Raw genomic sequence first — 144,179 nt, 5'->3', positions numbered from 1 at the left:
ATATACAATATACACAGTATATATACAGTATATATACAATATATACACAGTATATATACAGTATATATACAATATATACACAGTATATATACAGTATATACACATTATATACACAGTATATATACAGTATATACACATACACAGTATATATACAGTATATACACATACACAGTATATATACAGTATATACACATATACACAGTATATATACAGTATATACACATATACACAGTATATATACAGTATATACACATATACACAGTATATATACAGTATATACACATATACACAGTATATATACAGTATATACACATATACACAGTATATATACAGTATATACACATATACACAGTATATATACAGTATATACACATATACACAGTATATATACAGTATATACACATATACACAGTATATATACAGTATATACACATATACACAGTATATATACAGTATATACACATATACACAGTATATATACAGTATATACACATATACACAGTATATATACAGTATATACACATATACACAGTATATATACAGTATATACACATATACACAGTATATATACAGTATATACACATATACACAGTATATATACAGTATATACACATATACACAGTATATATACAGTATATACACATATACACAGTATATATACAGTATATACACATATACACAGTATATATACAGTATATACACATATACACAGTATATATACAGTATATACACATATACACAGTATATATACAGTATATACACATATACACAGTATATATACAGTATATACACATATACACAGTATATATACAGTATATACACAGTATATATACAGTATATACACAGTATATATACAGTATATACACAGTATATACACAGTATATACACAGTATATACACAGTATATACACAGTATATATACAGTATATACACAGTATATATACAGTATATACACAGTATATACACAGTATATACACAGTATATATACAGTATATACACAGTATATACACAGTATATATACAGTATATACACAGTATATATACAGTATATACACAGTATATATACAGTATATACACAGTATATACACAGTATATATACAGTATATACACAGTATATACACAGTATATACACAGTATATATACAGTATATACACAGTATATACACAGTATATATACAGTATATACACAGTATATACACAGTATATACACAGTATATACACAGTATATATACAGTATATACACAGTATATACACATATACACAGTATATATACAGTATATACACATATACACAGTATATATACAGTATATACACATATACACAGTATATATACAGTATATACACATATACACAGTATATATACAGTATATACACATATACACAGTATATATACAGTATATACACATATACACAGTATATATACAGTATATACACATATACACAGTATATACACAGTATATATACAGTATATATACAGTATATACACAGTATATATACAGTATATACGTATATACACAGTATATATACAGTATATACACATATACACAGTATATATACAGTATATACGTATATACACAGTATATATACAGTATATACACATATACACAGTATATATACAGTATATACACATATACACAGTATATATACAGTATATACACATATACACAGTATATATACAGTATATACACATATACACAGTATATATACAGTATATACACATATACACAGTATATATACAATATATACACATATACACAGTATATATACAATATATACACATATACACAGTATATATACAATATATACACATATACACAGTATATATACAATATATACACATATACACAGTATATATACAATATATACACATATACACAGTATATATACAATATATACACATATACACAGTATATATACAATATATACACATATACACAGTATATATACAATATATACACAGTATATGCATATAAATACATATATACATACAGATAAATACATCTGTATATACTTACCTTTTAGGAAGTTTGGGGGCTGTGTGGGTGTTCAGGCAGGTGTCCAGATGCGGGGGGGGGGGCGAGCGGGGGAATGGGGGGGCGCGAGCGGGGGGGGGGCGCGAGCGGGGGGGGGGCCGAGCGGGGGAAGGGGGGGGGCGAGCGGGGGAAGGGGGGGCCGAGCGGGGGAAGGGGGGGCCGAGCGGGGGAAGGGGGGGGGGGCAGAGAATCAACTGTGCCGCCCTGCAGTCTGATGAGCGGGCAGGTCAGGGAGATGAGGGGGGCGGGTCAGAGAGGTGGCTGGGGGCGGGTCAAGGATATGAGCAGGCAGGGATCCCGGAAAGAGGCGGGCGGGCTCAGGAGACGTGTAGATGCACAGAGAGGGAGGGAGGGGCCCGGGGGCACGATCCGGCACTGCAGCCCCGGACCACTTACCCCAGGCCGTGGCAAAGCACTGCAGGGAGCGTGCATCCCCGGGCCCCTGAACCTCACGGGCCCCGTAGCAACCGCTACGGCTGCTACGGCGGTAGTTACGCCACTGCTGAAGTGAATAGGAAGAAATCTGTGTAAAATTCATATAGTTTCCGAAGTGATTTCTGTTGCAATCACAGGGTGTCCGTTTTGGGGGATCTGTTTACCCCAAATAGCATTTCATTTTTGTTGCTGAAGTGAATAGGAAGAAATCTGTGTAAAAATCCACATAGTTGCTGTAGTGATTTCTGCTCCAATCCCAGGGTGTCCGTTTTGGGGATCTGTTTACCCCAAATAGCATGTCTTTTTTTGTTGCTGAAGTGAATAGGAAGAAATCTGTGTAAAATCCACATAGTTTCTGGAGTGATTTCTGCTCCTATCCCAGGGTGTCTGTTTTGGGGGATCTGTATACCCCAAATTGCAGTTCTGTTTTCTTGCTGAAGTGAATAGGAAAAAAGCTGTGTAAAATCTACATAGTTTCTGTAGTGATTTCTGCTCCAATCCCAGGGTGTCTGTTTTGGGGTACCTGTATACCACAAATTTCAATATTTTTTTGTTGCTAAAGATGATAGCAAGAAATACATGTCAAATCCACATAGTTTCTGGGGTGAAACAGGGTGTCTGTTTTGGGGGTGCTGTATACCCCAAATTTCAGTTCTGTTTTTGCAAAGACATTATATTTTTAGGTAAATTATAATGAATGATGCATGTGGCACCTCTAATCTTCAAATTTAAATTAAAAAATTCAAACTTCAAATTCATTTCAAACTTTGAATTCATTTCAAGCTTCAAATTCATTTCAAACTTCAAATTCATTTCAAACTTCAAACTCATTGTGCCACACTGTGGCCTACCAGGTTGCTGCCACCTCCACACTCTGTCATTGTGCCACTCTGTAGACTACCATGTTTCCCCACCTCCATAATTTGTCATTGTGCCACTCTGCGGCCTACTCATGCTGCTGCCAACTGACCGCTGTCTCCTTGGAACACCCTGTGATTTCCATAATGCTGTGTTCACCCTCCACCACTCTATGACATTGCCACCATGTTTGGTTTTCCCCTTCATTTCATCTGTCAGAAGGAATGAAAAGCTTCAGGATTGATAGCCAGAAGCAGGAGTGGATACAGAACACAGAGGACATGCAAATATCCCATTTACTGATCATCTCTGTTCTGGATCAACTCCTGTTTGTTTTTGGCTTTAGCAAATGTAGGGAAATGTGATAAGTGACGTCAATGCAGAATTACTGCCGACACACTCTCCCCTCTTTTGGGAGGTTTCTACATGTATGAGGGTTTAACAGAACAGGTTCTGTCATAATCTATGGAATCATCTGATTTCAGTGTAAAAAGAGTGCACTCTTTGATGTTATAGTGGGATCTTGGCCCTCAGCTCAGTCCTCTCGAGCTGGCACAAACGTTACATTGTCAGGCTGCGTTCCTGCTTCGCTTATTTGGTGATGTTGGCCCTTGTAAGTGCACATGGAAGTGCAGAGTGAAGCGTTTCTACGAGCGGCGGCTGTCATGTGCGTGTCATACTAAAACACAGCATTGTTTGAAGACCAAACCATGCTCCATATGCATATTTAAGCATGGCAAAACATTCTACTACATCCTACAGGCTGTTTTTAGCCAGGAAATACCTGTTTTTTAACAGGATTCAACAGGATTAAAATAAATTTCAACAAATTAGTCCATCTCTAATTATAATGCAAATGCTTTTAACCCCTTTGTATCTAAGCCCTTTTAGACCTTTCGGACCAGGCCTGATTTTTAAAATTTGCCTTGTGTCATTATAGGAGGTTATAACTTTGTGACGCTTTAACTTAACCAAGGGATTTTGAGATTGTTTTACCGTCACACATTGTACTTCAAAGTAATAGAAAAATTTTGATGATATCTTTTGTGTTTAGTTATGAAAAAAATTTTAATTTGACCAAAAATTTTCTTAAAATTATTCATTTTCAAAGTTCAAACTTTTCTGCTTTTCAGTCAGATAGTCATAGCACCTAAGTAACTTTATAACTAACATTTCTGGAATGTCTGCTTTATACAGGCAGTCCCCGGGTTACATACAAGATAGGGTCTGGAGGTTTGTTCTTAAGTTGAATTTGTATGTAAGTCGAAACTGTATATTTTATAATGGAAGTTCTAGACAATTTTTTTTCTTTTGCCCCAGTGACAATTGGAGTTTCAAAATTTTTGGTGTAATTGGACCAAGAATTATCAATAAAACTTCATTACAGCTGATCATTGCAGTCTGGGACTGTAGTAAAGCATCCAGAGAGCTTCACCAGAGGTCACAGTGGGCAGAGGGGTCCGTCTGTAACTATGGGTTGTCTGTAAGTCGGGTGTCCTTAAGTAGGGGACCGCCTGTATTGGCATAGGGTTTTATGCATCCTCTCTCTTTTCTAGGTTGTTAGGTTCAGAATTTTCGCAAAAACCCTTATTTAGAGGCAGCTTCAGCTTTAACTGACTTTGAGAGGCCTAAACAGCAGTAAAACCCCATAAATCATACCATTTTAGAAACTACACCCTTCAATGTGTATAAAATCAACTTTAAGAAGTGTGTTAACCCTTTAGATGCTTCACATGGCTTAAAACAATATGGAGGTGTAATTTACAAGCTGTAATTTTTAGACAATATATAAATTTAAAAAAAAAAAATATCTTGCCCCCATATTTAGATCCCCATCAGTTTGACTATATACAGCCTCCCATATAGCACAACCCCTGGTTTAGTTATTTACATGCCCGATATATAGGGTAGATTTCCCCACCCTAGTTTTATTATATTTAGAAGTCCCCCAGTTTTATACAGCCACACATATATAAATATATACAGCTTCCCCTGTATAATCAGAATCTGCCCCCATATAAATATATACAGCTCCCCCCTGTGTAGTCAGAATCTGCCCCCATATAAATATATACAGTTCCCCCCTGTATAATCACAATCTGCCCCATATAAATATATACAGATCCCCCTGTATAATCACAATCTGCCCCCATATAAATATATACAGCTCACTCCTGTGTAGTCAGAATCTGCCCCCATATAAATATATACAGCCCCCCCTTGTGTAGTCAGAATCTGCCCCCATATAAATATATACAACTCCCCCCTGTATAATCACAATCTGCCTCCATATAAATATATACAGCTCCCCCCTGTATAATCACAATCTGCCTGTGTCTTAAAGAGACAGGCGCAATTTATTTATCAAGTGGATGATTCGGGCGTCAACGGGCGCCCGAATCATCCACATTAGAGCGGCACAATGCCGCTCTTTAATGGGGTCCGCATTCTGCCGCCTGAGGCGAGATTTTCATGTCACCTCATGGCAGATGCGGCCCTGGGATGCCCCATATGTGGTGGTGACTGCTCTATGGGCACACGGCCGGGCATAAAAGGGAAGCTGCGCCATTCAGAGCAGATCTGCAGGCTATAAAATGTTTATTTTTTGTAATTTGGACATATGGGGGATTATATTTTTTGTGGATGAGATCCACTTTTCAGGTACATCATTTACGGGGGGGGGGGGCTCAATAGCTAATAATCAGATTTTATTAACTCTTTCATGGTGGTGGTTAAAAAAATCATTAATTCTTGTTTATGGTTTTTAGCATTTTTTTCCCAAGATGTTCACCGTACCATAAAAATAATGTGTTATCTTTAGTCTATGGGTCATCACGATTACGGGAATACCCCATTTATATGGCTTTTTTATGGTTAACATGTTTTGCAGAACATAAAACTCATTTTGTGAGAAATTTGCTTGTTTTTGCATCGCCATGTAACAATGGGCAGAACATTTATATTTTTTTGTTTACAGAGCTGGTTTAGAGCTTATTTTTTGCTGTAATTTTTCTTGGTATCATGTCGGGGTAAATGTTACTTTTTGATTACTTTTTATTAGGTCATATATGAAAATTTCATAATTTTTGCAAGTTTTCTTGTTTTTTTGTTTTTTTTACGCCGTTCACCGTACGGGTTCAGTGACAATTTTATTTTATTGTACGGGATGCAACGGACGTCGTGATGCGCATTATGTTGAGTTTTTTTGGTTAATTTCACTTTTTTATGTTTTATTGGATTATTGCATGGGATGGGACTTCAAGGGACTTTTATTCTTTTTTAATAATTTTTTTTAATTGCACTTTTTTTTTTTTTTTACTTTTTTTTACTGTTTTATTTTGTCCCAGGGTGGGACAGGGTGATCACTTGTTCATTGTAATATACTGCAATACTAATGTATTGCAGCATATTACATAGTCAGTCTATGCATCCTGCATAGGCTGACATCAGCACTGTTAGATCGTGTTGTAAGCACGATCCTAGCAGGCTTCTAGGGAGGGCAACCCTGGGGTCCTTATTGGGGGATCCCGGCTACCGCGTACTGCCGACCCGCATCCTATGACGTAGTATCACGTCAAGGTGCAGAAAGGGGTTAAAAGGCAGAGAGGCATATTTGCACTGCAGGTGTAATGTGCTTCTGCAACATGTCTTTAGTGAAAATTAGGTCCCTGGTGACAGGCTCCCTTTAAAGGGACGTTCATGTATGTTTGATATGTGGTAAACAACTAAAAATCTTACCAATTATATTTGTAGGGTAGCCTAGAGACATATTTTCTTGATATGTATTTGAGTGTAAATATTGTCACATATTGTAAACTATGGAGAACATTGACATCCAGTTATTAATACAGCTGCTCTGATAATTGTTATTTCGAGCATATCTCATCCAAACAGTTCTTATGCCATCAGAGATATACAAGAAGTTACCACTTATCAAGGGGATACTCCAGATTTGAGCCTACAAGGCAATTCTCCAAGTATCCCAGCCCTGTCTGGCTTGCCGTACAACACTGCATTGAAAGCAAGGTAAACTATATTATGTTTTAAACAAACTTTATAAGACTACTTGTAGACTTGAATAGTAAATTAAGTTTCATTCTTCTGTATTGTGAATAAATATCCATTATAGGAAACCCCCTTTTAGATGTCTGATCTATTAAAATATAATTTAATCATATAAGGGGATAGCTGTTAAAGAAAAATGCCCACATCACAACTTTTTGCAGTTTACCACTTTTTCCAAAGATTGAAATAATTTTTTTTAAAGGAAATCTATCACCAGGATGAAGAATTGTAAACTAATCACACTTAGATGCTGGTGTGTGCCTCTTTGGCAGTTTTTGCTCTTCTTTTAGTTTCTTATGCACTTTTTTTTTACATAAAAAAAGCTTTAAAATTATGCAAATGAGCCTGAGGAGCTCCAGATTCTATTAACAGATATGCAGCCTAGAGTCTCTCAGGTTAATTCGTGTCATTTTTAAATATTATTTTTGTAACACAAAGGGCATAAAAAGCTAAATGAATACCAAAAAAATAGATTTGCTATTTTTGCAATCTTACTGACCCAAAAATTAAAGGGAGCAAATCACTTGTAGCACACGTTGAAGACAATAAAAACAAAGCCCAAAGGAAAATGGTGAAACCACTGCATTTGGATTTTTTTCCAGCTTCCCAATACATTGCACTGAATAATAAATACTACCCAATGAAAAAAAGTAACAAAACAAAAATACAAACAAAACAATTGTTGTGTTACTCTCTGCATGTTTTTTGTCACCATTCTGCAGCTTTATTCTGCAGTAGCACACACCTTTTCTCTCTCATTCTAGCCTATGCTGCACTCTGCACTGGGCAAGTTCTACACTTATAAAGTGAGGCCAAGTAAGTCTTTCTGCTGGACCCCATGGCCATTATGTTAGGATAAATAAAGGTCAATTCCAATCCATCATGCTATCGCCTTTTGTTCCTGCTGACAAACTCATTCGCATCACCACAACCACCACTCCAACATACTCTCTGCAGGGTATCTCACCCACACATCACCTCCACCGCTCCAACATACTCTCTGCAGAGCATCACACCCACACATCACCACCACTACACCAACATACTCTCTGCAGAGCATCTCACCCACACATCACCACCATCACTCCAACATACTGTGTACAGAGCATCTCACCCACATATCCCCATCACTCCAACATACTCTCTGCAGAGCATCTTACCCACACATCACCACCACTCCAACATACTCTATGCAGAGTATCTCACCTACACATCACCACCATGCAGAGCATCTCATCCTCACATCAAAGTAGCATTGGGCGCTGCTGACACAATGTGCCAGTCTCCTTCACAGCAGAGGTGGCACAATGTGCTTCACCTTTATGAGAAGAGAGTACCTAGCAGGTCCTCACAGAAACCAGCATAGAAGCAGAGGTCTAAACACGGTGCTGGCAAACATCTACCTCCCTCAACCTGCGCTCCAGATGACTGCACTACATATCCCACAGTACAGTGCACTAGTGATGTGAACAAAGAGCTCACGACACTCTCTTTAGCCCAATACAATCGGGTGATTGGTGATTGATCCCTATTATATATTTAGCCAGCTCTTCATAGTGATTGGAGCCTAATGATCGAAATCACTAATAAAAGCCCGACTTCCCACCACTACATTGCACATGACAGCAAAGCTAATGACCGACAGAAGATAAGAGAGATGATAACCCTGCACCATGTCCAATAAGGTCTAATGGGGGGAGGGGCAAGTGTTGTATGAGTCAAGTGCTGGTGTTGTTTGCAGTGTCATGTGGCAGAGTATGTAGGGTCATGTACACAAGTGTCATAGTTGAGTCTATGTGGGGGAAGGGAGCCACCGCACAGCTGATGCACCGGCACATCCAAACATCGTAGACAGGTGCTGCCTGTTCATGTGATGGAATCCGACCTGACAAGACAACCTGCGCGACCATAGTCAGGGTGAGTTTAGGGTCTGATCCCTGGGCAACCAAATTGCACAGAAGAAGAACCGATGGAGACAAAGTATGCTATTATTCTATTATGAATGTAACCTTCATGGGAATACCACTTTTTATTGCTTAACGAATAGCCTTTTTTTAGTTTTTGCATTTTCATTTTTCATTCCCCATCTTCACAAATCTATAACTTTTTATTTTTCCATGTAAAGACTTGTGTGAGGGTTTGTTTTCTGCATAACAAATTGCACTTCATAATGACAGTATCTAATATTCCATGTCAAAGGCAAAGCAATGTTGAGCGTTTGATGGTGGAATAAAACCCTGTTTTTCTTTATCTTGGAGTGCTGCTTCATCGTGTGCTAATATTCCATGTCATGTACTGGGAAGCTGGACAAAATTTTAAATGCAGTGAAATTGGTGAAAAAATGCATTTTACATTTTGATATATTGGACATTTGGGGATGCGGCAATGCCTAACATGTCTATGATTTTTACTGTTTATTTATATTTATAACAGTTCTAGAGAAAGGGGGGCATTTACATTTTAATTTTTTATTATTTAATTTTTTTTTACTATTTATTTTTAATTTTTTTACTATTTTTCAGACCCCCTAGAGTACTTTAACCCTATGTTCCTGCTGTAGTATGGCAGTATATGGAGATTTTCTACATCATCTATTACAATGTGCAAATCGATGGGTTAAAATGAGACAGAGGTTGATGACCCGAGGTTGTCATAGCAACAGATCGCTGTTCATGACGTCATGAACGTCAGCAACAGTCTAAGCCAACATGGCGCCACCCACATGCCATTGGCTTGTGAATGTGGCTATCGAAGGGTTAACACCCGCGATTGTTGCTAGCACAGATCGCTGTTGGGTGTTTGCTGGAATATGCAAACGCTCACCGGCTGTGGAGAGGGCTCAGCCTATAAACACCCGCACTCAACGCGTAACATATTACTTAAAAGGGGTTAAATGACAAAGTCTCCACTTGGGGTCTTCTTACTATTCTGACCTAATCTCCAGCTTCTTATTTTGCTAAACAAAACAGCACTATCTACAGTTAGAAGTCTGTTCCTTATGGAACAGTTATACTTGTTTGGGTTTTATCCCACATCATGTTATTAGGTAGCCAAGAGTCAATGGGAGAGATTATGCCTTCTTCACCTGTTTTCTGGCAGAGCATGCCTTTGCATGAAAACCGGCGGAGACTATACTAAAAGAGTTTGCGTCTGATCTAGTAAGATGCTTAAGCCTCTTAGCAGATCCCAATGCTGGCAGGAGAATTTTAGGACTGCCATTGTTAGATCTTAAAACCAGACATTATTAATACCACCCTCCAATATTTCCTATCCCATGTTGGAAAACATATTTGCAGATTTCCAAGAAACCGCTGTGTCAATAGCTGTAAGTCTCCACACACCAGCAGAGGTGGCCCTAGATGGCAAAGTCTCCACAAGGAGTCTTTTTACATCCCTGACCGAGTACTGGCAGGAGTGCACCGGCAGAGTGCGGCACAGGCAGTTCGCCCAGTCCCCGCAGTCATCATGTAATCTGCTGTGTATAGCAGAGGCATCTAAGACTAGAGAGGACAAGTGCAAGTCTGGCGCTGTGTCCCTATACTACTTTTCATCACTAGCGCTTGGTACAGGTAGTGGCAGAGCATACTTTATATACTTGTCCTATGCCACTGTCCAGTTCTCACTACACAGCAGCAGAGTGAAAATGGTGCATATTATCAGACTGGGGGGCATTCACGCCTTGAGGACCCCAGTAAGCAGAGCCCATAAACTGTTTACACAAAGAATGTGTACAGATATTTTATAGCAACAGCAGCTACTGGATTAATTAGAAAGTTAAAGGAAGTGTTCTTCCCCTCACAACAAAACACAATAGACTTCAGACCAATTAATACAGTTTAGTTACATACTTGAATATAAATGCCTTAGGTCATATCGGGTCATTGCTATCATTGCTATCCAGTTTTGACTTTATATGAAAACAGGCTACTAATTCGTACCTAGGGCAAACAACTCCCCTTTCCATTTCAGCACAGCTTACACTGTAATATACTGTACATTATGCATGATTTTCCAGTTCTATTTTACACATGAATAATGTAAATGTGTTGTTTCCTGCAGCAGATTAGAGGAGATTCCTAATGATGTAACAGATGGTCAGCTGTGTGCTGCAATCTTTGATCTTCTGTACAAGGCACCATTTCCATCACAGCAACAACGCAGGGACCAGGTAATAGATATAGACACATTAAAAAAATTGAATCATAGCAATATATTATAGGAAAGCAGGCACTGGTACAGAATATAAGTTATAGTAACCAGAATGATTTATGCAATAAAAAAATATTCAATGTATAACAAGAGTGACATTTAGTAGATGAAGGTTTACTGTAAACTGTTAGTGATACTCTAGTATTAGTAAACTGTTATCATTATCATTTATATATTTACAAACTAATAATTTACTAATAGTTTAAAGATTACCATTACAGTTTGCTAATTGCTTACATATTGCCTTATCTACTAGAGCAGTGGTGGTGAACCTATGGCACTGGTGCCAGAGCTGGCTTTCTCTGTGGGCACTCAGGCTGTTGTCCCAGTACATAGTTCTTCAGGTATCTTCCTCTTGTCCCAGGCAGCCCAGGATGTATCACATTCAGTGCTATTTTAAAGTGAAATCCTTGGCTGCCTGGGGAGGCAGGAGGATTGAGTAGGTCAGTGATGCGTGCCAATGCAACAATTACTCCATGCTCTTTCACAGGTTTAAATTGTATAGGCACCTGAAGACAACAATATAGTAGAAAGAAGGAGAGGAATTTTGGATTATCATTGTAGCTTCCTTCTAGGGTCCTGGGCTGCCTGGGACTGCAAGAGGCCTTGAGTCCTGTCTGCCGATTTCTGCACTGGGGTGATGGCGAGGGTGCCCATAGAGAGGACCCGTGCCATAGGTTCGCCACCACTGGAGTAGGTGAATACAGTGCTGGATCATTGAAGCTCCTTCACCGGTACCGCAGTTCTTTTTGTGCAGGGGACCCTGTAAGAAGCCTTTATTTTATATTTTTTAACAACATTTTTATTAGGTTTTTCACAAATATTGACAGATCAACAACATAACATCACTTTCTTTGTTGACATTTGTCGATGCAATGAAAGAAAAAAGTCATATTACAGTAATGCACACTGATTCCATACGTATAGGAATGATATTGTTCCTAAAATAATCTGTAAAGAAATAGTTTCCGTAAGAATCAGTTGATAGCACTAGAAGTCTCTCGGAGGGTGTCAACGTAGATCATGTAGTATCTGACCTTATTGTCCATATAGAGTTGGGTTTATTTTGATCCATTAATATCTCTTGAGTTGGACATCCAACATATTTCTGTTTGTTGCTTTTAGGACTAAGAACAATTAACAACAAGTTAATATGAAACATAACAACCAAATTGTACAAATTGTACAATGACCTGGGAATGGTAGTGAATAAGAGTAGCTAGATACCTCAGGTTTCATTCCTGGAAGAATTGGCTATTAATCCATACGTCCCATTCCTTTCTATATTTGTGGTATTTGTGTTCCTGGTAGGATATATATTTTTCGTATACACAGCAAGTGTTAACTAGACTCAAGACTTCACTGACTGTGGGGCATTCTTTCTCTTTCCAATGCCTCGTGATAACTAATTTTGTGGCCATTAATATATGTACTATTGTCTTTCTGGTGGTCGGAGGGAATTTATCAATCCCCATTAGTAGGATAGCCGTGGGTGCTGAGATTGTGGGCTTCGAGCCTATGATGGAATATACCAGCTCAAATGATTCTTTCCAAAGTTTTGTTATCAAGGGGCAGGTCCATAAAATGTGAAGTAGTGATCCCTTACCTCCACACTGCCGCCAGCAAGAAGGTTCGATGGAGGGGTATATAGAGTGTAGTTGTGAGGGTGTAAAATACCACCTCATATGTGTTTTTACTATTGCTTCTTGGTGAGCCACAGATCACATTTTTTAATTGTGTTTATCGCTTTCAGCCATTGTTTGTCTGAAAAGGACATATGTAGTTCCTCTTCCCATTTAGCCATGTATGGGAGTTTTTGAAATTCTGCTTTATTTCCTAATATATTGTAAAAAAAAAAAAAGGATATGCCGCTTGTAAGATTTTTGCCACTCTGTAAAATATCCAGAAGCTTTTTATTGGCTACTGGGAATGCAATGGGTGTGTGTTGTATAAAATTACGTATTCTTAAGTATGTATAGAAGTCGGATTCTGGGATTGCATATTTTCTTTTGAGATAGTGGAAAGGAGCTACTTTATTGTTTACCATAATATCCGCTATAGTGTGTATGCCACTATAATACCATGAGCTCCGGTTTAGGTGGTCTTAGTGTAGATTTAATATCTGAAGCGGGATTAGTTCAGGGGCTATGGTTTTTGTGTCCTTTTGTTGGGGAATAAAGGTTTTCCAAGCCTCATCCAATGCTCTAATAGTATAAAGCTCAAATCTAGGAGGTTTTGTTTTCCACATGAGTGATAAAATTCTGCTTTGGAGGCTGCAATTTTTTTGATATATTCGTTCTATTTTTCCCCACCTTTTGTCCCCTGCTTCGTTCCACCAATGCAAGGACTGGTTTAAAATAACTGCATAGTGGTAATCCCTCAAGTCTGGGAGGCCTAGACCTCCACAAGCTCTGGATTTAGTCAGGGTTTTCCACGCTACACTTGGTTTTCTATCCTGCCAGATGAAGTTGCTTCGCTGCGCTCTGATTTTAGTGTAGAAAGCGGTAGGAATAGGGATTGGGAGGGTGCGTAATAAGTACTAATATTTCGGTAAGACCATCATCTTATATGTGGCTATCCTCCCACACCATGATAGTATGTATTTTGAGTATTCTTCCAGTTCCTTTCCCGTTTTATTTATCAGAAGGGGGAAGTTTGCTTGATATAGTCTGCTTGCAGGGTAAGTCACATTTATACCCAAATATGATACGCTGTCTTCCCTCCAGTCCAAAGTATATTTTTGTTGCAATGAAGTCAACAATGGAGGTGGGATGTTGATAGGGAGAACTTGCGATTTTGAATTATTGATCTTCTAAAAGGAGATAGCGCTATATTGTGTGGAAATATGTGTGGAAGGGACTGTTCTGGGTCAGTGGCTAAAAATATAATGTCATCTGCGAATAGGGCAATGGTATGGGTTGTGTCGCCCACCTTCACTCCCTGAATTTGTGAGTGGGAGCGTATTGCCTCGGCCAGAGGTACAATGGATAGAATGAATACCAGTGGGGACAGGGGGCACCCCTGTCTGGTACCATTAGTTAAAGTAAATTCATTGGATCTAACCCCATTTACAAAAACTGTGGCAGAGGGGTGGGAGTACAAGGCTTTTATTGCCATAAAAATATGTCCCTCGATCTCCATGCTATTCAGGGCAGCGAAAGCATACTCCCAGTTGACTCTGTCAAACGCCTTTTTGGCGTCGACAGTGATAAAGGCTGCTGGTATTTTCTTATGTTCACAATGTTGTAGAAGATTAATAATTCTTCTGGTATTGTCAGTTGTTTGTCTAGAAGGAGTAAATCCCGCCTGATCTGGAGAGACAAGGGAGGGTAGGACTTTCTTTAATCTATTAGCTAGTAGTTTTGCATATATTTTCACATCGTCGTTTAATAGTGAGATCGGCCTGAAATTGGCTGGTCTGTCTGGAGTTTTCCCTGGTTTGGGAAGTGTAACAATAATAGCCTCTAACATTGTTTTTGGGAATTCTCCTCTCCTTGCTGCTAGAGAAAAGGTTTTTAATAAATAAGGGGAGAGAGTAGTTAGGAATTGTTTATAGTAAGCTCCAGGTAGCCCATCGGGACCTGGGGACTTATTGAGAGACATGGATTAGATTGTGGTAGCTATTTCTTTTTCTGTTATTGGGGAGTTAAGGTCTAGTAGCGGCTGCTCTGTCAATTTTGTGATGGATTCTAAAGGGGTGATTCTCCTTTTTCAAGGTTATATAGAGATGCATAATAATCCATGAAGGCGTTAGCAATGTCCCTAGGGGACATAATTTTAGCTCCTGTGGAGGGGTGATATATATATGGGATCCTAGCTTTCTGAGCCTGTTGTTTAATGCGTCTTGCCAGTAATTTACCTGCTCTCTGGTCATGTGAATAGTATTTTATTTTAAGTTTTTGCAATGACTTAGAATATTTTTCTAATAAGAGATTACGAAGGTGTATATGAGCCTCATTAAGGGCTGCAATTAGCAAGTCTGATGTGTCAGATTTATTTAGAAGCCTTTATTGATAGTCCAAATTTCGATAAACCATTTTCTTTCAATTGTATTGGTGTCCTCAGGATGTTGATACGATTTAAAGCGGTGGCCGAAAAATTTGCAATAAGTTACAACTTAAATTGCCTTGTTGCCACTTTGTGATAAATACATGGGTTTTGAATATAGTTTGGGCCTTCAATCTCTAAAAGGTTCCCCATCACTGCACTAGAGTATTACTGACAGTTTACAATAAACCATCATCTACTAAGTGTCAGTATCAGTGAATATTTTTTATTTAAAGAACCATTCTAGATAACATACACTCTTACACCAGCTTTCCTATATTACATTTAGCCTGATTTTTTTGGTACCAGATCGAGCAGTAGCACAGCAGACTGAAGTGAAGTGGAAATCTACCATTTGATTTGATGCGTTATAAAGCAAACATACCTTGAGAATGGTGTTGTTACACTGATGTAGGATCATATCTTGTTTAATCCCTGAGCTGAGTGGTTTTGCTGAAAAAACAATTATAACATTCAGGACCTTGGGATAGCTGGGACTGCATGGCTGCCAAGATAAACACATTACACACAGGAGCTTGGAATTACAAAAGGCTGCTAAGTAAAGCATGACTAAGCATAACTAGTCAAGCACTAATCAACCCGAGAAGGATCAATCATACACAGCAGCTGGGGGATGGTGCAGCAATTGATTATCCTGTCTGTCAGGGAGAAAACTGATTGCATCATCATCTGCTGCAGAGAAAAACTCTCCTGCTAGGAGAAGCGCGGAAGCAAGCGCTGGAGCAGCCATAGAGAAGACAGAGCTTCATTATTATAATGTTATATCTGTTTATCAGCAAAACCACTCCGCACAGGGATTAACCAAGATATGATCATGCATCAGTGTAGCTACAGCATTCTCAAGGTATGTTTGCTTCATAATGCATCAAATCAAATGGTAGGTTTCCTTTAACGTAGACCCTGCCACTTCAATTCCTACACTTTTTAAATCATATTAATAGATTGCCCTGAAAAATAATTACAATTCAAGGTTCTCCCTACAGTATTATCTTTGTGGAGATAAAGTATAGTCATGGCCAGGGGCATTTGGTCTTCCAGGCATTTACTGCACCTTAGACTGAATAGAAGCCGAGCAGTTCCCTGGGACGTCCTCTGCACAGATCACAGAGTTGTACTTTAATATATATATAACATTTGAAATATCCTGGTCTTGACACACCAGACGATTATATCCACGAAAAAAATGAGACTGCACTCCAAGGTAAATGTGAAAAAACGGATGGGTGCTTTATTAGCCCAAGTGCAACGTTTCAGACCCTATTCAGGATCTTTTTTCAAGCCTTTGGAGTGCAGTCTCATTTTTTCGTGTATATATATATATATATATATATATATATTGCTGTGAAACATGGCAAATATTAATAGTGAATCAGCAAACATTTAGGCAAACCCTTCTTTGTGGCCATTATTTTGCTTTACAGAATAAACAATAAGATTATTTAGTAACAAGTATGTCAAGGAAGCAGATAATGATATAAGACGATAATCTGAAAGGCCACGTGCCTTGTGTAGTCTCAACCATAAGCTAGTAGGATTACTGTCTCAGCGAAGCCATGGGGAGGGCATGATGCAGGGATAGCTCATGTCAATAGCATTGCTTTCAAATGAGTTAATAATGGATAGAACATGTGTTTGGTAGACTCTACACGATACAACTGATGTTGGGTAATACCAGGCAGATAAAGAAACTTTCCTTTTTCCTCTCTTTTTCTTTCCTTCATGACATTATATCATTTTCAATCTAGTGTAGTATCAGGGCTTATTCACACATCTGTTTTTAACAGGCATGTGCTGTTCACATATGGATTGATATTAGGAGCTTTAAGGGGTTCTCCTGTTGGCAAGCAAGCATAGATGTAGAACACCATGGGGAATTGATGCAGAAAGTATAATGGAAAATTCTATAAGTTTTCATTATACAAACAGACCGAACTATATTAAGGTATATTTTCTAAAAAAAATAATTAAAGAATAATGGATTGACATTTGCAAATATATTGGTACATGCAAACATATTCAGATATTATAGAAGCTTTGGGGACTGTACACTCAGTCTGGTATACATTCCTTCTTTCTTCCAACTATCTCACTCTTTCTTCTGTAAATTTAACAAGACATTAGTCTTTGGATAAATGTTTCAATATTTCACACTCTTGAGGAGGTTTTTTCTTCTTTTATCTGATTTCTCAGGCAAATAGATAAGCATCTTGAATGGTGGAATCTCAAAATGAAGGCAGACTTACCTTTTCACTGTAACTGTAGATTTTTATTTAAAGCGTAACTGTAAAATTGCTTGACAAAAAAAATAGATTTAGCACAGCTGGAGAGAACCTTTGACAAGAATTCCAACAATCATTCTTCTGGCAACTTCCTAGCTTGAGATATAGGGCTAATAGATATATGAGGCTATCTGTAATATCCTCTCAGCTTTTCCTGAAGTGGGCGGGACTTCCTGGCTGTGACATCGGCTATGTGCAATGATGCCAATAGCACTCAGGGCATCCACATGAACATGCAGAAACAACTGAGCCAATCAGGACACAGAATCAGTGTACTGCTTCTACAGAGATCTAGTGCAGAGCAAGGCATGAGAGACTGCGCACTGGAGCTTGGCATCATACAGTTAACGTATACATCAAAACATGTCCAACTACACCATAAAACACCTGCATAGGAATAAGAAGATGAACACATAGCAGCATCACAGCATGTGTATATACTGATTGCATAGCTGTTAACATTGTGTTTACAAAAACATGTGTTAACATAATATTAACAATTATGTTAATGTTGCACCAACATGTGTGTATATTTAATGTTAACTTAATGTTAGCATATGTATATGTTAATATAATGTTAAACACATTAATATTGCGTTAATACATGTGTTAACTTGTGTTGTGTAAACATCTATGTAATCAGGCAAATCTCTTCTCAGCTCAGCGTTTGAAAATGCAGGAATCCTGCTACGAGTGAACGCACCCCAAAACCTCTCCAGAGGACCCCCTCCCTAAAATTTTTTATTCAGTCACTGAATTTTTTTGCCATTATACTCTATGAAGTCTCTAAAACTTTCATACACTTCACACATTTCTACTCTATACAAACTTTTAAATACAAAGAGCTCTGCTACATTCTATTCCTGGTATGTAATTGAATGATCTGAAGCATGTGATTAGTCACATGCTCATGACATCACAGCAGGTCCTGGATCATAAGAGTGCATATGTTAGTAACCCCTCCCGATATCCACCTATCTTCTCTTCTCCTCCCCTCAATCTAGCTATGGATTCACATGGGAACCAAAGGCAGATTCTAGCCTGCTAGCTGACAAGCGGCTGCAGATAGCTAATAAGTGTAAATTAGAGAATTATTTTGGCTTAGTGCAAAGATAGAAAAAAAAAATTATACTTTACAATTGTACTTTAAATATATTGATCTTTATTTTATTTCTTCTTTTCAGTTTTACTAGAAGTATTTATTAATTGCAAATATAACATATTGAAAATCTATTAGAGACAGAACACAAGAATCATATTTCACATTCATCTACATTCCCTGCACCATGTAACGTATTGAAGTTTAGATGTTTCAACCCCAGCAACAGTGTATCACAACAATGGACACCAGCAACGCTCTGCTAAGGAGATGTGCAATGTATTGTTCATGCACCAACACGTCTTCAGGAATGGATGGTTTCAAGAGGGAGCACACAAGCTGCTATAGAATAATTAAATTTAGGAATCATTGATGAGCGTTGTGAGAGTTCCTCAACGTCCGTCACTTATTACAGAAGCTTTTGTTTTCACACAATGCCATGGTCACAATTTGTCAACCACAATTTTAACATAGTTGCCTATTTGTTTTTAAGCATTTTTTGTTCCTTTTCAAAACATTTGTCAGACAAATAACTGATCTCCAAGAAACAAATTAACGAATGAATGAAAATGGTTACCACATGAAGTTCTATTTTTAATGAAGGTTCCAAATAAAATGGAAGGAGTATCTCTGACAATTAATGTTATATGCTTCATTTCATGGAAATTTAAATAAAATACAAGAATATTAACTGTATATGCACCTGCCTCAGGTATTGTTCACTTAGAAGGGCTTGCCCAATTGTATAATGGTACAATTGGCTCAGTATCTAGTTTTGAATATAATGGTTATTCTTTTAGTTTAATGTCAGTTGTATTGTTGGCTTATCATTTGTGAGTTTTTGTCTGCTGCAGTATACATATAGCTCAAATCTAGTGTATTCCTAGGAAAAATGAGGTCCTCTGCTAATGATGATTTAAAGGACATCATGTGTATCATTCACCTCCCCGTCCCGCTACCATTTCCAACCAGCATTTTTTATTTTTTTCTTAGCATGGACAGTTTTTCTAAAAATGTACTTACTAAAATATGCCAATGAGTTCACTAATTTATGCGTGCCCTGGTGTCCGTGATACGGCCCCATACTTTACATCATACCCCCTCATTGTGCTATACACCTAATAATGTTCCCTAAACTTGATCTAACAAGTGAGAATGCAATCTACACTTAATCTAAACTAATTTGCCAGCAATGTGCCCCTATGTTAAATAATGCCCTTACTTATCATGCCCCACACCTAATAATACCTACATTAAGTAATGTTGAAATTGAATTCTACAGGAAGGGGATATGTTTTCAGTTAACAATTCCCAGATCTCAAAGATTATAGAGAAGCGGAGCCCTCTGAGTCCACCTTTGGAAAGGCAGCTGGAATTGAAGACTACAGACCTTCAACCAACACCAGCAAATGGAAATCCAATGGACCACACTGCATTTTCTAAGGGTCTAAGAACCCTACTGGGAAAAGAGAGGACGGCCAGAGATTCACCTATTCTTTCTGCTGCTTGAGGCAAAATAACAATGCCTCCATAAATCAAAAGAGATATAGATCTAAACAGCCAATTGCTAATTTAGCCTTTAAGGCTATGTAAACATAAAAATACATACCAGAAGTAAATATACCTCTTTTAAAGGAAATCTTCCATCAAAATTAAGCATGATATACGAGTGGCACTTACTCATAGATATGGAACAGTGGAAATCTTCTTATATTTGTTATCCATGTTATCCTCCTTCCTTCTAAAATCAACTTTAAAAATGCACTAATGAACCTGAGGGGTTACATAGCTACATAGAATATACGGATGAAAAAAGACATATGTGCATCAAGTTCAAACAAGGAAGGGAAAGGATTGGATGAGGAAGGGATTTAAGGGAAACAATTCTATATAATATAACCATCAATGTTATTTACATAGAAAAAAGCATCTATAACTTGAAGCTCTCTGCTGTCCCTACTGTGACCAGCGCCTGATGCAGGCTACTGTATTCCACAGGTTGAATAAATGATATCAGAATTAGTAGAACATATTCGTTTTGCCTGTAAAAATTCTCCATACATGATAGTCTTTACTGTATGGATCAGGTGACAGCTAGATGCGCATAAAGAGAAAACTCCTCCTCCAAGGGAGGCATCTTTGATTCCAAATTTAAATCGCAGATTTCCTTGCGGCATGAATTCTAAGAATGACTTTTCTTATATTTATTTACTTTCTAGTAATATTATTTTTGTTTTTCGTTTGCATACATATTGCTAGGTTTCATTATCTATATACACTCACCGGCCACTTTATTAGGTACACCGTGCTAGTAACGGGTTGGACCCCCTTTTGCCTTCAGAACTGCCTCAATTCTTAGTGGCATAGATTCAACAAGGTGCTGGAAGCATTCCTCAGAGATTTTGGTCCATATTGACATGATGGCATCACACAGTTGCCGCAGATTTGTCGGCTGCACATCCATGATGCGAATCTCCCGTTCCACCACATCCCAAAGATGCTCTATTGGATTGAGATCTGGTGACTGTGGAGGCCATTTGAGTACAGTGGACTCATTGTCATGTTCAAGAAACCAGTCTGAGATGATTCCAGCTTTATGAAATGGCGCATTATCCTGCTGAAAGTAGCCATCAGATGTTGGGTACATTGTGGTCATAAAGGGATGGACATGGACAGCAACAATACTCAGGTAGGCTGTGGCGTTGCAACGATGCTCAATTGGTACCAAGGGGCCCAAAGAGTGCCAAGAAAATATTCCCCACACCATGACACCACCACCACCAGCCTGAACCGTTGATACAAGGCAGGATGGATCCTGGATAGCTGAAAGGAGTGGCACCCGGTAGGGTCTTCTGCTGCTGTAGCCCATCTGCCTCAAAGTTCGATGTACTGTGCATTCAGAGATGCTCTTCTGCCTACCTTGGTTGTAACGGGTGGCAATTTGAGTCACTGTTGCCTTTCTATCAGCTCAAACCAGTCTGCCCATTCTCCTCTGACCTCTGGCATCAGCAAGGCATTTCCACCCACAGAACTGCCGCTCACTGGATGTTTTTTCTTTTTCGGACCATTCTCTGAAATCACCTTTCTTCCTCATACTGATTGCCGCCATGTGATTGGCTGATTAGAAATTAAGTGTTAACGAGCAGTTGGACAGGTGTACCTAATAAAGTGGCCGGTGAGTGTATATATTTATATACATATATATATATGAAACCAAATAAATATACATATATATGTATATTTGCTGAGTCTTATAAAACACACCTGAGCTCCTGCAGAACTACTTCAGCTACTTCAGAACATTATAGCCCAGACCTCAGCGTCTGCAGTACCTCAAAATATACACCTCAGCTACTGCAGTACCTCAACACACCTCAACTGTACAAACATTACAATGCACCTCAGCAATGGATTTCACCCTTTAAAATGCTGTAAAATGCTGCTTATTTTCCAAACATGAATTTTGTGTGGACATTCTGTATTTTTGTCCTCCATAGATGACAGATCCTGACCAGTCTTAAAGCATCAGCAATATGCTATTATTTTATTGGATTCATATATTGTACATAAATCCATCCATTATAAGGTCTACTTCATAGCAATAGCTTCTGTTATGTTCTTCCATTATAGAAGAGCAACAGAAACTAAATACAGAAAGTGAGCGGAAGTTCTACCATTCATCCTCCATCCTCCATGTTACATGTATGGAAGGTCTCTTTTCACACTCTATTCTCCATATTGCCACATATATAGAAGGTCTCCATTCACCCTCCATTCTCTACAGTGTTACATTTATGGAAGGTCTTCATTCACCCTCTATTCCCCATAATGTTATATGTATGGGCCTTCTTCCTGTCATTTTTATACTTTAAAAATGGTTTAATTTTCAGTTATGGTCTACCGTTGTAAAAAAACTGAACAGAAACTATAACTGGAAGGTGAGCTTAACATCTTCTGTTTACGTTCCATTCCCCATAGGGAAGGCTCCTTGTTAATTATAATGGTAAAAATCACACAGAGTGCAACTCTATTGCTGCTGTTATAAACAACATAGCAGGAGGACTGAGAGGCTTGGCGGAGAAGTGATCTGGGCCTTACTTAAATAAAGAATACCATTAGCTAAGTCTCTAATAAATAATGTCCCTATATAACATTTACACAAATAAATCACTTACTCTTACTCTTTACTATAGAAATAAATGATCATACAAACCCATATTATCACACACCCATTAACATATACAAATACACATATATTTGTGTACATACATACATATACACTCATACCAGACACATGTAGACACAGACACATGCACGTAAAGACAAATATGAAGACATATATGCAGACATAGTCCAAAGCATTCACAAATGCACATGCAGACACTTGCATACACAGACAGACATGAAGAAACGTGCTTGCACACACATTAGACACACATGCAGATACACATGCAGGTACACAGACATACAGGCACATTCAAGAGGTAGTCACCAGAAATGGTCTTCCAACAGTCTTGAAGGAGTTCCCAGAGATGCTTATCACTTGTTGGCCCTTTTGCCATCACTCTGCTGTCCAGCTCAGCCCAAACCATCTTGATTGGGTTCAGGTCTGGTGACTGTGAAGGCCAGGTCATCTGGCTTAGCACCCCATCACTCTCCTTTTTGGTGAAATACCCCTTACACAGTCTGGAGGTGTGTTTAGAGTCATTGTCATGTTTAAAAATAAATTATGGTCCAACAAAACGCAAACTGGATGGAATAGCATGCTGCTGCAAGATACTGTGGTAACCACTCTGGTTCAGTAAACCTTCAATTTTGAATAAATCCCCAACAGTGTCACCAGCAAAGCACCCCCACACCATAACATCTCCTCCTCCATGCTTCACAGAGGGAACCAGGCAATTAGAGTCAATTTGTTCACCTTTTCTGTGTTGCACAAAGACATGGTGGTTTGCACCAAAGATCTTAAATTTGGACTCATCAAACCAAAGCACAGATTTCCGGTGTAATGTCAATTCCTTGTGTTATTTAGCCCAAACAAGTCTCTTCTGCTTGTTGCCTGTCCTTAAAAGTTGTTTCCTAGCAGCTATTTACCACGAAGGCTGCAACACACAGTCTCCTTTTGTTGTAGAGAAGTGTCTGCTCTTAAAACTCTGTGTGGCAGTGACCTGGTCTCTAATCTGAGCTGCCTTTAACCTGCGATTTCTGAGGCTGGACTCTTGGTCTTCCATTCCTGGGGCAGTCCTCATGTAAGCCAGTTTATTTGTAGTGCTTGTTGGTTGCAACTGCACTTGGGGACACTTTCAAAGTTTTCCCAATTTTTCAGACAGACTGACCTTCAATTCTGAAAGTAATGATGGGCACTCATTTTTCTAAACTTGGCTGCCATTTTCTAGCCATAATACAAATTCTAAAAGTCTATTCAATAGAACTATCACCTGACTTCTGCACAACACAACTTATGGTCCCAATCCCATTTATAAGGCAAGAAATCCCACTTATTAAACCTGATGACTACCTCTTCAAACTCATCAAGAGAATGCCAAGAGTGTGCAAAGAAGTAATCTAAGCAGAAGGTGGCCACTGTGAAGAACCTAGAATATAAGACATATTTTCAGTTGTTTCAGTTGTATCATTCCATATGTGTTAAATCATAGTTTTGATGCCTTCAGTGTGAATCTACAATTTTTATAGTCATGAAAACATAGAAAACTCTGTGAATGAGAAGGTGTGTCCAAACTTTTGGTCTTTACTGTATACTTACCAGAAGTAAAGTCAGGCATGCTGTCTCCTCAGGCACAATCCATCTTGCGGGAATCTGTATGGCGGAAGACGGGCACACATAGAGCACTTCTACAATAATCACTGTAGCTTTCTCATTCTGTGTTGCTTGAGCAGAGCACTCTCCTGCTGTGTTCTGCCCCATCGTCTCTTCTCAATGACCCTACTGCTGCAGGAGTGAAATGAAAGAAGCATGATCGTAGGATGTCCAGCAGCTGCTGTGCTGATGCCCCCATCATGATGCGGGTGGCGGCATCTTGGGGCAGTGATGCCCACTTCCCCCTCTGTGAAATACTGTCTGACCACAAACCAGGAACACCCGGACCATGGCCAGTGAATTGACATGTTGGAAAAAAACACGATATCCTCACCTTCGGCTTCTTCTCCCCGCGGCTCTGTCTTCTTTCAGGCCTCGGCGCACTAATTATAACATCACATGGTGTTGCGGTATAACAGAGATCTTGAAAACCACAAGGAATTAATACAGAACATGTATTGAAAAATTTTATAACTTTTCCTTACTGAAATATAACTTTTCCTTTCAATTATTCGCTGAAAGTGGACAACCCCTTTCATTTCTCTGAGACCCCCAAACCTGCACTAAGGAGTTTTGCAAGTATGCAAAACTAGACCTCTTTGCAGTTACTTTCTTAATTAAATCATCTTCATGATATGATCATATCTCATTAGAGTTGGTGCAATACTAGACACACAGTAGTACATCTTTTTCCATGTTGTCCAATATGAAACTACCTGTCTCCATGCTCTTTATTAACTCTAACCATTATATTCCTGTATGCTCCAAAATTGTTTTATTAACTTAAAAGGGGTTTATTCAAAGTAAACATAAAAGCTTTCTATAGAATGACAGCAAGCAGAAATCTAGAAATCCCTGAGGAATTGATACAGAAAGTATATTGGAAAGTTGTATAATTAATACAATAACATTAATTTGCTGAAATAGAAGTGCCCCTTTAACTACTGTAGGATTTAAATATAGAATTCTCAAGAGAAATTATTTGCATGAAATGCAATTTGACATGGTGTAGATTATCTTAACCCTTAAGCCTTAACCCACAATGATATATGGGGCAAATCAATGTATAGATTTTGTTATTTACATGTTAGCTTTGTAAATGGCTACAATGAGAATGGGATTGAATAAATGGAAATTAATCTATTTAGAATAGAATACAAATACTGCTGAATGGATAATGTTGGCAGTATAAAAATTATGGCTATTGAAAAAGTACCATGTTAAGGGTTAAAAAAATGGCAAAATAGCAATAGAAAGTGGTTTATTTGCGCTGTTTTCTCTTAATGTTGGAACATAAGCAGCACAATGTGTCATCCCGTCTCTCTTGGAACATGGAGTGTGTCTGTGTTTACAGCTCAGTATAATGTGTACATGTTGAACATGTTCCGCACATGCACTCGCTGTACACCGCACGTGGCATCCGCATCTTCTCAGGGAATATTTCCAGCTGTCCAGTTACCTTGGCAACAGAGTGTTTCCCTAGGAACCCATCCAACTGCAGCCGGCAAAGGGTGGTATATGAAAGTTATGTGTACAGCTCATTTAATGCTGAATTTCCCTTGGCATCACTTGAATATAGACTACTCTAATAATTAACTATCTGTGCCAAAAGATTTCAAGCTTCACTGTGATCTAAAATTGTAATAATCATCAGTTACTAAATACATTACATAAACAAAATCCATCGTTCCTAAAAAAACTGATGTATATTTGAGTATATTTGTGAAAATTTCAAGGTACTAATATTCTTTTGCCAATCGAGATGTAATTTCAAATTATTATGTGTATGAGAATACCACAAGTTTTAGGGCACACTATGGGGAATCCACAGACCAGTGTGCTGTTGACGCACGTTTTGGAGGAAACTCCTTTGCCAGGGTCAACCCGTAGGGCAGCACACTGGTCTTGGGATCCCTGATGTAATCCCCCTCTGTCTACTCTTTGACTCTTTTGTAAGCTCTCTATATATAGCTGTGTACCTTTGTCTATGACTTTTTATGTTTCAGCTCACTGGGTTTGTCCAATGAGGGAGGTATCACTTTTCACTATTAATTGCTTATACTATATCATCATATCTACATGTATAGCTTTTACATATATAAGTATATAGGGAATCATTTCCTGTTGTGCCATTTCAAAGACCCACACCATATACAGTAGCCATTTACATTTCCATGGCTTTACCTGTATTCATGTATGTTAGATATTTATTCAAGACTTCATTTTATATTGAACTTTGTCGCTGTTCCCCTGTTATTTGTGTTTTGGTTTATAGATTTACAGAGGGTCTAGAAAGTATTACATTTTTCACTCTTTGTTTTATTGCGGCCAATTGGTAAGGTTTTCTTTGCTCATTAATGTACACTCTGCATCCCATCTCGACAACAGAAATGTAAATTTTGCTAATTTATTAAACAAGAATAACGAAAATAAGTATTCAGACCCTTTGCTGTGAAACTCACATTTAACTCACATGCTGTCCATGTGACTTAAGAGATGGTTCTACTCCTTCATTGGAGTCCAGCTGTGTTGAAATAAACTTATTGGACTTGATTAGGAAAGGCCCACTCCTTTCTGTACAAGACCTCACAGCTCACACTGCATATCAGAGCAGAATGAGATGAGAGACAGAATTGTGGCAAGGCACAGATCTGGCCAAGGTTACAAAAGAATTTCTGCAGCACTTAAGATCTCCAAGAGCACAGTGGCCTCTATAATCCTTAAATGGAAGAAGTTTAGGAAGACCACAACTCTTCCTCAACCTTGGCGTCCAGCCATACTAAGAAATCATGGGAGAAGAGGTAAAGAAGATCCTGGGTGAGGAGGTAAAGAAGAACTCCAGGCACTGGTTGAGCTTCATGGATGCAATAGGGAGATGAGACAAATATTAAACTTTTTGGCATTAATTCTAAATGGTATGTACTTTGTACTGTCATGGGTTTAGTTCATGCAGCCTTACTGTGCATGTGCTGATATTTGGTAATGCAGCTTTATTGTTTCTATGGCATTAGTATGTCATTTCAGCCACTGCCCTACAACTTCCAGTGCTTTGAGCACTTAGCTTTCTCATGGCTGAAACCTGGATAAGAAGTTGGACATCTTCTTTTCTGAAGCACTTTACCGCTGATGAAGTAGCTGAGCGATGGAAAGCATGGGATGACCTCCCTACCTGGGTCCCTCTCATGTAGCTTAACTATTGGTATTGTATTAGCTTGCTGTTATCAGAAGTCTGCCTGCTGTGGTATCTATTTACTTGTGTACAGCTTTTTTGTTTGTGTAGCAGTGGCATCTATTATATAGGCTGTAAAAGAATACTACCACTGTATACTATCACAATATACTGCAATATAATATTATTACAGTATATTACATAAGCCAACAAACCTGCTAGTGTTCAAACACCCCTGGAGGCCTGAAAAGGCCATTCAATTTTTAAAAACAGTGTTTAAAAATAATAAAGAATAGATTCTAAAAGTAAAATTTACCCCCTTTTCCTAGAACACATTTATAAATAAATAACTATGAGATACATGTTAGGTTTCCCTGCATCTGAAAAATACCTGTATCAAAACATAAAAATAACATAACATTTATTGTAAAAAGTGATCAAATGGTCTACAGTTCTCAAAATTGTCTCACTGGTCCTGCAAAATATTACCCTTCTCAGGTCCTTACCCCTAAATGTAAATATACATTTATAAAGTATATACTGCACAGAAAAATCTATAAAACAAAAGCCCGTCAGAAAATGCTGCAGCTGTGTTTTGGATATGGATCTTTTTTTCTAGCTTCCCAGTACACTGCATAGAATATTAAACAGTATCATTACTAGGTACAAATGGTCTAACCAATAAAAAAGCCTCCTATTGGAAAGATAAAAGCAATATGGCTTGTAGAATGTGGGAAGTGAAAAACAGAAATGCAAAAACTGAAAAGGACCTGGAAATGAAGTGGGTAAAGCAAGCATTTAGGCAGTGTTCACACACTTCATATCTCATTTAGAAGATTAATTCAAGTGCACCTGGGAGTAGCAAGCGATCGGGAACAGGCAACACGTGTCTTGCATTGTTTACCAGCAAAACGTGTGTTTCCCGTTCCCCGGTTGCAAACACAACTGTTCATGCAGCCTCTAGATGTGTTCAAATGTTGCAATTGTTAGCAGATTGTAAATGCAATTTAATTCTGTATAAACTGTGTACATGTTTAGTTAACTTAGTGTTTACATATTGTAAATTAATTGTAAACATGTGAACCCTCAGTGTGACCAATGGTGGCAGCTGCTGAGTCACCAGAAGAAAATTGTATTCACTGAGTACTAGTGATATAGCAGGAAACTACAATGCCGGGTACAGGCCATTTCAATGTATGTCTTAATTGGAAAATCTTTTTGGTTTCATATTACAAACAGGTTTAAACAATATTTAAAACAGGTTCAATATTTTTTTTGAATTATAACAACTCGGCAACACTAGCTAATTAGTATTTTCTTTAACATTAGACATTTATGTATAGAATGTATCCAAAATAAAAGGAAACACTCCAAAAGGAAAACTATACATCAGTGATATACATTCACGGCCACTTTATTAGGTACACCATGCTAGTAACGGGTTGGACCCCCTTTTGCCTTCAGAACTGCCTCAATTCTTCGTGGCATAGATTCAACAAGGTGCTGGAAGCATTCCTCAGAGATTTTGGTCCATATTGACATGATGGCATCACACAGTTGCCGCAGATTTGTCGGCTGCACATCCATGATGCGAATCTCCCGTTCCACCACATCCCAAAGATGCTCTATTGGATTGAGATCTGGTGACTGTGGAGGCCATTTGAGTACAGTGAACTCATTGTCATGTTCAAGAAACCCGTCTGAGATGATTCCAGCTTTATGACATGGCGCATTATCCTGCTGAAAGTAGCCATCAGATGTTGGGTACATTGTGGTCATAAAGGGATGGACATGGTCAGCAACAATACTCAGGTAGGCTGTGGCGTTGCAACGATGCTCAATTGGTACCAAGGGGCCCAAAGAGTGCCAAGAAAATATTCCCCACACCATGACACCACCACCACCAGCCTGAGCCGTTGATACAAGGCAAGATTGATCCATGCTTTCATGTTGTTGACGCCAAATTCTGATCCTACCATCCGAATGTCGCAGCAGAAATCGAGACTCATCAGACCAGGCAACGTTTTTCCAATCTTCTACTGTCCAATTTCGATGAGCTTGTGCAAATTGTAGCCTCAGTTTCCTGTTCTTAGCTGAAAGGAGTGGCACCCGGTGTGGTCTTCTGCTGCTGTAGCCCATCTGCCTCAAAGTTCGACGTACTGTGTGTTTAGAGATGCTCTTCTGCCTACCTTGGTTGTATCGGGTGGCGATTTGAGTCACTGTTGCCTTTCTATCAGCTCGAACCAGTCTGCCCATTCTCCTCTGACCTCTGGCATCAACAAGGCATTTCCGCCCACAGAACTGCCGCTAACTGGATGTTTTTTCTTTTTTGGACCATTCTATGTAAACCCTAGAGATGGTTGTGCGTGAAAATCCCAGTAGATCAGCAGTTTCTGAAATACTTAGACCAGCCCTTCTGGCACCAACAACCATGCCACGTTCAAAAGCACTCAAATCACCTTTCTTCCCCATACTGATGCTCGGTTTGAACTGCAGGAGATTGTCTTGACCATGTCTACATGCCTAAATGCACTGAGTTGCCGCCATGTGATTGGCTGATTAGAAATTAAGTGTTAACGAGCAGTTGGACAGGTGTACCTAATAAAGTCGCGGTGAGTGTACACTAAAGAACACTGGAATTATGTAATCTCCATTAATCAACATTCCACTACAACTGTGTGTTACAAAATTACCAAAGTATATCAACATAAAAACTTTATTTAGTAAAAATGTGATGATGATAACTAGAGAACAGCAATGAAGGTTACAACAGTCATCAATCAGTGGTAAGTGTAGAGGACTTTGCTCTGAATGCGGCAACAAGACATCACTAGTCTCTCACACTGCTCTAGTGTGATTTTTTGTTCTCTCTTCTTCCAGTCTCTTCCACAGTTCTGGGATAGTTGTGGCTTTCATGCCATAACTTTGTCAGCAAGAATTTTTCAGATATTATTTATTGGGTTTAGATCAGGACTCTGGGCTGGCCATTATATTGTTTCAATGTTTTTACGATTTTGCTGGGTGATAGCAAGAGAATTGATGGCTGATTGAGTGAAGATTGCAAAAAAGGAACCACGTGTTGTTGAAGAAGGTTCTGATACACACTTGCATTCACTCTGCAATGTAGCTATAACATTCATTAAACCATTACACTTCCTCCACCACCTTACACTGACTTCTTTACACACTATGGGTCAGTATTTCCCCAAGTTGTTGAAAAAAATAATGCTTCCCAAAGGTGAGTCCTTTTGATTCTTTCGGCTGATGAGTGGTTTGTACACTGCAGTGTGGTCTGCAGAGTACAAATGCTCTCAAATGTTGAGGCACTTTATGACGAGGAAGACTCTTACCCCGTTCAGTGCTGAACTGGCTAGCAATTCCAGCTCCTGTGTTGAAACAATTACTCATGGAGATTCTCTGCATTATCCTGTCTTCTCTAGCATCTGTCTTTGGAGGGTGACCAACCTTCTTAGAGGGACATGAATCAGTTTGTGATGTTGTAAAGATGCAATATTCTAGAAATAACAGAATTGGAACAACTAACTTCTCTTGCTATGGCTGATAGGGTCACCCCTTTGGTCTTCATCTCGGGCAACATGTTCAGGGTTTCAGTTACTATAGAATGGCACATTGTTTTTGCAAAATCAGTGAATACTTGAAAGTTAGGTTGGCTGTTAATTAAGGAAATTTGCACAAGGTGCCAGATTAATACCAATAACTTGCAGGTTCCTAAAGTGTTCTCTAATTTTGATCAGTGTTCTTTTACAATTATCTCACTTACATTTTTATTCTGCGCTTTAGAAGAAAGCACATAAACAGTAGGTTCTATCTAACAGTAACCTTACTAAGAATATTTTCTACGTCTAAAGTTATAATGAGGTTCTGTTTGGGAAGTAGGCCTTCAGAATAATCTCCCATGATGTACCCAAAGAACCCAATACTGACTCGAAAGTTTGAATAGTACAGGCGGTCCCCTACTTAAGAACACTCGACTTACATACGACCCCTAGTTACAAACGGACCACTGGATATTGGTAATTTATAGTGCTTTAGTCCTAGGCTACAATGATCAGCTGTAACAGTTATCACAGGTGTCTGTAATGAAGCCTTATTGTTAATCCTGATTCTTATGACAATCCAACATTTTTAAAATCCAACTGTCACAGAGACCAAAGTTCTGTCTGGGATTACAATGATAAAATATACAGTTCTGACTTACATACAAATTCAACTTAAGAACAAACCTACAGACCCTATCTTGTATGTAACCCGGGGACTGCCTGTATACAGTAGCCTGTATATCATATACTATAATCTGTGTTGAAATATGCTGTCTCTATTATCTCCCATTGTTCCAAATCAAACTTTCACACTCTGAGAAGGATTATTATTTATAGCACCGCAACACTGCTGTCATTGCCAGCCGGTGTTATGTGTGTCTTCCCTGCTGTCGATGATGTGCTCTTAAATATTACACTTAGTAGATTACAGTATCTTTCCTCTTCAACATTTGAAAAACATATTCCAATGTACCAATGCATGCACAGAATTGATTATATAACAATACAATTATTATTTTAGCCGTCATGAGCTGAAGAGGAGGAGGAGGAAACAGCGGTGCACGGCTGCACACTCACGAAAAGATGTGTGTCACCGTACCACCGCATATACGTCCAAATAGACGGGTGTCTGAATGTACCTTTAGGGTTAGGTAAATGTCTGTATACAAAACATCCCTGACTGGTTCAGATGTCTTTGTCACTGAAACTTTTTACTAGCAAACCAGGATGCAACCTATGTACTAAACACTGTGTCAACAAATAAAATCCTTAGCTAGCCAACGACATGTAATTAAACACACGGATATGTTTTATACTTAAAGGGCTATTCCCATTTCAACAGGTAATTGATATTGTTTGAATAATGAAAAGTTGGACAAATTTCCAACATACTTTCTCTATCAATTCCTTATGGTTTTCTAGATCTCTGCTTGCTGTCTTGCTATAGAAAGCTTCATTGTTTATTTCCAGTGGAAATAAATCTGACGATGGTCACACAGCTCTGATTACTTTCTCTGATACTAATGAGCCGTGCACCTGTGTGACCATGGTCAGATTTCTGTCCACAGTTATTACACATAGAAGCTTTCTATAGAATGACAGCAAGCAGAGATGTGAGGAAGTGATACAGAAAGTATATTGGAAAATTGTATTATTTTTCATCATATATACAATAACATTAATTTGCCTAAGTGGAAAATAGGCGTGGAGGTGGCATATAGGTGGCATAAAGGGGGAAATAATCTCAATTTCTGGCGGTTCACAAGAAATAGGAATTATTTCAGGGTTTGTACACCAAAAAATTGTTGTACCAGTCCTGATAAATATCCCCCATTAACTATTGTAGATTCATTCAGCCATCTTTGCAAGCATGCTAAATTGTGGTAATGGTTTATTCAGAGGTGTGGTTATCTGAAGTAGGTTGTAAAAGTGGCACACTGGTGCAAAATATTTTTGGTTATCTATTGAAAAACAATAACAGTAAGGGGTATTTAGTTGTAGGCATAGGGGAGCACCACCCATGAGGAAACTTGAGCAAGTCGCCTCGGGCGGCAGTGCTGCTGCAGCGCAGAGGGGGCGGCATCTTGGGGCAGTGCTGCTCCCTCCTCTGTAAAATATTGTCTGGTCGCGACCAGTGAATTTACGTGTTAAAAAAATATACTCATCTTCAGCTTCTTCTCCCATCAGCTCATTTTGACATCATGCAATGTCGCAGCCGAGTGACGCCATTGTGAGCGCATACGCGGGCCGAGAAGAAGACAAAGGTGAGTATATTGTGGATTTTTTTTAAGTGGCTCTGCTATGGACATTACATTAAAGACAGGGGGGGGGGGGCACGGCTGTGGACATTGCATTACAGGGGAGACTCTGCAGGGGACATTACATTACAGGGGGGACTCTGCAGGGGACATTACATTACAGTGGGGACTCTGCAGGGGACATTACATTACAGGGGGGACTCTGCAGGGGACATTACATTACAGGGGGGACTCTGCAGGGGACATTACATTAAAGGGAACCTACCACCACAAATCTACCTATAAAGGTAGATCGGGTGGTAGGTGGATCAATGGGACGTGAGGACAGCCCTTTTAAGGGCTAATCCTCACGTCCCCACACTTTTTTGTTAACTTTGTTTAGACTTTTATGCAAATTTACTTATGCGGCTACTGGGGCGTGGAGTAGCCGCATCTGAGGTTACACGAGGCGGCTACTCCACGCCCCGGTAGCCTCTTTTCTCCTCCTACTCACCATCTTCGGTGCGCAGCTCCGCTTAGCTGCGCACCCTCGTACGGCGATCCTGCCTTCTGCGCATGCGCAGAAGAGCAGGCCCGCGTCTGGGCGGTCACTGCTCCGAAACAGGCGCAGGCCTGCTCTTCTGTGCAAACGGCAGGATCGCCGGACGAGGGCGCGCAGCTAAGCGGAGCTGCGCGCCGAAGATGGTGAGTAGAATGAGAAAAGAGGCTACCGGGGCGTGGAGTAGCCGCCTCATGTACCCTCAGAAGCGGCTACTCCACGCCCCAGTAGCCGCATAAGTAAATTTGCATAAAAGTCTAATAAAAGTTAACAAAAAAGTGTGGGGACGTGAGGATTATCCCTTAAAAGGGCTAATCCTCACGTCCCATTGATCCACCTACCACCCGATCTACCTTTATAGGTAGATTTGTGGTGGTAGGTTCCCTTTAAAGGGGGGACTCTGCAGGGGACATTACATTAACCCCTTAACGACTTGGCCTTTTCTAGTTTTTTCACTTCCATTTTTCACTCACCAACTTCAAAAATCTAGAACTTTTTTATTTTTCCACATAAAGAGGTGTGTTATGGCTTATTTTCTGCGTAACAAATTGCACTTCATAGTGACGGTATTTTATATTCTATGGCGTGTACTGGGAAGCGGAAAAATTTCCAAATGCAGTGAAAATGGTAAAAAACCGCATTTGCGACGTTTTCTTGTGGGCTTGGATTTTACAGCTTTCACTCTGTGTCCCAAATGACATGTCTACTTTATTCTTTGGGTCGGTACGATCACGTGGATACCAAATTTGTATAGGTTTTATAATGTTTTCATACAATTAAAAAAATTAAAACCTCCTGTACAAAATATTTTCTTTTTATTTTGCCATCTTCTGGCGCCAGTAACTTTTCCATACTTTGGTGTACGGAGCTGGGGGTAGTGTCATTTTTTGCGAATTTTGATGGCGTTTTCATTGCTATAATTTTTGGGACTGTACGAACTTTTGATCACATTTTATAAATTTTTTTATATTTTTCAAAATGGCAAAAAAATGACATTTTCGACTTTGGACGCTATTTTCCGTTACGGGGTTAAAGGCAGTGAAAAACCATTATTATATTTTGATAGATCGGGCATTTTCGGACGCGACGATACCTAATGTGATTTTTACTGTTTATTTATATTTATATCAGTTCTAGGGAAAGGGGGGTGATTTGAATTTTTAGGTTTTTTTATTATAATTTTTTTTTTTAACTTTTTTTTATTTTTACTTTTACTATTTTTCAGACTCCCTAGGGTACTCTAACTCTTGGTAGTCTGATTCATCCTATCATATACTGCCATACTACTGTATGGCAGTATATGTGGATTTTACTCCCCATTCATTACAATGTGCAATTAGCACATTGTAATACATGGATTAAAACGAAGTAGCCTCGGGTATTCGGAGCACCCGAGGCTACCATGGCAATGGATCGCCGCTCCCCGTGACGACATCGGGGAGCGACGATCCGCAACAAGATGGCGGCGCCCATGCGGCACCATCTTTTTGAAGCCGCCGGCACCACTGCCTGTCGGCGATCGAGGTGAGAACAGCTGCTAGCACCGATCGCGGGTGTTACCGGTAAGCCTTTGCTGCAATATGCAGCAAAGACTTACTGGCTATGGAGAGGGCTTGGCCCGCGAGCCCTCTCCATGCACCAGGACCCGGCGCGTGCCGTACTAGTACGGTGCGCGTCGGGAAGGGGGTAAAGGAGGGACTCTGCAGGGAACATTACATTAAAGGGGGGACTCTGCAGGGAACATTACATTAAAGGGGGGACTCTGCAAGGGACATTACATTACAGAGAGGACTCTGCAGGGAACATTACATTAAAGGGGGGACTCTGCAAGGAACATTATATTAAAGGGGGTCTCCGTTGTGGACATTTTATTAAAGGGGGGCTCCGCTGTGGACAATACAATAAAGGGGGGCTCTGCAGAGGGAATTAAATTAAAGGGGGTCTCTGTTGTGGACATTTTATTAAAGGAGGCTCCACTGTGGACATTACATTAAAGTAGGGACTATGCAGGGGACATTACACTAAAGGGGGTCTTCGCTGTGGACATATTAAATGGGGGCTCCGCTGTTGACATATTAAATGGGGGCTCTGCTGTGGACATTTTTATCAATGAGGGGAGGCTGCTGGACAGTTTATAAATGAGTAGCGGCTTTATTTCCCTCCCTAGGCTTATACTCCAGTCAGTACGTTTTCCCACTTTTTTTGGCGGTATAAATAGGCGCCTTGGCTTATACTTATATATATATTTTAGTTTTTCCTCATAGTGAAAAGGCCAAAGACCAAAATACATTATAGGTGTGTGAGGCCACTATAGTGTCCCCTTTTCTGTATGCCCTTCTTTTATAGACAACAGAAAAAGAAACACTATCAGGAGGGGCATCAGAAAAGGGGGCATTTTATACTGAGAGCTGCTGGAAATGGCACATTATATCAAATGACATCTGCAACAGACACTAAACTGCCAGACATGGAAGGAGGCATAAGAGAAGGGTATTCCCATTTTAGCAAATTATTGTTATTGTTTGTTTAATGAAAAGTTACACACTTTAGCAATATACTTTCTGTATACATTTTTCACTGTTTTCTAGATCTCTACTTGCTGTCCTCTTGGACAGAAATCTGACCGAGGTCACACAGGTGCACGGCTCTTTAGTTTCATGGGAAGTAATCAGAACTGTGTGATATAATGAGTCGTGGACCTGTGAGACCATTGTCAGATTTCTGTCCACTGGTAATACACAATCAAGCTTTCTATAGCATGACAGTAAGCAGAGATCTAGTAAACCACAATGAATTGATACAAAATATATATTGGAAAATTGTATAACCTTTCATTATACAAGCAATAACATTTATTTACAGGGAATACCCCTTTACAACCTGAAAAATAAACCTAAAAGTGTTGCGTGAACTAATGAATCCAAAATACCAGAATCCAAAAATTTCTTTTGCACAACATCACACAAAGTGCCAATGCGAAAATGAGCACCTTGGGGTGCAGACTCTGGGACATGTAGCGCCAGCTTTGTGCTATCCTTCCAATCATGCGAGGGTGATCTTCAGTCCATGCAATGAATGAAGCAGACTTATGAATGTGCTTATGACAGCACTGGATTTGCTCCACAATCTGCAGCACATTGACAGCCCTGTGCCCCTGATCACACACGTTCCCGGAGATGTGAGCGGCAGGGTGATTGACAGCTCAGTCCCGCCCTCCCCGTGATGTCACTGTGTCAGTGCCGAGCAGAAGGAAGAGAAGCAGAACCTGGTCCACTTCCTGCAAACACAGGGCACGCAGCAGCAGCACACACTGCCCGCCCAGACATGGACCTGGATGCCATCCTAGAGAAGCTGGAGAGTGGAGAGCAGGAGCTGGTGCAGAGGGCACTGATGGAGTATAATAAGGAGGTAATGGAGGCAGGGATGATGCAGGGAGGAGGTCGTTGTTTACTGCTAACCCTAGTACTGGGGTGGAGGGATTGCATGCAAATCCCTCTCCATTAAGCTCTTTTTTAACTCTATTCTAGGCAGTTGTGAGCAGCTCCTGGGAAATGTTCATGTGTTGTCAGTGCACTGGATGGAGGCTGGCATCACACCGGGTCTTGTGCTATATGGTGGCAGATGTTATCATGTGATAATTAAAGTACTCAAGTTATTAAATGAATACAAGTTCAGGCAGTCCCCGGGTTACGTACAAGATAGGTTTGTTCTTACGTTGACTTTGTATGTAAGTTGGAACTGTATATTTTATAATTGTGCCTCTGTGACAATTGGAGTTTAAAAATGTTGGATTGTCATAAGAACCAAGATTAACACTAAAGCTTCATTACAGACACCTTTTGGTAACTGTTATAGCTGTTTATTGTAGCCTTGGGATAAAGTACCTATATCCAGAGGTCCGTTTGTAACTAGGGGTCGTCTGTTAGTCAGGTGTTCTTAGGAGACCGCCTGTACAAAGGATAGAGCTACACGAATAACCTTTGGTTCAGGGCATGGGCAGTGTCCATTAAAGGGTTTAAAGTGTTTATTTTTTTTGTACTAAAAACTCACCTTTTTTCTCAATGAGCCACCAGTGATCTACAATCACTTAGCTTACCACCGGCCACATTGTGATACGATGCAGCCAATGATGGGCTACGTACATGGCTGCCATCTGGAACATAGGCATAGAGGAAGATTGTGTCCCCCCCCCCAATTTTTGGTGCAAATTGTCAACTTGTGCGCCGCAATTCTGCAGCATGAACATCCGTAATAAATGTGGCACATACTCCGACTAAGAACTAACACTCCCCTTTTGGTGCATATTTTTTCTGTCTTGTCGGACACAATGCAACTGCAACACAAAAATGGTGCAGACACTTTAATAAATGTGGGTCCCTGTACTATGTATTGGCATGTATTGTTATATTCTTTGCCACATATTGGGAAGCTAGAAGGAAATTCCGTATATGTGTTGGAATTTGCAAAATAACGCAGTTGCGCTATTTTTCTATGGCCTTTGTTGTTATGGTATTCACTGAGAAGTCCCTTAACCCCTACGGGACTCAGCCTCTTTTGGCCTAAAGGACGCGGCCCCATTCTTCAAATCTGACCTGTGTCACTATAAGTGGTTATAGTTTTGGAACGCTATGAGATATCCAGGGGATTTTGAGATTGTTTTCTCGTGACACATTGTACTTCAAATTAGTTTAAACATTTGGATGAAATCTTTTGCGTTTAGTTATGAAAAAAAACAAAATTTGGAAAAATTCTTTATTTTCAACATTCTAAATTCTCTACTTTTGATGCAGATAGTCATAGCTCCCAAATAAATTCATAACTTACATTTCCCAAATGTCTGCTTTATGTTGGCATGGTTTTTTAAGATTCCACATATTTTACTAGAATGTGATGAGGCTCAGAATTTAGGTATCATTTTTCACATTTTTTGTAAAATCACCAAAACCCGTATTTAGATGGACCTGCTCAACTTCTAATTGACACTGAGAGGCCTAAATAATAGCGAGACTCATAAATTACCCCATTGTGGAAACTACACACCTCAACGTATGAAAAACCACTTTTAAGAAGTTTGTTAACGCTTTACGTGTTTTATAGGGGTTAAAACAAAATGGAGGTACAGTCTGCAAATTGTAATATTTTTTCACAATACACCCATTTTGGGTGGAAAATTAAACATTTACAATGGATTAAATGAATAAAGGCTCCACAAAGTTTGTTACCCAATCTCTCCCGAGTACACTGATACCCCATGTGTGGTGGTAACCTGCTGTATGGGCGCACGGACGGGCATAGAAGGGAAGGAGGCGCCATGCAGATCAGATTTGCTATGTCACATTGTACAGGCTATAATTTTTTTTGTTTTTTTACTGTGGACCTATAGGGGCTTATTTTTTTGCCACATCAGATGCACTTTTCTGGTACATAATTTTGGGGCATCTATAGCTAATTGGTGAGATTTTATTAACTCTTTATTGGTGGAGGAAATGAAAATCATCAATTTTTAGGAACATTTTTTTTTTGGCCGTTTACCATACCGTAAAAATATAAAAATATATAATATAATTTTTTTTCCCATTGTTACTGAATAGAAAGTAATTTGGCAAAAATGTTAATTTTAGCATCACTGACTTTCATATGCATAACTTTTTTCATCTTACAAATCTGGTTAAGGACTTATTTTTTGCGAGAAGGATTGTTCTTTTTAGTGGTCTTATTTTAGAGTGCGTTACTAAAATCACTTTTTAGAGCATTTTTAAAGGGTATTAATTAAAAATTATCTTTTTTTCAGAGAGTTTTTTTAGGTAGCTTTTTGCGAGGTTCACTTTGCGGGTCCAATAATTATTCTGTTTTATTATGCAGATTGTCACGGACGTAGCGATACCAAGTATGTGGGGGTTTTGTGTATTTTATTCAATTTTACTGAATAATTTTAGCATCACCTTGTTTTCATATGCAGAACTTTTTTATTTTTCGGCTGACAAATCTGGTTAGGGGCTTATTTTTTGCGAGAAGAGTTGTTCTTTTTAGTGGTCTCATTTTAGAGTGCAGAACTTTTTTTAATCACTTTTTAGAGCATTTTTTTAAAGGTATTAATTAAAAAATATCTTTTTTATGAACATTTTTTGCGTTTTTTTTTCCCCTGGCGTTTACCGTGCAGGTCCAGTAACAATTCTGTTTTATTATATAGATTGTTACGGACGTGGCAATACCAAATATGTGGCATTTTTTTATGCGTTTGCGTTTTTTATAGTTTATTAAGTGTTTTTATGGGAATGTGACATTTTAGGGACTTATATTTTAATGTATTTATTTTTTTATTTATTCTAATGTGTTTACTTTTGTGTTTTTCACTTTTTCTTTTACTTATACAAAGTTCAACTTGAAACGGCGATGCTCTGATCGCTGGTTCAAGTCCATCACACTGCTCTACAATACTTCTTCATTGTAGAGCAGCATAAACTGTCTGCGCATGCAAGCGCATGCTCATTCAGTTTACAGTCAGACCCGGAAGGGATCTGACTGGCAGGGACAACGGGCAGCCCCGGAGCACATGGCAGACTTCGGGGCTGCCCAGAAGAGGATCGGATCCCCCATGACCACGGCGTGTAAGGGGTTAACACCCTTATCGGAGCCGGTTCCGATCGCGGGTGTTACAGCGCGCTGCTGACAGCCGCTGCTTCTGGTACCGGCTCCGTCCGTGAGCTGGTGCCAGAAGCAGGACGGTATAGTGCGTCCAGGTGCGCTAAGTATCTAGCCACCGGGACGTACTATAACGTCCAGGCGCGCCTAGGGGTTAAAAATCCATAAAGAAAATCTACCATCTGCCGCTGCAGGCGCCTCCCCTTGACACCCACTTAATGCGGAAGTGGCCTAAGGGGGGGAATTTCTGGCTGTGCGCTACGAATTGTGCCTTTTTCAGGGCTTGTATACCAGGTTTCAGATGTACAAGCCCTGATAAATCTGGCCCAGAGGCCGAGTGCCCAAACTACAACAAAGACCCACTTATTTATCGCAAAGTGCCATCACAAAAATGTAATTTGTGATTTATACTCTTTTCTCTGTCACAGTTTTCATTGATACCAGCACTCTGAGGACACAAAGCAGAAAATAGTCCCAGGTAGAGCTGTCACTAAAATAGCTCTGTGCACAGCAAGTCCTGGGCTGTCTGGGACTGCAGGAAGATACCTGGAGTCATCTCTGGTGATGGCCTGAGTGCCCGCAGAAAGGGCTCTGAGTGCCACCTCTGGCACCAGTGCCATAGGTTAGCCATCACTGCCTTAGACTTTGTAACCTTCCCTAGTTGGTTACAAAACATATTATTCCTTGAAATTTTCTTCATTTTTAAATTATACATACATTTCTATATTAAAAACTGGAAAGTGTTGTGTGCATATGTATAAAGCCCCAATACTTTACGGGATCAACTTAAGCTACAATGACAGCTGTAAGCCTGTTGGAAGGTGTCTCTACCAACTTTGCGTAGCTAGACCCTGGAATTGTTTCCCGTTCTTCCTTGTAAAATTGTTCAAGCTCAGTCAGAATGGTTGAAGAATGTTTGTGAACAGTAATAATCAAGGCAAGCCACAGATTCTCAATGGAATTTAGTTTGTGTATCTGGCTGGGCCATCCTAAGACATGAATCTGCTTTGATGTAAAACATTCCCTTGTAGCTTTTGCTGTAAGTTAAGGATTGTTTTCCTTCTGGAAGGTGAACCTACAGTCTTCAGGATTGCCTTGTATTTATCTTCTCATTAAGTTTCCCAGTCACTAGTGAAGCACAACATCCACAGGATGATGCTGCCACCACCATGCGTCACAATTGGCATGGTGTATTTGGGTGATGTGCTGTGTTGGATTACTCCATATATAGCATATGGCATTTAAGTGAGAATTTTTGCCACATCTGACAAGTTAAAATTCCCAGGACACTATTTCAGGAATGAAAGGGAATATGTATGATACCCCATCAAGTAATGACTCAGGGGGCCTATCTTTTAGGCTGTGTCCGGAACATGGCTGTCATCTCAAAGACTGCCATATTGGAAGGTGCAAGTATTTTCTAATAGGAAGATGGTTAGTAGCATATTGGAGAAGGCCAGAATTTTCTCAGGAATCAATTCCCACAATCCAGTATGCAATATATCCAAAGTTATCAATGTTATCCAAAGTTAGAGCCTTCAGGTCTGTGATCAGCACCATGAACATCAAATATCTGTGTACCACAGGGTGTTGTTGAAACTTGTTTAACTTATGAACCATAAGAGATATTGCAGACAATTCTGGTCTTTATGTATAATGGTCTTACATTAATTATTTTACAATTATAAATGTATGATTTTATAAAGTGTGCTCATTATTGAATTATGTTTATATTAAATTTGTTGCTCTCCTTATGTTTTATTTTAAATATATTTTATATATACGGTAATTTCTTTTTATATAGTGCCCTAAATATATAATCTACAACACCCTCCCCCTCAAATGTTGTATATCTAGTATAAGTGTAAAACACAAGTGTTACATTTACAGCTATAGTGGATGCTTTTTCCCCATCACCAAAATCCAGTAATTTATCACTTATGTCTAAGCACAGAAGACTTTTAATGACTTTTCTGTCGTATGATTAATGTGCCCAGCATGAGACCAGGTCCAGTGTATGAAAGCTTCAATATATTAATTAGAAGCAGAGGGAAACGTCCACTGGGGATTTCATAGTCCATCACATAAGACATTTCCGGGTCAGTTACAGATAAGAATTTCCCTTTTATTCTGACAAGTGCAGTTGGTTAAGATGGATATAGTTTTCTGTTTATGTTCAATTCCAAGTGGTTTTAAAGGAAATCTATCATCAAAATCAAACCAGTAATACACTTATGTGTTATAGATCCAGGCAGTGTGACTGTAGTAATAGCCTTATATTTGTTATCCATTGCCTCCTTTTTTCTAAAATAAACTTTTAAACTTATGCTAATGAGGCAGAAGAGCTCTGGGTGGCCTTGCTGGAGCCACTTCATGATCTGACTTGAGCTGTGAAGCGAGACTATATCCTCCCTACTCCATCGACAATCCTGTCAGCCCCCACCCCCCAAACCTGAGGTCCTACTTCATTAACTGTAGTAAGTTGTTCTGCATGATATTGAAATTGGTTAGCAGCTTCTATGAATTATAAAATTCTCCAAATCTCTTGATTGTAGTCCTGTGAATTGAGTCAGCCGGATGTACCGGATCTGAGTCAAGCTGCAACACCCCCTTCCTCCACTGTCTTCTGGTAAACTTGTCCCTTGTATGCCTTCTGCTTAGCTGCTGTGCAGAAAGGGGTGTGAATGATATGTGCAGGAGATGTCTACAAAAGGACTAAGGAGGACGGGACTCTGTAGCCTCACTCAGGAACACTCAATGCACAGGATTAGAATGCAGGTTAGGAAACGTGTGGGAGCCTCATTTTATAATTCACAGGAGCCACTGACTCTTGTTAAAATTATCATGCAGAGCAACTCACTACAGAAAATGAGGTAGGACCTTCAGTTTGAAGGGTTACATGTGCCTGACAGGTTTATTTTAAGAAGGCCAGCTTTACTATTGAGAATACATATATAGTTTAGTCAACCCCTTTACATAATCTATTACAGGCAGTACAAGATAGGGTCCGGAGGTTTGTTCTTAAGTTGAATTTGTATGTAAGTCGAAACTGTATATTTTATAATTGTAGATCCAGACAAAAAAAAACATTTGGCCCCAGTGACAATTGGCATTTAAACATTTTTTGCTGTAATCGGACCAAGGATTATCAATAAAGCTTCATTACAGGCATATTACAGCTGATCATTGCAGTCTGGGACTATAATAAAGCATTCAGAAAGCTTCGCCAGAGGTCACAGTGGGCAGAGGGGTCCGTCTGTAACTATGGGTTGTCTGTAAGTCGGGTGTCCTTAAGTAGGGGACCACCTGTATATTCTATATTCTAATTACACTTTAGTGAACGATAAGGATTACACACAAACGTGCGCCCACTGTACCGTAGCACGGTGGGCACATGTCAGCGCCCGGGAAAGGAGGAGGGGGTGAGGTCTGCTCACCCGGCCCCCCTCCATAAAGAAACATTGCGCACAGCGCCATATTCCGGGGAAAGATGGGTCATGTCCTATCTTTTCCCCGGGTATGGAGCGGTATGGTGTCGCATGTGTACTGCACCGTACCGCTCCAGACCCCCAGACGAAGTCTAGCGCCGAAACGCGCGTCGGGGAATTCATCCACGGCAGACGGGAGACAGAACATGAATACGAGTATGTCAACATCGCATTATTTGCACATGCACTGAGCACTTTATGTGTTAAAAAGGATGCATTGGCATCCTGGACAATATCGTCAGCATTTGGTGCACTTTCTTGCCTTACTTTGTCAATTCCCTGCATGAATTGTATGATTACCTTAAACTTATGCGATACGAGCCTTGAACATTGCCCATTTTCACTCTCCCTGTCGCTCAGGTTTTTAAAGTCCCTGTGTGATATCCTCACCATCCGTTTGTATCCCCCCCCCCCCCCTTTGTGGAATTTATTTTTTTAATGAAATGTATTGAGTAATAAAGATTTCATATACTTTAGGCTAAATTGGCTTAGTGTTGTGTAGGTGTATACGCTCCAATTGGCACCTTGCGCCCATTGCCACCTGAAGCCTTAAATAATTAAAAAATTAGATTACAATCTGTAAGAGGAAAACAAAATCAGCCAATATACAAAATGAAAGACAAGTGGCCAAAGATGGCAAACACAATCCCAAGAAATAAGTACATAAATGGGTCGGGGCAGGTGGAACCCCTATGTATTGAAAATGGTGTTTTGGTGACCGTTTATACAATAGAAGAAAAAAAATATCTGCTGTGGGTGGTGCCCATGTGGGTCATACATCCTGTAATATACTAGACTGGAAATAATCTAAGCTCAAGAACATCTGGCCATTGGACCAGATGAGTCAGACCCCAGAGTTTTCAAAAGCGCAGTTCTGTTATTGCTGTGCCTGTGTTTAAAATCTTTAGACTGGTACGGTGCCAAATGACTGGCACAAGGCGAATGTGGTGCCAATATTAAAAAACGGACTCTAGAACTTTGCCAGGCAATTACAGGCCTGTAAGCTTAACATTGATTGTGGGAAAAATATTGGAAGGGTTACTAAAAGACTACATACAAGAGTATATGACATCCCATAGAATAATAAGTTACAGCCAACATAGGTTTTCTAAGGGTAGAAGTTGTCAGGCTAACCTGATCTGGTTTTATGAAGAGGTGAGCAAATGTCTGGACAGAGGAAGTGCTGTGGATATTCTGTTCTTGGAATTTGCAAAGGCATTGGGGCCATCCCTATTTTGCCTGACAGGTGAAATAAGATCTAATGGTTTGGAAGGAATCATTTACAATTGGATTGAAAAATGGCTGAAGGATTGTACCCAGAGAATTGTGGTCAATGATTCCTACTCCTACAGAATGGTCGTGTGCTCGGCCCACTACTATTACTACTCATTTATTTATTAAATATAAAGAGGTAGGAATTAATAGCACTGTGTCTATTATTACAGATGACACCAAGCTGTGTAGTGTTATACAGTCTATGGAGGATGTTCATAGGCTGCAGGGTGACTTGGACAAACTGAGTGTTTGGTCCTTCACTTGCCAAATGAGATTCATTATGGATAAATGTAAGGTTGTGCATCTGGGGGCTAATAATCCACAGGCAACGTATGTCCTTGGGGGAGTAAATTTCTCATGGAGAAGGACATGGGTGTACTAGTTCATAGATTAAATAACAACATGCAATGTCAATCAGCTGCCTCTAAAGACAGCAAGAAATTGTAATGTATCAAAAGTGGACTTTCGCGATACAGATGTAATATTACCACTGTAATACATGTTATTGGTTTGACCTCACCTGGAATATGCTGTTTAGCTCTGGGCATCGGTCCATAAAAAGGATGCCCTGGAACTGGAGATGGTACAACAAAGAGCCACAAAAAGGATTAGGGTATGCAGCGTCTCGGCTTTGAGGAAATATTAAAACAATTAGATTTATTCGGTTTGGAAAAGAGACACGACTTAGAAGGAACATGATTGTTATATAAATATATGAATGGTCCATACAAATAATATGGTGGAAAGTTCCAGGTTAAATCAAATCAAAACAGAAGGGGACACTGTCTCCGTTTGGAGAAAACAAGGCTAATTGCCAAAGGCGAACTGTCAATCTGTGGAATAGCCTGCCTCTGGGGCGGTCACAGTAGGGACAGCAGAGAACTTCAAGAAGGGCCTAGATGCCCTTTTGCATCAAAATAACATTAACTGTTATGTTATATAGAATTGTTTTCCTTAACTCTCTTCCTCATTCAATCCCCTCCCTGGTTGTACTTCATGGAAGTATGTCAGTTTTTATGGTTGGAAAAAAAAAAATTACACTGGTAATCAAAAAACACACAAATTCCTAAATGTCAAGTTCATTGTGTAGTCCTATGTGAATCCTATCATGAGTAAAATGGCAGTGTTCTAAGCTTATTGATTAAAGTAAATAGTTTATATTCTGAAGAATCTAAAGCACAGAATAAAAATTTAATTTTGGATAATTGTAGATAAGAAGACTGATCACAATTAGAGAACACTTTTATTTATTGGCGTTTTAAGTTATTGATGTTAATCTGGCACCTTGTGCTAATTTCCTTTAATTATCTTGCCTTACCTTAAATACCTATTTAACTGGCAGTTTTACTTTCCAGTATTCACTAACCTTGCAAAAATGGTGTGCCATTCCAAAGTGACTTAAACTCTCCTGCAGCAGGTTGACAAATGCAAGAGAGGACCGGATAATGCAGAGAATCTCCCTGGGTAATCTTTTAACACTACAGCTGAAATTACTTACCACTTCAGCACTGAACAGGGTAAGAATCTGTTTCATCATACGGTGTCTCAATGTTTTAGAGCATTTGGACTGAAAGCCTACTCTTTGGTGACCAAACCTCTCATTACCAGAAAGAATGTAAAGGCTAGACTCACCTTTGCTGAGGAGCACATTTTGTGGACAGAGGAGAAGTGGTCCACAGTTAATTTTGGTGATGAAAGAAAGTTTACCGTATTTTTTGCCCTATAGGGCGCACCGGACTATAAGGCGCATTAGTCCGATGCGCCTTATATATGTAATAATTACATATATAAGGCGCATCGGACTATAAGGCGCGGGGGCCGGGGGCGTGGCGGAGGTCCGGGGGCGTGGCGGAGACCCGACGGGACGCGGGGAAGGTGAGCGGGAGGTGGAGGAGGGCAGCGGACCATACTTACATAGGTCCCCGCTACCGGAGACAGCAGATCTCCAGCGGGAACTGCAGACCACGCGGCAGAAGTTGTTCGTGCCGCGTGGTCTGCAGTTCCCGCTGGAGATCTGCTGTCTCCGGTAGCGGGGACCTATGTAAGTATGGTCCGCTGCCCTGTGCCCAGCGCCATACATAGGGCGCACCGGACTATAAGGCGTACTTTGGATTTCCACGGAAATCCAATGCTTTTAAGTGCGCCTTATAGTCCGGAAAATACGGTAATTTGTTTGGAGCTGATGGGAAACATTAGGGAAGATTATTTTAGACCGGTGCAAAGTAGAACTAGACAGGTTTCTGCTGCGGCAGATTAATCCTTGTGTCTGATGCTGGATGATTAATACTTTGCACCTCCTATTAGTTCCTTTAGTTTGCTGTACTGTGATGTTAAATTTACTGGTGATGTCCTGTGGCCGCAGATGTAGTGAAGTCATTTACAGCAAAGGCCTGTAAATGCCCTACTGATTAGTGAGTGTTGTAACCTTCAGAAAATGTAATTATAATCTCTCTCTGTGCTACAGTAATTGCTGTTCTCTAATAATGATCATTTATGTTTTTTTCCAGAATAAAGGTTTTATGCTGATATACTTTAGTATATTTTAGTGTCACTGTTCTAGGGGCATTGTGTACCCCTTTCAAAAAAAAATCTATCAAATGTTGATCAATGGAGAATTAATTATTTCTGAGAAAATCAAGTGATCATACGTTGTTCTCCAATTTTGATCTTGAGTGTATATCAAGGATTTTATAAGACCTTTAAATTGGAAAACCTTTCACTTTTCTTTCCATGTTTATGTTAAAAAAAACATCTCCCAAGGAGCTTATACCTTGGTATTTTTCCTTGCTCCATACAGACATTTTGTCAGAATAAACATTAAAACAATCTAATGTGTCATGCACATTAACAGGTGCAGAAGAGAGGAGGGCTGAGTGCTACTTACCTCTGCTGTCTCCATAGAAAGACTAGCGGCTGGTGCCGTGATACAGGAGAATATAGGACATGTCTTAGCTTTTTTTCCATGCAGTCACAGTTTGAAAAGACAACTTGTGGTCACTGCAACGTGACCAGGTGCCATAGACGTCTATGGGGACTGAAATCTGGCGGCCGGATCACTGTCCAAATTACCGTGCATACGGTCTAAGTCTGTCTGTCGAGCCTGTATAGTAATTGGTGGGTAAACATAATCTTAGCTTTACTGCTGATTTTCTGTCTACACTCATCTATTGGTACTGTAGCACATCTGTGATAAAATAGCAAGGGCGTCAAGTGCTAGAATGTCTCGAAAATTTCTGCTGGTGTAACATTCCTGTAGCCATGCGTATGTAGTAGATTGGAGGATAAAAGAAACTTGCCTCATTTAGGCATTGGCTTGTAATTTACTATTAAAGGTTTTTCCTTTTACTGAAAGCTGTATTCCCACGAAGACATGATTCTTATATATATTCCGGACAACCAACCTCTATCAATCCTGGTGTTAATATTTTGGTTGTCTCTGGATATGACCGTAAACTCCTTACTATGGTCAGGCAAATTCCTCTGGCATCTTTAGTACTTCAGGAGGAGGGCAGGAGGCAGAGGGCACTGCAAACTGTCCGGTGGTCCTGAAGTCTCTTTTGGAGTTGCAGGGGTAGGGATTTCTTTTAGTCCTGACATCTTTTCCATTTTTTTCTTAAGGGTTTGTTTTCTGCGGGACAAATTGTACTTCCCAGTGGTACCATTTACTATTCTATGCAAATATTGAGAAGCTGGAAAAAAAATCAAATCCAGTTACCTAGTAAAATATGGCTATTAATGTGTGGGCAAAAATATTTATCCACTTACATCAGTAGGATCCCTGAGTTACGGTATATAGTTTGTTACTTTTTTTTTTCTTTTTAGGCAATAAAATGTAAAACTTAGAAAAAAGGTTATCCATGTCAAAATATGGAGATAACAATTTTTTTTAATACTTTTGTGTACAGATTTGCATAAGTGTTAATTCCCTAGCTGATGTTTTAAATAGTAGCATTTTGGCAATTGCATGACCTTTAAAACAAAATTCTTATTCAAATTCATATAGGCATTTAAATTTGATCCCTTTTAAAAAAAAAAAAAAAAAAAAAAAAAAATTATTTTCTCTTTCGTGAAAACATTCACCATTTATTTATTTACATTTTAAATAGATGTGGAATTTTGGGACACTGGGATACCTAAAATGTTTTATGTGCATTTTATTGAAAAAATTGTGATTTTTGAATGTATCGTCACATGGATGCAGTGCTTCTAAACCAAACACACTTTCATGCTGGAGTGTGCCTCCTAAAGCAGGATCCGTTCTTAGTTCTTCTAATTGCTTAGTTTTTGAGAAAATCAGTTTTTTTTTTTTTACAATTATGCAAATGAGCCTCAGGGCTTTCTGAATTGAGGTGTGAATAATTAGGCTACTGAGCCAGAAGAGGCTTCTGAGATGTAGCTAGGAGCACCCTGAGGCTCATTTGCATAATTTTAAAAGATAGCTTTCACAATACCTAAGCTATTAGAAGCAAAATGTGATAATTTCCTTTAAAAGGAACCTGTCGCCCCAGAATTCCCCCATCACAAACCGTTCCATCTAATTGCGTTCTTAAGATCCAGTCATGGAGGCTGGGAGCTTTGCCATGAATTCAAGTTCCCCCACCTCCTCTCGGCCACTCACAATCCTTACCAAGCTCCCCCCTAGAAACGTCATCCTCCTCCTTTGAGTTCCTTGGCATGGCACCATCCAGGAACGTGCAGGGTTGGTACCGACCTTCTCCATGGGGGCATGGGCCACTTCAGTCTCTTACTCACTCCTGGAAAGCACTGTAGGGGTGCATGTGCAGGAAGCAGTCCGGTGCCAAACTCTAGGGCAAACTGCATGTGTGCTGTGTCAGTGCAGTAGCAAGTAAGATAGATTGTTGACTGCAGCTTGGGGTCAGCTCTCTGGGGTCTGCAGTAGGGAAGAGGAAGTCGAGTTGTGAGAGAAGGGGACAGATAATGACGATTTCGCTGTCATGGAGCCCGGTGAAGTTAACTTTTAAAAGTGAGTGCAACCACAAATTCAGATTGGGAATTCGTATTAGATGGACTATGAGAAACTGTCATTAGGTGAAAATGTGAAATCCTTATGACAGGTTCCCTTTAATTTCTCTTTTATTTACAATCTAACATTTTTTTTTCTTTGTTTTTTAGAATTCCCAGTGTTTCTTCTTCAATGTGGAGCAGCGAGAGCAGAGAAAGGTGAGAATTGTTTTTATGGGAGGCTGACATGTTTATCACTAGTGAAAGGCATACATTTACAATAGATTAACATTCTTTTATTTCTCTTTGTACATTGATGTTATCTTACAGGGTTTGTCAGGGTGTCCAAATTGAACTCCTGAGAATTGGACACCCGCAGTTCAGAAAGTTATGACATATTCTAATAATTCATTGGCACATTTCATTGATTTTTTTTTTTTTTCTTTGAATAATCCTTCAACCCTTCTTGTGGTCCTCTTACAGATCTTTCGATAAAATGGTTTAAATTAAACCCTCATTCACAATCGGCCTATTCCTTGGTTGCCCTGTTACAGTGTTCTTTGCCATATGGCTCTTCTATTGTCATCTTCTGGCTTAGCGAGTTTTCATTTTTTCTCTTGTATTTTTCTTTTTTCTGTTTCTAATCTTTAAATTGCAGCGCCAGGAGCAGGAAGAGGTAAACAAATGCAATAGTCTAGGATTAGGCTGCACTGTCCCTTAGCGCTGAGCAGGCCTCATTGCAGAAATATTCCATATGTATCTGTAGATGCAACTGCTTACATTGTGCATTGTGCAGGGACTACTCTGTGTGCCTTCGTATCATTCCATTTTTTGTTCATGTTTCCCAGGACAAATGATTATTATTCACACCAAAATAAAAGTTTAAAGAATTTATATGTCCTATTTTGTGGTTTTTCAGTTGGCACATTCATTAGCAGCTTAATATTGTGTAATGAAATATTACCTAATGAAATTTGCACTTAGTGGAAATCTTTAGACTGTTGCAAAACTACCGTAAATATTCTTTTAAGGAGCCCCTTGGGCAAAACTGACATAGTGGGGTTGATTTTATAAAAAAAAATGTTGTTCCAATTTGCACCAAAAAGCTGTGTAAAACACCTTGTACCACATTTATCAAAATGGTTGACAGTTTTTAGACACTTTTGTGACAGGTGTGTCCACTGTAAAACCTTGGGTTTCAAGGTGTTAAAGGGGGAGTTTCAAACTCAATACAACCCAAATAATGTAATGAAAAAGTTCATGATTATAATTTTTCATGTGTAAATATACCTTACTTGGTATACCTGACTTAGTTGGCATATGGAGTGTGGATTGCCGTGTATACTCTAGTATAAGCCGAGGTACCTAGTTTTACCACCCAAAACCGGAAAAACCTATTGACTCGAGTATAAGCCGAGAGTGGGAAATGCATTGGTCACAGCCTCCCAGTATATAGCTGCCTTCCCCCTTCAGTATATAGCTACCTTCCCCCTTCAGTATATAGCCTGCCAGCCCCCTGTTGCCGGTAAAGAAATAATAAACTTACTACTGACCTCCTTGTCATTCCGTGCGGAGCTGTTGCGGCCATGAGCCGGCATTAAGACAGAAGAGGCGCGGCTATAGAGTTGTCGCGGACCTGTGGCCTGAAGATGAAGAGGAGCTGTCCGGGCCGTCGGAATGGTGAGTAGTAAGTTTATTATTTTTGTATACCCGAGTATAAGCCAAGTGTTGAATTTTTAGCACAAAAGTTGTGCTAAAAAACTCTGCTTATACTCGAGTTTATACGGTATACACATGACTGATGATAATGAGTTTTGGAGAACGTCTTCAAACATGTTTGGACTCGAGCAGTTGTAACCTACAGCAATAGTCTGCTGCTGATATCCTAGAACAGACCTTGTTTGTCTTGTTCTGGTTTGATTCTGGCTGCCAGTGATGATTCCTCAGTGATCACAAAGTGGTGTAATCATCGTTATCCCTTGGGTTAAGAAGCATGAGATTCGTATCCCTAGGCAATGCAGAATGTACGTCAGCTGAAGATTTGGTTAAAGTCAAATTCATTTTTCTTCTGTACAAGGAATATGCATTCAATGGTCATTGAGTGGCAGAAAATGGTTTAAATCTGGTCATTCAAGCTGCAAAAACATCTTTGGCTATAATTCACATGACCTTTTAAATGCATAAGGTAGAACAAATCGTATGTTGTTTTAATAATCTTAGAGGAAATGTGCCATCAAAATCAAGCATTGTTAAACCAGGGACACTTGCTCCTAGATCCAGGCACTCTGGCTGTGGCAATCTTATATTTGTTATCCATTGCTTCCTTCCTTCTAAAATCAACTTTTATATTAATAATCCAGAAGTGCTATCGGGGGCGTTACCAGAGCACCCTCTGTTCTGTAGCTTCACTGGCTTTTTACGCTGTGCAAGAGCCCCCCCATGCTGAGACCGTGTAGCACTTTTTTAAAATTCATTTTTAGTTTTTTGATGGACCGTGCTGGAAATGTATGATATGTAGGCATATGATGTCTGCCCCCTGCACATGCTTGATCTATTGCAAGGCTCCAGGATTCAGATAAATCTGGTAGCAACTCCAACTCCGATTACACCCTCCTTAACACCTGTTCGCGCCCACTTGGAATGGAGGTTGCGTAAGAGAGGAAATATGTGCCATTCCTTGCCTGGCATAGAATTGCAGTATACTATGTGCCATTTCCTTACCATATGGCTTTCCAGTTATTTTCCATTCTAACAACAAATTTTGTAGCTGAAAATAACGATGCTCCTCAAAAGGAGGAAGAGTGTGATTATCACGAAAAAAAAAGTATAAAGTGCGTATTCTGTTACGTCTATGTTTTAACCAAATAATTGTTTCGATCGGAACCGAATGGCACGCCATGGTCTCTATCTGGACCCACTTAGTATAATACGGGTGGGAATATATATAACTCATCTCTGCCAGACATGGTACAAAAAAATATTTCTATAGCTTGGGGACTGCCAACCCACCTGATATATGTGCAGTAAATAACGTTCTTCTCATTATCTAAGATAGCAAGGTTAATATCACTATTAACAATCCTGATATGGTCCTAAACAGCTAAAGCAAACGTCACCATAGGGTCATTTTGACTGCCACTGCCCGACCCTACCATGAGACGGGGTATTGTCACCATGCACAAGGAGAGACGATAAGAAGAGCAAGATATTGTTAAAAGAGGGCACCAACCCGCCTCAAAGCCCTTGTTATTCTGTGCTTTCCTGATGAGTGGCCAAAGGTTCGAGCGCTAAGGCTAACGACGGCAGAAAGAGCTGGCATCCTTGTCTAGTACCGCTGTTGATGGCTATATTATCTGAGTAGGAACCTTTTATGTAAATTTGGGCTGTAGAGAATGAATAAAAACCATTTACAACCATTAAAAGCTGAGGCCTAAACCTTGTACCCCACAAATTGTACTTCGTAGTGATGGTATTTAAAGTGGTTAAAAAAAGACACATGTCCATCAAGTTCAACCAAGAAAGGGAAGGGATTGGATGAGGGATTTATGGGAAAAAAAAAAAATCTTAACTATCAATGTCCCTGCGCCGGAGGCAGGCTATTTCATAGATTGACAGTTCTCTGTCTCCTCAGCTGATTAAACCTTGACTTCTCCAGATGGAGACGATGCCCCCTAGTCTTTTGATTTGATTTAATCTGAAACCATTTACCACCATATTTTTTTGTATGGACAATTCATATATTTATATAAATTAATCACATCCCCCTCGTAGTCGTCTCTTTTCCAGACTAAATAAATCTAGTTGTTTTAATCTTTACTCATAATGGAGACCCTCCATGCCTCTGATCAATTTTGTGGCTCTTCGTTGAACCCTCTCCAGCTCCAGGGCATCCTTTTTATGGACCGGAGCCCAGAACTGGACAGCATATTCCAGGTGAGGCCGAACCAATGCCTTGTACAGTGGTAATATTACATCCCTATCCTGAGAGTCCATAACACTTTTCAGACATGACAAGATCTTGCTGGCTTTAGAAGCAGCTGATTGACATTAAATGCTTTTATTTAATTTATGATCTACTAGTACTCCCAGGTCCTTCTCAACGAGAGACTTAAATATTTACTCCCCCAAGGACATACACTCACCGGCCACTTTATTAAGTACACCATGCTAGTAACGGGTTGGACCCCCTTTTGCCTTCAGAACTGCCTCAATTCTTCGTGGCATAGATTCAACAAGGTGCTGGAAGCATTCCTCAGAGATTTTGGTCCATATTGACATATTGACAGCTGCCGCAGATTTGTCGGCTGCACATCCATGATGCGAATCTCCCGTTCCACCACATCGCAAAGATGTTCTATTGGATTGAAATCTGGTGACTGTGGGGGCCATTTGAGTACAGTGAACTCATTGTCATGTTCAAGAAACCAGTCTGAGATGATTCCAGCTTTATGACATGGCACATTATCCTGCTGAAAGTAGGTACATTGTGGTCATAAAGGGATGGACATGGTCAGCAACAATACTCAGGTAGGCTGTGGCATTGCAACAATGCTCAATTGGTACCAAGGGGCCAAAGAGTGCCAAGAAAATATTCCCCACACCATGACCACCACCAGCCTGAGCCGTTGATACAAGGCAGGATGGATCCATGCTTTCATGTTGTTGACGCCAAATTCTGACTCTACCATCCGAATGTCGCAGCAGAAATCGAGACTCATCAGACCAGGCAACGTTTTTCCAATCTTCTACTGTCCAATTTCGATGAGCTTGTGCAAATTGTAGCCTCAGTTTCCTGTTCTTAGCTGAAAGGAGTGGCACCCAGTGTGGTCTTCTGCTGCTGTAGCCCATCTGCCTCAAAGTTCGACGTACTGTGCGTTCAGAGATGCTCTTCTGCCTACCTTGGTTGTAACAGGTGGCGATTTGAGTCACTGTTGCCTTTCTATCAGCTGGAACCAGTCTGCCCATTCTCCTCTGGCATCAACAAGGCATTTCCGCCCACAGAACTGCCGCTCACTGGATGTTTTTTCTTTTTCGGACCATTCTCTGTAAACCCTAGAGATGGTTGTGCGTGAAAATCCCAGTAGATCAGCAGTTTCTGAAATACTCAGACCAACCTTCCTGGCACCAACAACCATGCCACATTCAAAGGCACTCAAATCACCTTTCTTCCCCATACTGATGCTCGGTTTGAACTGCAGGAGATTGTCTTGACCATGTCTACGTGCCTAAATGCACTGAGTTGCCGCCATGTGATTGGCTGATTAGAAATTAAGTGTTAACGAGCAGTTGGACAGCTGTACCTAATAAAGTGGCCAGTGAGTGTATGTTGCCTGTGGATTATTAGACCCCAGGTGCATAACCTTTCATTTATCCACATTGAATCTCATTTGCCTAGTGGATGACCAAACACTCAGTTTGTCCAAGTCACTTTGCAGCCTATGAACATCCTCCATAGACTGTATTACACTACAAATTTCTATATCAATCCCTCATGGTTTTCAACTTCTCTGCTTATTGTCATTTTATAGAAATCTTTCATGCTTCCAGTGCATAGAAATCTGTCCATGGTTTTGTGATGGATATGCAGGTGCACAAGCCACGATCACAGAGAGACTAATAGGAGCTACTTGATAATGGCTTTTGTACCAGCATGTTTATCACACACCACGGACAGATTTCTATCTACCATAAGTAATCCTAAAAGCTTTCTATACAAGGAAAGCAAGCAGAGATGTTTAAAACCAAAAGGAATTGATACAGAAACTGGATTGGCAAATTGTGTAACTTTGCATTACATGAACCATATTAAATATTTGCAAAAAGGTTTCCTTTTTCATCTATAAATTGGTTGCGATTACTGTGCCTTACCGTTTGACATTATAGACGGATGTTCGTGACTTATTGGATAATTTCAGTGAATGTCGAATTGTCTTTATCACCTAGTCGCTCCTTAAGAGCGCTGTTTGTAGAGAAAAATGTTCTATTTTTATCTATGTTTTGTTTTGTTTAGAAATGAAAAATTTCCAATAAAAACGTAATACGAAAAAAAAAAATATTTGCAAAAAGGGGACAACCCCTTTTAAAATTCCATATCGTGTACTAGGAAACTGCTATAAAAATTCCAAATCTGATGAAACTAATGAAAAAACACATTTGCACAATTTTCTTTTAGGCCTTGTTTTTACGGCTTTCATTGTGCGCTTCAAATGACACCCCGCCTTTTATTATTTGGGTTGGTGCGATCATGGAGTTACTAAATATACCATATTTTTCGGACTATAAGACACTTCTTACTATAGGACGCACCCCGTATTTAGGTTTCCAAAAAAGGAAAAATATATTTTACACCAATTAAAATATCCGTTGGTCACACTAAAGCAAAGTACACACAGCCCTGCTACATCCATACATTTATACACACAGCCCTGCTACATCCATACATTTATACACACAGCCCTGCTACATCCATACATTTATACACACAGCCCTGCTACATCCATACATTTATACACACAGCCCTGCTACATCCATACATTTATACACACAGCCCTGCTACATCCATACATTTATACACACAGCCCTGCTACATCCATACATTTATACACACAGCCCTGCTACATCCATACATTTATACACACAGCCCTGCTACATCCATACCGTTACATGATACTGACCTCACCGCAGGTCCTTTAGACAGAAGGAGAGAGCAGTGTGGAGGCTCTCCTTTCTGGGAGATCGAGTGCAGCTCTATATCAGGGCATCATTCCATTTCCATTACGGTGGTCAGGAGGGTCTGGCAGTGCAGGTCTATAAGACACAGGCATTTTTAGCAAGATTTTTTTCTTGCTAAAAAGTGCGTCTTGTAGTCCAAAAATTATGGTATATAGGTTTTATTTTTGTAAAATCTTTTGTAAAAAATGTTGCCCTATTCTGAGGCCAATAATCTTCGGTGTACATACCTGTGTAAGGTGTTATTTTTTTAATCCACTCCTCATCATTTACTTACTGGACCTTGCCTATAGGGAAAATTAAAGAACATAATGTACAAACTATATGCATAAAAAAACCCAACTAAACAAAATAGAAACATATTGGGTATTTCTATGTCTATTATATACTTTGACCTACATGTGCGGCAATTTTTTTTCCAGCAATTAATAAACAAAAAAAAAAGGCTGAGAAGAGGAGATTTGCCTGATTACATTGCTGTGAATGTTGTGTTTACAAAATCTACCGTTTGTTTCCATGCATTGTGAACCAAACGTACCTTAAGAATGCTGTAGCTACACTGATGCAGAAACATATCTTGTTAAATCCCTGAACCGAGTGGTTTTCCTCAAAAATTCTAAATCGGGCGGTGTAATCCAGGCAAATCTCCGCTCAGCCTCTGTGATGCGTTTGAAAACGAATGCTTTAATGCCACGTTTGAAGCCCCCACATAGTAATACTCCTTGTAAGAGCTGACCAGGAGAAACCAATCACAGGCGGGTGACAGGGACCGCAAGATAAAGCTGTCTTCTATAGGATTACACTGACTTTGCAGTGTAAAATTGGGGACAGACTTTCTATATCACTGATCTATCTTGTGCAGTGCTTGGATTTTCACTGAAGGATGCATTGGGGGAACAATATTAGAAGGAATCATGATGCCAATCAATCGCCAAAAACACAACACTTACTCGAGAGCTTTTGTGTGATTATTTATTAATGGCCCATACTGCACCATGTAGGCAAAACAAAAAGAAAATGCTTTTTGCTGTTGCTGCCATAGCGCTCATAGTGTTTGTTTGCTGTGCCTTTTATCTCCAATTCCTGGGCTCCTTTAAAGGGAATGGAAGTGTAGTACATTTTTAGGTATCCTAGTCTATTTTAGAAAGTATTCCTGATCCCTCTTGTTACTGTTCACTTGTTTGAATCCCCCTTGTTTTTCATCTTCATTTTTGCCCCCATTCATAACTGTAGTTCAGGAAAAAGAAATTCCGTGACTGGGTCCCCAAGTCAGATTCTGACTATGACTCAGATTATTCAGAGGGTCAGGATGTCAAACTGCGACAGGTGAGTCATGATAAATTGTGTAATTGAGCTATGCATGAATAGGTGGTCTGGGTATGATCAGCTGATTGACAGAGAAGTGGTTCTTTTACAGTTGCTGCCGTCTATTCTTAACTGATGGACATGACGTCCAATACTATGTGATCTATCTGAGACTTCAATTAAGTCCCATTCAATTAAGTCTGACTGAGGTTCTGTCGGGCACAACTTACTGTTCCATGTGCAGCATTGTGCCTGTCATACAATAAAGAGGCGGAAGTGCTTAAATAGTGCCAGAAGCCCTTGAATCATTTAATAGATGGGGCACCTGCTGTCAAATCCCCACACATTTGCTATTGATGGCCAAGCCAAAGGATGTGCCTTCATTATAATACAATGTTTGTTTGTTTTTTGTTTGTTTTTTTTACTTCTTAATAGGTCATTTCCATCTTGGCCTACATGCTTTCTTATGTTATGGGCTTTGTAATAAAACTTTCAATTGTTTATAAAGTGGGGCATTTTCCACAATTGAAGGTTACACTACATATAGGTTATCTGCTTTACCACTGTTTCTAACTCTGTTTTCTTGTGCTTTTAGAAACTTGGAGAAGTGGTAATCAAATACCTGGAACGGGATCTGCAACCTTCCTGCCAGTTGGTCTGTCTAGAAACAATCCGCATTCTTTCCCGAGACAAATATGGCTTGGCCCCTTTCACTAGCCACTCTGCAATGCAAATCTTGGCAAGATATGGAGGCCTGGACTACTCTGATGAAATGGAGACACCTCGTATCCCAGACAGTGAGAGTGCAGTGGAAGCCCTGAAGGGTCTCTGTAATATTGTCTACAACAGTGTTGAGGCCCAAGAAGTGGCTACTGAGTTACGTCTGGTGTGTGGCCTTGCTCACCGCCTCAAGCTTTACAATGAGACCAGATCTTCTCATGAGAGCAAGTTCTTCGACCTCCGCCTGCTCTTTCTTCTTACAGCTCTCAGAGTGGATGTACGGAGACAGCTTGCCCGAGAGTTGAGAGGTGTTAGCCTTCTTACTGATGCTTTGGAAAGCACTATGGCTTTGAAATGGTCTGACATCTATGAGGTGGTGACGGATCGTCTAGCACCACCGTTGGGCAAAGAAGAAACTGAGAGAGTGATGGAAATTCTAAAGACTCTGTTCAACATCACATTTGATATCAGTCGCAGGGAAGTTGATGAGGTAAGTGTTTCATTTTTTTATATAGATAAAAAATGATTTATATTATATTAACCCCTTGAAATTGACATATTTTACTGTCCTAACTAAAACGCTTTAAAGTTTTCTTCCAGTTTCATAATGATTTTGTGGGCTTCTTTTATGTTGGATTGCCAAACAAATTGAATATTGCCCATATTATGATCTCCATTTTCTTCCCCAGATTTTTTCTGTTTGGAATTGGACTGAGTCAAACCTCACCTTGCTGCAGATTCAAAGTCTGTTACAGTGTACAGGAGCACTTCTCGCCTCTCACTGTGTGCTGAAACTTCCATTGCTTCAGCGAGATTACATTAGGCAGAGGGAGCGGAGAAGTGGTGAGGGGGATGGAGAGTCAATGAGAGCCAGAGCACAGAGGGGCTCCAGTAACACCCACAGAGCTCTGGTCCATTAGCATGATTGTAAAAGTTTATTTTAGACTGAGGCCATGGATAAAACCTATATAGGAACATTGCCACAATGCCTGGACCAGTGTCCCAGTTTCTCAGGCTCGATTTTGATGGTAGATTTTCTTTAACTCAACAAGACATATATTCTTCCCCGCACACCATGTAAACAAACATGGCCGTAGGAGCAGTGCTGCACTCAGCTTCCGGCTGGGCGTGGCTAGCCACGCCCACCCGTGCCTATTTACAGCTTTGTATATGCAGAACAGATGGTTGTCGGGTCCGGCCGAAAGCTGAGTCCAGCACTGCTCCCGCAGCCATGTTTGTTTACCGGAGCGACAGCAGAGTGGTGGGACAGCCATAGGGCGCTGGAAGGTAAGTACATCTACTTTCTTTTTTTTTCGAAGTCTCGGACAACCCCTTTTAACGTCGGTGTTTCAGGGTTGTTTCCCAATTTTTCCACATCTTGGAATTTTTTTTCTAGCTTCCCAGTACATGGCATGGAATAATAAATAAATAATGTGACTGAGAAGTAAAATTTGTTACGCGCCAAATAAGCCCTCACACAGCTCTGTAAATGAAAAAGTTATGGATTTTTGAAGGTGAAGAGTGAGAAATGAGGGAAAAAAACGCTATCATTAACGGGTTAAAGTGTTGCACTTTCCCACGTATTGGAGCTAAACGGCATGTAAACACATGAATCCACCAATCATCTAACATATAAAGCATAAGTTGGCAATGAAAGAATTGTCGGCCCAATGGGTACCGCAGTAGACAACAAGCAGATGCGAATGTTAACTTCGAAACAGTGTTTGGAGCAATTTAAGCGAAATCCGAAGGCGATTTCGCGTCGAGTTGTCACTGTCGATGAAATTGCACACCAGAAGCTCAGCAACAATCAAAAGAAGGCCGTAAAGGTCATGTCGACGATTTTTATGGGATGCGAACGGCGTCATCCTCATGGATTTTTTTAGAAAAAGGTAGAACAATCACTTGACAATACAGGCGGTCCCCTACTTAAGAACACTCGACTTACATACGACCCCTAGTTACAAACGGACCTCTGGATATTGGTAATTCATTGTACTTTAGTCCTATGCTACAATAATCAGCTATAACAGTTATCACAGATGTCTGTAATGAATCTCTAGTGTTAATATTGATTCATATGACAACCCAACATTTTTAAAATCCAATTGTCACAGAGACCAAAAAAGTTCTGGCTGGGATTACAATGATAAAATATACGGTTCCGACTTACATACAAATTCAACTTAAGAACAAACCTACAGACCCTATCTTGTATGTAACCCGGGGACTGCCTGTACTACAGTGAGTTATTGAACCGCTTCAACAAAAAACTGAAGCAGACACGGCCGTACTAGTGTTGAAACAGCACCTTCTTTTTCGCCTAACGCACCAGCACATTCATCCGGAGTTGTCGCCGCCAAACTGCATGAAATGTGTTGTATATTGCTGCCGAACCTCCCGTATTCACCCGATCTGGCTCCCTGCGGCTTTTTCTTGTTTGTTGAAATTACTTGCGGGAAAAAGATTTGGCACAAACGAGGAAGTCATCGCCGAGGCAGAGTTTGACAAATCCTATTTTTTGGAGGGGTTATAAAAATGGCAGCACATTGGGACAAGTGTATCTTTCTAAAAGGGGACTATGTTGAAAAATAAAAAAACATTTTTTGAAAAAAAGGTGTCTTAATTTCTAACGCGGGTTAACACTTATTGAACAGCCCTCGTACTTGTTTGGCAGCAAATACCTTGATTAGTTGCTCCAAACCTTTATGCAGGTTACTGTGATTTATTTGTTATGTATACTTAGCTATTTTGACCATTGGTGGACCTTTTCTGTGTATTTTTGTCTTTTTACATGGATTTGTTTTAATTGATGCATTAATTGATTGTTTTAATTAATTTTATGCTTTCTTCATTTTGTTTCTGGTTGCCCCTTTTTTGTGAAGCTATGGTAGATCTTTGAAGATGGATATTTCTAGCGGTTTCATGTCTGAATCGCATCTTATTCTCACTGAAGATTTAGTTGTGTTTTTAACCAGTTACAAGAATATTGGAATGTAACGAAAGAGATCATATGAAACACATGAACTTTGGTCATATTGTACTTTATTTTTAATGAAAAAAATAGTTTCTTCTGTACTTTGGAAGCAGCCTGTATGTTACATACATAACCCTGACTGACCAGCCACCTCTTACTGATCTATAACTAAGACTACTTACTAGTTTTCGGTGTCTGCACCAAGTTTCCTGGCTGATCTGTCCTAAGCATAGGGAATGATGAGCCTGCATTTGTCTCTGGTACAGCCCCAGCCTCTTAGTTGTGAAGACTGTACAGACTGAGACATTGGCAAGCAAATCGGCTGTTTTCTTGGATAGCTCCACCCACCTTGATTCAACAGCATCAGCTCCTCTATCTTCTCTCTACAGTGAGGGGTGTTGTCAGGTACTGCACCTGCAGTTCTGCAGTGTGGTACCATCCTCATTACCCCTCAAGCACGAGGAAAAGTCTATGCATATAAAAACAACAAAGAAGCACGCACTTTGGGCGTGTTAGGGAGGGCAGGGGAAAGAACATACGGCCAGCCACATTTACTATAGCATCTACTGGAAAACCAGCGGGGGGTTGCCAGACCACCAGCAGGGGGAATTTTAATGAAGTTTGTCTGATTAGAGAGGCTATAAAACTGACCTTACTTTGAGCTGGGTGAATCTGAAGTATCACCTTTATTTGTTCTATGAAACCCACAATGGCCAGGAAAAAATAACTTTTATGTGAAACTCTACAGTCTGTTCTTTGTCTTAGAAATGAAGGGCATTCCAATGCAACAAATTGCCAAGAAACGGAAGATTTTCTACAACGGTGTGTACTACTCAGAGGAGAGCACAAACCGATTCTAACCGGAGGAGAAAGCGCAATGGGAGGCCCCGCTGCACAACCAAGCAAGAAGACAAGTACTTTGGAGTCTCTAGTTTGAGAAACAGACACCTCACCGATCTTCAACTGGCAGCTTCATTAAATAAACCTACATTAAATAAACCTAAATACACAGTGAGGAGGCTTCTCCAGGATGCAGCCTTCAGGGCAGTGTGGCAAAGAAAAATCCATATCTAAGAATGGAAAATCAATGGAAAAGTTTAATATGGGCAAAAGTGTTATGGACAGACCAATGTAATTTTGAGTTGTCTGGATCACACAGAAGAATATTTGTGAGACCCAGCACAACTGAAAAGATCTTGGTAGATGCCTGACGCCATCTGTCAAGCATGGAGGAGGTAATGTGATGGTCTGGGGTTGCATTGGATCTTGAATAAGGATGACTCCATTTTACATTGACATGCCATAACCTGTGGACAGCACTTGCTCGGAGCCAATTTCATCAACAGGACAATGACCCAAAGCGCACTGCCGAACTGTATGAACTATTTAGGGAAGAAGCAGGCAGCTGGTATTCTATCTGAAATGGAGGGGCCAGTCTAGTCACCAGATCTCAACCCCATTGAGCTGTTGTGGGAGCAGCTTGACCGAATGGTACGGGAAAAGTGCACAAGCTGAACTTGAAGGAGGGGCTTCTGGAAGCATGGGGGGAAATTTCCCCAGATTACCTCAACAAATTAACCGCTAGAATGCCTAAGGTCTGCAATGCTGTAATTGCAGCAAAGGGAACATTCTTTGATGAAAGCTATGTTTGTGGGATAAAATTATTTCAAATGGAAAAAAAAATATATATATTTCAAACCTTGTCAATGTCTGGACTATATTTTGCAACTCATTTGAAAAAGAAAAGTATGCGTTTTCATGGAAAACACAAAATTGTCTGAGGACCCCAAACTTTTGAGCGGTAGTGTACATCTCCTCCAATAAAAATCTGGCGCAGCAGAGAACTGTCTAATTCTACACTGCACTGGGTCTCCCCATCATGTCTGCACAGGTTTTCAGATTTTGAATGTAAACTAGAGCTTTTCCATTCAATGCTAGCAAGTAAGAGGGTAATAAAGGGGTCATTTATAAGTCCCCTGATTGATGGCCTATTTCCGGCAGTGTCCAGGCTGGTGCAATATTCTACCACCTCTTAGACATAATTAACTGATAATTACTCTCAGTAATTTACTTTTAATTACTGTCATAAGCAGTCTTATTAATAAGAGCCCTACAGCACTAAATGAAAATATTATAAAACCTTTTGAGAGAGGTCAGCATTAATCATCTAGCAAAAGGAAAATGTATCAGTATACATTATATGATACTTCATTAACCCATTGCCTGTGCAGCTAGCTTTGGAGTTGAAGACCAGGCCTCAGTTACGTTTGTATGCTTTAACATGGCCAGAGGATTTTGAGTTAGACTACATTCACACTAACGTATGGGGGACGTATATACGTCCGACGTATATACGGCCGATATACGTCCCCCATAGGCAGCAATGGGCGCGCGGCACCGTACCGTTCCGTACCCGGGAAAAAGATAGGACCTGTCCTATCTTTTCCCGTAATACAGCGCCGTGCGCCATAGGTTGCTATGGAGAGGGGCGGGGGGTGAGCTGCGCTCACCTCCTCCTCCTCTCCCCGTACATTGCCGTTGCCCGCTACGGTACGATACGGGTGGGCAACGGCAGTGTAAATATAGCCTTAGTTTGTTTTCTCATGACATGTTGTGCTTTACCATTCGCTTCACTGGTGGAAGTCCAGTACTTACAAGCCCATTTCATTGTTCACGAAATAAAGAAACCGCGCACTTGCAAAGAAAAATACTTACAAAATACTTAAACCCGAGCACCTCCGGCTCCTTTATGACAGAGCGCCTTTCGGCATTGCCAGGTTTTAATTTATTCACGGCCCACAATATAATTTTACCTCCTGCTTCCACCCGAGGAGCTGGGAGCCAGCTCTTGGAGCGAGCAGGGAGGGAACTCTATCCTAGCAACTCGGGTGGCAGCAGGTGGAACAATTCCGTTTCTATATGTACAGGCGGTCCCCTACTTAAGAACACCTGACTTACAGACGACCCCTAGTTACAAACGAACCTCTGGATGTTGGTAATTTACTGTACTTTAGTCTTGGGCTACAGTAAACAGCTATAACAGTTATCACCGGTGTCTGCATGAAGCTTTAGTGTTAAAGGGGTTATCCGGGTTTAAAAATTTTTTTATGGCCGGCCTGGGGAGGGCTAGTTAAACATAATAAACATGTACTTACCTCCTCCGGCGCCGCCAATGTCCCGTGCCGCGGTCCCTTCTATCCGTGCCCCTGTTTGTTTACAGGGGCACGGAAGCCACGCACAGGGAGCTTCCGGTCCACGATGTGGACGGCTCCTCCCATCCGTTCCTATCTCTCAGCGTTATAAGCGCTGGGAGATGGTGTCGCATGGGAGCATCCGGCCGGCCGGAAGCTCCCTGTGCGCACTTGTAATGAGGAGGTAAGTACATGTTTATTGTGTTTAAATAGCCCTCTCCAGCCCGGCCATAAATTTTTTTTTAAACCCGGATAACCCCTTTAATCCTGGTTCTTATGACAATCCAACATTTTTTGTCACAGAGACAAAAATTTTTTTTGCTGGGGTTTCAATTCTAAAATATACAGTTCCGACTTGCATACAAATTCAACTTAAGAACAAACCTACAGAACCCATCTTGTACTTAACCTGGGGACTGCCTGTACTTAAAACTGTTCCACTTAGTGCATAAAGAAATGGGCGCGCAAGTGCTGGACAGCTACCAGCAGTGAAATTGATGGTAGTTGTCCTTTTTAAATGTAATATTTCTGTTTAGTTATGGAACATTTTCATCCTCTTATTTTTTTTTTATAGGGCATTATGAGGGATAGAATTTTGGTTGCGGTTTTTTGACATTTAAATGAAAATTGCCAAAACCTTTCTTTTTAGAGGGACCTTCTCAGTTTTTAAGTGACTTTCAGAGGCCTAAATAAAAGTAAAACTTTTCAAATTATGCCATTGTAGATGCCACAGACCCCAATGTATGAACAAACACTAGTTTGTTAACCCTTTTGATGTTTCACGGGTTAAAACATTAAGAAATTGTAATTTTTTTTTTGACAATACGTTAATTTTATCCAAAAAATTAAACATTCACAATGGATTAAATGACAAAAAGCTCCACAGAGTTTGATACACAATTTCTTATGGACATTTGGTGGTAAACTGCTGTATGGGCACACATCCGGGCATAGAATGGAAGGAGCTCCATTCATAGTAGATTTGCATTGTCACATGGTGCGGGCTATTTTTTTTGTAATGTGGACATATAGGAGGTTATTTTTTTTGAAGAATCTTGTTTCGGGTACATTATTTTGGGGTATCTATAGCGAATTGATGAGATCTGTATTAAATCATTCTCAAAGGAGTAAATGAAAATCATCAATTGTTTGTTTTTTTTTTTTGTTTTTTTTTTTGCTTTTGCCCATTCACCGCGCTATAAATTTTTTTTCCTATGGGTCACTAGGATTACGGCAATACCTCATTTATATAGCTTGTTTGATTTAACATTTTTTCAGAGTAATTACTTTTTATTTTGTATTTTTCGGTTGACAAAGCTGGTCAAGGGCACAGCTATCATAATTATTCCAGATAGTGGCCGGATCAACCTGTGGCTGTTGGTTCATGGAGGTCTTGAAGAGACGCGTGACTGGGTGATGTGAGGAATCGTATCACAGGCCGCGCCTCCTAGTGTCGGATGTCCTCTCCCGGCAGCATTACTAGGCAGCGTCGCTCGACGTTCATGTGCCAGGTATGAAAGCCAGCATCTGGATGCATGGAGTCGTGCCATAAACTTCTCTCTTCATCTCGCTTCTCCGGGCCCTAGACGGATTGGCGGAGCTCTGATCCGAACTCTGACGGGGGACATGCTGGACCGTGGCAGCGGAGGTCTAAATATAAATGAAAGCTGCAGTTAGCAGCCATCAGGCCAAGGTCCAGGATATCGGAACCAGGCAAAAGTCACGGTTATTGGCTGGGAAATGACTGGTAGGCTTCTGGTGACTCCTGCTTCATTCCAAATAGTGGCCCAAACTATTTTGTGCAAGTTTTCTGACTTTGCACGTTCTTTTTAGTGCAAACTGCTTGCACATGTATTTATAACGTGTCCGAGAAACATTTGTGTCACCTCTGCACTATGCCCGATGGGACACAAAGTTCTGCACAATTCTTCAACAAGTGGGTTCCAATGCACAGTTGTACCGACACATTTATCATGCAGTGTCTGACAGAATTGTGTCACACACCCTATGTTAAAGGTGCACCAAGAAACACATTTCATGAATCTCGCACAATTCACACTCCACAGGAAAACTGCACATAGTGCAGTTTGCACTGTTTTTGATAAATCTGGGCCGTTGTGTTTTTTTTTCCTTAGGAATTATACAAAGCAGATTTCTATGTTATTACCCTATTATTGGTATTGTATGAATAGCTTGACAATGCCACATTACCTTGTCTTTTGAAAGGAGTTGTCTCTGCATGACATTGTCCAAGCAGTGTGGTGCCATTTACAGTCTATAGGAATGTTTCTCAGGTGGAAACACCCAGTTGTCTATTATCACATGAATGCCACAGTGTAGTTTACTAAGAAAAGATTCTCTCCATTCAACCCTTTATCAACCCGTGATGTAATAACACGTCACGGGTTGGCTGTGGGTGCATGTAGAGGTCTCACGGGCTGAGTCCTCTCCATAGCCAGTAAATCTTTGCTGCATATTGCAGCAAACACTTACTGGAAACACCCGTGACCGATGCCAGCACTGATCGCGGGTGTTATCCTGTCCATTTGCCGGCGGCTTCAAAAAGATGGCAACATATGGGGGCCACCACCTTGGTCAAGATCGTGGCTCCTGTGACAACATCGGGGTTGTACAGTGAAAGCCGTGAAATCCAAGCCCTCAAGAAAACAGCGCAAATGCATTTTTTTCGCCAATTTCATTGCATTTGGAATTTTTTTCCAGCTTCCCAGTACACTGCATGGAATATTAAATTTGTTATGCAGAAAACAAGCCTTTACAGAGCTCTTTTACGTGTAAAATTTTTTAAAAAAAGTTATGGATTTTTGATGGTGAGGAATGAAAAATGAAAATAAAAAGTACCAGGGTTAAAAGTTGACACCTTTTGTGCCTAAAAAAAAACCCAGTTAACCTACTGTGAATGGTTTCTGTAGTAACATAAGATAAACTGAGCAGAGCTTTACATTGAGCTTTTCTTTTATGCGTTAGAAACGCTAATTTCCAATCAACAGCATTTTTGGCTGGGCATTGACATTTAATTTAATATTGCCGTATAAATACATTTCTTCTATTGGATGTTCTTAAATAAATGTGTGGAGATAAATTCTCATAAAAACGAGATTGTTGTCCTTGGATACAAACACCTGTGATGGACCTCCTTCACTCACACTTGAGCTAGTAACGTATTCCTCCCCCCTTCTCCTCCTGTGATCTGAGGGTTCTCCACTAAGGTCTTATTCGTGTGCTCACCTGGACCGGATCCCAGGCGAGCACAGGGCCAGATAGAGAAGAGGAGTAAGCACTCCTTTCCCCTTTCTCCATAGAAAGAATGTGGCTGCCCCAATAGGCCACGGTGCAGGGAGACGCTGTGTCTCACAGCATGCTGGCGGGGCACCATACCATAGACTTCTATTGTGGCTGTGATCTGTATTTTAGACTTTGTACAAATTTCCTGTACTTTACCATGTACATGTAAGCTAAAGCTGGAAAGTTATAACAAACAACTAGTGTCTCTCTACCATGCAGTACAGTGAAAAAAAAGATGGGGAGATGAGGTCTCAATGGGGGAAAATGAGAAGCTCTTGTCAGTCTCCCCAGTGGTAATCATGCAGCCAATCACCTTGATTCTAATGTGCATTGCGGCACAATTCTGATACGGCAAATGGGTGGAGCTAAACTCTTGCATTGCAAATCTTGATTTCCGCACACAATCTGTAGCAGTAAGTGACAATTGGTTTTTATGTTCTAATGCTGTATGACAGGCGGTCACCGACTTACAGACGACCCCTAGTTACAGATGGAGCTCTCTGCCCAGAGTGCCCTCTGGTGAAGCTCTCTGGATGCTTTTCTGTAGTCTCGGACTGCAATGATCAGCTGTAAGGTGTCTGTAATAAAGTTTTATTGAAAAACCTTGTCCATGACGGAAAAAAAAATTGGAAAATCCAAATGTCACTGCAGCAAAACAATTTATTTTTTTTAAATAAAACCTACCAGTTCCGACTTTTCATACATGATAGATTCTTTCAGTTTGTACTTAAGTTAAATTTGTCTGTATTACATGGAGTGACATGTAATTTTATTGTTTAGAATGGAGGATCATCTGCCTAGTATTTAGCTTAAAGTCTAATCTAATTAGAACAAAATAAAAAACATTCTCTAGTGTGTGTATTTGTGTTGACCTGGAGAATCGTTCCTTAATTTCTGTTTGCTCTATTGTTGTTTTTCCTCGCTTAGAAGTCATGTGAAAGAGGAATTCTTTTCATTTACCCATAATCTCAATTCTGTCAAAGTTTGACTGTATAGTAGTTTCATGGGAATGTAAGTCACCACTCCTCTTATTGCTCTTCAAATGGCATGGTACGATCAATCATCTCGACGAACACACATCTACACACCTAAGAATATAAGAGAAAGACAAAACGGAGAAAAATACAATGAATACTTGTCACGCTCCTCCCTTCAAGCCCTGCACCATGCATTATACAATGAATTAGCTGTGACAGGAATGTTTCTTTAGAGTAAATCTACCATCAAAAGCAAACATAAGGGTTATCCATTTGTATTTCTTCCTTATAAAATAAACTTTTCAAAATTAATGCGAATGAGCTTAGAGTGAACCATGGCCCCTCTGTGATCTGGCTTTATGACTGTTATGTCTCGCCCTTCCCCTTGCTCCCTCAGCACTTGTGTTATGAGCGGCAGGTACACGGATTAGTACCATGTACAGTCTCAGATTTTCAAATATTTCAGCTTGCAGGAGAACAAGAGCAGGACATCATGGTTTACCATGTAATAATCATCTGTACCTCCTGCATTGATACAGTTAATAGATGATGCTAGATTGTTAGTGCTTTTCGCTGGGGATGTTTTTCTTTTCTGTGGTCTTAATCATTTAACAGCTTATGATATTAGAGGGAAAGATCCTTTTTTGTGTTATTTGATAATGTGCTTTACTAACGTTGTTTTTGGGTGGCCATCCTTATGTAGAGTGTGATAGTGTTTTTTTTTGTTTTATCTTTAAACTTGTTTTATTGAAAGTGTACAACAGCCACGATAATACCACATGTTTTACATAAGGGTAAAACATCCAAAACACAAACTCTATAGTGCTGCTAGGCGGTGTACATACATAGCCAATGCCAGACTCTCCCGCAGAGCCTTTCCACAATGTTTAACTGTGCCCACCATCCAGTCCTCCTCTTCTCCAACCACCTCCAAATTATTAGCTAGCCTGCAATGTTCTTAGTTGTGAGGTATATAAGTGGCTGAGTAAAGCATAGCCAAAGAGTCGCACCATTGTCCCCATACCTTATTAAATGTATCGGGGCATCCCTTTCCCGTGTATATCACATCGTGGAAGGGAAGGACGGAGTTCACTAGTTTCCTCCATGCTGAGAGAGAGAGAGGATGGTTGTGGTGCCATCCATTTTAAAGCAATCACTTTCCTGGCTAGAAACAATACCTCTCCAAGGAAGATGTGCCTACGATGCTGCCATGCTTCCTCATCAATTACTCCTAACAAACACATTTCTGGCGTAAGATCAACAGGAATATTAAGAACACTCGTGAACAAGGAGTACGACTGGATGATCGGGCACATCCAAACCACGTGCCACAAATCTGCATATCCAGCTGGACATCTCTCGCACCCAGGGGGCTGTTTCCTACCCATTCTGTATAGTCAGATAACATTGATGAAGGAAAAATACCTGTATCAACTTATTATTTGCTGCTGGGGACACGTGATAAAGGTTTATGGCTCCTGGTCGTCCCTTGTGGCTTTGATGATGTGAGTCTTAACATGTGATGGAATAAATGATTTAAATATATCTTCTGATACCTGTTGGAACAGCTTGTCTTTTTAGACAATTTTGTTTTAGACTTTCTTTTTAGTGTCCTTGGAAGGGAAGCTGTCCTTTCCCATGTGCATATGGTAATTGTTTAGTTTTTCATACAGATTGTCTGTATGGAGCTGTTCTGAATTCTTATGCTGAATTCTGTACTGGTTTTATCGTAGAATTTCTGGGCTGAGTTTATTGTAGAACATTTTTTAATGAAATTCTGTGACTTGTTTTCAATCCGTTCAGATGATTAGGATGGCGTTGATTTATTGTTAGTAGGCCAATAATTTGATGGAAAAGTAATTTTTCAGTTTTGCCTTTTAAGAGGTTTGCATTCTGTGTGGCCATTTTGGTGATGATGTGTGGGCTGTGGAACAGACTCTGAAGCAATCCCATGAGCCTAAAGGCATGTTTGACAAAAAGCTCGTCCAGCAGTGAGAATTTGTGGCCAAAATGGTGTCCTTGGGGAGGGGACCTATGGAATATCCTTTCTTTAGTGTATCTGTGGAAATCTGGTGGTATTTCTTTATTTTTGATTTAAAGGAAACCTACCATTTCAAATGGTAGGTTTAAGCTGTAAACACCGAGCACCAGCTCAGGGTAAGCTGGTGCCGGTGCTTAGTTTCGTTAGTGTTAAAACCGCGGTATCGCGGTTTTAACACTTTTTAAACTGTATAGCAGAAGCCGCTTCGGCGCTGCACGCGACCGTGCGCGCGCAACTCCTGCGGCATTTCCTATGTAGGCGCGCGCACGATCGTGCACACGCAGCGCCGAAGCAGTTTATGCTATAAAGTTTAAAAAGTGTTAAAACCGCGATACCGCGGTTTTAACACTAACGAAACTAAGCACCGGCACCAGCTCACCCTGAGCTGGTGCTCTGTGTTTACAGCTTACACCTACCAATGGTAGGTTTCCTTTAAGGACCTGCCCTACCCATCCTGAGATTTTTTTTCACTAATAGTTTCCACACCTTGGATCATCTCTATTCACACCAAATACATGACAATCCCTTCACTATCGTTGTCCTGTGGCAATTGGTGGCAAAGAAAAGTCAATGTTAATTTAAACTGGCATAAATATACCTATAGATGGCAGCAGTCAGGTCAAATAAGTCATATAATGCAAAAATTATATTACACAGGTTTATCCACAGGAAGTAATCCTTGAAACTTTCTATAGAACAGCAAGCAGAGATCTAGAAAACCATGAGGAATTGATACATGAAGTATATTGGAAAATGGTATAGCTTTAAATTATACAAACCATAATATTTATTCACTGAAATGGGGAAACCTCCTAAATGTTTCAGGTAGTAATATATTCTTCTGTTCTTAAAATATTTGTAGGAAGATGCAGCTCTCTATCGCCACCTGGCGGCTATTCTAAGGCACTGCTTACTTAGACAAAGTGATGGCGAGGACCGGACAGAGGAATTCCATGGGTAAGATATAGCTTGAAGTGAAAAAACTGAAAAGCAAACATGTTATTTCTCCTTATCCGCGTCCATTAATGGAAGGAGTTGGCAATATGAAATGAAACATAAATAAAAATATACACATTTATCATAATTAACATGGAAGTTTTATTAATGGTATCATACGTTGTATGAATTTACAAACGTCAACTGTGTCACATATTTGTGAATTATAGCAGTGGCTTTATATGTTGGGTGTAACTAACATAATACATATTCTTACAATATAGATGCATAATATTTGTGTTCTATGGGTCTCAGCAGCTTATGTGTCCTTATTCCCCTTGTCTACTCTAAATGACTGGTAGCTTTGTCCGGGGAGGCAAGACTTGGGCTCTCCTTATAGGAGGGTGGGGGATGTAGGAATTAGTGCATTACTATGAGGAGAGTAAGGAAACTGAAATGGCAAACTTTCTCTATGGTTGTATTCAGAGGCTTTCTCTATGACTGGGCAAAGAATAGTTTTATTTACCAGCTTTCTCAACCCTTTATGACTGTAGATCTTATTATAGAGCAATTTTTGAATTTATGATCTTAATGTTCTAATCAATACATTTTGCATTCTTGTATAGACACACAGTGAATCTTCTGGTGAACCTGCCTCTGATGTGTCTTGATGTTCTGCTGACCCCTAAGGTGGAGCTTGGCTCTGTGGAGTATATGGGGATGAATATGGACACTGTGGAGGTTCTTCTTCAGTTCCTAGACAGAAGATTGGACAGGGTTAGTAGAAAAAAAATCCTCTATTTGTGGGTTTTCAAGGCTCATTGTCACATGTTTATGATGTCTTTCTATGTGGCTGGTGTCCTCTTTCTCTTTTTGTCATCTAAAAATCTGTAATTTTCTTTTCCTCTATACATTAAGTGGATGAACATGTTTCACATTTCACCAGGTTTAATTAGCTTTATTTACTTTTCTGGTCTCTGTAGGGCCACAAGTTAAGAGAAACTCTGACTCCAGTTTTGAACCTCCTTACTGAAAGTTCACGTGTTCATCGGGAGACACGCAAGTTCCTCAGGGCTAAGGTGAGACAGTCTGCCAGTACTTACCAACATCATCACTGAACTGAGTATAACTCCATATAGGCCAAGTTGTCATTATAACAGCAATCCTGGGGCTTGGATAAGTATTTCAATAGGAAATCCTTTCAGGACCTTTTTGGGGAAATCTGAGACTGTACACTTGGAAAAACCAGTTTAGGTAAACTTCAAATGCTCACCAAAATGTCTTCCTTTCAGGTGTTACCTCCCCTGAGAGATGTGAAGAACCGTCCAGAGGTTGGAAACACTCTGCGGAATAAGTTGGTTCGTCTGATGACTCACGTAGACACAGATGTAAAACATTGTGCCGCAGAATTCCTTTTTGTGCTTTGTAAAGAAAATGGTGAGTGATGGAAGACCCTCAGGAAGGTTGTACAAATTTTGGATTTACCAGCCCAAACGCAGAACTTCAGAAATAAACTCAGTTCAGTTCTGCAATTCTATTTTCATGCCAGACATGCATAGCAAGTTTACAGAGGTTTAGAGGTTTTTTGCAAAGTATTATGTGCTATTCACAATGTTACCGTTCTGTCTCATCAGAATGTGACATACATTTTCTTTGAGCACTTTTTTATTCTGATGAAGTAAAAGTAAATTATGAAATTACTGTTTTTTTGTATGTCATGACATGTTGTGGCAGACAAGTTATTATATTTAGTCTACTGTCCAGAATAACTTTTTTTTTACTTTTGCATACAGTATCACGTTTTGTAAAATACACTGGATATGGCAATGCTGCTGGCCTGCTTGCTGCTCGGGGACTGCTGGCTGGCGGACGTGGTGAAGGACGATACTCTGAGGATGAAGACACAGATACAGAAGAATACCGAGAAGCTAAACCTAAGTAAGTTCACCACTTATTTATCATTGTGTTCTACAGAATTATGTATTTTTGTGTCCTATTATTTTGATGCATATGACTTAACAGATTATACTTTTATAGAACAACCCGTGAGCAATTAGTCGATTATAATACAAAGAGACAGATGTTATCTGCGAAAATAGTGCTCACATACTTGACGTTTAATCCCAAAGAACTTGAGACGCAGGATTTTCTAAAGAGTGGAGTCTTGATGCTAAGATCCGCTGTGTAATGGGTATTCTTAAAGGAAATTAGAAATCATTGAGTCTCGTCACAGCAGAAATCCCTGGGTTGACTAGTTGAGAAGATTTTGTCTGCAGTATAGTTTTCTATATAGTGGTTTTGTCTCATGCATTTTTCATCATCTTATGTAAAAATCTGATACATTTTATTGTCAATCAGACCCATCAGTTTTAGTACTACAATTTTAAGCCATAAATACACATGCTTTGTCCTTTTTGTGGTGCTTTGGGGGTCACTGCTGTTTTTTCCCAAAATGCAAATTGCATTTTATTCAGATTCTTTCAATAGGCTCCTCTATTGGAGTCAAAGAACACCAGCAAAATTCCATGTAGTTTTAGATTGCTTAATCACTAATGCCAGGAGTTTAATAATAACAGTTTGGACATAAAGCAATAACTTATATTAAAGTTTACCTGGCTCCCTGCCAGTTTGTATCCTTTGTCCCTGGGGAGTAATCAGCACAGAGCAGAGTCCCCCTCCAACCACTACCTCTGGAAAATCTCTGAGTTTGAAAAAAAAAAAAACCCTCCTAGTCACCGTATGCCAGCAGGTCTCCACTATATCTGCAAGAGGAAGCATAGGTGGGGGCAAGGAGTGACTGGGAGGAGGAAGATTTTTTTTTCTTCACTCACAGATGGAGGGAGTTTTTGCTTTGTGCTGAACACTCCCTAGGGACACGGGACACTCTGGCAGGGAGCCAGGTAAACTTTTAATATATACGTTATATGCCAGAAGTTTTATAAAAACCGTTTGTGTATAAGCTATTTATTGTCTGTGGGGAGGATTCTCAAAAATAGTGCCTGGTGACAGGTTCCCTTTAATAATAATAACTCCTTTATTTATATAGTGCACACCGATTATGCAGCATTGCACAGAGCTTGCCAAATCGGTCGCTGTACTTATTGGGGTTCACAATCTAATCAACCTTACCAGTATGTTTTTGGAGTGGGGGAGGAAATCCACACAAAGATGGAGAGAACATACAAACTATTTGCAGATGTTGACCATGGGACCTGAACCCATGTCCACAGCTCTGCAAGGCTGTAATGCTGATCAGTGGGGGTTTCTGAGAACGAGGGGTCTGTCAGAGTAATGGAGCAGACAGCCGCGCATGAATTTTCAGCTTCATTAATCTCTATGGAACTGACTGAGATAGGTGAGCGTGGCGCTCGGCAATTTCCGTCATAGAGAGCCTGACAGTGGCGAGGGGCCCGACGAACCCCTAGTTCTCGCGATCTGAGGGGGTCTCAGCACTGATCAGCAAGTGGATAGGACCTAACTTTAGTTCATGGGAAAACCCCTTTAAGGATAGATAAGGGAGCAGCTCTTGTATGAATAATGCTCTCCCTACAAACAGGAGATGCCTGTTTTTTCCATCAAAGAGACATTTGCATGTTGTAATTCATTAGAAAATTGTCTATAAAATGACAGAAAGCACTTATCATTAAGCTAAAATGAATTGTTGAAGGTTGATACTTGACTTTTTTTTCATTTGATTTATTTATTTATTTTTTTAATATGTCTGTGCAGCATTAATCCTGTGACTGGACGTGTGGAGGAAAAGCAGCCGAATCCTATGGACGGGATGACAGAGGAGCAGAAAGAGTACGAGGCTATGAAGCTGGTCAGCATGTTTGATAAGCTATCTCGGTGAGATATTCACTGCTTTAAGGACTGTTTTCTTTAGATAAATGCTCTAATAGGCTGGGTTTACTCTGCATGTTATGGGTCAGTCTTTGAGGTGGTTGAAAGCAGAAACCAAACCAGAAAATCTATTACAAAAATAATGCGGTCTCCATTTGGCATATACTTTTTTTTTTGTTTTAAGTTTCTAAATTGTTGGCTTGGATCATTGTTCCCCATCACATTATCGGAGAGCGGCAATCTGTTTCTATGCCTCGGGTCACACTAAGACCTGTGGCAGCCTCGTTTCACACCATTTATTACAATGTGCAATTTGCTCTTTAAAATAGATGATGTGGAAAATCCCCATATACTGCCATACTGTAGTATGGGAGTATATGGTAGAATCAATCAGACAACCTAGGTTAAAGAGGACCTTTCCGCAGCACACAGAACACATGAGATCGCAGGATCACACTGTGTTCCGTGGGCTGCGCAGGGACAAGCAGCTGCACGAACCCGGGAGTGCAGACACATGATGCCGTGAGCGTGCAGCCGCTGCTCGACACGTACTCGGTAGTCTCTTCTCTGAGACTATCCGACGCTGATATGAAGGTGTCAGAGGATTTTAGCATAGTCACAACCCCCCCACCCGTGCTGCAGCTCCTCCTCTCTGATGATACAGACCTCGGAATAGTCAGATCCCGGGGCTCATATCTCCGGAACAGAGGGCGCTAGGAGGAAAATTCAAAGTGCCCCAGAATCAGGATGCAAGTGCCTACATGCTGTTTTGTTCAGTTTAGGAAGGAAAACCCCTCTTTCCCTAGAACTGTTATAAATAAAAACACGTTAGGTGTGGCTGCGTCCCAAAACGTCCGATCAAAATATATTAACGGTTATTCCTGGAGTTTAACCCCCGTAACAGAAAATGGCACCCAAAGTCGAAAATGCCACTATTTTGCCATTTTGAAAAATATAATAAATGCAATAAAAAGTGATCAAAAGGCCATATAGTCCTCAAAATGGTAGCCTTGAATACACCAAAGTATGAAAAAGTTATTAGCGCCAGAAGATGGAAGCCGTAAAATCCAAGCTCACAATTTCACTGTATTTGAAATTTTGTTTTCCCCGCTTCCCGGTATGTGGCATATAATATTAAATAACATCACTATTACCGTATATACTGGAGTATAAGCCTAGTTTTTCAGCACTAAAAATATGCTACTCGAGTATATAAGAAAAAAAAAGTGTACTCTGACGCCCCCAGGCAGGTCCTCTTTTGTCCACCGATGTTCTGGCTCCAGCTCCCTCTCTCTCTGTGTGGTGCTGTCGCTCTAGGCGTGCCATCGGCATACACTATGATGTCAGAGAGCCAGAGACAGGGAGCCGGAGCCAGAACAGAAGAGGACCTGCCGGGGAGAGTCAGAAGGTGAGTACACTTTTTTTTTTCCCTTATAGCCTGGGTGATGGGCTGTATACTGGGGACAGGGGCCAAGCTGGAACTAATGCATTTCCTACCATTGGCTTATACTCGAGTCAATTGTTATTTTTCCCAGTTTTTTGTGTGCTTATATTAGGGTCAGCTTATCCTCAAGTATATACATACAATTTGTTAAGCAGAAAAAAAGCCATTGTACAGATCTTTTACATGGAAAATAAAAAAGTTATAGATTTTTGAAGGTGGGGATTGAAAAATGGAAAAACAAAAAAGGGGCCTGGTTGTAAGGGTTAAATCAGAAATGTAATAATTTGCTCCCAAGTTGTCTAAAATGCATTTATCAAGGGGTTTAGGTTCTTTTAAACATGTACTTCACATTGGTGCAAGGTGCAACTCTACACTCTTGATCTAAGCCATATTTATCATGGACTGAACTAGTCTAATGTGCACTATAAGATTTAAGACCCCATTCTCTCTCCATCTGGATGTGGGAACTAGTGGTCACATTACATAGTGTATTTGTTATCTCAAGGTGTGGGGACATTTCACAAGTGTGACAGTTGTTGTATGCTATGAAGTTATTTTAAATAAATATTATAACAATGTATTTTGTTTGTTTAGAGAACAAATTATTCAGCCGATGGGAGTGACATCTGATGGGAGGCTGGAGCCTTTAGATGAGGCTGCACAGAGAATGATACAACAACAGGAATCTTCTGATCTGGAGACAGATTCGGACTAATACTCTTGAGAAGTTTGAAGCACATATAAGAAGTCTGAGCCATGCACAAGCCGAGCTGGAGATGGAGAGACTACAATCAGCTTTGTAGGCACAATAAACTACAAGGGAAACTCAATGTAGATTACTGTAGATGTATCTCTGAGACCTTGGCTATAGATCAGACACTGGGACGTCGTATCGTATAATAGCAGCACCTTCAGCTACTGAGGACAAAGAGATGGCAATGCCCTGGCACAGAATGCTAGTTGCTATGCTTGGGTACATGTCCTGTCAGGCTTGTGAGCATTGTCAGCTGTCATAGAAAAATAAGTTTCCCTTCTAGATGGCAAAGCTTATTACACAGATTGAATCTTAAAACAGTCGCCCTCTGTTTCCAATTTCAGCAAATAAAAGTTTTGAAGTTATTAGCCACATCACACTTGAGCCACCTACAAAAATTCATATAGTTAATCGTTAGTCTATATTTTATTTAGTGTTGGCATTTAGTTCTTTTAGTGATTGGAAAATAGGCAAATTTATATGCATATTGTTGATTAGGAAACACAAGTAACCATGTCAATATGAAGTCAATGAGACAAAGCTGCTATGAATGCAATGTGAAGAATTTCCTTCTGATGGATGTACATTTAGGAATTTCAATATTTAATGTGAGAGGTTAGCATTGTTACCTGGTATGTTACTCTAAAATATATTCTATTGGAGAACAAAAAAAATAAAACTACCGCCAGGAACAGAGAGACCCTTAAAGGGAACTGGTCATCAGAAATTGGCCTAATAAACCACAACCAGTGTGTTGTCAAGCAGCTGGACAGCTTCTAGATCAGGTTTCTTTCATGACCCAGCTTGGTGGGATCCTCCAGAAAATCGACTTTTGAAGTCAGACGAATAATGTCAGGGAAGCAGAGAGTCTAATATTAAAGTCAAACTCTCCCTGCCATGAGGCAAGATGAAAATCTTGCATCAGGGGGCACATAGCGGCTCCCCAAGCCGGGCGGCGTCCCGATGCACAGACCAACCATTTCAGCAGAATCTACACCCTGTGCTTATCACCAGATACGGTCTCTCACATGATCCTCCTTCTGCCTCCTCCCACAACATGCCGGCACTGACTGCAGGAGTGCACTGAGAGCAGTCAGTAGTACTGCCACTGCCATCTACTGCAAGCACTTGCCTCTCTGACTGCTCCTGACGTGAAGGCTGCGACAGCACTGCAGTTTCTAGCAGCCACTCATATTTTCATGCTTCCAGAGCGTAGGGAAGCTTCTGACAGCAGCCCCTCTCCTCATCAGACATGGCTGAAGCTTGACAAGAGGGGATGGAGCTGCAGTCCAGAGCAAAGGAGTGTGAACAGAAGCCAGTGAAGGAGTGAGACCTAGCAGAGATCCAAACAAAGGGAGAATTGGGAAATTTCCACTTGGTAGGCTATTTCTAAATTTTACAAAAGGGGGCTAACAAGCCCTAAGGCACCATAACCAGGGAATAAAACTTAACCTTTATTGATATTGGTTTAAATATACATTGAACATAAATTTAAAACTAAAAACACAGAGTTGTCTAAATGCCAGGTGTCTGGATGTCCCAGTCCTGGTCTCCGGATTGGCCAGACTAGGTATTAGATGTATCACATGTGCATCAATGGCGCAGATTGTAGCAGTGGGTGTGACTTTTATGTCTCAGGTGAGACTTATAGTAGTAGGGTATGTGTATCTTTAGACTGTTTGGGTAATGAGTCCAGGAGAATGCAGTTCGCACCTCCTGGTCACATCAGTGGGGTTTATCCACCATATTGTCCAAGTGGATTGTTAGATAAATATTACTCTTTAATTTAATAAAACCACTTTATATCTCACTGAAAAGTTGATTTTGTGGATGATGCAACCATACCAGGCCGTGAAAGAAACATCATCTAGAAGCTGCTTGACAACATACTGTTAGTGGTTTATTAGGCCAATTTCTGATGGCAGCTTCCCTTTAAGAATAATGAGATTATAAAGGTGGATTAAAATATGTAGTGAATTGTCAATTGCCATTTATCTATTTTATAAAATGGCCAAATGTTTTATTGTTTTTCAGTTTTATTTTGTGAATTGTATGAATGCCCAGCATTGGTGTGAATGGAATATCAGGCTTCCCATTGAGCTGGTTGAGTAAATATTTCATTTGAAGCCTTTAGGCTGGATTCACAATATGTCCGTATTAGGATTGTGTTGTAGTTGGAAATCCTGTCCTAATGGATGTTGACCTAAAGCTATAGCATTATAGCAATCTCTCTTCTTATTGGTACAGAATTTACAGTGAAGTGAAGATGTTCACTAAGTAGTTTTTAGCCATGACACAAGGGAAATGTAAAAAAACTAAACAAAAAAGAAGCAAAGCCGGCCAGGAGCTTTGGGACCACGTTACCTGCTATGGCCAGTCCATGCGGGATATAGGTGATGTCACCATGTGATCGCTGAGTCCTGCGACTGCCCGTAACTGTAGTCACAATGCTAAAACCCAGAGCTAGCTGTAGAAATGTCTATGGGCTCATGGCTCACCACAGTGACTAACAGCCAGTTTTATGAAAGGATAGCACACTCTGCACTAAATGCAACACTTTATAATAGATCAATGTACACAACCATTACCTTAACAGACTGTGCATCTGCTTTGTTAAAAAGTAGATTATGTTCTAGTGTGAACTGTTTTTCACAGATCACTCATAGACTACAGCTAATGAGGACTCATGGAAAAAAAAAGATGTAACTAGGGAAAATCATCTCGTTCGTGGGCATCTAGCCAAAGTTTTTCTGGTTATCATGGAAAGCCCTTTTAATCACTTATTATTCTGCAGTATAAAGAAGGGGACAAATTTTCACCTATACAGTTAGGGCCAGAAACATTTGGACAGTGACACAATTTTCGCGAGTTGGGCTCTGCATGCCACCACATTGGATTTGAAATTAAACCTCTACAACAGAATTCAATAGCAGATTGTAACGTTTAATTTGAAGGGTTGAACAAAAATATATGATAGAAAATGTAGGAATTGTACACATTTCTTTACAAACACTCCACATTTTAGGAGCTCAAAAGTAATTGGACAAATAAACATAACCCAAACAAAATATTTTTATTTTCAATATTTTGTTATGAATCCTTTGGAGGCAATCACTGCCTTAAGTCTGGAACCCATGGACATCACCAAACGCTGGGCTTCCTCCTTCTTAATGCTTTGCCAGGCCTTTTTGCACTCATGAACTCCTGTGTAGCTTTGGCTGTATGCTTGGGGTCATTGTCCATCTGTACTATGAAGCACCGTTCGATCAACTTGGCTGAATCTGGGCTGAAAGTATATCCCGGTACACTTCAGAATTCATCCGACTACTCTTGTCTGCTGTTATGTCATCAAAAAACACAAGTGACCCAGTGCCATTGAAAGCCATACATGCCCATGCCATCACGTTGCCTCCACCATGTTTTACAGAGGATGTGGTGTGCCTTGGATCATGCGCCGTTCCCTTTCTTCTCCAAACTTTTATCTTCCCATCATTCTGGTACAGGTTGAACTTTGTCTCATCTGTCCATAGAATACTTTTCCAGAACTGAGCTGTCTTCTTGAGGTGTTTATCGGCAAATTTAACTCTGGCCTGTCTATTTTTGGAATTGATGAATGGTTTGCATCTTGATGTGAACCCTTTGTATTTACTTTCATGGAGTCTTCTCTTTACTGTTGACTTAGAGACAGATACACCTACTTCACTGAGAGTGTTCTGGACTTCAGTTGATGTTGTGAACGGGTTCTTCTTCACCAAAGAAAGTATGCGGCGATCATCCACCACTGTTGTCATCCGTGGACGACCAGGCCTTTTTTGAGTTCCCAAGCTCACCAGTCAATTCCTTTTTTCTCAGAATTTGATTTTGCTACTCCAAGCATGTCTGCTATCTCTCTGATGGATTTTTTCTTTTTTTTTCAGCCTCAGGATGTTCTGCTTCACCTTAATTGAAAGTTCCTTGTGACAGCTTGTTGTCTGGTCACATCAACAGCTTCCAAATGCAAAACCACACACCTGGAATCAACCCCAGACCTTTTAACTACTTCATTGATTACAGGTTAACGAGGGAGACGCCTTCAGAGTTAATTGCAGCCCTTAGAGTCCATTGTCCAATTACTTTTGGTCCCTTGAAAAGGGAGGCTATGCATTACAGAGCTATGATTCCTAAACCCTTTCTCCGATTTGGATGTGGAAACTCTCATATTGCAGCTGGGAGTGTGCACTTTCAGCCCATATTATATATATAATTATATTTGTGAACATGTTTTTGTAAACAGCTAAAATAACAAAACTTGTGTCACTGTCCAAAAATTTCTGGCCCTAACTGTATATAGTAGCTGCTGTTTCAAAAGTTGAAAAAAAGTTATATTCTATTCTTGGCAAACAAAGGGACCTTGAAGGGTGTGTGTATCTGACCGTCTGACCAGCGGCACCCGACTCGCCTCCGCCAACAATGGGGACTAAAAAGAAGAGTGGACACCCCTACAGAAGCTCTGACGTCAGCGGCACCTAGGATCCAGTGTTTTTCCCAAGATGGCCATCTCATCTGCGTGCAGCTGGGAGTCGCATGTCTCCCTTCTCCTGAGCAACCTTCCCCAGGGGGCCTGCACTACAAATAGCCAAATAAAGAGAGTTGTCCAGCTCACCTGTCCTGTTTATCGAAATAGTCTGGTGCATGAAACTCTCCCTAGACTCCAGGGGGCATAAGTTTCATTCAAAAAGGAAAATAGATCCAGCACTCGGAAGTTCAAAACATTCTCCAAATTTATTCTTTTGCACACTCACATGGATGAAAGTATAAAGCAACACTCAGATCAAGACTATGGCATATTGCCGAAAAGCGTTGATCAAAGAGCATTGCTGCAAGTTGCAGTTTAAAAATCCCTCCTTCAGGGGCAGTGGTTTCCAGTGGGATGAACTTGTTTCCATGGGAAAGCATATATATATATATTTCCCATGGAAATAGTGGATTATATTTTACATAATCCACAATAATCCCCCTTCTCTCCTCCCATTGTCCGGAGGCATCAGCCACCTCTTTATCCTCTAGACGAGATGCTGCAGCAGCCCTGCTCCTAGGACCACAGCCTCCCTTCCCAGCATACAGGGCCTCCTGACCATGAGCTACTGGACCTCCTCTGCGTGCCAAAGAACCCAGGCCTCTCTCCCTGATTGGGGAAAGAAACCCCTGTCCCCTGACATCCTGGACCAAGATCAATAGGTCTCACATGCAACTGCACCCACCCACGAGGTTCACATCTGTGGCTTTGCACCACCTCAGGTACCTTTCTCTAACCAGTCTCAAACCTGGAACTAGATCGTGTCCACAAATCCGTGGGCCCCAAGCCGCCAGACTCTGGTCCACTAAGAGACATTATATGCAGGTCGCACAGGTGTAGGACAACCTCATGTTTAGAGCCCGTGAACAGAGTCCAATACAGTTCCATGGTGGAAACGTTTGTTCCTTCCAGATCTCTTGTCTCACTCTATAAAAGCGGAGGTCCCTTTGCCCACTCCTGGAGCTTCTGCAATAAGCCCTACACATGGGACTTCCCCTTTTGCCTCCAAATCCATCGGACTGGGACTCTTCACCTTGTTCGACAGCCTGAACATATTCCGGCTATCACAGGAGCATTAAATCTTCCATCTGTAGAGATCACGGACTTGTCACCTCTTAAACTTTGCCAATTTGTCCCCAGAAGGGCCGTCGCAATTGCACCAGAAACGGAGGATGCCAGAGGTTTGTAGCTTCTCCTCCAGATTGTGATCACCAGCCCTAGGAGGATATTTGCCACTACTTGAATCAGTGGCTGTATCTTTAAGTTGTTCACTGCTTGATACTTGATGCCTATGCAAAAAGAATAAGTGCCCTAGGTTACTATACACCACTACATGGTATAGGTACTGGGACTCCCTCCTGCTTGTAGTGGAGACTTGATGTGCTGGGCTGTAGAACAGTTGCATCTCCACTGGCCCTGGTTGCCACTCACTACTTTGAGTAGGAGACTATTTGTTCCCATGCTGCTCCAGTCAGGGCATATTCATATTGCTCATGGCCATGACTATGATGCCTTAGTTGAGTTAATCCTTTGTTATCATACTGTTACAGTCTTATGTTCACCCAAGGGGTGGGTGGGCTCCTTCATGGAAAGTGCATCTCCTACAAGGGGTTGGAGAGGCATGCTATTAGACTTATTCTTCTAGACTGATTCTTCCCCCACCAGTGCTCTGTTTGTCTGGGGTACCCACTCTGGGTTTCATTGTTTATTTGTCCTTGTTAGTTACATTCTCTATCATCTTGTTTTTCCCTTGTTTTTTTGACCCTTCCCTTCCATACCTTCCCTCTCCTCTGCTACACATACACCCACTTATCTGCTACTCTCTTTACTCTAGGGACTTGACAGGGCTGCACACTATTGCCTCTGGTTTACATATTCTTTATGGCAAGCCCGGTGTTTTCAAGTTGGCTCCAAACAAAATAAAACTGCATTGTTTTGTAGATGACCTGCTCCTGTATGTGTCCCACCTCAAGTCTCATCCCTGTCTATTTTAGCAAAGTTCTACAAGTTTGGCCAACTTCATGGTCAACCTCACAAAATCCAAGACTGTGAACATTACTCTGCCTGAAACAGAGGTTGCGTACCTGATGTCCCAGTTTCCCTTTTAGTGACACCGATCATATATTTGTTACCTGGGGATAAATATTCCTGCTGACTTGTCCCTACTATACAGTTTAAATTACAAAACCCTCCTACACAACACTCACGGTCATGGACACCATGGTCATCTGTTGTGGTTTGTTCGCATCAACGTCCTCAAGATGTATGTGAAGCCTCAATTTCTCTATATATACCAGCCCCTCCAAATATGTCCCCCACGCTCATTCTTTATATAAGCTTAGGAAGTGTGTGTGTGTGTGTGTGTGTGGGGGGGGGGGGGGGGATGGGGGTGGGAAATACTGTAGGATAAGCTTTGCTATTTTGTCATGTATCAAGAGCCGAGGCGTAGTGGGCCTGTCTGACCCCAAAATTTAGAACACTGACTATGGCCCAGCGGCTTTTATATTGGCACTATTATGCTCAGACAAAACAGTGGGTGTAGTTGGAAATTAAACTCACCCACCCCTCACTGCATATTGGTTCTCGTCTACACATAGACCACTGGACTTTACACACACTATTCTCCCCATACTTTTTTTACACTTGGGAAAGACTGGTTTTGCAGGGAGTCTTGGTCAGGTGCCCGTGTCCCCTTACTCCTTTATTTAATAATCCATCATTCATTCCTGGGATTGGCAGGTGCAGGTTCCTTTGCTGGCGAGTGTCCAGTGACTCTAGAATGGGTCAGATAGTTATTGACACATCATTTCCATCCTGGGACTCTTTGAAGGCCTCTATACCTGGCTTGAATATTGGAAATTGGCATCATTTGTAAGAACCAATCCTAGGGCCCGAAAATTTGACTCCCCTCCCACAGAGTTTGAAGGACCTTTTTTTATATCCACATTTCCACCATGCTCTCTCACACGTGTATAGTATCCTTCTAGAGGACTCATCACCGGGTATACCTGGGTTTACAGAAGTGTGGGAGTAAGTCCTTATTTTCTCATAAGATGTCCCTACCCTCAAGTGCCCAAGAGAAAAATTATAAATTGTTGTCACGATAGTAAAAGTGCCCTCTCACCACGGGCGTAACTACCACCACTGCTATGGGGCCCGTGGGAGGAAATGGGGCCGCTATCTGGCACACAACATCCTGACCTAGTGTTCTGCTACGTTTGGGGGAAATGCTAATGAGTGTCAGAACGTTCCAATAATTATCTTCCCTCTATTTTGGAGGAGGGATAATTATTGTGCCCAGCAGGTGGCAGTGTTGCTGTGATGCTGCTTCCTGCTCAGATAGAAAGAAACCAAGACAACACAGAGAAGGACTAGAGAGAAGAGGAGGCTGCTACTCCACATCAGGTCATCCGCTGTGCAGAATGTTGGGAGGGGCTTCCTATCTGCATGCCACATAGCACCCATTTACCCTCCTATGCCGCTTTTTGTATGCCCTCATCTCTATGCCACCATGCACCCACTGTATCCCTCTCTCACCAACATTTCCTCTGCCCCTCTTTACCCTATTAAAGCTAGCCCTCTCCAGTGATTTCTGCTTCCTTGACTGCTTGTTTATGACACACAATGGACATAACTCTGTAAACATACCCCATACACAAACTGTACACATACTGTATACACAACAAGTGCACATACTGTATACACACCGCGCGCACACCACACACACACCCCATACACAAACCCTACACATACTGTATACGCACCGTGCTCACACCACACCCCATACACAAACCATACTCATACTGTATACGCACCGCGCGCACACCATACACACACCCCATACACAAACCGTACACATACTGAATACGCACCGCACACACACCACATACACAAACCGTACACATACTGTATGCACAAAAAGTGCACATACTGTATATGCACCGTGCTCACACTACACACACACACACCCCATACACAAACCGTACTCATACTGTATACGCACCGCGCACACACCCCATACACAAACCGTACACATACTGTATACGCATCACACGCACACCACACACACCCCATACACAAACCGTACACAAACTGTATACGCACCGCACTCACACCACACACACACCCCATACACATACTGTATACGCACTGTGCCCACCACACACACACCCCATACACAAACCGTACACATACTGTATATGCACCATGCTCACACCACACACACACCCCCCATACACAAACCGTACACATACTGTATACGCACCGCGCGCACACCACACACACACACCCCATACACAAACCCTACACATACTGTTTACACAAGTGCACTATGTGAACATACTGTATACGCGCCGCGCTCACACCATACACACAGCCCATACACATACTGTATACGCACCGCGCGCACACCACAACACCCCATACACAAACCATACATATACTGTATACACACCGCGCGCACACCACACAAACCCCATACACAAACCGTACACATACTGTATACGCACCGTGCTCACACCACACACACACCCCATACACAAACCGTACACATACTGTGTACGCACCGTGCTCACACCCCATACACAAACCGTACACATACTGTATACGCACCGTGCTCACACCACACACACACCCCATACACAAACCGTACACATACTGTGTACACACCGTGCTCACACCACACACACACCCCATACACAAACCGTACACATACTGTATACGCACCGTGCTCACACCACACACACACCCCATACACAAACCGTACACATACTGTGTACGCACCGTGCTCACACCACACACACACCCCATACACAAACCGTACACATACTGTGTACGCACCGTGCTCACACCACACACACACACACCCCATACACAAACCCTACACATACTGTATACGCACCGTGCTCACACCACACCCCATACACAAACCATACTCATACTGTATACGCACCGCGCGCACACCATACACACACCCCATACACAAACCGTACACATACTGTATACGCACCGCACACACACCACACACACACCCCATACACAAACCGTACACATACTGTGTACACACCGTGCTCACACCACACACACACCCCATACACAAACCGTACACATACTGTGTACGCACCGTGCTCACACCACACACACACACACCCCATACACAAACCATACTCATACTGTATACGCACCGTGCTCACACCACACGCACCATACACAAACCATGCACATACTGTATACGCGCCAAGCGATACACACACCCCATACACAAACCGTACACATACTGTATACGCACCGCGCGCACACCACAACACCCCATATACAAACCGTACACATACTATATACGCACCGCACTCACACCACACACACACACACCCCATACACAAACCGTACACATACTGTATACACAACAAGTGCACATACTTTATACGCACCGTGCTCACACCACACACACCCCATACACAAACCGTAAACATACTGTATACGTACCGCGCGCACACCACCCACACACACCCCATACACAAACCGTACACATCCTGTATACGCACCGTTCTCACACCACCCACACAAAAACTGTACACATACTGTATACGCACCGCGCGCACACCACACACACTCCCCATACACAAACCGTACACATACTGTATACACAACAAGTGCACTACATGCACATACTGTATACGCACAGTGCGCACACCATACACACGGTACACATTCCCTACACCCACTGTCTTGTTTTGCTGTGGGTTCTTCTGTTACGTCAGAGAAAGACAAAAGGCATCGGTTAAAGCCGCCATTGGTTTCAATAGGTGTTTAAAAACATCAGCCTGAAGGAGAATTTACACAAACGTATGCACGGCGTCCCGGAGATGGACATGAGGGGTGACTCCTCCCCTCTCCATAGAGATGCTTAGCATTTGGGCCGTACACACAGGGAAAGGTAGGACATGTCCCAGCTTTTTCCTGTGTACGGAGCAGTACGATGCCACATATCAGTGCTTCTACACTAAAAAACTGCTATAGAAGCACTGATAAATCTCCCTCTATATGTCATTTATAATTGATTGTGCCGGTAGAGCGGGAAGAAGAGAGCGCTGTCCGTGGTTTAGCAGTCATGATGTTCATCTTTAGACATTGCTCTGATTGAACTAAAACCCCAATGACCATCTATTAATAATGTTTTCTGTGGTTTTATCCCTTCTAGTTTATCAGGGGAGAGAGGGCCCCATATGCTGTGGGGCCCTGCAGTTTCTAGGTATGCCCCTGCCTCTCACACTCAGTAGGATATACCCAGATATACCCAGCTTGAAGTGTGTTGCGAAGGTGGGGTCGACCCTTCTCATATGGTGGAGTTGCTTGTACTCCAACCATTCTGGAATGTGGTTCATTTGTGGTTCATATATAAGGCGCACCGGATTATAAGGATGAATGACCAGCAGGTGGGAGACCTGTGCACAGTTCAAGGCAGTGGTTGTCTGTAAGTATGGTTCATATATAAGGCACAACTGGTACTAAATATATGGTACCTAGATATTGGAAGAGCTCTAACCCGCCCACCACAGTTGAATGGCTGCAAGAGCTTAGGAGTTGTGGCTGGTAATTCCGCAGACCCTAGAAAGGGCGTAGGAACAGGGATTCTTACAGTTGCCACTGAGGGCGAGTCCAGGTCGCCTTACTATTGCCGTTCTCTTGATCCACATTTTAGACTTGTCCCTCTCTCCCTTATCTGAACCCTGATACATTGAAGTTATTTGATCTGCATTTTGGGGTACTGTAGTGACATCTAGTGGTCAGATCGAGTAATTTCCCTGGTCCCTTTTGCTGCACATCCAATTGTTTGCTTGAGACATTTTGATATGTATTATTGTTATTTTTAATGAGATATAATAAACTAAAGTGTTTTTACATTTCAATTGATGTTTTGTTTATATTGGGAGGTTTATCTCTCTTATGGGTAATGAAGACCCTAGAAAGATGAATCTTGTCTGGTCTCCTTGAGAGGCTAATAAAACTCATAGGACCGCCTGCTGAGGTTATATGATACATACATGTGGCTCTGTATGGCATAGGATTGTTCCCCTTCTACCCTCTCCCCTTTCTCTTCCCCTTTTTTCCTTTTCTCTCTGTGCTTATGGTTTTGATGGTCTATCCAAACACATAATAAAATAATTCCTTGTGCGCAGGGTCAGACTTGGGGGCCTAGGACCCACCAGTGAAATTGATTCTGGGGGCCCACCTACTGCTACATGGATGTGTGAATTATAGGGCATATTACAAATATAACTTGACCACCGCAGTTTAGCAAAGTGAGCTTTTCTATTATTTAGCAATTTAGCACCAAACGTGGCATTTGGTGGGTAAAGGGGTTGGCCGAGGGCTTAAAAACATGTATACTTTCTTCCAAAGACAGTGCCAAACTGACCATAGGTTGTACTTGGTATTGCAACCAAGCTCCATTCATTTCTATATCTCTGAGCTGCAATACCTGTAAAAACCATGATCAAATATGGTGCTATTTTTGTACGAAGGAAGCCATATTTCTCAACTAACAGGCACACTGTTTAAGAGTATTCATAAACAATGGCTTGTCCAAAATTTCCTGTATACGTTAATATTTCAGATTACTAGAGGTACAAGTAGTTGAACAGAGAGATGAAAGTCTCCTGCAAATAACGCTTTAGCATAAATATGTCAGTGGTGCTCTATTACCTCTTGTGTCACCCTGTCATCCTGATAGACTGTAAGCTCTTGTGTCCTCCCTTCATCCTCATAGAATGTAATGTCCTGTGTCCTCCCTTCATGCTCATAAACTGTAAGCTCTTGTATCACCCTCTCTTCCTCATAGACTGTAAGCTCTTGTGTCACCCCTCATCCTCATAGACTGTAAGCTCTTGTGTCACCCTCTCATCCTCACAGACTGTAAGTTCTTATGTTACAACCTCATCCTCATCGACTGCAAGCTTTTGTGTCACCCCCCAGTCCTAATAGACTGTAAGCTTTTGTGTCACCCCCTTCATTCTCATGTACTGTAAGCAGGGCCACATCTGCCATGATGAAAATCTCGCCTCAGGCAGCAGAATGCGGATGAGGCGAAATTCGCTGCTCTAAAGTGGGCGATTCGGGCGCCCGTTAATGCCCGAATCGCCCACCAACTAAATAAATTGCTCCTGTCTCTTTAAGACACAGGCACTATTTATATGCGGAGCAACGCAACACATTCAAGAACTTTCTCTGAAAGGAAATAGGAATAGTAGAATCCCTCCAGAAATGACAACAATATTGAATACAGACCCTAGACATAGCTGAACTGAAATCCTGTGACTGGTTTTTGTGGTTTTATTGGTTCTTGTTTGTTCTTTTGTTACCTTACTTACCATTTACGCTATTATGCATTTACGGCTTGAGGAATGTAAAACGAATATTAGATGGAACTGAATAAAAGCAAGATATGTGATATAACAAATATAGAAATTGACTAAGTAAGCAGGTAAGCAAGAGCATTATAATAGATGATATATAGCAATAACTCTTTGAAATATGTACGCCTCTGTAAATGCAATGTCAAACAATCTTTAATTGTAATACCTTAATTTTTTTATTTATTGGTATTTGTAATTCTTTATATTTGAAAAACTCAATAAAAATGAATATATAAAAAAAAAAGTGCACCATAAATTATGAATCTGTTGCTTCCCTGCACTGCCACAAAAGGGTCAGGTGCGACACAATGGCAGCGCAGACACTTCTTAAATATCTGTGCAAGCAGTTTACAACTACAAGAATGTGCAAAGTCTGACAGAAAACTGCCCCAATGTATTGTAACCAGTTTGGGCCTCTCTCTTTCAGGTCCTGCAAAACCAATACCATCAACAGTTTTATGTCTGTTTGTGCCCAGTTATGTGAAACCCTAATAAACATTGGTTATACATAGAATACTGGAAATTTTTTAAAAAATAATAAAGGAGAAAAAATGCCCCAATTGACATTTTTTACTCATCTATCACACAAATTATTTAACCCTATATGTGTACTGATAAGAACTACAGGACTTTATGCAAAAAGAAAGTCCTTCCCCAAATTGAAAAACATTTCAAATTTGCACTTGGAAGGCAATAATGTAAAAGGGTGTTTTTCACCAAAAGGATTTAATTATACAAATAAAGTTCATTAAAAAAAAACCTCTAAAGTTGGTATTGTTGTATGTGTATTGACCCACATAATTTTTTTGTTTAAATTCCAAAATCAATTCAGAAAATTTTTATTGGAAAAAACATTAGATTTGGCTATTAGATTTTGGATAAAAGTTTATCAGTAGCTGTACTATTAAATTGTACTATCAAAAAAACAACATTTCTTCCTGAAAAAAACATGCTGCAATACAGCTATGTTTACAGAAAAGAAAAAGTTATATCTTGTAGAAGGTGTAAATGAAAAAAAAGCAGCCTGGACATTAATTTAGAAAACAACTGGCTGGGGAAGGGGAGGCTGTAAAATGAAATAAAATGATCATACCTTCTCCGTTGCTCCCATTGCAGTTCCGCTGCCTGTCAGTACCGTTTACAGAGGCAGGAAATCCCACCTGTTCACTGTCGTGCACCAGCTACAGAATTGAATCTAATGCTGTAGCAGGTGAGCGGAATAAGTCGGACAGCAGTGCTTGCCTCTGTAAATGAAGGGGCACTGGGAGCAATGGAGTAGGTAAGGATAAGTGTTTTTTTTTTTTTTTACAGCCCCTTAGCCAGATATATAGTTTTATATTTTAATGCTGGACAACCCCTATAAAGCTTTCCAGCACTTTGCACAGAATATTAAATGTTGTCACTAGGAACAACAAGATAAATAACCAAGGGGTGTGGCATTAGGAGGTTCAGTATTACACAATATGAAATAACTAGAAATTCTTTCCTTGCTGTTTTCCGTTAGAAGGAAATCTGCAGCGTCAGCTCTGTGAACTATTAAGTAATTATGTTCCCCGAGGCTTGGGAACAGACTTGTTTAACGGCATTGCTGTGACTTCACGTGCGATGAAGATTGATTTGTGAATATCTATTGCATGTAATCCGAAGTTTCACAAGATGTTTGATAATCCGAGGGTGTCACTGAGTCCTGTATAAAGGTTGAGCAATTCACTGTCCAGACCTGTTAGTGCAACCTGCAGCGTCACCAAATATGTGTGTCTCAACTTAATAAAATCTCTCTAACCCCTTACCACCTATGATGCATATTAGTGCACTAAGGGTGCCTTCCCAAGAAGCTTTTTACTTGCGGATTTGGAGATACCATTTACATGCATGGAATTTATGAGAATTGTATACACACACATTGGGGCACATTTACTTACCCGGTCCCTCAGAGTTCCTGAAAGTGCATTGCAATGCACTGTGCCACGATTCACTAATCCTGCATGTGTCGCTTCCCCGCTGAGGTCCGCCGAAGTTCACCTTCTTCTTCCTGGGGATGATTCAGCCGAATCTGTCGGAACGAGCGTTACGACATAATCCCCTGCTAAATTAAAATTAAAAAAAAAAAATTGCAGCATAAAATGTACAAAAACCAGCTGTTGACGATGCTTGTGTAATGGCTGAGGAATTTTGGATAGCGGTACCCTAAGTGTACAACACTTCTAATCTCATATATAATAATTTTTTAATAATTTCTTTATTTTATATAGGGCACATAGATCATGCAGGGCTGCACAGAGTTTTGCCAAATCAGTCTATAAACACAGATTTACCACCTCTTCCCACAATTATTAAAAAATATTCTAATGAAATGAAAAGAAGAAAATAGCGATTCCACCATTTTTTAGGGTTATTTTTTAATGCATTCAATGTGTGTACAAATTTCTGTATCTAAACAGTAACTTAAAAAAAAGTGATTTGCGTCTCAATATTCTAGACCCCACAAGCTAGACCCCACGGCATTTAACTTGCCTTTGGGGGGGTCTTTCCCCCACAATCACCGCCCGTGCCATCTTCGAGGGAGGTGGTGATCATTGCTATGGCAGCCCTGGGGTCCGATCGTCAATGACGTCATCTTAAAGGCACTGTGTCAGCCTATGCATGTGCTGCCCGCGACTTTTCATATGGCGTAGAATAGACGCGGCTCAGTCGCCTGCCCCGAAACATCAAGAGGCAGAAGCCGGCGTGTGATAATTATGCCCCAATGAATCCATTCCTGACCTACCTCTATGGCCTCTCATCTAGCCAAACCAGTTCCCCTATACTCAACTGACAAGATCCAATGACATAGAAACAGTGTTGTCTATAGTTGGGTTTCTATAGCTTTTGGAAAAGACTTACTGGCCTGGCCATTATCCACATCATGTCACAAGGCTTTTTTGAAAGTCGGACATGGAGGTTGATTAATTTACAAAACTTACCACCACATGTTATGAACCAGTATTGCATATAATATTAATTAACTTTGCAATGTACTCTATGAAAGAAAAATGATTCTGTGTTCTTTTTCCTTTCTTCCTTATTTAAGCAGCTTGTGTACATCCGATTTCTGTCAGATGGCTTTCAGATAAACAGCTCAATACAAGAGAAAGAAGGTACAGAGAATCTGCTTTACATGTATCATTATTACAAAGGTTACTATCAATCACCTGCCTCTTTCACTGAAATAATTAAAAATGTAAAGGTTTAGTTACTCTTTAAGGCGGTAATTGAAGCATAGTTTTGCTTTTGTCATAAACTATATTGAGGATGGGCCAGGGATTCATAGTATTTATAAGAGAAAAAATGGAATTTAGAATATACAGTTGTGGGAGCAATTGTAGGCTTTACATCCTTTGTTGGCACAGAGCAAATATTATTACAATTATTTGAACGTCATAATTGCCCTAAATAAATTGGTCTCCGTGTCTATCAAATACGCCCCTGATTATTTATACTCTGAACTGTATAAATATATAAGACATTTCTGCTCCTTAGAGGTGAGTATGTGCACTCATATGTCTGGTCTTGTGAATTTCACATTATGCAGCAGTAAAGAAGTGTCAGAATATAAGTTTTACCATTTGTTTTGTTGTTTATGACTTATAAACAAAAGAAACACTAAATTAAAAGAAAAAAACTTTGCATAGTATGGTCACTATGTCAGTAAACTGTGATACGAGTTTGAAAGTAAATGACACATTTCTCCTTTTTTGCAGAACTAACTGCCTGGCATGTACTTGCATACAAAAAACATAGAAATGCTGTGACAGCTAACAATGTGTGCAGTGTGGCTGAGCTGCAATACCTGGCACTGCCTATGAACAAAAAAAGGGGCTGTAAGTTGGTCCAGACTGTGAGTAAAACAGGTTTATTGCGAGGTTTAAAGTCGTTGATGTTGGGGATCTTGTCTTGTCATCACAAGATCTTGTGACCGCGGTCAGCATGGTTTTATGAGAACACTGAAGTGAACATGTCTGTTCTAGTTGTCCTGACACTTAGGGCTATGTGCTGAGGAATGCACAGTGCTTTAACAGAGATCACCAGATAGCAGAAAAAATATCCAAACACACTGCAATGCAAGAAACACAATTGTTTCCAGTGGCTACATTTTGCGTCTATGTACAGTATTGGCAGTCCCTGGATAACGTACAACATAGGTAGCTCTTGAGTTAGGGGTATTACAGCGAAGACATGTGTCTTATATGTACTCAGAATAGCAAAATAAAACATTGTCTAATTCAGTGTTATTAACAAAAATGCAGCATTTTATAGATATAAGTCCAACCTGTCTCTATCAGTCCTGCTGTAGACACGACTCTGTAACTTCTGACTTAGGGCGGGGGGGGGGGGGCATCTTGGATTCCTGTGTGACTCTGTGCTGCTGAGTTTTCTGTCTCTCTGCTCTGAGCCTATAGCCACGTCCCAATGCAGTCAGCACGGGCCTCAGAGACACTCACTGATTCACTTCCTGCCAGCACCACATCGTGAGCAGATAAGTTATACAGGTGAAGGGGGAGGCAGGCACATATCTGAGAGAACAGAGATGTAGCAGAGCTGCCAGTGTAAAAGTCTGTCAGTCTCTGTCTGCCATGTCTCTATGTAATAGGCATCTCATGCATCTCTCATCTCTCTTTCTATGCGTCAGTGTGCTAGTACAATGTGAGAAGCCAGATGAAAATGTATATATACCTGTACCCTGATAATCTAACCACATTGTCACCCCACAGAACTAGATGGATCATGAAGTGTCTGCTAAGAGAATGCCCACCCACACCCTGGGATTTTGCACTGAGCAGCCTAGGGAGTGATAGGAGCTAAAACAGCAATAAAACTGACTAAAAAAGGAAGGGGTTAAAATTATATTTATTGTGTAAACATCACTAGGGGAATGAGATTTGAGAATTTTCTTTCATGGGAAAACCCCTTTAAATTTGTACGTAAGTCAGAACAGGTATATTTTGTGTAACTCCAGCTAAATTATTTTTTGGTGCCTTTGACGATCAGATTTTTAAAAATTTGGGTTGTCAAGGGTTAACAATAAAGGTTAATTGCAGACACTTTACAGTTGGTTATTGCAGCCTGCGACTAAAGTACAGTAAGTGACCGATATTTATTGAGCTCCACCAGTGTTCACATTGGATAGAGAGGTCTGTTAGTTTGTTTTCCACTGAACCCATTTTGGCTTATGAACACATTAGTAAGTTTTGCATTTTTTAATGTCCAAGAATTTTTTTTCCTTTAAGAACAATTTTTATTTACAGAAACAAGGATGCACTATAGCAGTGGTGGTGAACCTATGCCAAGGGTGCCAGAGGTGGCATTCAGAGCCATTTCTGGGGCCACTCAAATAGTCCCCCCAGGACAACGTTCACCAGAACGGAGCCAGGCAACTTAAGGGAAGCTGCTCTCAGAGCTATTTTAAAGCGACACTTCATTGGCTGTTTGGAACTGCGGGAAAAGTGAGAAGGTGTGGACTGGGCTGCATTATCTTTGGAGATCCTACTGCTGGACCTTCAATTCTTCTTCTACAGAGAGAGCCTGGAGAGAACCTATAATGAGTCTGAATTTGCCCTCCTTTCAACTGTATAGGTGGACTCATGAGCTGATATGATTGAAACATGAGGAAGAACAGGTAGCAATAAGTTACTGCTTAAAATGTTGGCACTTCACAGTAAATAAGTGGATTTTGGTTGTAGCTTGGGCTCTCGGTCTCTAAAAGGTGCCCCATCACTGCCCTATAGCCACATGCTTTTCTCCTACATTGACAAACTGTTATATTGCCTTATGGGAAGAAACCTATATATACAGTTATAAGAACCCTTATCAAAACAAAATCATATGGTATGCAAGGTACATTGATTACTCTAATTACATGGGCTGGAGACAGCCACAAAACAAAAGGTTTCCTCTTAATTTGGGCTTCACTTTAGCCACTAACGTGTCAACTATTTCTTTTCTGGATCTGGAATTGGTAGGGGATTCTTCTACAGGCATCATACACTATATCGTAAGCCAAATACAGGCAACGCTTTACTACATGCCACTCGTAGTCACCCCTAACACACAATCAAAAATCTCCCCATAGGACAATATATCAGAGCTAGAAGATCTGATATGAATGTAAGAATGAACAAGAATGTAAGGTCATTTCTTCCAGATTACATGATAGCGACTACACAAATAGCCAATGCAGTAGTGCTAGAAAAATAGTTAACTCAAAAGCCAGATCTGAGTACTTCCAGTTCACTACTCAGAGAAGAGCTAATGAATGGACAAAATAGTGTTCAGCATACAATACAGTTGTAATGGCAGGACACAAACAAGGACAGCGAGCCCTAACACTGAGACCCCAATCTGTCCCTACCTACTTATTGGGTCCCCCCTAAACGGAGGCCAATAACTGGGCGGCGTTCCCTCCCTGGGTAAGGTGTGAACACGTAACAAAACAGACAAACAAACACAATAAGGCGAGGTAAACAATCCGAGTCGGCAGCAGCGGGAATATCAATAACCAAATCACAATCCAAATACACTAGTCAATAAACAGGCAAGAATTCAGAAACCAGAAGTCAGAAATACAAGAGAGCTAGACACACAGCAAGATAGCAGTTTGACCAGCAAGGAGTCAAAGCAACACTGGAGACTTATAGGGAACTCAGCCCTGCCACAGGTGGAATGAGCAACAATTACAGATCACAGTGTTAACTCTTGCAAGACAGACTCAGTGAGGGGAGTGGCAGACATCAGGTCAGACAGCATAGAACCTAGTTCACACTGCAGAAAGATGATGAATTCAGTGTCTCCTAATCCTACCAGCACGGTTAGAGGAGACAGCAGGCGCAGACGTGACAGTACCCCCCCTTTTACGAGGGGCCACTGGACCCTCATTAGGACCACCAGGTTTGGAGGGGTTTCGCTGATGATATTGCCTGAATAGGCTCGGGGCATGAAGATCTCTGCTAGCGACCCACATACGATCCTCAGGACCAAACCCCTTCCAATGTACAAGATACTGGACAGAGTTCTGAACTCTGCGAGAGTCAAGAATTTTCTCAACTTCAAACTCCAGTTCTCCCTGAATGACAATGGGAGCCGGTGGCTCAGACCTAGGCAGGACAGGGAGGACATACTTCTTCAGTAGAGATTTATGAAAGACATTATGGATACGGAGGGTACGGGGTAACTGAAGTCTGAATGCCACTGGATTTATCACTTCGGTAATAGTATATGGACCCACATAGCGGGAGAGCAAATTTCCATGATGGCACTCTAAGACGTAGGTTTTTGGTTGACAACCACACACGTTCCCCCAAGACATACTCAGGACCAGGTGACCGTTTTTGTTAGCCTGACGTTGTTGGGAATCTTGGGCTTTAACCAGGTTTGAAAGAGCCCGAGCTCAGACTAAGCTTAGCCTTTGGAATGTATTTTCGGCGGACAGATTAACAGATTCAATCTCTCTACATGACGAGTACCTAGGATTAAACCCATAATTACAATAAAACGGCGAAACTTTGGTGGAGTAATTTACCCTATTGTTTAGGGCAAACTCTGCGAGAGGAAGGAATTGTTTCCATTTCTCCTGAGAGTCAGAGACATAACACCTTAGAAATTGCTCCAGAGTCTGATTTAATCTCTCAGTTTGGCCATTGGTCTCTGGATGAAAGGCGGAAGAGAAGGACAGAGAGACACCCAGACGACCACAGAACTCCCTCCAAAATTTGGATATAAACTGAAAACCTCGATCAGACACAATATTCTCTGGAATCCCATGAAGACGAAGTATATGATTGATAAACAGGGAGGCTAATATCTTGGCACTGGGAAGCTTCTTCAAAGGGATCAAGTGACACATTTTAGAGAACCTATCACATACCACGCAGATAACAGTTTTCCCCTGGGAATCAGGCAAATCAGTTATAAAATCCATAGATATGTGAGTCCAGGGTCTTCTAGGAAGAGGGAGAGGATGTAGAAGTCCTTCCTGACAATGACGAGGTACTTTAGATCTAGTACAGACCTCGCAAGCAGCCACAAAACCCTGGACATCACGGGACCATGACGGCCACCAGTAGGACCTGGACAGCAGATACTTAGTTCCAGTACATGTGTGGTATGTGTGGTGTCCCACCTGCGTAGTAGTGCTCTGAAGCAAAGGGCATCTCTCGCAGCTGGAGTGGGTTTTTGACCTTCTGTTCTGGAGAGAAGTGGTTGTAGCTTGCTTTACCTGGATGCATATCTTCTTGTTTGCAGCAAGGAGACTGGTAGTGGACTTCCTGGTGGTCCGAATAATCACGGTGGCTTGGCTTGTTAAGATCCTTCTCATCAAGTTGTGAATAATAGTCGCCGTCTGACTTGGAATGTTGATAGACGTATTGTAAGGTACGCGATTCTGGATCCTGGTGTTCAAGCTCCGGCAGGAGATACTTCTTAGTTTCTGGAAGTTCTAATGATTCTAGAAATTCTGCTTCTGCTATGGCGGCTGCTGTCTCTTTCTCAGCAGCAAGTTTCTCTAGGGTTGCTTGAAGGCGTGCTTTCTCCATACTCAGGGAAGCTTCTCTTAACCTGATCTCTATTTCCTGCTCTGCGAAGCTGGATTTTGCTTTTGCCGCTTCTGCTTTTGCGCGGGCAATGGCGGCAGCTTCTCTGATCGATGTCCTGTTAGAGCCATCTAACATCTGACATGTAGCTAAACCTCCCTGTCCTCTTAAGAAAATACTGTAGAAAAAACTGTAAATCTTCTCTTTATTGATAGCAGACAGGAAAAGGTGAAACTATAGGATGAATAACAGTGGTATTCAGAATACATCAAATGATATGGTACATGGAATACAAATCTATCATTCACAACAACATGAGGTAATACATCACTCATACTAAAGCTACAAACATGTCAGCATATACATGGATAATGTGCTCACCAACTATGCTGGAACAGGCTGTTTGTAATGAACTTGAGGTACAAACAAGTCATATGAAGTGGCTCCTCACACTGACAGACATGAGGAAAGATGGCTGCTGTTATTACAGACCACAGGAACCAGAAATACCCACAATGCCTCAGGAGATTTCCCATAATGCTTAGAAGATTTCCCATAGTGCATTAAAAACTACAAGCTAGGAAATGCGCTATTCCACCAGTAGATGGAGCTGTTACCAACCTTACACTGCAGACGGAAACCTAAGCAGCTAGATTTCTGCAGAGGACAGAGCACACAATGTGGTTCTTATGATAAGGCTTATTATTACTTGTGGGTTCTCCAAATTGATATCTATGAGTCAAAATCTTGACTCTTTGACATACAGGCTTCTGTATGTTCTGTTATGACTATTTAGTATAATGTGCTGTATATTTTAGCTTACCATAAATTAATTAACTGGAGCCTTTCATGGCTTTAGTAAGATCTTGCCTGAATCTCATATTTGAAGAATTTGTATACTTTTATAGGTAGATATGTTAACAGAATTTATCGCGACTCCAGTTCTGATGAACTAGTATTATGTGCCGCATACTTTAGCTTACCACAGGATTGCTCTAGGAGCTGCTAACTTTAGTGTGTTTTTAAGGTGACAGGTCCTCTTTAAGAAAATCTGCGATAATAATTTATTATATCATGTATATACATGATATAACTATAGCTATATGTGCTAGCACAATCTGGCTAGTACACATTAATGAAATTTATAATGCCTTCCGCATGATGTTCAGGCTGATTATGCAATGCATTATAGATATTTGAGCATCTTAGCGGTATAAATTTGTAACACCTGTATTAAATGTATATCACCTTATATACTGTATATATATATTTTGTGCCTTAATGTCTATATTTTTTATATTTTTTTATTTTTCCATTATCTATATGTACAACACTATCAATGATGTAGTTTCACATTACACCTATTTAGTGGCTTAATGTCTATGTTTACAATTTAGGATTCATTGTGAATAGACACTTAGGCAAGTGTATTTTATTAATTATCTTAAATAATTACTTTCTTTTTTAAAACATTGGTATAATACAATATCAAATTTTGACAATAATAAAATATACAATTCCGACTTATTACAGTATTATTATTATTATATATTCAATGTGTTTTTAAACCTAGAGTAAACACACAAGGCAAAATGCATCATCAAACGCATATGTAGAAGTTGTAGATAATATATTCAGGCTGCACAGCCCAGTAATGTAGGTGCAACTGATCCAGGGATGCTACCCCAAGATACTGTATACAAATTAGGATCAAGCACTCTGGTATGTTTCAACATGCATTTAATATCTTCAAGTTACGAAAATACAGCAATGGCGTATGACGTTTTGGCCTGTATGGCTTTGTCAAAAATTCTGTAAACAGAAATATACATAAACATATAATTAGTAACCATAATGGTAATATATAACAGTGGACTAGGTTACAACATGTATACAAAAGGATCAATTTACAAGTCTCCAAAAATGTACAGAGATAAATAACATGAAAACACCATCTATTGTAGTATGGATGTAGGGTGGAATGTATGTACAAATGGGATACGTTTCTTATGGTTGTTTGTGTTAGTGTTAATATTGTCCTGTAAATTCTGTTGGATTATCCTTTGCGGGTAACCTTGTGACCCGAAAACAGTCCGCCATTTCGTTTAGGCATAGTAGGCGTGTGTCTGGATCCGATACCAATCTTTTGACCCTGGTGAACTGGGATTTTGGGATGGAATTAAGAGTAGCTGGAGGGTGACAGCTTGAAAATGCAACAGACAGAAAAATATCTGTGTCTAGTGGGCTTTCTTGGGTCTTACAGACCATGGTATCCAGAAAGCTGATATTGGTGTTGCTGTACTGAAGAGTGAATTTAAGTTCAGGAAAAATAGAGTTAATATAATCATGGAATGTGAGTAGGGACTCCAATGTGCCCCCCTCCCCCCCATATGCAGAAGATGTCATCAATGTAACGCCTCCAAATTATGGAGTTCTGTACGTATAGTCGATTTGGGTAAATGTAACCCATGGCTGTCCCCTGTTTTTGTAAAAAGAGTTGGTCCTGAAAAATGAAGTAGTTCTCGCCCAGAACCAACTGCAGTAAGTCTAGGTAAAAAACTTTGTGAGTGGAAGTATAAAGTCTTGCTACATCCCAGCTTACTAGAAGGTCGTCTTTGGGTATGTTGGTAAGAGAATGGATAAGGTGGAGGAATGCTGATGTATCGAGTAAGAATGAGTCAGTTTTCTTTATGAGGGGGGTGAGGACTTTTTCTAGGAGGATGGATAGTGGTGACAGGATGGAGTCAGTCGAGGCTACTATAGGCCTCCCTGGTGGGAGGTTATCGAGGGTCTTGTGTATTTTTGGCAGTGTATAGAAGACGGGAGTCACTGGATGGGTATTGGTGAGGAACTTCACTGTCTGAACATCAATGGTGCCTGACAGTATATATTCCCTAAGGATAGTGTGGATTTTGTCTTTAATATGGAAGACCGGGTCACCTGGAACTTTGGCGTAAACCTCACTGTCATTAAGCTGTCTAAGGGACTCGTTAATGTAGTCATTTTTGTCCATAATGACAAGGGCTGCCTATTTGTCTGCCGGCTTGATTACTAAATGTTTGTTGTCCATCAGAGATCTAAGTGCTTGATCTTGAAGATATTAAATGCATATTGAAACATACCAGAGTGCTTGATCCTAATTTGTATACAGCATATGTAGAAGTTATTTATATAAGTAACAACATGTGTTTTGTTTTTAACATTGATAATAATAATAATTGTTAACAACACCTACTAATATAACACATACTATTTTCTTTTGATGGTACGTTACTTCCAATGCATTTTAAAACACAATAGAAACGCATCATGTGATCACAGACTTAGTCTATATACACCCTCCCCACAGCCCCCATCTATATACAGCCCCTAGAGGTAGCAATGAATTAAATTATTAAACCTAATACTTACCTACTTCTTCCCACGCCGCTGCCATGCCCTCTCCTCTTGGCTCTACTGCATCTGGGTTGCGTCTCAGTGCAAGGACACAGGTGGCGTGTGATATGGTCACTACATGCTGTTCGGGGTCTCCACAGTGTACAGAGCAGCACAGACAAATGGGTCTTGTCTATGTCGTTCTTCATATCAATAGACATATGTGCTATTGATGTGTGCCCTACAGTACGGCTCATTGTGGGTGATTCCAGCAGCTGCCTGAGTCACCTACATAATTGGCCATTCCACCACCCCCCCATATGTGGCCCTGGCTTGAGACCCTTTTAGGATGGGGGCCCTGGGCAATTGCCTACCCTGCCATGGCGTTTCAATGGCCCTGCCACTGCCTTAGGTTATAATTGTTACAATTTGTTTAAAAGTAATAAATAATCTTATCTATGTACATTGGAAATATAAAAAGGGGGACATTTTTACAGCTGAATGGGGGTATTTAAGGTAACACATCTCTTTCAGTATTCTGCAATCATTTTTATGTGGAAGACACCAAAGTGTGAAATGAGGACAACTTCCAAACATAACTATTAGTCTGTCTGTAATCCTGCAAATCTTGTGTTTATGATAATTACCTTAATGTGGATCAGCTTAATAAGTTGTCTCATATCAGGCTTATTATCTGCAGCGATCCTCAAGCTCTTGGTGGCTTTAGCTTGTCAGAGACTTCTACTAAAAATGAAGAGATCTTTCAGCTCTATTAGTGACTTATGCTGTCATGACCTCATTTAGGGTTCACCAAAAGTGATATAATTTTTGCTCAGTTGTTTCTATAAATGATTTTTAATGCTACTACTATATAACACCTCCATAATATATACATATATTGAGTCTGAGTTAAGGTTAATTTTAAATCCTTGGTAACTAATGTTATACTGTCCTCTTACACGTTAGCACGGTGTGTAATCTGACATGTAGCTAAACCTCCCTGTCCTCTTAGGAAAAGACTGTAGAAAAACTGTAAATCTTCTCTTTATTGATGGTAGACAGGAAAAGGTGAAACTATAGGATGAATAACAGTGATATTCAGAATACATCAAATGATATGGTACATGGAATACAAATTTGTCATTCACAACAACATGAGATAATACATCACTCATACTAAAGCTACAAACATGTCAGCATCCACAATGAACAAACGATGTCTGCGCTTTCGGGGATGTTGCAGGTAAAATCAAATTTCTTTATTGTGAGCGATTAAGATCCAGAATTGGCAGATAGCATAGGTGTAAGATCCAAGTAAATGACCAACGCGTTTCGCCCTCTCTCAGGGCTTAATCATGGTCTGTAACATACAGCATACAATGAACAATCTCGATTTAAAAACCCCCCGCTCCCGAGGTGGCGTGTGACGTCACGGTCACGTGATGTGTGTCACGTGATCGGACTAAGCCACGCCCACCCCGGAGCGGCGTGATTCCAAATGTCATAAGAACTGTAATGAAAATTAAAAACAACATATCTACATGAAGGTAAGTCGAATAGTTATCATCTTAGGGAATGATTGCTTAGAGACCTGTAACAAGAAAAGAGGAGAAACAACAGAAGAAAAGGCAGAATCGTACTGAAATATTGCACTAAGTTAAAACACCATGTGTAGGTGTAAACAAGTAGACAAGCGTTACCATAAACATAAAAAATGAATTTCTCTATACCACTGCTGGATTATAACATAATATGTGTATGGTATGGCAGGGACTAGTATTGGTGAGCACATATAATTAATAGCACAAAATCAAATCTTGTCTGAGGTTCATACCTTGGGGTTGAGTTGTTTGTAATGTAAACATCCAGTATGTCTCCCTGTTCATAAGTTTTCTCCTGTGATCCCCCCCTCTTTCTGGTTTTTTCACTTTTTCTATGCCCTGCCATTTAAAGCTGCTACTGTTACCCTTATGTACATCTCGAAAATGCCTAGAGGCTGCTGACATGTTTGTTAAATTGGGGTTCTTAATATCCGACAAATGTTTTCTAATCCGAACTTTTAACGAGTTAGTGGTATGGCCCACATATTGTAAGTTGCACTCAACGCACGATATTAAATAAATAACAAACGTGGTGTTACAATTTAAATAAGTAGTGATGCTATATTTTTTCTTTGTGACACATGATGTAAAATTGTCTATAGTCAATAGATGTTCACAAGTAATGCATCTAAAATGCCCACATTTATGGTTGCCGGGATGATGTAGCCACGTATATTTTTTATCAGAATCTTCTGCAGTGTGGCTTTTGAAAACACTTGGAGATACAATTGAACCTACAGTGGGGGCTTTTTTAGAAATAATTCTCACACCTCCTGACAAGCATTCTTTAAGTTCTGCGTCTTGCTCTAAGATAGGTAAATATTTGGTTATGACTTTTTTCACAAGATAAAATTGATTGCTATAAGTGGTCACGAAAGTGATTGGTTTGGAGTTGGGTTTATTTGTTTTTGGTCTATTGTGATTGTACTTTCTGTCTACAAGGAGAGCACTTCTATCTATTTTATGGATCCTGTTACGAGCTGAGGTCAGAATCTCTGGTTTGTATTGTCTCGCTCTAAATCTCCTTTCCCATTCTAACATTTGTGAGTCAAAGATCTGATTGGAAGAACTATTGCGTCGAAGGCGGATCAATTCGCCATAAGGTATATTATCAATAACGTGCCTAGGATGGCAAGAGGTAGCTAGTAAGACACTGTTCCCTGCTGTGGGTTTTCGAAAAGGGGACACATCAACATTGTCGTTATGACCCCGAATTGTCACATCTAAATAATCAATGTGGTTACCACCAAAAAAATGAGTGAATTTCAAGTTCATGTTATTATTATTGATATATTTAACAAAACTGTCAAATTCCGTGTGTGAGCCCTGCCACAGCCACAACAGGTCATCTATAAAACGACCAAACCATTTAATAGATGTTTTGTAAGGGTTGGATTCTGAAAAAATGTATTTAATCTCCCATTGAATCATAAAGATGTTGGCAAGGGAGGGGGAAAACTTCGCCCCCATAGGGGCCCCCTCCACTTGCAAATAAAACTGGGAGTCAAACATAAAAAAGTTATTTTGAAGGAGGAAATGGGTGGTCATAATGATGAATTCCTTTAGCTGTGAGGAATATGTACTAAATTCATCCAGGTGTTTGGAGAGATAGAATAATGCCAATTCATGGGGAATGGAGGAGTAAAGGGCGACAACATCACAAGTTGCCCAACTATAGTCATCCCTCCATTCCAATTTGTCAATAATCTGAAGTAAATGTTTCGTATCTCTCAAATACGTGGGTGTAATCATGGTCAAAGGTTGCAAATGGTTGTCGAGCCAGTCTCCCAGACGCTCTCCCAGACTGCCGATGCCCGCAACAATGGGTCGGCAGGGAGGGGGGAAAGTCCCTTTATGTACCTTGGGGAGCGAATGGAAGACTGGCATGACCGGAAATTTATTGTACAGAAAATCTCTATGTCTCTGATCAATAACCCCTAAAGCTAGGCCTTCGTCCAACAATTTGGATAGATTTTTTTGACTACTAGATGTGGGGTCCATGAAAAGTTTGCGATAGGTAAGTGGGTTATTAAGGAGGTCCTCATTGATTTTTTTGTATAAGGAGGCATTTAGTAATACAATGGCACCCCCCTTGTCAGCATTTCTTATTACCAGGTCAGGGTTATTTTTTAACTCTTGTAGAGCCCTCTTTTCAGAATGGGTGACATTAGACCTAGAGCGTGTGGTATCACATTGTGATTTAAGGGTATTCAATTCCTTCACTACTAGGTCTTGAAATTTATCCATACAGTTTCGTCTAGACATAACTGGGTAAAACGTAGGATTTTGTATTTGGAGATCCTTAGAGGGTCTATCATCAACTTCATGAGATTCCATCTCCAAACCTCTGAGGCTGAGAATACCCGCCTGATCAGAAAAATCGGAAAAATCAGATTCAAATAGGCTAAGAGTAGGCGGGTCATTACCAGTGTCAGAAGGTGATGGATTACCCGCTGAATCATCTACTCCTTCCTTAAAGTGTAGTTTGACCGTAAGGTTGCGTACAAACTTATTGAGATCTAATATTGTTCTATAGAGATCAAAGTCCAAAGATGGAGAGAAGTTTAGTCCCTTATTCAGAATCTTTATTTGTTGGTCTGTAATGATGAAACTGGAAAGATTAATAACTGAAGAATCTGTTATCGCTTCTTCGTGGCCCCTTGGCGTGTCTTCATTTTGTCTATTTCTTTTTCGGGACCTTTGCTTCCTCCCCCCCCTCCTGCCCCGTTTTTTGGTGGATATCTCTTAGTGCCAACTGTAGAATCTGAGGCATCATCTGAGGGACAGGATGAAGAGCTGTTGTGGGAGTCTTCCGTTTCTGAAAAACTAACATGAGGTGGTGGACCACCTTTTTTAGAATTTGCATTTCTTTTATATTTATTCTTTTTTAGTATGGATCTCGGGGTAGAGCTCCTTTCCTGACGATGTAATTTCCATGTGTACACCTCATTGTACTTGTAGTCCAAAAGGTCCCGGTCGAATTTCCTTTTCTTAGTTTCTATTATGCTATTTTCAATGGCTGTGATTTTTGAGTTAAGATCCTCCTCCACAGCCCTGAGATCTTCTTTGGTAGAAAGAGCTGAAAGTTGTTTTATTATGTCCTCCGTTTCCAATCGAATCGCATCTAAAGCCTTGTTTTCTTCTGTGATAATTAGAGCCATCAATTTTTCAGAGCAAACACTTAATGTCTCATTCCATTTTTCTTGAAAGGTGTCTGAATATACAGTGGTGGGTGCTTTTTTAGTGCGTAGACCTCGTGGGATCATTTTCTTTTGCAAATATGAGGATAGAGTCTCCGCATCCCACCAGATTTTTGTTTCTTTCTCCATAAGCCGTTCCCATCTACCCTTTAGAATGGTAAATTCCTGTGATTGGATGCCTGAGCTGCCATTTGTGTTGAATAATACAGCTGCTTTTTTCTTGCGGTTATCACTAGTAGTAATGTAATTGTCCGCAGGTGCTCCGGCTCCATTCACACTCGGATCCATTTTACACTCTATGCACAATGTTGCTTTGCTGCCATATAAAATTCTGAAGTTGAAACACAGAAAGGAGCACGGAACCACAGTCCATGAAAATTCAAAATAGAAAAAAGAGAAATTGTTCCTGCTCACCTTCTGTTGCAATTGGCCCCCAGCGCGAAAACCATCAATAGAAGCCCCACGGACCGCAGGCACAAAATCCACAATGAACAAACGATGTCTGCGCTTTCGGGGATGTTGCAGGTAAAATCAAATTTCTTTATTGTGAGCGATTAAGATCCAGAATTGGCAGATAGCATATTCGAGATGTACATAAGGGTAACAGTAGCAGCTTTAAATGGCAGGGCATAGAAAAAGTGAAAAAACCAGAAAGAGGGGGGGATCACAGGAGAAAACTTATGAACAGGGAGACATACTGGATGTTTACATTACAAACAACTCAACCCCAAGGTATGAACCTCAGACAAGATTTGATTTTGTGCTATTAATTATATGTGCTCACCAATACTAGTCCCTGCCATACCATACACATATTATGTTATAATCCAGCAGTGGTATAGAGAAATTCATTTTTTATGTTTATGGTAACGCTTGTCTACTTGTTTACACCTACACATGGTGTTTTAACTTAGTGCAATATTTCAGTACGATTCTGCCTTTTCTTCTGTTGTTTCTCCTCTTTTCTTGTTACAGGTCTCTAAGCAATCATTCCCTAAGATGATAACTATTCGACTTACCTTCATGTAGATATGTTGTTTTTAATTTTCATTACAGTTCTTATGACATTTGGAATCACGCCGCTCCGGGGTGGGCGTGGCTTAGTCCGATCACGTGACACACATCACGTGACCGTGACGTCACACGCCACCTCGGGAGCGGGGGGTTTTTAAATCGAGATTGTTCATTGTATGCTGTATGTTACAGACCATGATTAAGCCCTGAGAGAGGGCGAAACGCGTTGGTCATTTACTTGGATCTTACACCTATGCTATCTGCCAATTCTGGATCTTAATCGCTCACAATAAAGAAATTTGATTTTACCTGCAACATCCCCGAAAGCGCAGACATCGTTTGTTCATTGTGGATTTTGTGCCTGCGGTCCGTGGGGCTTCTATTGATGGTTTTCGCGCTGGGGGCCAATTGCAACAGAAGGTGAGCAGGAACAATTTCTCTTTTTTCTATTTTGAATTTTCATGGACTGTGGTTCCGTGCTCCTTTCTGTGTTTCAACTTCAGAATTTTATATGGCAGCAAAGCAACATTGTGCATAGAGTGTAAAATGGATCCGAGTGTGAATGGAGCCGGAGCACCTGCGGACAATTACATTACTACTAGTGATAACCGCAAGAAAAAAGCAGCTGTATTATTCAACACAAATGGCAGCTCAGGCATCCAATCACAGGAATTTACCATTCTAAAGGGTAGATGGGAACGGCTTATGGAGAAAGAAACAAAAATCTGGTGGGATGCGGAGACTCTATCCTCATATTTGCAAAAGAAAATGATCCCACGAGGTCTACGCATTAAAAAAGCACCCACCACTGTATATTCAGACACCTTTCAAGAAAAATGGAATGAGACATTAAGTGTTTGCTCTGAAAAATTGATGGCTCTAATTATCACAGAAGAAAACAAGGCTTTAGATGCGATTCGATTGGAAACGGAGGACATAATAAAACAACTTTCAGCTCTTTCTACCAAAGAAGATCTCAGGGCTGTGGAGGAGGATCTTAACTCAAAAATCACAGCCATTGAAAATAGCATAATAGAAACTAAGAAAAGGAAATTCGACCGGGACCTTTTGGACTACAAGTACAATGAGGTGTACACATGGAAATTACATCGTCAGGAAAGGAGCTCTACCCCGAGATCCATACTAAAAAAGAATAAATATAAAAGAAATGCAAATTCTAAAAAAGGTGGTCCACCACCTCATGTTAGTTTTTCAGAAACGGAAGACTCCCACAACAGCTCTTCATCCTGTCCCTCAGATGATGCCTCAGATTCTACAGTTGGCACTAAGAGATATCCACCAAAAAACGGGGCAGGAGGGGGGGGAGGAAGCAAAGGTCCCGAAAAAGAAATAGACAAAATGAAGACACGCCAAGGGGCCACGAAGAAGCGATAACAGATTCTTCAGTTATTAATCTTTCCAGTTTCATCATTACAGACCAACAAATAAAGATTCTGAATAAGGGACTAAACTTCTCTCCATCTTTGGACTTTGATCTCTATAGAACAATATTAGATCTCAATAAGTTTGTACGCAACCTTACGGTCAAACTACACTTTAAGGAAGGAGTAGATGATTCAGCGGGTAATCCATCACCTTCTGACACTGGTAATGACCCGCCTACTCTTAGCCTATTTGAATCTGATTTTTCCGATTTTTCTGATCAGGCGGGTATTCTCAGCCTCAGAGGTTTGGAGATGGAATCTCATGAAGTTGATGATAGACCCTCTAAGGATCTCCAAATACAAAATCCTACGTTTTACCCAGTTATGTCTAGACGAAACTGTATGGATAAATTTCAAGACCTAGTAGTGAAGGAATTGAATACCCTTAAATCACAATGTGATACCACACGCTCTAGGTCTAATGTCACCCATTCTGAAAAGAGGGCTCTACAAGAGTTAAAAAATAACCCTGACCTGGTAATAAGAAATGCTGACAAGGGGGGTGCCATTGTATTACTAAATGCCTCCTTATACAAAAAAATCAATGAGGACCTCCTTAATTACCCACTTACCTATCGCAAACTTTTCATGGACCCCACATCTAGTAGTCAAAAAAATCTATCCAAATTGTTGGACGAAGGCCTAGCTTTAGGGGTTATTGATCAGAGACATAGAGATTTTCTGTACAATAAATTTCCGGTCATGCCAGTCTTCCATTCGCTCCCCAAGGTACATAAAGGGACTTTCCCCCCTCCCTGCCGACCCATTGTTGCGGGCATCGGCAGTCTGGGAGAGCGTCTGGGAGACTGGCTCGACAACCATTTGCAACCTTTGACCATGATTACACCCACGTATTTGAGAGATACGAAACATTTACTTCAGATTATTGACAAATTGGAATGGAGGGATGACTATAGTTGGGCAACTTGTGATGTTGTCGCCCTTTACTCCTCCATTCCCCATGAATTGGCATTATTCTATCTCTCCAAACACCTGGATGAATTTAGTACATATTCCTCACAGCTAAAGGAATTCATCATTATGACCACCCATTTCCTCCTTCAAAATAACTTTTTTATGTTTGACTCCCAGTTTTATTTGCAAGTGGAGGGGGCCCCTATGGGGGCGAAGTTTTCCCCCTCCCTTGCCAACATCTTTATGATTCAATGGGAGATTAAATACATTTTTTCAGAATCCAACCCTTACAAAACATCTATTAAATGGTTTGGTCGTTTTATAGATGACCTGTTGTGGCTGTGGCAGGGCTCACACACGGAATTTGACAGTTTTGTTAAATATATCAATAATAATAACATGAACTTGAAATTCACTCATTTTTTTGGTGGTAACCACATTGATTATTTAGATGTGACAATTCGGGGTCATAACGACAATGTTGATGTGTCCCCTTTTCGAAAACCCACAGCAGGGAACAGTGTCTTACTAGCTACCTCTTGCCATCCTAGGCACGTTATTGATAATATACCTTATGGCGAATTGATCCGCCTTCGACGCAATAGTTCTTCCAATCAGATCTTTGACTCACAAATGTTAGAATGGGAAAGGAGATTTAGAGCGAGACAATACAAACCAGAGATTCTGACCTCAGCTCGTAACAGGATCCATAAAATAGATAGAAGTGCTCTCCTTGTAGACAGAAAGTACAATCACAATAGACCAAAAACAAATAAACCCAACTCCAAACCAATCACTTTCGTGACCACTTATAGCAATCAATTTTATCTTGTGAAAAAAGTCATAACCAAATATTTACCTATCTTAGAGCAAGACGCAGAACTTAAAGAATGCTTGTCAGGAGGTGTGAGAATTATTTCTAAAAAAGCCCCCACTGTAGGTTCAATTGTATCTCCAAGTGTTTTCAAAAGCCACACTGCAGAAGATTCTGATAAAAAATATACGTGGCTACATCATCCCGGCAACCATAAATGTGGGCATTTTAGATGCATTACTTGTGAACATCTATTGACTATAGACAATTTTACATCATGTGTCACAAAGAAAAAATATAGCATCACTACTTATTTAAATTGTAACACCACGTTTGTTATTTATTTAATATCGTGCGTTGAGTGCAACTTACAATATGTGGGCCATACCACTAACTCGTTAAAAGTTCGGATTAGAAAACATTTGTCGGATATTAAGAACCCCAATTTAACAAACATGTCAGCAGCCTCTAGGCATTTTCGAGATGTACATAAGGGTAACAGTAGCAGCTTTAAATGGCAGGGCATAGAAAAAGTGAAAAAACCAGAAAGAGGGGGGGATCACAGGAGAAAACTTATGAACAGGGAGACATACTGGATGTTTACATTACAAACAACTCAACCCCAAGGTATGAACCTCAGACAAGATTTGATTTTGTGCTATTAATTATATGTGCTCACCAATACTAGTCCCTGCCATACCATACACATATTATGTTATAATCCAGCAGTGGTATAGAGAAATTCATTTTTTATGTTTATGGTAACGCTTGTCTACTTGTTTACACCTACACATGGTGTTTTAACTTAGTGCAATATTTCAGTACGATTCTGCCTTTTCTTCTGTTGTTTCTCCTCTTTTCTTGTTACAGGTCTCTAAGCAATCATTCCCTAAGATGATAACTATTCGACTTACCTTCATGTAGATATGTTGTTTTTAATTTTCATTACAGTTCTTATGACATTTGGAATCACGCCGCTCCGGGGTGGGCGTGGCTTAGTCCGATCACGTGACACACATCACGTGACCGTGACGTCACACGCCACCTCGGGAGCGGGGGGTTTTTAAATCGAGATTGTTCATTGTATGCTGTATGTTACAGACCATGATTAAGCCCTGAGAGAGGGCGAAACGCGTTGGTCATTTACTTGGATCTTACACCTATGCTATCTGCCAATTCTGGATCTTAATCGCTCACAATAAAGAAATTTGATTTTACCTGCAACATCCCCGAAAGCGCAGACATCGTTTGTTCATTGTGGATTTTGTGCCTGCGGTCCGTGGGGCTTCTATTGATGGTTTTCGCGCTGGGGGCCAATTGCAACAGAAGGTGAGCAGGAACAATTTCTCTTTTTTCTATTTTAAACATGTCAGCATATACATGGATAATGTGCTCACCAACTATGCTGGAACAGGCTGTTTGTAATGAACTTGAGGTACAAACAAGTCATATGAAGTGGCTCCTCACACTGACAGACATGAGGAAAGATGGCTGCTGTTATTACAGACTACAGTAATAAGCAATCCCACAATGCCTCAGGAGATTTCCCATAATGCTTAGAAGATTTCCCATAGTGCATTGAAAACTACAAACTAGGAAATGTGCTAAACCACCAGTAGATGGCGCTGTTACCAACCTTACACTGCAAACGGAAACCTAAGCAGCTCGATTTCTGCAGAGGACAGAACACTCCCCGCTTGACGTCGGCCGACGTCTCTATTATGTTTATTGGATGAAAACAGTAGAACAAGGTCTCCTACTGGTCTTAGGAACAATTTTGTCTCACTCTGTTTCCGTATTTTAACTTCAACCTTCCGTACATTCCCATCTTTACTTGGGAATGTCATGGTAATGAGACCTAATGGCCACTCATTTCTTCTTGACAGGCAATCTTTGAGCACCACATCACCAGGCTGGAGGTTAGGGTTCATGGTTTGCCACTTTCTCCTTGGTTGAAGGGTGGGAATGTATTGTTTTCCCCACTTGTCCCAGAAAGTATTGGAGAGACTCTGAACTTGTCTCCATTGATTTCTGTAAAGCTCTTTATCATCGAATTCTGCAGGTGGGGTGCAAACAGTGCCCATTTTCTGTGTAAGAAGTATGGCTGGGGTAAGCACGGTTGGGTCATCAGGATCATTGGATATCAGAGTCAGTGGTCTTGCATTTTGGTGCCTTGTCCGCTCATGGTAGACAAGGAGAGTAGCTATATGATGCTGTCCGGGAACTATAACAGGATGCTTCTCTGCAAAATCCATTTTGACTTCCTTAATACGTCCTCGTATTCTTAACAATCCATCATCATCGATGACTGGGTCAAGTTTCCTCAGAACACCGTCTTTAGGTACTGGTCTTTGACTGATTACACAGTCGATTTCTTTGGCATAGGTCTCAAGCTGTACTGCTCGGATCTGACCTGGCTTCTTCGGGTGATACACTCCAAACATGGGTAGGTACCAGCGCTCTTCAGAATCCAGAAGTTTAGGTGCTAACTCTGCATGAACGTTCTGGAATATCTTCTCCATGAAGGCAAAGAAGTGATCCCTCATCTCTGGTTTCCTTTGTAGGTTCTGTCTTAGAGAGACAAATCGTTTGTAAACTTGTTCTCTGTTGTTGGGCAACCGATGTCTCTGAGGTCTAAATGGTAGAGGTGTAATCCAGCTCTTTGTTTCGTTCTGCACCATTCCTTGTTCCATTATGTCTATGGACAGTCTGTCTTCAAATGACATTCCCATACAATTGTCTTCCTTTGTCTTGTGGAAAACAATGCTCCCTAGATGATCTTGGTTTCCATCCCAGATGCAGTTGTCATAGGCAGTGCCATCAAAGGTACTGGGTGATGAAGTGTTGTGTGGCAGATCCTTAATGGAGAACTGATTTTTGCATGGTTGGAGGAGAGATGGACGTCCAATCTCGAGTATACTAGTAAGCATGCAGTTGACTGTAGTTGGCTTGTGTACACCTCCTAAACAGACCTCTCCAACTATGACCCATCCTAGGTCGAGTCTCTGAGCATACGGGGAATTGTGAGGGCCATTGATCTGTTGCCTAACCTTGTGGACTCGTAGGATATCTCTTCCAAGGAGCAAGACTATCTGAGCCTCTTGATCAAGATTTGGGATCAGATGTTCTATACACTTCAGATGAGGTTGGTTTGCAGCTACTTCTGGTGTAGGTATCTCTGACCTGTTGTCAGGAATCTGGTTACACTCCAGTATTGTTGGTAAGGGCAGACACACTTGACCATTTATTGACTCAACTATGTAGCCACTTGCTCTTCTTCCAGCTGTCTCTACGATACCGGCACAAGTTTTCAGAGAGTAAGGGGCACTGGGGCCTCTGATGTTAAAGCTATCAAAGAAGGCAGACTTGGCTAATGACTTGTTACTATGGTCGTCAAGAATAGCATATACCTTGATGGCTTTGTTTGGTTCGTTGGCTGGGTAAATTCTTACTAGGGAGATTTTGGAGCATGACCTGCCTCCTATGAAATCTCTACAAACCTCTGTGCAGTTTGTGGTTACTTCTGAAGAATCAGGATTTGTATCTTTCAACTCCCCGCTATGCACTTGGGTATGGGGCGAAGTCCTCGATGGTGGTCCTGGGTGTAGGGCTGTGTTATGCTCTGTGCTATCGCATTCAGTACACTTTGGGCTGACCTCACAATTCTTGGCAAAGTGTAGTGTTGAAGAGCAGCATTTGAAGCAGATGTTATGTTCCTTAAGGAAGGCCTTGCGGTCCTCTAATGACTTTTCCCTGAAGGTTCTGCACTTAAGTAGGGAATGTGGCTTCCTGTGTATAGGGCACTGTCTGCTTGGGTCCTTGACTCTATCTCCTCCTTGATGGCTGCTGGCCTCTTCATGGGCTGAACCTGTGGAGGAAACGTTAATTTTGTGCACCTCCACCATATCCCTGCGAGGTTTACTAACCAGGGTGGTGGCATATGACAATGTGAAATCAAAGCTAGGATCATTTCTAATTCTAGCTTGTTCAGAGACAAAATCTACAAATACATTAAATGGAGGAAATTGTACATTGTAAGTCTTTTTATATTGAGACCCAATAATGAGCCACTTTTCTTGCAGGTTATAGGGGAGTTTCTGCACTATGGGGTTCACACCTTCAGCAGTGTCAAGATATGTCAATCCCACCAGATCCCCTTGTACCTTTGCAACACACAACTCCATTAACAAGTCACTTAACTCCCTAAGCTTTGCATAGCCTTTGTTTGCTATTTTAGGAAAGTCCTCAATTCTCTTGAACAAGGCATTTTCTATGACTTCTGGTGAGCCATAGCACTCATCAAGTCTATCCCAAACCTTTTTAAGACCAATGTTCAGCAGACTCGCTGCCTAGCCATTTTACCAAGAGATCCAGTTCCTCACTAGATGACAGATCTAAGTCTCTGGTGGCATTTTGAAATGAAGCTCGCCAAGGTCTATAATTTTCAGCACGATCGCTGAACTTGACAAGTCCTTGTGTGACCAGCTCACGTCGAGCAAGGAACCTGGCAAAGTCCATCGTGGCTTGATTTGCACTGGACGTGGCTGGTGGTGTATTGTCAGAGTACATGTGTGGTGTGCAACCATACCTGTTGGAAGTCTCTGGTTTTGTCCCACCTGCGTAGTAGTGTTCTGAAGCAAAGGGCATCTCTCGCAGCTGGAGTGGGTTTTTGACCTTCTGTTCTGGAGAGAGGTGGCTGTAACTTGCTTTACTTGGATGCAAATCTTCTTGTTTGCAGCAAGGAGACTGATAGTGGACTTTCTGGTGGTCCGAATAATCACGGTGGCTTGGCTTGTTAAGACGCTCCTCATCAAGTTGTGAATAATAGTCGCCGTCTGACTTGGAATGTTGATAGACGTATTGTAAGGTACGTGATTCTGGATCCTGGTGTTCAAGCTCCGGCGGGAGATACTTCTTAGTTTCTGGAAGTTCTAATGATTCAAGAAATTCTGCTTCTGCTATGGCGGCTGCTGTCTCTTTCTCAGCAGCAAGTTTCTCTAGGGTTGCTTGAAGGCGTGCTTTCTCCATACTCAGGGAAGCTTCTCTTAACCTGATCTCTATTTCTTGTTCTGTGAAGCTGGATTTCGCTTTTGCCGCTTCTGCTTTTGCGCAGGCAATGGCGGCAGCTTCTCTGATCGATGTCCTGTTAGAGCCCTTGTGAGGGACCTTGTCTTGACCGAAGATGCTCTACTTTGAGACATGGTGCGACTGTTTGGAGACTGTTGCGATATCCGTATGCAGGCTCTGCGTGGATAATGGCGGACTCCGTATAGTCTGATCTCAAGAGCTTGTAATTAGCAGTTGTTTCACTATACTGTCCTCTTACACGTTAGCACGGTGTGTAATCTGACATGTAGCTAAACCTCCCTGTCCTCTTAGGAAAAGACTGTAGAAAAACTGTAAATCTTCTCTTTATTGATGGTAGACAGGAAAAGGTGAAACTATAGGATGAATAACAGTGATATTCAAAATACATCAAATGATATGGTACATGGAATACAAATTTGTCATTCACAACAACATGAGGTAATACATCACTCATACTAAGCATACAAACATGTCAGCATATACATGGATAATGTGCTCACCAACTATGCTGGAACAGGCTGTTTGTAATGAACTTGAGGTACAAACAAGTCATATGAAGTGGCTCCTCACACTGGCAGACATGAGGAAAGATGGCTGCTGTTATTACAGACTACAGTAATAAGCAATCCCACAATGCCTCAGGAGATTTCCCATAATGCTTAGAAGATTTCCCATAGTGCATTGAAAACTACAAACTAGGAAATGTGCTAAACCACCAGTAGATGGCGCTGTTACCAACCTTACACTGCAGACGGAAACCTAAGCAGCTAGATTTCTGCAGAGGACAGAACAAATGTTATTCTTGGTGTCCATGGTGCATGGTAAATTGTTTTGTTACCATTTATAACTGATTGTTTCTGTGGGGCACTCATTTGCAATATTATGCCTTTGTTGGATTCCTTTTCTTGAGAACGAAGAGAAACACTAATATAGGGTAATACTGCACACATACAATAATATTTCGGTTGGTTAGGGTCTGACCTGCACAGGTACCAATTGCAACATATCTTCATTCACTGCACAGCAGGTGGCTGGTACTGCTGTGGTCCCACCAGTCTAAGTTTTGAGGGGACTGAGCAAATGAACCCACACCCACTAATAGGAATCTACGACATATCGGATGAATATAACATCACTTGTTACAGTGGAAAAATTTAATAGTTATACACTGCTCAAAAATAAAGGGAACACTTAAACAACACAATATAACTCTACTTAAATCTAACTTCTGTGAAATCAAACTGTGCACTTAGGAAGCAACACTGATTGACAATCAACTTCACATGCTGTTGTGTAAATGAAATAGACAACATGTGGTTCTGCAGGTGGGGACCGCAGATGTTTTGATCAATTTTGAATGTGGGTGGTGCTTTCACACTTGTGGTAGCATTAGACGGACTCTACAACCCACACATGTGGAATAACAACTAATACAAATTCGTGCCAAATATACTTTATTGATCTAATAAATATAAAAACACATAAAAAAATGAAAATAAAGAGATCCACAGTGAAAACCAGACTGATACAGGAGTAGAATGAGAATCCAAATGAACTCCCATCAATGACTAATGTGGGAGGTGTTAAATATTTCTGAGTTGTAAATATGCACATATGGCTCAGGTAATGCAGCTCATCCAGGATGGCACACCAGTGCGAGCTGTGGCCATAAGGTTTGCTGTGTCTGTCAGGGTAGTGTCCATAGGCTAGAGGCGCTACCAGGAAACTAGCCAATACACAAGGAGACATGGTGGGAGCCGTAGGAGGACAACAGCCCAGCAGCAGCACCACTACCTCCGCCTTTGTGCAAGTAGAAACAGGAGGAGCACTGCCAGAGCCCTGCTAAATAACCTCCAGCAGGCCACAAATTGTGCTTGCAGCGCATATAGGACGCTTGCCATTTTCCAGAGAACACCAGGATTGGCAAATTTGCCACTAATGCCATGTGCTTTTCACAGATAATGACAGGTTCACACTGAGCACATGTGACAGAGTCTGGAGACACTGTGGAGAGCGATCTGATGCCTACAACTTCCTTCAGCATAACCGGGTTGGCAGTGGGTCAGTAATGGGGTGGCATTTCTTTGGAGGGATGCACAGCCCTTCATGCACTTGCCAGAGGTAGTCTGATGTCCTTAAGTCCATTATTTACCGAGATGAGATCCTAAGAGCCCTTGTGAGACCATATGCTGGGGTGGTTGGCCCTGGGTTCCTCCTAAAGCAGGACAATGCTAGACCTGATGAGGCTGGAGTGTGTCAGCAGTTCCTGCAAGATGAAGGCATTAAAGCTATGGACTGGCCTGCTCATTCCACGGGCCTGAATTAGATTGAGCAAATCTGGGACATCACTTCTCACTCCCTCCACCAACATACCGTTGCACCACAGACTGTCGAACAGTTGGCGGATGCTTTAGTCCAGGTCTGGGAGGAGATCCCTCAGGAGACCATCAGCAAACTCTTCAGAAGCATGCCAAGGTGTTGTAGGGAGGTCATACTGGCACGTGGAGGCTACACAGAATACTGAGCCTCATTTTGACTTGTGTTAAGGACATTTCATAAAAGTTGGATAAGCTTGTAGTGTGTTTTTCAGCTTTAATTTTGTGGGTGACTCCAAATCCAGGCCTCCATTGGTTAATAAATTTGATTTCCATTGATGATTTTTTGTGATTTTGCCGTCAGCACATTCAACTTTGCACAGAACAAAGTATTCAATGAGAATTTCATTAATTCATTCAGATCTATGATGTATTATTTGAGTGTTCCCTTTATTTTTTGAGTACTGTACAACTGGATGACTAGGGAAATGACTTTGGTGGTTCTTTATTCAAACTGAAATGGTGAGCGCAGGTCAATTCCTCATGGCATTATGGGGCGACACTATGTATTTTTCATCAATTTTCATAAATACTGATAAAACATCTTTAAAGGTGTATTCCCACAAAGACAAAATTCTTAAATATACCGTAAATAACAAAATTACACATTCTCTAATACACTGTTATTAACAAAAATGCATTAACAAAAACATTTCACAGACATAATTCCAACCTGTCTCTATCAGTCCTGGTCGTTTGTTCAGGGATCCGGACGTAAATCAGAAGTCTAGGGTTGGGCAGGACAGATTGTTCTCCTGTCTGACGCTGCCGTGAGCTCCTCTCTGCATCGGCCCCTCCCCTTGCATTTCAAACTAGTTCACAAATACACACACAGACACTTCCTGCCAGCAAACAGCAGCGTTAGGAGAGTAAATCTACAAGCTACAGACAGATAAGGTCTTTATCCAGGGAAATGAAGGCAGGCTGACAGTGTATATAATGGCTATGAGATAGCAGAGCTGAGAATGTCATTGAGTGCTTTATCCATCTCATGGATCTTATCGTTTCTCATCTCTGTGTTTCTTCATGTCCGATGCTAGTGAATGTTCAGAGGCTAAATGAAAGTTTATATAAACTTGGACCCTGATAATCTGAGCACATTGTCAGCATTGTCATGAAGACTGCTGGTAGTTTAACCCCTTAGCGCTCCGCGCCGTAGCTGTACTGCGCAGCTTCCCACTATTGGCGCTCAGCGCAGTACAGCTACTGCGCGAGCGCATACTATTTTAGAATTGTCACCACGTCGCGAGACGTGGTGACATCGGGCTGAAATTTGGGTGACAGAGGCAGGAGGAGTTCCTGTCTCCGTCACCCGACCAATCAAATTGGTCCCGCCCGCCGATCGCCGTGATTGGCCAGTCAAGCCTGACTGGCCAATTACAGCGATTTTAGGCTAAAAAACGTGCTTTTAGCACTTTCCTCTTCCTCCAGCGGCACCATTTTGGTTTGGTATCGCTGGAGAGAGGAGAGAGCGTTACTGTGTGCACCAAAATACACTTTTACACTATAAATAGTGTTCTGATCCTTATCTGATCCCTATTGTTCCCTACAAATTCCCATCCTATCTGTTTTTTCCTGTGTCCTGTGTGTTCCCTGTGTGATCGCCTTGTGTGATCCCACGTGTCTTCCGTTTTTCCCTGTCTGTCCCTTCTGAACCCAAACGCACTTTTCAGTGCGCTGTGTTAGCGTTGTTCTGCACTGGACGCACTTTTCAGTGCGCCGTGTGAATAGCGCTGCACAGAATCTTTAGCAATCTTAGCGGTAGTTAGTTTGTCTTAGGGCAAGCTAGGTGCATTTGTAGCGCCTTTTTGCGCGGTGCACATAGGTTTTTTTTCGGTGCCTGGTAATATTTTTTTCCAGAACGCCGTAGGTGTACCCGTACATAGCTACTTTTTGTGTGTGCCATCTGTGCGGCTGGTCCGTGTGGCTTGGTGTGCATTATCTTTTTTTTTTTGTGTGCTATCTGTGCGGCTTGTCCGTGTAGTTTAGTGCGCATTATTTTTTTTGTGTGCTATCTGTGCGGCTTGTCCGTGTAGTTTAGTGCGCATTATTTTTTGTGTGTGCCATCTGTGCGGCTTGTCCGTGTAGTTTGGTGTGCATTACCTTTTTTTTTGTGTGCTATCTGTGCGGCTTGTCCGTGTAGTTTAGTGCACATTATTTTTTTTGTGTGCTATCTGTGCGGCTTGTCCGTGTAGTTTAGTGCGCATTATTTTTTGTGTGTGCCATCTGTGCGGCTTGTCCGTGTAGTTTGGTGTGCATTACCTTTTTTTTTGTGTGCTATCTGTGCGGCTTGTCCGTGTAGTTTAGTGCGCATTATTTTTTTTGTGTGCTATCTGTGCGGCTTGTCCGTGTAGTTTAGTGCGCATTATTTTTTTTGTGTGCTATCTGTGCGGCTTGTCCGTGTAGTTTAGTGCGCATTATTTTTTGTGTGCCATCTGTGCGGCTGGTCCGTGTGGTTTGGTGTGCATTATCTTTTTTTTTTGTGTGCTATCTGTGCGGCTTGTCCGTGTAGTTTAGTGCACATTATTTTTTGTGTGTGCCATCTGTGCGGCTTGTCCGTGTAGTTTGGTGCGCATTATCTTTTTTTTTTTGTGTGCTATCTGTGCGGCTTGTCCGTGTAGTTTAGTGCACATTATTTTTTGTGTGTGCCATCTGTGCGGCTTGTCCGTGTAGTTTGGTGTGCATTATATTTTTTTTTTGTGTGCCTGCTAGACGGTTTATCCGTGTAGTTTGGTGCACATTATCTAATTTTTCTTGTTCTCTATTTTTTTTTGTGTGCAATGTCTCAGAAGACGTACACCGTGTTGGAGGCATATAACATGCTTGCCTCTGACACCGAGTCAGCTAGTGGGGATGATGGTCCCTTTTACCTATCATCATCCTCCTGCTCATCTTCCAGTGACCTGGAAGGACCCCCAAGAAGGCGCCGTAGGGTTCCAGGGACTTCTGCAATTGAAGTGCCTGGGACTTCTGCAGGAGAAGTGCCTGGGACTTCTGCAGGAGAAGTGCCTGGGACTTCTGCAGGAGAAGTGCCTGGGACTTCTGCAGGAGAAGTTTCTGGGACTTCTGCAGGAGAAGCGTCTGGGGCTTCCACTGACCCCACATGGGTAGCCCCAGATAATTATACCCCTCAGGTCCCTGACTTTTTGGGCCATCCTGGCATTAACTTTGACACGACAGGGCTCAGAGCTGTAGACTTTTTTAAGTTTTTTTTTGATGAGGAGCTGCTAAATATTATTATATTTCAGACAAATCTCTACGCTGCACAACATATTGCCCAAAACCCCACGTCCTTTTATGCACAACCCTACAGGTGGACCCCTGTCACTGCAGCAGAGATGTACAAGTATTGGGGCATAATACTCCTTATGGGGATAGTAAAGAAGCCTTCAATCAGGGACTACTGGAGCACAGATATACTGTACCACACCCCCATGTTCCGCATGGCAATGAGCAGGATGCGCTTTGAAGCCATCCATAAGTTTTTGCACTACACTGACAACACACAGTGCCCACCCAGAGGTGACCCCAGTTATGATCGGTTATTTAAGGTCAGGCCCATATTAGATCATTTTAGTGCCAAGTTTGCCCAGGCATATACTCCCGCCAAACATGTAAGCATAGACGAGTCCCTAGTACAATTCAAAGGGAGACTTCAATTCCGCCAGTACCTGCCCAATAAGAGGGCAAGATATGGTGTGAAAATGTATAAGCTGTGCGAAAGTTCATCAGGGTACACATACAAGTTCAGGGTATATGAAGGGAAGGACTCCTCTATAGTGCCCCCAGAATGCCCCCCCTTCCTGGGTGTTACAGGGAAGATAGTGTGGGATTTAGTGCACCCACTGCTGGACCAGGGCTACCACCTCTACCTGGACAATTTCTACACCAGCACCACCCTGTTCAAGTGCCTCACTTCCAGAAATACTGCGGCATGCGGCACTGTACGCAGAAATCAGAGAGGTCTCCCTAAGTCGCTGCTTGGGCAAAAACTTAAAAGGCACGAAAGCAGGGCACTATGCAGCGACTCTGTATTGTGTGTTAAGTACAAGGACAAGAGAGAGGTCCTTGTATTAACCACAATACATGAGCACACCACCACCCCTGTCCCAGTACGAGGTGCCAGTGCAGAAGCCCCCAAGCCAGACTGTATTTTAGATTATAACAAATACATGGGAGGGGTGGACTTGTCTGACCAGGTGCTTCAGCCGTACAATGCCATGCGGAAGTCGAGGGTGTGGTACAAGAAGCTGGCCGTGCACATCATGCAGATGGCATTGTATAATGCTTATGTGCTGCATCGATATGCCGGCCAGAGGGGAACTTTCCTGGAATTTCAAGAGATGGTAATAAAGTACTTTCTTTTTGGAGACCAGGAAGGGGGGAGTGCTAGCACATCTGGAAGTGAGGCCACATCACGTATTGTACCAGGGCAGCACTTTCCAGGAGTAGTTCCCCAAACAGCCAGCAAGGGAAGGTCACAAAAGAGGTACAGGGTGTGCTCCAAAAATGGCATTCGGAAGGACACCATTCATCACTGTGAGACATGCCCAGAAAAACCAGGGTTATGTATGAAAGATTGCTTCCGAATTTATCATACATCCCTGGATTTTTAGAGTACCCTGTTGTTACCCTGACGCACAGCTTATACATCATGCCGCACCTTCCCTTCTAAGCCCTGCCATGTGCCCAGCCTCTAGATTACTGTCCCGGGAAAACATGCATCATGATTTTTAGGGTGTTTGTCTCCCATGGCAGCAGCTGGGCACAAAATGACATAATAGATATTTTTTACTATGCACTATCCATTTTGCACTTTTTCAGGGGTCCACCTGTGGGGTTAAAATGCTAACTATACCCCTAGATTAATTCATGGAGGGGTGTAGTTTCCAAAATAGGGTCAGTTCTTAGGGGTTTCTACTGTACTGGCCCCTATTGGCATCTACAAATCTTTCATGATGCCAAAAAGAAAAAAAAAAGTACAATGTCTGTGCTCCAACAAGTTATTCCCTTTTGAGCCCTGCCGTGTCACCATCCTACAGATTATTGCCTCCTATGGGGTATTGCCCTAACCGGGGTAACCCGCAGAATGATTTTTGATGTGTTTTTCCCCAGTGGCATGAGTTGGGCAAAATACTTTTGTCACTTCAATGGCATATTTGATAAATTGCAATACAACTGTTTCTCTGCACTACTCACTTTGTATTACATTTGAGCCAGCACCTTAGGGGTTAAAATACTCATACAAGCCTACATACATTCTTTGAGGGGTGCCCTTTCCAAAATGGGTTCACTACTTGGGCTTTCTATTGTACTGGTACCTCGGGGGTACCCCCCATTACCAATCTAGTGAAAACGAAGCTTGAAAACCTAAATTGTGCTTCTTTCTTCCTGACCCCTGCCGTGTGCCCAGCCTGTAAATTATTGGCACATGTGTGGTATTGCCGTACTCAGGACAACCCCCAGAATGATTTTTGGGGTGTTTGTCTAAAGTGGCATGGGTTGGGCACAGTATATGAGGCACAAAAATGACTTTTTTGAGATAAAAACACAATTTTTACTCTGCACCATTTACTTTGCATTCAATTTTGACCAGCGTGTTGGGGGTTAAAATGATCATACAAGCCTACATACATTCTTTGAGGGGTGCCCTTTCCAAAATGGGTTCACTACTTGGGAGTTTCTATTGTACTGGTACCTCGGGGGTACCCCCCATTACCAATCTAGTGAAAACGAAGCTTGAAAACCTAAATTGTGCTTCTTTCTTCCTGACCCCTGCCGTGTGCCCAGCCTGTAAATTATTGGCACATGTGTGGTATTGCCGTACTCAGGACAACCCCCAGAATGATTTTTGGGGTGTTTGTCTAAAGTGGCATGGGTTGGGCACAGTATATGAGGCACAAAAATGACTTTTTTGAGATAAAAACACAATTTTTACTCTGCACCATTTACTTTGCATTCAATTTTGACCAGCGTGTTGGGGGTTAAAATGATCATACAAGCCTACATACATTCTTTGAGGGGTGCCCTTTCCAAAATGGGTTCACTACTTGGGAGTTTCTATTGTACTGGTACCTCGGGGGTACCCCCCATTACCAATCTAGTGAAAACGAAGCTTGAAAACCTAAATTGTGCTTCTTTCTTCCTGACCCCTGCCGTGTGCCCAGCCTGTAAATTATTGGCACATGTGTGGTATTGCCGTACTCAGGACAACCCCCAGAATGATTTTTGGGGTGTTTGTCTAAAGTGGCATGGGTTGGGCACAGTATATGAGGCACAAAAATGACTTTTTTGAGATAAAAACACAATTTTTACTCTGCACCATTTACTTTGCATTCAATTTTGACCAGCGTGTTGGGGGTTAAAATGATCATACAAGCCTACATACATTCTTTGAGGGGTGCCCTTTCCAAAATGGGTTCACTACTTGGGGGTTTCTATTGTACTGGTACCTCGGGGGTACCCCCCATTACCAATCTAGTGAAAACGAAGCTTGAAAACCTAAATTGTGCTTCTTTCTTCCTGACCCCTGCCGTGTGCCCAGCCTGTAAATTATTGGCACATGTGTGGTATTGCCGTACTCAGGACAACCCCCAGAATGATTTTTGGGGTGTTTGTCTAAAGTGGCATGGGTTGGGCACAGTATATGAGGCACAAAAATGACTTTTTTGAGATAAAAACACAATTTTTACTCTGCACCATTTACTTTGCATTCAATTTTGACCCGCGTGTCGGGGGTTAAAATGCTCACCACAACCACCGATAAATTCTTTGAGGGGTCTAGTTTCCGTAATGGTATCATTTATTGGGGGTTTCTATTGCACTGGCACCTCACGGGCCCTGCCAACATGACATGGCACTCCAAATCCAAACGTGTGAAAACGGAGCTGGAAAATCAAAATTTCACTCCTTCCGTTCTCATCCCTTCTGTGTGCCCAGCCTGTAAATTATTGGCACATGTGTGGTATTGCCGTACTCGGGACAACCCGCAGAATGATTTTTGGGGTGTTTGTCTAAAGTGGCATGGGTTGGGCACAGTATATGAGGCACAAAAATGACTTTTTTGAGATAAAAACACAATTTTTACTCTGCACCATTTACTTTGCATTCAATTTTGACCCGCGTGTCGGGGGTTAAAATGCTCACCACAACCACCGATAAATTCTTTGAGGGGTCTAGTTTCCGTAATGGTATCATTTATTGGGGGTTTCTATTGCACTGGCACCTCACGGGCCCTGCCAACATGACATGGCACTCCAAATCCAAACGTGTGAAAACGGAGCTGGAAAATCAAAATTTCACTCCTTCCGTTCTCATCCCTTCTGTGTGCCCAGCCTGTAAATTATTGGCACATGTGTGGTATTGCCGTACTCGGGACAACCCGCAGAATGATTTTTGGGGTGTTTGTCTGAAGTGGCATGGGTTGGGCACAGTATATGAGGCACTAAAATGACATTTTTGAGATAAAAACGCAATTTTTACTCTGCACCATTTACTTTGCATTCAATTTTGACCAGCGTGTCGGGGGTTAAAATGCTCACCACAACCACCGATAAATTCTTTGAGGGGTCTAGTTTCCGTAATGGTATCATTTATTGGGGGTTTCTATTGCACTGGCACCTCACGGGCCCTGCCAACATGACATGGCACTCCAAATCCAAACATGTGAAAACGGAGCTGGAAAATCAAAATTTCATTCCTTCCGTTCTCATCCCTTCTGTGTGCCCAGTCTGTAAATTATTGGCACATGTGTGGTATTGCTGTACTCGGGACAACCTGCAGAATGATTTTTGGGGTGTTTGTCTAAAGTGGCACGGGTTGGGCACAGTATATGAGGCACTAAAATGACATTTTTGAGATAAAAACGCAATTTTTACTCTGCACCATTTGCTTTGCATTTAATTTTGACCAGCGTGTCGGGGGTTAAAATGCTCACCACAACCACCGATAAATTCTTTGAGGGGTCTAGTTTCCGTAATGGTATCATTTATTGGGGGTTTCTATTGCACTGGCACCTCACGGGCCCTGCCAACATGACATGGCACTCCAAATCCAAACATGTGAAAACGGAGCTGGAAAATCAAAATTTCATTCCTTCCGTTCTCATCCCTTCTGTGTGCCCAGTCTGTAAATTATTGGCACATGTGTGGTATTGCTGTACTCGGGACAACCTGCAGAATGATTTTTGGGGTGTTTGTCTAAAGTGGCACGGGTTGGGCACAGTATATGAGGCACTAAAATGACATTTTTGAGATAAAAACGCAATTTTTACTCTGCACCATTTGCTTTGCATTTAATTTTGACCAGCGTGTCGGGGGTTAAAATGCTCACCACAACCACCGATAAATTCTTTGAGGGGTCTAGTTTCCGTAATGGTATCATTTATTGGGGGTTTCTATTGCACTGGCACCTCACGGGCCCTGCCAACATGACATGTCACTCCAAATCCAAACATGTGAAAACGGAGCTGGAAAATCAAAATTTCATTCCTTCCGTTCTCATCCCTTCTGTGTGCCCAGTCTGTAAATTATTGGCACATGTGTGGTATTGCTGTACTCGGGACAACCTGCAGAATGATTTTTGGGGTGTTTGTCTAAAGTGGCACGGGTTGGGCACATTATATGAGGCACTAAAATGACATTTTTGAGATAAAAACGCAATTTTTACTCTGCACCATTTGCTTTGCATTTAATTTTGACCAGCGTGTCGGGGGTTAAAATGCTCACCACAACCACCGATAAATTCTTTGAGGGGTCTAGTTTCCGTAATGGTATCATTTATTGGGGGTTTCTATTGCACTGGCACCTCACGGGCCCTGCCAACATGACATGGCACTCCAAATCCAAACATGTGAAAACGGAGCTGGAAAATCAAAATTTCACTCCTTCCGTTCTCATCCCTTCTGTGCGCCCAGTCTGTAAATTATTGGCACATGTGTGGTATTGCTGTACTCGGGACAACCCGCAGAATGATTTTTGGGGTGTTTGTCTAAAGTGGCATGAGTTGGGCACAGTATATGAGGCACTAAAATGACATTTTTGAGATAAAAACACAATTTTTACTCTGCACCATTTACTTTGCATTCAATTTTGACCAGCGTGTCGGGGGTTAAAATGCTCACCACAACCACCGATAAATTCTTTGAGGGGTCTAGTTTCCGAAATGGTGACATTTTGGGGGGTTTTCTATTGTACTTTTACTTCAGGGGCTCTTCAATTACACTGTGGCACCACAAAATATTTGCAGCCAAATTGGCCTTCCAAATTCCCGGTATCGCTAACTCTGTTCTGGACATCGATGTGCGGGGAAACAGCAGCTGACATCCACATGTCTGGTATTGCCGTACTCGGAAGAAGCAGGGCAAGAAATTAGGAATATATATTTACCTCAAATTCCTTCTGAATGTATCCGTTTTAGGGCTAAATTGGAAAGATTGAAATCAAAAATTGAAATTTCAAAATTTCCACTCCATTTTCATATGCTTCCGGAAAAATAATTAAAGGGTTAACAGACTTCTTAAATGCTGATTTGAATAGGTTGAGATGTTAGGTTCATAAAATGGTGTTACTTGTGGGGGTATATAGTACATAAGCCTTTATACGGCACTTCCAAACTGAATTGATCACCAAAAAGTTCGCATTTTTCAAATTTCAAGAAAATCTGAGAAGTTGCTACTAAAACTTCAAACCTTCTCACATCCATAAAAATAATGGAAACGTAAAACAAATTATGGATATAAAAAGAAGACCAATGGCAAAAGGTTTCTATCAAAAAAAATTTGTGGTATCACTTTTTGTCTAAAAATTATAACATTTGAAACTTTGAAAATAGTCATTTTTTTCAAATTTTTCCTAAATTTTTGAATTTTTACCCCCCAAAAAAGGAACGGATCACCGAAATGACACTACTAACATAAACTACAATGTCTCACGAGAAAACAATCTCAAAATCACAGAGATATCTTAAAGCGTTGAAAAGTTATTACCACAGGAAGAGACACTGGTCAAATTTCCAAAAAAAGTTGCGAGCCTTAACCTGCAAACAGGCTGCGTCCTTAAGGGGTTAAAGGGAACCTACCACCACAAATCTACCTATAAAGGTAGATTGGGTGGTAGGTGGATCAATGGGACGTGAGGATAGCCCTTTTAAGGGCTAATCCTCACGTCCCCACACTTTTTTGTTAACTTTTATTAGACATTTATGCAAATTTACTTATGTGGCTACTGGGGCGTGGAGTAGCCGCATCTGAGGTTACACGAGGCGGCTACTCCACGCCCCGGTAGCCTCTTTTCCCCTCCTACTCACCCATCTTCGGTGCGCAGCTCTGCGTAGCTGCGCGCCCTCTTCCGGCGATCCTGCCGTCTGCGCATGCGCATAAGAGCAGGCCCGCGCTGGTTTCGGAGCAGTGACCGCGCAGGCGCGGGCCTGCTCTTCTGCGCATGCTATAGTACATATACTATATGATAATGAAAACAAGTGAGACCACAAAATAACACTCAGTTTTGTACACTTAAAGGACACCTGTCATCAGGTCTGTGTCACTTGTCCTGTCACTACTACCTGTTGGAGCAGCTCACAAGGATCCATCCCAGCCATTATCTAGTTATTTCATACATTATTCATTGTAAAATCATCTATTCTTTATCATGTAAATGAGGCTGGTCACATGGTCAGAGGCAGTGATGTCACCCCTGTTCCTCCTCCCCCTGCTCATGTCTGTGTGTAATGTATAGTAAAGCATGGCTAGTGTGAGTGCTGCATCTGCTGACATGCTGCATCCTCCTAGTATACAGGTGAGAGACACAGACATCAGCTACACATGAATCTGACATGTTCTGCTGTAACATGGCTGCCTGGAGCTGCTGTATCTCTCCTAAACACACACACACATGCACACAGGCTGCAGGGGGCGTGGCCACCAGCACCAGGAAGCACATCATTATACAGCCTCACTCCATTATACAGGCTGTCAGTCATGCACTGGGGGTGTGGCTGTGCCTCCCACTCATGAATAGAGTGGACAGCTTGAATATGCTAATGCTTCATTGGACATTTCACAGGTCATTTGCATACAGCTTTAGGACCTCATTGCTTAGGTTTACAGCCATGTAGGGGGGCAATGAAGGGATAGAGGCAATGCTCTCTAATGGCAGTTTGGAAAGTATGGAAAGGTTATGGGTGTCATAATATGGTGAAACAAAAAAAATCATTTTCACAAATATTTACAATTATAAATTTTTCATATCTGTGATCACATTGCCCCAAGGAATAAGGGGATGCATCATTTGGACCTAACAGTAAAAAGCTGACTTTTTTTGTCAATTTCAATGCATCCAGAATTCTCTTATCATCTTCTTTGGGCACAAAACAAGCCCTCATAGTTTTCCAATTGAAGTTGGACAACTTAAGGAACCGGACTCCAGTGGTACTGACCGGCCTAAGTAAAGTCCGAGTTATGGTTAAGTGAAGAAGCACTACTACACATGTTCTAACCTAACTAACCAGCATAATTGCTAACTAGCATAACTACTGATGTATCAGGATAGACATGTAAAATGTTTATTATATACAATTGCATGTATACTTCCTTTTTTAGTTCCAATAAAATATAAAAAAAAACAAACAAAAAAAAACAAGCCCTCATACAGCTCTGTAAACGAAAGAGTAAAATAACAAATACAAAGTTAGAGTTAGTTTAACTTTTCAAAATAGCTCACAGGTTGTGCAGGTTGGAATCCTTGTATTCCAGAGATTGGAATGCTGCAAATCCAGTATACCTCCATCTACCTCCCTGGAATATTGCCTACACATTCTTGCTCAATTGAAAAAAAAAAAAATCATGGATCACTTGTAGAGTTTGGAACACCTGTTATTCTTGAAGGTTGTTCTCCTAATGCAGGTATTAGGCACCTGCTCCTTAGGTTACAACTACTGCAATTACTATTAACAAGCTATAAACAAGGTCAAGAGGGGCAGTAGGGAATACACATTCACTGAAGTGTGCTCTCAGCCTAATGCAAGCCACTATCTATGAATCTGTAACACTGAATCTCCTTCTTTGAAGCTAATTTAAACATTATATTAAAGGAAACCTTCCACTTAAAAGTGGTAGGTTTTATACACATATACATGGCACCAGCTCTGAGCTGGTGCCAGAGCATATTTTTGTTAGGGGAACAAAGCCCCTATCGCAGATTTATATTAACTTATAACTCGGCGCACCGCACTTGGGCACGGCGCACCATGTGCGCGCCCGTGCGTGCACCGGATTCTAAGGTGCTGGAGAGCCGGTGACGTCACCGAGCTCTCCGGCACACGCGCGCCTGCGCAACTTAGCATGGCCTGTTTCCCCGTACTAAGTTGCGCAGGCGCGCGTGTGCCAGAGAGCTTGGTGACGTCACCGGCTCTCCAGCACTTTAGAATCCGGCGCACGCACGGGCGCGCGCATGGTGCGACATGCCCAAGTGCGGAGCGCCGAGTTATAAGTTAATATAACACGTTTTTGGTCCGTTTTTAAGCAGTACGTAATAAACCTCATGTGTTAAAAAAGCATGTGTTTTTTGACTTGTGTGGATGGTTGTGAATAACCTATAGGCTGGTGACACACGTGGCATTTTTGGTGTGTCACCGGATTGCATCGCACCGCATGCATTTTTACATATGTGTTTTACAAATGTTTGCTTGCAGTTTTTAACGCTTGATGTGCGTTAATTGCATGCAGCTGTGTCTCTTGGAAACACAGTCATCTTCTCCCTGCTGTTCATGCATGTAATCACATGGGTTTCAAAAGACCACAAATGCATGCGTTTTCAAAAATGCCACCGCTTTGAAAAACGCAATGAAAACGCAGGCAAAACACAAGGGAGAAAACGCCAAGTTTAGACACTATCCAAAAACTCTATAAAAAGCCAATATGCAAATATGATGTGTTTTTCAAGAATGCAAAACCGCAATGAAAAAAACGCAACTAAACCGCCACGTGTCACCGGCCTTAGCATTGTCATTCTGAGAAGTGACTAGTAGTCAGTTCCCTACTAGTATGTTGCTACAATGGTGTAGGCACAGAGTCCAGCAGATTAAACCTTTTTACTCTCATACCCCAATGACATACTGACCATCTGCTAAAATACATATTTCATTGAAACCTTTTAACAGAATTTTTAATTTTATAAAGTTCAAAACCTCCTCTTTTCCCATTTCTCATAAAATGTAATAAAAAGAACAGAAAGATTTCATTGTAGAAACGTTATACCATATAAGAAAACCTTTTCCAAATTTTTAAATATCATGTAATATAAAGTGACTTTCATGATCATGGCAAGGACCTTCTATAGCTTTCAGGATCGATCTCTTCAATTGTGGAAAAGTTGTTCAGGAAAGGGTATAGATCTCACAGATTACAGACTAACATTAAGAGCAATATTCGGTTTGTAGGATTATTACAAAAGTTACATTTTAAAGATGAATGAGGTAAATGGAAACTTCTGAACTTAGTAGAACATGATGGGAAACACTGTATGGGCATTTGCAGTTGTAAGTTTCCCTTTCTTTATATAAGCATAATCTAATTTTCATAGAACAAGGTGTTGCACAGTCCATGGTGTTGTAGAAAGGGTTAACCAACATAAAGACATTTCTACTTCCAAATCTGTCCTGGCATAAACATAGTTTGAAAAATACATTAAGATAATAAGCACCTTAGAGATCACACTTGTCTCTCGAGGAAGCAATAAATAGAAGGGGCTTTCCTGAAATGCTACAGATGTGCCCAAGAAGGCAGAAGCAGGTAGTTATTAGCTGAACATGGCTATTAATTACTTCTTTGTAATGGTACATTCCATGAAAAATGGCTTGTACTACGTTTTGTACAGCGCTACAGAAAAAAAATTGTATACTACATTCTTATACCCTCTAGGTAGATAAAATATATGCTATCCTTTATATTAAGGCCTTTTCCACAACAGTCAAAATAATATTGGTGTAATAACCTAAAAGTGTACTACTGTAAACGCATCTTAGTCATAGTCCGCATGGCTTCCAGCATGTAACGTACAAGCAACGGTGCATAGCCAAATATGATCCAGATACAGATCCAACAGGCAGTTCTGTGAGCTCTGCTTCTGTGACCCCCACATGTCTCGCTGCTGCTGATTTGCCTCTTGAGGCACAGGCATGCAGTTGTTCACCTCAGTGCCTCTGCCCATCCCCCCATGCCCGCTTATGCAGCTGATTGTGGGTGAAAGTCCCTCGTGTCCCTTGTCTTTGTCTTCTGAAGAAAGCTTTTTTGAGGCATTGACGGAGGACTTCCCTCCAATAGGTACAGGTCCCCTGGGCTCCGTCTACTGCCTTGAGTTTTCCATTCCCTGAGTCCACTCAGCGCTGCTGCATGGAGATAAGTCAGGCTCTTCCTCCTACGCTCCTTGAGCTGTGGTTCCCAAATAATAGAACCAGACACAGTCGCTCCACATAATGTCAGCCTCATATGATTGTTAAAAACATCATTCAATGACATGGTCTACCTTTGGATGGTGGATCTGTAAGTGACCACAGTTAGCTTCCGTAGATATATTGCTTCACAACCTTACCCTTGTAGTAAGGGTATATAAGTGCTTATATAATGTATATACTGTGTTTTATTTGGAAGTGACATACTCTTTTCCCCCCGAGGGGGGGGGGGATTATTATTTATTGTTATTATTATTACACATGAACCATGTTTAGGGTGTCTAAGTATGAGGTTGTGCAATGCATTTAATGGCTAAACTTCCCTTTGGCCTACAAGCACTACACATCATGGTACCTCATGTTCCAGCACCAACATAAGGGCCCCCATTTAGGCTTTCAATATGGACTTCCTTTAACTCTTAACTCCCTTAACTCAGGTGAACCTAATGACAAATTTAACCTATTAAAAATCTTAACTTTGACAGAGTGCACTTGACTTGTTGGGTCCCTAATAAATTGGACTGTCAATTTATTCTATAGTTCCATGGAAAGCTGGCTATGCTGTCATTTCTATACATGGATGTATTATTAGCCTTGGTAGTAAATTCCTATAGCCTGTCTATTTTTAGAGTAGTTTTGAGATATGTTTATATCCCTGGGGCAGTATATGGGTTATAAGTGCAACAACACCCTCTGCTTCTGTTCAACTCATTCTACAAGATGTTATCAGACAATCCATCTCATCTACTATTGCATTTAGATTGTAGGGACAGGCATTATTCAGTAGAGTCTTGCCCCTGGTGCTAATAATACACATCATAGTAATAGTTGAGGAATGTTCTGAATTTGTGCAGGCCCCGGCTTGCCTGTGTGTTGTAGTTGGGCACATAGAGCTTGCATACCGATACTGATCGCTCACAGGCAGGCGTATCTCAATCCTGCAACAGAAATGAGAAGCATACATGTTATGTATATAAATCAATAAGAAAGTCACATATATTAACTTTTGGTTCATTTTTTATGATGCAACTATATAGAGATATATATAGAGATATCACTTCTTAGTAAGACTATAGGTCAGTGATGGCGAACCTTTTAGAGATTAAGTGCCCAAACTACAACCAAAAGCCACATATTTTTCACAAAGTGCCAAAATGCCCATTTAAAATGGCTTAATGCTCCCTGCTCTGTCACAGGTTTCAAAAACCTGTCCAATACAGTAGAAAGAAGGAGATATTTGGATTATCATTGTAGCTACCCTTTAAGGTCTACTTAACAGCATGAATCAAAGGCCCAGAGAAGGGGATACAATGATAATCTGTTCACGACTCCTTGCTCCTCTAGCACTTCAAGTCACTTTAAAATACAGCTGAGTATGGCATGTCCTGGGCTGCTTGTTACTGCAGGAGGAAGTCTTGAGTCCTGAATGGCTGGGTAATGGCCTGGGTGCCCACAGAGAGGGCTCAAAGTGCCATCTCTGACACCTGTGCCATAGGTTCGCCACCACTGCTATAGGTAGTTTACTTTTTGTGCCAAGGGATGACCAACAGATGCTTTTATCATCCACTACCCACAATTCCACTTCTGTTTTCTAATGAAAATTGATGAGTCATGTAGACTTTATCAATGTGTAACTCAACATTAAAGGAAACCTACCACCACAAATCGACCTAACAAGGTAGATCCGGTGGTAGGTGCCTCTAATGTATGTAAGAATAGCCCTTTTAAGGGCTAATCCTTTAGTCCCCTTTATTTGCTTTAATCTTTTATTGTGGTAATATGCTAATTTGCCAATGAAGCAACTGGGGTGTGGAGTAGCCAGAGCTGCGTGGTCTTGGGTCCAAAGCTGGAGCTACTGAAAAGGTTTAGTTTTGCATTTTAGACTTAATACCTCCAATTCTTGGTGTATGAGTGTTGGCCTGAGTTTCAGATTGAGGAGGAATTGCTGTCCAGGAAGAGGCAGTGGAGTTTGCTAAAGTGTGGAAATTCCTGGATTCTTGTGGAGATTAGTTGTGACACACTCCTCCAAGACTGCTTAGAGACTCTGGGTTCACGATAGTCGGTGCAGTCGCTGCGGTCAAACATGACTGCCCCCAATCAGGACTTCATCACCTGTTCCAACTTCGATCGCCACCCCTTCACGCCTGTTTGGGATTGCCGATAGTCTCCATGGCAGCCCCAGGATGATGAAGGACCTCCAGGATGATGAAGAACCCCCAGACTGTCTTCAGTTCTCTCTTACATAAATGAGTATGTGTATTAGTTAGACAGTAAAAAAAAAAAAAGTAAAACAAAAGAGAAAAACATTTTTATAAATAAAAGAATAAAAATTAAAAAAATTATAAAAGTCCCCTAATATATGAAAACTCCCATCACTTGGCTTAGCGACGCCCCCTGCTCCTCTACAGCCAATCCCGAGTGTGGGGAGTTATTCATATATTTGAAAAGGTCACATGTTTCCCAAGGGTGGGGGGGGGACTGCTCCTTTCCAGCATAGTCACACAGCAGATGCTAATGAAAGGTACAATATAACATATCTTTTTTTCTGTAAAACCAATTTTTTTTATACAAAAACACTTTGGCAGTGTATGTACTATGCTCTGTGGGGATTGGGGGAGTGCTAAAAATGTGTCTCCTGGTGACAGGTTCCCTTTAAAGCCCAGTAACTCTTCAAGATAGTGATTGAATCTACACACCTAAAAAACTCATGGTGCTTTGTCCCTAGTGCATTCATTTTTGTGTATATTAATATTTCAGGACCTGTACCTATCGTGACCACTAGTCAGTAAAAACCTGACGGGTTCCCCGCTTAAAGGGTTCAATAGCGGTTCATCAGAGGTGTTTACATTAGCGACCACCTAGCTCACTCTAAGTTTTCTAGCACTATGCTTTGATATCAGCTAGCTAGCTAAACTAGAGCCTGTAGAGGTCAGTCACGCTAGTATGATAACATATGCCGGTACTTGTTTGGCCGTGTGTGTTGTTAGCGTCCAGGGATTTTTAAAGATTAAGCACTGCCCTAGGAGGTGGATCCCTGGAGTGTTCCACGTCACCGGAAACTCCCCTCATTGGTTGGAAGGATCCTGAGTATGTCACAGCATCAAGGACCCAGCGGCAGCTGGGAGCATGACAGCGGGACCACTCCTCCCATGTCAACATGACACACCTCCTTGCAGTTCACTCAATCGCGATCATGTTTCCTATGGTAATAATTTGCGGTTCCCGCAGAGAACAAAACACACACAGTAAGTATGTAGGACAAATAAACTCAGAGATATCTGGATATTGGGGATCTATAAAATGTCAGCCAGAGAGGGATGGATTATCTCAGGGATCCCCCTATGTCCATCTCACGAGGTGCAGTTCAAATGACAACAAATGCTTGCATATGTGTAATCATGGACGACTTTGTTATTCAGATGAAGCAGGAATAGGCAATGTGTTCATTTAGTCCATTAGGCTGTAGTGTCCCCAGATCAAAAATCCATCTAGATTCACGTTGGGACAGCTTTCTTTCATGGTCCTGGCTCCAGGGTTCTACTACTTCAATGATCTGAAAGCGCAAGGTTTTATGATCCTCCTGATGCTGTTGCAACACATGCCTAGAAACAGTAGTGTCTTCCTTATTTTTGACATCATTGATATGCTCTCTAAAACGTCTCCTTGCCTCACGAATTGTTTGCCTAACATATTGAATCTGACATATGCACGTAAGTAGGTAAATCACTCCCATTGTTTTGCAGTTTCGAAAACTGCTTTATGTTATAGACCCTTCCTGTTACCGTACTTTGGAATGTTTTTCCGGTGCAGATATAGTTGTATGATTTGCATCCACTACTTCGAAATGTCCCTTTGTGTTTGTCAGGAACCCAAGTGATATGTCCTATCATAGGCTTCAAATGGCTCTGGACCACATTGTCCCCTATGTTTTGGCCTCTCCTGTAGGTAATGGAAGGATACACATCAATGACCTTAGCAATATCCTTATCCATTCTCAGGATGTTCCAGTTGTCACATAGAATCTTTTTCACCTCAGAGTGGCATCTATCAAAGGTCCCTATGATCCTTATCTTACATTGCTATAGGTCTTTACTATAGGTCTTCTCTTGGGGACCAATAGTGCATGTCTCCTTTGATTTAGAGCAAGTTGATATGCATCCTTAAGAATATCAGATGGATACCCCTCTTGTCTAGGAAATGCCTCTGGAGGTCTTTCGAGGCTTCAAGATATTTATTCATTGAAAAACAATTACTCCGAACCCTTAAATACTGGCCTTTAGGGATCCCTTTCTTGAGCGGTATTGGATGCCAGCTTTGCCACTGCAGAAGGTTTTTGGAAGCTGTAGGTTTTCTGAATAGCTGTGTCTCCAGGTTACCAGACTCTCTCAGTAGAATTTTGATGTCCAGGAATGCTATCTCTCTTAGGTTTATTTCATATGTAAAAAATAGGCCCAAGTTATTAATATTGAGGTGGGCTACAAACTCCACAAAGAGGTCAACAGATCCATTCCATACAATCAGGACATCATCAATGAACCTGAACAATAAAACTATGGCCGATGTCCATTTTTCCAATTCTTCCTGGAAGAGAACTACCCTCTCCCACCAACCCAGGTAGAGGTGTGCAAAAGTGGGAGCACATGGGCTCCCCATTGCAACCCCCCTGAGCTAGTGGAAGAATTTTCCTTCAAAGAGGAAGAAGTTCCTAGTCAGGACGAAGTCCAGCAGCCTCATGACAAATTCGTTTTGGGCCCTACAGTGGATTCTTCTAGTCTTAAGGAAGTCTCTCACAGCATTGCAACCTCTTTGGTGAGGGATCGAGCTGTAGAGGGCCTCCACATCCAAACTGGCTAAAAAGGTGCCAGATGGATGCGAGAGGTCCTCAATCTTCCCCAACACATCCATGGTGTCTCTTGCATAGGATGGAAGAGACACCACAAATGGACGCAACACAGTGTCAAGGTACATACTGGCATTTTGTGTCAGGCTATTGATGCCTGAGACAATAGGCCTCCCGTTGAGGGGAGATGTCTCCTTATACACCTTGGGGAGGGAATAGAATGTGGCCGCGCTGGATTTATGAGGCCACATGAAGTCAAATTCATTTTTAGATATCAGTCTTTCTTCCAATGCCTGATCCAATATGGACATAAACTCTTGTCTAAGATTCTTCCTTCCTTGAAGTCAAGGGTGTCTCTGCAGAACTGAAAATGCTTAATATGCGCAATGAACCTTTCCACTGTTTGCTGTAGTATCGATTCTTTTTTGCTAAAGTGGATGGGTAGAAAATTTCTTAATATTTTCTAGGCCTTCATTTAGAAGTTTTGTATTTTCAATTAGGAGACCTTTTTCCTCCTCTAATAAAAACCCCATCAACCTCAGAGATGACTCAATGGATTCCTTCTACCACTTCACCATAAAAGTGCAAGATCTAATGCTTGTTGCAGTAAGGAGACTAATTGTTGTATATTTTAGGGCTAAATAAACATTTTATTGTCAAAATTTGAAAAATCCGTATAGAACCTCCATTTTATTTTATTTCATGTGCTGTGCTTAATATTTAACAATCTTAACAATGGCTGTTTGAATAGCTTGAGGGGTGCAGTTTAAAAATGTGGTACTTTGTGGGAAGTTTCTAATAAGTAGAACTTTTAAAACTCCTACAATTATAAATAGGCCTATAAAATAAAAGAATCTTCGATTTTCTGAAAATCTAGAAAATTGCTGATTGATTTGTAAGCCTCCTAAAATCCTAATAAAATAAAATAAAAAATAAAGCAGACATATGGTTAATGTTAGTTAGTAACCTATTAGGAGGTTAAACTAACTGTTTAATTTTACAACATTTTCACCAAATTAAAAAAAAAAAAAAAGATTTCAACAAAAATATACCAGTATGGTAAAGTACAACATGTTACAAAAAAAATCAACATGGTAAGTTAAAGCGTTCTAAAGTTATAACCGCATATAGTGACACATGGACAATCTGGCTGGGTCCCTAAGGTGAAAATGAGCTGGGTCCGTAAGGGGTTAAAGCAGACTTTTCACAACCTCACACATATGGAGGTAAAGATGCCATAAAGTAGGGGCTGCTACACAGATTCAGGGTCACTTAGAATTTTTATTTCTATTTTTATTTTATTGGGGGAAAGATGGAAGGTTAGTACAATTTTATTATTTTACCTAGGACTGTATATAGTTATTATAGGGGGATTGTATATATTTATTATGGGGGTGTATATAGTTATAATAGGCATCTGCATATAGTTATTTATGATAGAAAGGCTGTATATAGTTGTTATAGGGGGGCTGTATGTAATTAGGTATTATAGGGTATAATAGGGTGTAATTAGGTATAGTTATTATAGGGGCTGTCTATAGTTATTATAGGGAGGCTGTATATAGTTATTATGGGGGTCTGTATATGGTTATTATAGGGGGACTATATATAGTTATTATGAGGGGGGTATATATAGTCATTATACGGGAACTGTATATAGTTATTAAAGGGGGAATGTATATAGTTATTATAGGGAGGCTGTATATAGTTATATGGGGACTGTATATAGTTATTTTAGGGAGGCTGTATATAGTTATAGGGTGTGTATATAGTTATAGGGAGGCTGTATATAGTTATAGGCTGTGTTTATAGTTATAGGGGGTGTATATGGTTATAGAGAGGCTGTATATAGTTATTATAGGGGGGTGTATATTTATAGGGGGCTGTATAAAGTTATAGGGGACTGTATATAGTTATAGGGAGACTGTATACAGATATTACAGATATAGGGGGTGTATTTAGTTATTATAGGGGGATGTATAAAGATATTGCTGTGGGGCTGTATATAAGTAATCAAATGACTGCTATTATTAAAAAACATTTACCTATTCTGGAAACTGAAACTGTTTTAAAACAAGTTTTGTCTGATGGCATCATGTGTGTACCCCGTCGTGCCCCCACTCTTGCCACTATGCTATCTCCAAATGTTTTGTCCAATTTTAACCCCACCTGGTTATGTTATAAAGGCAGCTTTTGTAAATTTATGCGTAAAACTTGTTCTTTTAATTCTACTGCCAACGGAAAAAACTCTAAAATTTACAGGCACATGAATTGTGAAACTACTCACGTAATATATTTGGCTGAGTGCTCCGCATGTAACCTTCAATACGTGGGATGCACTTATAGAAAACTAAAATGGATTCTCTCTTTAGGCACTAGATACCCTGCTGGTCTTAATTATAGAAGTGATTTACTTTATATTTATTGATTATATCGTGTCCTACATATATTCACCTAGGTATTGTATATAAAATATCTTTGCATGTTTCATCTGCTATTCTCCTACTTCGTATCATGTGTTTGTAATCATTAATCCTCCGGCGTATGCTTTGCTTGAGGGAGTGAACTTCCTTCCTTCTTCCTTAAAGCAGGTCTCACACCATTTGGATACTTGGTATGAATAAGGACCCTATTTTTTGAGGTCTGAAATGCGTAACCCCTCCTTTTTCTTTCAGTGATCACTTTTTAATGTGTTTTTTTCAATAAAATGTTGTTACCTTTAACTTTTTGCCTGTTGCCGATGGTATCTCTCCTTTTGCGATCCATATAGCGATTGCTGTTCCCTGTCTGGACTACATTCAATGGGGGCCCCCCACCAACCTTAATTTGGCCCTGATGTGTGTGTGATATTCTTTTACTTGTCAGAGATTATCATAAAATATACCCCCTCCCTGCACCTCCTCCCTGACAGTGAAGAGGATTTTCAATAAAATGTTGTTTCCTTTAACATTTTGCCTGTTGCCGATGGTATCTCTCCTTTTGCATTCCATATAGCGATTGCTGTTCCCTGTCTGGACTACATTCAATGGGGGCCCCCACCATATTTTGCGCCAAAGGCCCCCCACCAACCTTAATTTGGCCCTGGTGTGTGTGTGATATTCTTTTACTTGTCAGAGAAGATTATCATAAAATATACCCCCTCCCTGCACCTCCTCCCTGACAGTGAAGAGGATTACAATGGTCAGATACTGGGACTGATATTTGGGAACTGAAGGGGCTAGAAAGAAAATTCAAAGCACACCTGAAACTGTGTAGCAGCCCCTGCAGAATGGTATGTTCATCAGCATGTATGTGAGATGAAGAACCACTTCTTCAAGCTTATGGAGGTGATTCACGATGGCTATATATTGAGATTCTTCCGTGCATGACCACTACGTGTAAAGGGCATCTGATGTGAACAAATTGAACAAATATAAAAAAGCTATTTAAATGAAATATCACCTTAATTGTAGTGATCCATAGAATAAATCCAAAACAAGAATTGGTTTTCTTTTCCTCCACATTTTAATGAGTTAATGAAATTTCATTAACTAGGTAAAGTGTCGTTAAATGGAGTATTTGTAAATAGCAGCCACTATGGAGCCCAGCAGTGTCAGGGAGCCTGGCTTCCCAATCTGGCACAAATCTAAATAATTGTGAATGCGATGTGTTGCAGTATGTATCCTGCACAGCACACCATGTATGTGTCTATATGGTTGTATAATGTAGCATTTACATGTATATAGGTGTATGTATTTTATCTATGTATGCGGGTTATAATATACTGTATGCATGGGTGTATAGGTTTGTGTGTGTATAAGTGTTTAATCATTCACAGCTTGCATTCAGTAAATTCCCCGGTTATACGGACCAACCATAGTGCAGATATATGAAGTAAGGAGTCCCTTCTTCCATGATTGATCACAGTTTGGAGTTTCTTTTCTGTGTGGATCTCTTGCATCATATGCCACTATGATGCAGGATAAATATTGTGAGTTTTTTTGTCACTCACCCGAGGACTCCAACCAGCGCTGCACGTCACGGATTCCGCACGGACCACTGCGTGAGTAAAGACTTGGGAGTAAGAGAAATAATCCAGCGTGCTGCATCCGGATGATAAAAAACTTTCTTGGCTTTATTATGGACTCGTAGTCCGAATCAAAGGAAAATTCATAATAAAAATATGACTACCGTCAAAGTCACAGCACAGCAAGACAGCGAATAGTATAAGTTAGCCTACTCCGGCCCATGCGTTTCTAGTGTCATCCGACACTCTTAGTCATGGCAAATGCTTTGGACGCTGTGTGAATGTTATGTGTAATAGCAAACCGGAAGCCGAAAACAGCCTCGGGTGAAATGGAAGAAACGGGATAGATTCTCATAGCGTTCAAAATGTGGAGTAGTGGAATCTAAATGTTACTTAGTGGGATTTAAAAGTGACAAACAAAAGGGTGAGCAAATACAAGATGATTGTATGTTGACTATATGTCTTAACGTTGTTGCACTCAATATGAATGGTTTTTTGTCCCGTACTTGCACTGATAACCTAGGTAAGAATTGACTTTGGTTATTTTGCAACATGACC

General features: G+C 40.9%; 1 protein-coding gene and 1 long non-coding RNA gene across 3 annotated transcripts; both read left to right on the top strand.

Moving 5' to 3' along the window:
• The first annotated feature begins 37,558 nt into the window (after positions 1 to 37,558).
• RIC8A (RIC8 guanine nucleotide exchange factor A) lies at positions 37,559 to 80,994 on the top strand. Of its 2 annotated transcripts, XM_072110339.1 has the most exons (12): positions 37,559 to 37,794; positions 50,925 to 50,972; positions 51,412 to 51,429; positions 58,716 to 58,808; positions 59,383 to 59,997; positions 72,859 to 72,953; positions 73,559 to 73,709; positions 73,916 to 74,011; positions 74,225 to 74,369; positions 74,726 to 74,870; positions 76,662 to 76,781; positions 78,814 to 80,994. In XM_072110339.1, exons 1-12 carry the CDS (start codon positions 37,609 to 37,611, stop codon positions 78,932 to 78,934), a joined length of 1,833 nt encoding a protein of 610 aa, XP_071966440.1. In that variant the 5' UTR covers positions 37,559 to 37,608; the 3' UTR covers positions 78,935 to 80,994. The 2 variants fall into 2 exon arrangements, with proteins under 2 accessions (XP_071966440.1, XP_071966441.1); XM_072110340.1 differs by lacking the exons at positions 51,412 to 51,429; positions 58,716 to 58,808 and having other exon boundaries at positions 37,563 to 37,794.
• On the top strand, positions 51,440 to 57,397 carry LOC140063988 (uncharacterized). Its single transcript, XR_011847678.1, has 2 exons — positions 51,440 to 56,576; positions 56,820 to 57,397. It is a non-coding gene; the product is annotated as an uncharacterized lncRNA (long non-coding RNA).
• Positions 80,995 to 144,179: the final 63,185 nt, after the last annotated feature.

The sequence above is a fragment of the Engystomops pustulosus genome, chromosome 6, assembly GCF_040894005.1.
Source record: "Engystomops pustulosus chromosome 6, aEngPut4.maternal, whole genome shotgun sequence".
NCBI lineage: Eukaryota > Metazoa > Chordata > Amphibia > Anura > Leptodactylidae > Engystomops > Engystomops pustulosus.
Note: the sequence above shows the minus strand (reverse complement) of the source record. Positions and strands in the feature narration are given on the sequence as shown.

Coding starts and splice junctions, on each gene's coding strand:
- RIC8A (XM_072110339.1), top strand. CDS start 37,609: ATGTCACTGTGTCAGTGCCGAGCAGAAGGAAGAGAAGCAGAACCTGGT. Junction 74,370..74,725: donor TGTGCTTTGTAAAGAAAATG/GTGAGTGATGGA, acceptor TTTTGCATACAG/TATCACGTTTTGTAAAATAC. Junction 76,782..78,813: donor ATGTTTGATAAGCTATCTCG/GTGAGATATTCA, acceptor TTGTTTGTTTAG/AGAACAAATTATTCAGCCGA.